Source organism: Drosophila ficusphila, unplaced genomic scaffold (assembly GCF_018152265.1).
Source record: "Drosophila ficusphila isolate 14025-0441.05 unplaced genomic scaffold, ASM1815226v1 contig_791, whole genome shotgun sequence".
Taxonomy (NCBI): Eukaryota; Metazoa; Arthropoda; class Insecta; order Diptera; family Drosophilidae; genus Drosophila; species Drosophila ficusphila.
The window spans coordinates 17127174-17242896 of NW_025064737.1; the positions used below are offsets into that span (position 1 = coordinate 17127174).

General features: G+C 42.0%; 2 protein-coding genes across 10 annotated transcripts; one reads left to right on the forward strand and one right to left on the reverse strand.

Annotated features, from left to right (window-relative positions):
• The first annotated feature begins 17181 nt into the window (after positions 1-17181).
• On the forward strand, positions 17182-112182 carry LOC108091947 (stAR-related lipid transfer protein 13). Of its 9 annotated transcripts, XM_017191341.2 has the most exons (17): positions 17182-17431; positions 17943-18210; positions 47939-47983; positions 60841-60915; positions 67542-68926; positions 72935-73686; positions 84888-85460; positions 91862-92547; positions 92972-93884; positions 94382-94424; positions 103122-103193; positions 107309-107460; positions 107903-109547; positions 109766-110252; positions 110556-110828; positions 110893-111072; positions 111140-112182. In XM_017191341.2, exons 5-17 carry the CDS (start codon positions 67567-67569, stop codon positions 111252-111254), a joined length of 7251 nt encoding a protein of 2416 aa, XP_017046830.1. In that variant the 5' UTR covers positions 17182-17431; positions 17943-18210; positions 47939-47983; positions 60841-60915; positions 67542-67566; the 3' UTR covers positions 111255-112182. The 9 variants fall into 9 exon arrangements, with proteins under 9 accessions (XP_017046830.1, XP_017046826.1, XP_017046825.1 ...); XM_017191337.2 differs by lacking the exon at positions 60841-60915 and having other exon boundaries at positions 17182-17791; XM_017191336.2 differs by lacking the exon at positions 60841-60915.
• Positions 73693-84561, reverse strand: LOC108091949. The gene is made up of 3 exons (XM_017191346.2): positions 82257-84561; positions 80421-80791; positions 73693-80270 (listed from the first exon to the last, which is right to left on the reverse strand). The coding sequence occupies exons 1-3, from the start codon at positions 82787-82789 to the stop codon at positions 79480-79482; spliced, it is 1695 nt and encodes a 564-aa protein (XP_017046835.1). The 5' UTR covers positions 82790-84561; the 3' UTR covers positions 73693-79479.
• Positions 112183-115723: the final 3541 nt, after the last annotated feature.

A 115723-nucleotide genomic window follows, 5' to 3' on the forward strand; every position in this document is an offset into this window, starting at 1 on the left:
ATGAAAATCGGACGACTGTATCATATAGCAGGAAACACCGGTGAAAATATGGAAAAATAATTTTATGCATTTTGCTCGACATTTGTGATGACTGCAAGGGTATATAAACTTCGGTTTGCCGAAGCTAGCTTCCTTTCTGGTTTCTTTTTCTTAGAGGGAGGTTTCGGGGAGGGGAATTCGACTGGTTAGCTTCAATGTAAACCGTAAGCCGCTTGTCCGCCGACCATGTAATCCCGCTGCATTATGTGACACTTGCATGTGTTTTTATGGCAAGGTCAGCCCATGGCCAGTGTCAATATAAAATTATTAATGGCCAAGAGCTGCTGTTTAATTAGCATTTCAATATTGGAAATCAAAATTTATTCACTCGGCTCATCGCTGCGCCGAAAATTGCTTTTAAATCCGAAACAAAATCAGAAAATTGTTTAATACGATTTGCGACATATCAGAAATGTATAATCTCAGCCTTGCAGCTTTAAGCTAAATTGCAGTTGCTGCTGCCCCAAAGCCAAGTCGTGAGTCAGGCGGCAATTTATTTTCGCCGAATTAAATGCAAATTGACAGTTCCAATTGCATTCTAAAGGTAAAAAAAATACACACAGCATACGGGCAAAATCGAAAATCCAAAATCGAAATCCAAATGCAAATCGTGTTTCTTTGTTGTTTTGCAATTAATCAATTAGGCGCAGCCCCGGCTTCAGATTCAGTCAGTCAGTCTCACTTCAAGCTGGGGGATAACACTGAAAAAAATGTATATATGTAAGTATATTTCTTATTTGTAAGTTTGTATTTAGTTGAAAACATATGTGAAAAGAAATATGATTTAAGGCAGGCTATAGTTTCATGTTTTTTGCTACTTTGGTGACTAGATTTTTTTTGAGTGCCTTTTCCCGCTTAAGACCAGTCAGTGTCAGTGTGTCAGGCATCAATGCCCGCGAATCCGGCGCTGACGATTCATTGGATTCGTTGTCACCTCGAGGGAGCTGCAAGAACAGAGCGGCACTCCCCGACTTTCGGTGGAGCCTTGTATGCAAATGCGGCTCTTGATTTTTGCCATTTTTTTTGTGGGCCTTTGGATCTTGTGTTTTTCTGCATTTTTTTGTTTATTTTTTGTTTCTTGAGCAATTGCCCGCTGTTCTGGCGATATGACGCCGCATGCATAATGAGGCAGGGTATTCAAATGAGAGTTTACGCTTTGTTTTATTGGCCTTAAATTGCATTTAGCGTCAAATGTCCCGCGCGGCGAACGTAAATAACGCCAAAGAAATACACTCGAACACTCGAGTATTTTATTCTTCGTATTTTGCATAGCGCGGCATGAATAAATCTTCAAACGGGCAATCACTCAACGGCGACGGGAACTCTGCCAAAGGTGTGTGACTCACCTCACGAGATCTCTGCTCGGCTCGCCGTCATCATCACCAGTTCATAATTGCGATCATCCGCCAGTCTAGAGATCACTAAAAATATCTGCGGGGGATAAATTTAAGCGCTCGCCAATTCAAATTGACAATTTGGGGCATGTCTATGTTGATAGTATAATTCGTTTTGATCGCCGTTGCGCATTTCTATATCCATCTATACGAAGCGGCGACCTTGGCGATGCAATTGCCAGGGATTGCACAATTTTGCATTTACTTGAGACTTCGCACTCGATTGCCAGAAGTAAAAGTTTGCACAGTTTGCCTTTCCCATCCGATAATTGTTGTTTATGCAAACAAACATTCGATGAAAATGGAGAATATCCGGGGGATCGATCGTAAAGGCGATGGATGAGCAGCGGGCGTGTTAATTGGATTACAAAAAGTAACGCCCCCCGTAAAGCAGAAGGCCAGAAGATATGGTACAAACGTGCACGAGATGCAGTATCTTCAGATACCGATACCGATACCGATATGCCTCAGATGCAGATAGGGGCTGTGTAAACAGATATAGAGTGGCACATTAGCCGCAGTTCGCTGCTGCCACTGACGATGCCGCTGCCACTGCCGAGTGTTGAATCATGCAATTCAAATAGACACGAACGAAAAACGAGAAATCATCATTAATATATCAACGGCGAGCGCCTGTTGTATCTTGCAGATACATTTGCCTGCACGCGCGTGCAGTTGAAAGGCGTATGGATGACTTTGATGATTGGGAAAGTGTTTGCCGAATGCGTTTTGCAGCCAAGAGTGCCACATGCTAATTGCAGCATTTTCGCACATTGGCAGGCTGGATGCGTCATGCGTGTTGTTGGTTATTCCCCCCAAATCATAATTTATTAAGCTAATGATTTAATTAATAACTACAGGCCCATCTGCGAGTACTGCGCTGACATTAACTGTTGTTAAGCGTGTCTCCGTTTTGTATCTTTCGATCTTTCAATCTCAACCGCCCCGCAAACCCTTTCGGTCACTTAACTTCATTAATTTGCGCTGCAGCGAGTTAATGGTTTTTTGAAGGGCTTTAAAGGGCATGTGGTGTTTATCGGGGGCCCGGTGAAATTCGATAGCCAAAAACTCCGTGCAGTTGTTGAAAAAATGCACAGCATGTATCGATCCCCAGTCCTCCTTCAATTGCATAAGCCGCAGAGGGGCGAAAATTCCCCAAAAATCCACAAAAATTGCCCAAGAATGTTGATTAAACGACGCCATATTGAGTTACACTGATAAGTCCGCGCTGGAAATATGTCAAAGGGAATGTCAGTTTTCGGCAAGAATCCATCGATAAGACGGATCAGCTTTCCTTCGTTTAGGCTACACGCTTTTTATTATTCGTTTTAAGCGCCTGCTCTTAGAACTCCCCTTGATTTATGGATGGAAACGGGCCACATGGTCGTTCGCTGCCGGGATTGGCAATCATCGGCGAGTAAAAACCAATTTATTTTATGCTGGCCCACAGTTCAAGACCCCGCCGGACTTTCAACTTAATATATTCGGGATTTTAATGCACTTTTCGACCGGCCCGGCCGCATGCAGCAACATAATTAAAAACGTTGCCCCAGCGACACCCGAAAAAAAAAAATTATCAGGCAACGCGGCGGTGCAAGCACCACATTGCACCCAAAAATGACGTGCGGCTGTTGCATTATTATTTGCCTTTCTTTTGGCCAACAGCAGCCGGGGCATGTCGTTAATATTATTCGTCTTGATAAACTTCTGCCACAAGACAATCGAAATTACTCAATCACGTCGAGGAGGCTGGGGCTTAAACACTTGAAGAAAAATAATAAGAGGATATTTTGCCAATAAATTGTAATTAAGTGGAATACTTTTTTTTTTTTTAATTTTAGTTGCAAATTCCAATTTATATACTTGTCAAGCTTTTATTATTGGAACTTTTATACTTCTGTTTTAATAATTGAACTGAAGATACAATTTTCTTTAAGTGTTCTTGCCGTTGGAATTGGGAGAGTTTGGCTTAGTTGTTGCAATTGTTAGTGTTGTTAGTACAACGTGCGTCAAATCGCGGCCCAAAAAGCTGTCAGTGCCGCGCCTTTTTTCAGGTGAGCTGCCAGTCTGAAGCCTGGGGGCTTTGGCTGTTTCTCCGGGCTGCTCCCGTCGAGTCCCGGGAACCAGGGAAATGGCTCCAGGAGTCGCCTGTCGTGTAATTGATGTCAATTGCCACAGTGGTGGTGGTGGTGGTGGTGGTGGTGGTGCACCCACCTCGCTTCGTTAAATGCCAAATATAATTTAATAGGAAGTGAAAACAAGCAAAGGGTACAAATTACATTGCCTGCAAGTATAATGATTGATTTGTATCGGCTATGAACGAGCTATGAAAAAGGCAAAAAATCAAAAAAAATATAAAAAAATCAAAAGTTGCCATTAAAAACATATGTCTGGCTGAACGAGCGAATGAGATGGCGCGATTGTCGGCTGCCAATTTTCTGCGCCCAATTTCGTAAGCGCTTGAAGTTTGATACTTTTTCCCCCACCTCAATTTGTTTGCTATCTCCGCGGCGGTTTTTTCGGCCATTTCCGCCATAATAACAATAATTTGGCGGACTGTTTGCCCAAATCGAGTTAGCAATAATAGAGGGGCCAGAAAGCGTCTTTATTGTGTGGCAGTGGCAGGACCGCACAATTGCAGTTATTTGGGCAACGGCAATTGCATCATAACAATCATCATCGTTTCTGGCCAAATTTGCATCATTACGCTCACTCTCTCTAGCAGCAAATAAAAAAAAAAAACAGAAACAGAAACATTAAAAAATCCACATAGGTGGCATTCGACGGGCTTATTAGCCGAGGATTGCATGGCAGTTTGTTTTTCCCTTGGCGACTTTGGAAAGTCGGCTGCCGGACTTGCAGTTTTTTTTTTTCTTTTTTTTTTTTTTGGTTGGCCGATATGGCTGACTAACCTGCAGCAATGTGGCCAAGAGCGAAAGGCGGGAAAGGTGTCGGCGAATTTTCGGACTCGGATCGCTGGGTTTTAGGAAAGTTGTTTGAAGGTTGTGGCCACTTCGGCTGTTGGGTCATAACTTCCCATGTGTCCAGGTTGAGTCATCGCGGGTCAGTGGCCTCCGCCGCCTGCATCCACCCCGCTGCAAGTCGCATTGATCGGCTAACTGCCGCTTAATGATGACTGCCAACTTCTGCACTCGGAATTGCACGCGCACAACTCATTTATTTTGAATTGAGCTCGGTTGCCCAACCCTCAGTGCACAGAGAAAAAAAGGGAAGAACGAGAAAATTTCTATAAATATAAAACAAACTAGAGAGGTTCTCTATCATTAGTTTGAATAGCTGGACTGCATTATAACAACATAAGTTTCCTATTAAAAATATAGTATTTTAGCACCTTCATTTGGTTGAGTTTTTATAACTTTTAACATAACACTTAAAACCTTGGGTTTCATTGATATAAATTAAAAATATTTTACTGTGGGAACCCATTAAATGTTAGTAAAAATATTATAAATTTAAATAAAGTTTCCATTTGCTTTCCTGTCCAAACCGTGTGATTTATTTCTCTGCGTGCAACTGATTGTGTGCACGCGCCCACAACAAAAAGATACAAAACTGTATCTAGCTGCCTGCGAGCTGCGAGCCCTCATGAGTTTCTAATTGAAATAAATTGCTCCAAACTCCGGCAGCAGTGCCAGCATGCCCTTGAATTAGCAGCCAACTAACTTGAATTCGATTCAATTGCCTCGTTTATGCTGGGGCTGGATGGCCCAGAGCCGAGCGTCATGACAGCTGTTCGAATTAATGAGCCAGCAGGCGGCACCTGATGACCTTGAGAGCCACCCACCTCTCCGCCCCCTTTGCCACCCAACCAGCCAGCCAACCATCCATCTGCATCTCGAATCTCGAATCTCCAATCTGCAGTCGCCATCCAGCAGCCAAGTCGATTCGAATGTGTGTCAAATGCAACATGCAGCAGGCAGTAGACGTGACTAACCGACTTTCATGTCATAACTTTTGTGAAGTTCAAGTTGCTGCACCACCCGCTAAAAAACCACCACCCCTTCCCCCCTTTTTGTCTTCGATCCGCTCAATTAAGGCGCATAAATTATGTGCCGCTCTTGCAACGGCCGCCAAATTGAAATCGTAAATTAACATTTGCCAGACGTTGCCCGTTGCGCTCCCCAAAAAAAAACTCTGGCCATAACTTTTACATTTTGACCAAATATTTTTGCCAATTTTCACTAAGCCCCAACCCACGCAGCCGACGCCCGATGGGTGAATGTTGAATGCTGAATGCTGAATGTTGAATGCTGAAAATGCCTGGAAATTGTATGGCGGCGGCGGCCAGGAGAGCAGGAAAAATTGTCAACGCGGCGAAAAACGAAATGAAAATGGTAGCAATTGCCGTCGACATGCAACTTGGCCAAAAGTGACAGTTGCCAGTCAGTCAGCTTGGCCGTGTGGCCGTTTGGCCGTGTGTTCGTTTGCGCATTCCGGCTCCCTCCGAAAGCTAGTTTGATAGTTTTATGTGTGACAGTTGCTTTATGTTACAATTTCCAGGCATTACTTTTTATTTCAAGTGCAAAATTTATTGCCATTTGCCAAGGTGCGAGCCGAGTTTTCCACGGGCAACAGGACAGGATTCCTGGCTACCAGTGGCTAATCAGTGGCAATGTTTGTCGTTGTTGCCGCTGCCGCTGATGTTGCTGCTACCTTGGCTGCTGTTGCAGCAGTTGTCACTGCCTTCTTGGCTTTCACTGGCAAAAATTAGAAACCCATTTTGTGTCTCTTCGCCCGGCATAACTCCGAATTAGTTCGCCTTAGTCTGGGTGGCATTGTGCCGCTCAACAAAAGAAGCTCGCCGGAGGAGCTGACTTTCAAAAGTTGCTAGCTGAATTTATCATAAATAAGTTTTTATAACTTTAGAAAATAAATGCAACTTGGTATCTATCTTGAGAAGGCAAAAAAATAAAGTTATTAAGATATAATCTTTTAAAAACATAACATAACATCATTGCTTAATTCAAATAATTTTGTGTTCTACTACCCCTTTAGATTAATTTATATTCTTAAAAGTAACTATTGTTCTTGCTTTAAATTTAATCTCTGAACTTAAGTTTCGATAAAAGGTTATCAAAAGAGTAATATTACATATTTGAAGATGACATGTAAAATATTTACTGTTGTAGCAATAAAAATGAATATCTGTTCACTAATTACCTCCCACTGATGTTCCCGTGTGACATTTCTCTCACCTCCCAATTAGCCAACTGGCGAAAAGGAGCTTCTCCAGGTCGGATTCCACAACTCCCTCATCTGTTAATTGCTCGATGGGGCTCTCGGATTTCGCTGGCCTCCCACAGCAAAAGGAGGAAAACAGAAATTAGCCTGAAAAAGCGACGACATTGCATAATGCATAAATTTCTTAGGCCAAATACTCCTGCGAACGGCCTGGCTTATATATTTGTGTTTCTCCCCGGAGCAGAGCGGCTTTTCCCGTAACGAGCCGCCAAACTGCAGTTGTGGTAATATGAGACCAAGTTGGCCCGCGTTGGTCGCATTGGTGTTTTGTCGTTTTGCTCTTTTGCTGCTTTGCCTCATTGCTGCTTTGCTGTTTTGCTGTTTTGTTGCCGTTGGCCGCTAGAGGTTGTTGCTTGGTAATAATGACAGTATGTGTCACATTGCAACCCACACGCATTCAATTTTACTGCCTCGCCAGCAACGACAAAGAGGAGCCTGCACCTTTATGAGCCTGCGATTTGGGCTTTTGGCTTCGACTTTGACTTCAACTTCAGCTTTGGCTTCAACTTCAGCTTTACCCTGGGTTTTCATTTCACGTTGGCCTTTTTCCTGCCGGAGCGCAACTGTGGCGCAAATTTGATCCAATTGTGCACTCATTTAATCGTGATCTTTATGCGACTGTACAGTTGGATGTGTTTAGCCTTTTATGTCCATCGCTCGCCCGATCTCCTTTTTGTATTTTGTATTTGGCCTGCGGTGGGTGACCCACATAATTTGCAGCTCCACTTCGCTGTCATTGTTTCGCTCAATCCAGAGTCGCCGTTGCCGTCTCAGTCGCGGCCGCGAAGGCAGTGCGCAATAATTATGTAAAAAACATGTTAAACATTTAAGGAAGTTAATTAAATGGAAAATATATGTTTATTAAACGAGCCGGGACAGCCTTAATTGCCGAGTGCTCGGGGTGCCATGAAAACAGGACTGCGACGGAGAGCCTTTGTCTGGCGGAGGCCTTGTATTTGCAATCAAGTGCTTTCCGGGTTCAAGATTTGATGGCTTGAGGAATGACTGGTCAGATTCAGATTCAGCCCTGACTGGCCAAGAAGATATGCAAATTGGTTGTCCTTGTGCGGCGGGTTTTTACCACGAAAAAATCGCACAATTTACAAAAAGAGCGTAAACGAATTGCATATGAAGGTTCGCAAGACAGTTTAACAAAAGTATGTGTCATTAAGTAAGTATATGTTACTTTTATGATAAATGGAAACTGATAAAACTAAACGAGCCAAACACATGAAGTTCAATATGTTAAGTGGTAAAATATTTATCACTCTTAAACAAAATATTTTCTTTAATAATCCATCAATATATTTTTATTTCTTTCTTTATTATTATTATTTACTTTAATAATCCAACAATATATTTTTATTTATTTCTTTTCTTATTTTGCAAATCTTTGCAATTTGACCTCCCTTGCCATAAATTTTCCCACAGCTTGTCCCAGTTTATTTGACCAAATTAGCATTGCCCAATCGCAAATCAGCTTAATGACGTACCTCGTCAGATTCGTTTTTATCTCCGCCAATTAAAGACATCTTTTTGTTCGGCTTCTTTCTATGTTTATTTTACGCGGACAAGCCCCTCGAAAATCGGTTTTGACATTAAGGCGTACTTCAAGTTAATTTCATGCCGCATCACGAGCCCGCAAACTGTGAGGAGACACTCGGGTTATATAATTAAGCCAGTTACTGTAATTACCATAAAGATAGACAATAATTTGGTCGCGCAGAAAGAGTATGCAATTAGGCAGCGGCCGGAAGTGGAAACGGTGGGGGACTTTCTGGCCAGGTGGGGCTCTTAACAATGTCAAGGACACGAGTTCAAATGTTGGCTCAAATTGGAATTTGATTTTCGTAAGTTTTTGGTAGTTTTTCCAACCAATCGCCGACTTTGTTAGCCGGGCGAAAGCTCTATGCACCCAGTCTGCAGCCAGTCCAATGGATATTCGTTACGGCTGGGGTTTCGCAATGAATAAAACATTACGAAGGCGTTGCTCTGAACCAGCAGAAACAATAACTAAAGGCGTTGCTGCTACCTCAGCCTGTCTCCCGGTTTTCTTCGCTGGATACTTGGATGTTGCTTGGATGTTGGATGCTTGGATGTTGGCCAAGCGGTAATACGTCAATAACCGTTTAGCGTACAAATTGAAATTTTTATTAGTTACGGACGCCGGCCAGCGAAACAAAAAAAGAGCAAACTAAGCCAAAGGCCCGCCGGCGATGCAACGGAAAAGCGAGGGAAAAATAATAATAAAACAAAAGCAAAAACAAACCAGCTACTTAGACAGTCAATGGGAGGGGTTGGTGGGGCGGTTGGGTGGTGCAGGTGGTGCGGAGGGGGGAGGGGAGAGGGGGAGGTGGTCTCCCTGCCAAGGAAGCCACACGAATGCCGCTGCTGAGATATCGCCAGAGATTATGTTTTGTGGCGGCGGTAGCAGCTGCCACCATTGTTTTTGTTTTTAGCTGCTGTTGCTGCTGCTGCTGATGTTGCTGTTGTGCTGCAGCAGATATTGCCGATGTTGCTGTTGTGCTGCTGCAGATATTGCTGCTGGCCTTTTGGCTTTGTATCGCGGCGCTGGCATCTGTGCGATGTGCAACACTTGCAGACAACTTGGCGCGCGCTTTTTTTATATATATACCTACTTTTATTATACCCTTGCAGAGCAAAGGGTATTATAATTTTGGCCAGAAGTTTGCAACGCAGTGAAGGAGACACCTCAGACCCCATAAAGTATATATATTCTTGATCAGCATCACGAGTAGAATCGGAATACGTCTGTACGTCTGTCCGTCTGTCCGTCTGTCCGTCTGTCCGTCTGTCCGTCTGTCCGTTTCTGCCTAAACTAGTCTCTCAGTTTTAAAGCTATCTCGCTGAAACTTTCCCAAAATGTGTGTAGTTATTGCACGCAGTATATAAGTCGGAACGGGCCGGATCGGCCGACTATATCGGATAGCTCCCATACGAGAGAATGAAATAAAAAATTCTTACTCCGTTGTTTTTGATCAGATCGACTTGAATTCTTCAAGATGGCGTTTTCTAACTGTTATTGAATTTCGGATTAAATTTGATCAAAATCGGATAACTCTATCATATAGCTGCCATAGGAGAGATCGAAAAATATATATATAATTAATGGAAATAAATTGATAACATCGTTGTTTTTTATCCCACGAGCATGATTTTTTGAATATAAAGTTTTTTAACAACGTTTATATTGAGAAAAAAGTTTCATAAAAATCGGTCGTCTATATCTTATAGCTGCCATAGGAAAGATCGAAAAATCTATATAGAAATAAGGGAAATAAAATTATAACATCGTTGTTTTTCATCAGACAAGTATGATTTTTGGAATATAGAGTTTTCTTACGACTCTTGAATTACGAATTAAATTTGATCAAAATCGGACAACTATATCGTATAGCTCCCATATGATCTATAGTCAAAAATATGGAAAATGAATAGAAAAATCGTCTTAGCTTCGATGTTGTCTAGCCTTTATGAGTTTTGTTCGACATATTTGATGACTGCAAGGGTATATAAGCTTCGGCTTGCCGAAGCTAGCTTCCTTTCTTGTTTTTTTCTCATTTTTTTTCTCTAACTGTACATCAGCGGGATGGGTAAATTTGTGTTTAGAAATTAGCCAGGCGGCACTCGGGACACGCCCCAAAGCGTCTGTCCCGCCCCCACTCCCCGCCAGACGAGCGGTCTGTCTGCCCGCAGGTGATGAAGCCGTTGTCGTTTCGCTTGTCCCCCCAAAACGGCAGTTGCATTTGCATTTCCATTTGCCCCTGTCTGTGTTTCTGTCTGTGTCTGTGTCTGTGTCCGTGCTTCCTGTGCGGCTACTGTGGCAAGCTCTCTGCATCCTGCTGTCACTCCAGCTACCGCACTTGGGCCACCCTCGCAGCATAGGGGCACTCGTCGATAAGGCGTTTGCTTCGAGGTGGGGCCGCCGTCTTATCTGCCACTCACTCGAAGAAAATATCTGAAAGCGTGTGAGGCCCTTTTAACAGGGAGCTTACTCAGAAGTAAGTAAAGTTAATGAAGCCCAAGCCATCAGAATAAAATTCAGATATTTAATTGTATAGTAACTATTATCCATATTAAAAATATGACAAAAACTTTTTACATAATCGTAACTTCTTGCTGCGCTTAATAGTATTCACCAAAGACTTACTAGCTTTAATATATATAATAAATACCTTAAATACCTTGTATATAATAAATACCTTAAATACCTTTTAAAAAGTATGTTATGATGGCATACTTTTTAAATAAAATACATTGTGCAATTTAGATTTGGATAATAATTTTTTATGACAATAATTCTCTAAGTAAAACTGACTTTAAAAACTGAATTTCTGTGCCAAACTGACATCATAACAAGCTTTAAACGGTTCCCCTCCGCACTTTTCCCACCAAGTCTTTGGTTTCCTGGTAAACACACTAAAACTAGAAACATTTCGAAACTTAAAGGCGATTTGGTGAGCGTGATCTTTTTGCGTGAGCGTGGCCATAACGCGCCCTGCACTTGTTGTCACCTCGTTTTTATTGGCGGGGACGCACCTGAGTCGAGCTTTGGGCTTTGAGTTTGGAGAACGGAGCGGCGGGCAGTGCCTTTGTTTGTCTAGTCAGCGGATCTGAAAAGTCGCAATCAATGGACCCGCGACATGCAACGCGGCAGTTGCTAAATGGTAAATAGTAAATGGTTAAATGGTAAATGGTAAATGGCAGCCCGGCCAGCGAACTGGGTTAAGTGCAGCCTCCGCTGGCTTTTTCGCTTCAGCCGATGCCTCTCGACTTGCAATTTATGCATTTCGTGTTTACAGTTTTATGATTATGTTTTGCCTAACACCAACAAATAAACAAAACAATCAGCAGAACAAACGTTGCAACATTTTCGCTTCGGCTTCGACTTTTTTGCCCAACAAACTCCAGTTGGTTTCGCTTCGCTGCTGGCGATCAAGGCCGCTCAGAGCAGCTCTCTTTCAAGTACTATAAATTACAAGTTTTTCTTATTTTTTGTGCCTCGTTTTGTTTTTTTTTTAGCAAACGGAAACGGTCATATGCAAAAAACCCCCGATACTCGAGCGTTGGCGTCTAATGAGCTGTGACTGCGCCCAAATCTCAGCTGGCTTAGAGTTTTTTTTAATTCACTTGGCTGCCTTTCACAATGTCCGTTGGGCAAAATCTAATTAAATGCTATCGTGCTAATAATCAGCGAGCTTACGAAAGAAGAAAAAATAAAAACAAAAACTTTCTAAAGCCCGTGAGAGCGACGCCTTTTCCAATGCTATAAAAAATCGCTCAGCCTGGCTAATTATGAACGCCTAATTACAAAGACGGATGCCACAAGACGCTGCCACTGCCACGGCCATTTGGCCATTCGTGGCGTGCGAAAAGTTCAACACAAAAGCCAAAAACTTGCTGCCGAGCAAGTCGGAGCGGTCTTGAGTTATGATTCCAGAAAGCCAAGTCGCGCGTGGCAAGTACACTCCGAAAATTCTATGTGATCATGTCCACAAAAATATGCTTAAAAACTGGCGACCTTACAAGTAAAAATCATTCTTATTTAAGGAGGGGTGAATTTGGTTCTAACTTTGTAGTTTGAAAAAGAACAAAAATATAAATAAATAACTAACCACTTAAAAAAATACAAAAATTTAATTTTTAATTTCCTTTTCTTCCTATTTTCCTATTCATTAAATTTAGGGTTTCTCGAAAATTTTCCCATGTGTATTGGCGACTGCAAAACAGCAGCAACGTTGGCCGGCTGACTGACTTTTCCGCCGGTGGCTTGATTTATGTGGCAACTGTGACACGGCGAGCGTTCTCTATAATTACAGAGCCAGTTGATCCGGCGTAGACACTCCGGCGGCTGCGCCACGAAAGTCCACGAAAATATAATCGAGTGTGGATGCATATGGTATACTATATATACACTCGCACACACATATTGAAAACATCTACTTCTCCCTTTTTCTCTCTCCGTTTTTCTTTGGGCTGAGTTTTCACCACATGCTGTCAGCGAGTTTTCCGGCCCCCTATTTCAGGGTCTAATGTTGTCAGCAAGGTCTTGGCCACAAATTCATGGCGGCTGTGAACTTAGCACCCGCCACGAAAAGATTCGCACATTGTAAAAATTCTGGAAATATGAGCTTCCTGGAATGTGGCTGCCCGCTTGTGGGATTGTTGTTGTTGTTGTGTTGCATGTTGTTGATAGCCATTTGTAGACATCTGGTTTTGCAGCTTAACAAGACACAAATAACGCGAATCGATGGGAAAACAATGGAGTGAACTGTGCTTCTGTCTTTGCTGTTTAAAAAGAAGATAAAAAATATTCTGGATATCCATGTGTATCGTATCCAATTTATTGCTGCAATGGAAGTGATTAAAAGAAAAAGCCTGCATTTATTTTCATTGAAATTTGAAGTTTAGTTACTTGGAAAAGAAATATGTGTACCAAGATTAACTTGCAGGAAATTCTTTCCTAAACAAAACCTTTATCTTTGAACAGCATTAAAATTCCAGTAGTGGTTTGTGGTTTCCTAAGTACATACACTTTCGAACACCTTATCCAAGGGCTTACTTGTTAAAAAACCAAAAGAAAGAAACACTCTGAATGGGATTCAATGAGTTTGCTCCGGAGGGCGTAACAAGTACACAAAGGCAAAGGTAAAATCACCGCCGACAGCGGATCGCTGACCCATTTATGCAGATTTTCGTTGGAGCAACAATGGCTTGTACCTCCGAAAACCAAAACAATTACAACAACAACAATGACAGCCACCGTGCAGTGCAACAAGTACAACGCAACACTCTTGTCGCCCTTGTTTTTGTTGCTCTTGTTGTTGTTATTGTTGTGGTGTTTCTTTTAAAGCTGCGATGTTGTCGCTGAGAATTTTTGGTCATTTGTCATGTTGATTTATATTTGCTCATTGGCATTAAATGCTTAACAAGATTTTCACGCGGCTCTTGGACCGCTTGACCCAAAGTTGGCGGTAACCTTGAGCGATTCGCTTCGGTTCGCTTCCTTTGTCTCCTTTGGCCAAAAGCAGCTGACAAGATCCCACTTCTGGACCTAAGTTGACACAGCCTTTGCTTTGTTTTGAAACGGAACACTGAAAGAAATATTGATAAAAATATTATTTAACTATTTGTTTGCTTATCCCGTATTCATGTAAAAAACAAAGACTGACTTCTCTGTTAATAAAGAAGCATTGTTCCTACCGTTCATCCTATTTTCCCTTAATTTATTTTGAATGTCACTCTACGATTTCTCTCTCAGTGCTCTGTAGCACAGTTTTCGGGGGAGATATGTTCCATATTTACTTAGCCCTGAGTCACTCGTTGAGCCACCGCGATGTGTCAGTTTTAGCTGGCCTGCCGTCTGGCATTTGTAATTGAAGGATCGGAGGGACTTATCTCCCGCAGTCAGTACGCTGCTCTCCGCTCCCCGGTCAAAACAAACAGCACTTAAAATGTGTTTTCTTGTTTGCCCGCCATGTAACAATTGGCTGGCAGGCGGAAGTGAACTAGCCAAGGATTCCGAAGGCGAAAGGCAAACACGCGCAGAAACGTGACTACCTGTGGATGGTGAATAGAGCCATAAATACGATCGTTTGTCATAGAACACGGGCCCTATTCTGCGACTCTGGACCCTGGACACTGTGCACACCCCGGGTATCCGCCCATTAATCATGCAATTGTGGCTGCAACCGAAACCGGCAGCAAATTTTCGCAGCCAGGCTCATCAATAAATAATTTGCGGCCAATAGAAATGCAGAAATGCAGTGCGTGGGGTGGCGCTTAGATTAATGAAGGCGTCGCGATTAGAATCAATTTGAATTAATGAACATTTAAGGCGTCTTTCGACTTTGTTTGCCCACAAACACGCGCAGCGGGGGTTTTGGGTTGGCTGGAAAAAAAGATCTAAAAAAGTCCAAAGCAAAACAAAAGACTTAGGCAACGAACTTGGCGGCGGCGTGCGGTGTGATTTTATTTTTTTTTTTTTTTTTGGCAAAATGTCGGCCCGCCCGGCTGGTCGGCTGGATGGCTAGATGGTTGCTTGGTTAGCTTATTAATTTCACATGCCTCGGCCATAATGAAAAGCGATTTTATATGGCCCGGCCGCCTGCCGTCGTTTATAATCAAGTTAAATGCGCGCGCGTCCATAAAAACTTGACTTATCAGCCAAACGGCAAGGCCAACAAATGGCGCAAATGCATTTAGGGGGGTGCGGCTAATCGGGGGGCAAACGAGGGGGTATTCCCCTCTCGACCACAAAATCTGCATATCGCAACGTTTGGAGACAGTGCGACCATTAACAGAATGATGTCGCTGAGTGAGTGCAAAAGCGAAGCGAGCATTGCCTTTTTATGGCACTTTTCACTCGCTTCGGTTTCGGTTTTGGTTTTGGTTCGGTTTTAACTCGGTTCACCGCATTATGGAAAATCCCATACAACTTTATTGACCAGCTTCCCGCTGTGTGCAAATATATAACTCTGTTTATCGCATTTCATTCGGCATTATTTATGCCAAAGTGAAAAGTACTCATACAGAGAGAAAATCTAAGAAAAAAAATATGTGTATAGTATTTAAATTTTACAAAATTCTTTAATTGGTATTAAATTTATTGGAATTATAAAACTACAAATGATAAAAACAGAAGACTTTCTGTAATTTTATAGATTGTAATTTAAAATTGAAATTAGTAATTTGGTTTTTTTTCGGTGCAATCTCTAGCCAAGTTTCTCCTGCTGCCATTGGCATTGAAAACTATTCAAAATATGCCCGAAAATATCTTTTTGTTTGTCGATGTTTTCGCTTTTGTTGCGCTTACCTTTTCGCTGGAAATCAAGGAGACCAGACGCTATCGATCAGCATGCAGCACATCACTTTGGATGGAGTTCGTATTGGGATTAGGAATGGGATTCGGGGTTCGGGGATTGGGGAGCTCCTCACACGCTTGCTTAGATTTCAACACAATGGGCAGTTTCGATTTCAAAGCCGGCGAGAGAATCCCGGGCACGTAGATCGGGTCGGGAATGGTTATGGTATATCTCTGTGACGTTGATGCGCACCTTCGATAAGGATGAGACCGGAGAACACACCTCAAAACGTTATGAAATGCGAAGGGAACGAGAAAGAAAACGCAAGAGGAAAGCTAATTGAGGGGAAAAGAGAGGGAAGAGAGGGAGATGGCTGGAAAACAGGAAAGAGTTGACACGGCTAATCCTGACGAATTGTTGTTAGCCGTTTTGGTTCATTCAGCAATTTGATTAGGCCAAGAGTTTATTGTCCTTTAGGAATATGATTAATGATGTTTAATAGTTAGTTCTTGATCTACAAAGATTTTTGGGTTCTAATAAGAGCGCACATTTCATTTTGTTTTTTATGTCTAAAGGCCGAAACTAATAAACTGGTAATTAAAAGCACAGCTGTCTATAATTTTCACTCTTGTGGCTTTTAATTTGTAGAATTAAGGAAAAGACCGGCTATAAATGGTATTTACAGTTCTGGTTATTATACTATAATAAATCTGTGTTGCTTCGGAAATTCATATGCATATTGAACTAAATTATAAGGCAAGGGAAAAAATCAAAGCTCTTAATTATCATTTGGTGTTCTGATCTCAAGGTAAATGGCTCTTAAAAAAAAGGTACTTCTAAAATTAAATGAATTGGGGCCTATAAATTTGTTTCTATTTATTTCATTGTTTTATGTGCTTTGGTTTACCACATGTTATATAAAAAATTGCTTCACTTTCGTTTTGGTCCACAAACTTTATGGTTGGAAAAGTGTTAGGTAAGTCAATGCAGGCGCTAATCAAATTGAGACAACGAAAGTGTTAAGTCGCCTTCCAGGAATCGGGGGAACTAGCGACTATTAAATGCGTGTTGGGCCATAAATCTGCAGATAAGACAATGGCCAACTGATAAGAACTGGGGGAGATGCAAGTCGATAACCGACGAAAGAGGCTGCACAAAGACGAAGCCCCGGGTCGTAAAATCCGAAACCCAAACACTAAATAAGCCATAGGAAAAACTAACACTGGATTTTATCACCGCTTGTTAGTGTAAATTTACAAACACACAAATAGAGTTTTTCCAACAGTTTTTACTTTCAATGAACCGTTCTAGGGGTTTCCTCTCGAACGCAAACATGTTTGACGCTGTTTGAGGTCGTTTGCGATCGGTGCAACTGGCTCGAAACGAGCTGTTAGCGCGGTTTGAGCGCTCTCTTCTCTCTCACTTTACCCGTTTGTTGTGGTTCTTGCATGTTAACCCGCACTGTTACCCGCTAATCGCAGTTCTCGCGCATGTTAGCTCCATACAAACGTCGCTGTTAACTGATATTTATTCTTCTCAAACATGTTAGCTCGCCATACAAAACTCACTGTTAACCGCTAGTTGTTGGGGTTGCCGCTGTTAACAACAGCCGTTGAGTTTTTGAAATCGAACAAAAGTGGTTTGCACGCTCGAAGGCAGTTTCAGTTTGAAAATTTTTTTCGACGAAAGCGGTTGCTGTGCGGTTTCGCTGCCGGATTGTTTTCGATTAGCGGCTCCGAATTGCCGTTCAAAATATTACAATATATTCGTGTGTACAAAATTCCCGAGAGATACGAATTTGGAAAATTTATTTACTTAGTTAATCGTCAGAAAAAGAGTGACGAAACTGTGAGTGCGTGACGAGTGATCTTACGATTTATGAATGAGCGCGGGTGCGAACGAATTTTATGAGTAAAGAAAATAACCAACGCGATAAACAGAGGCACACTCACACACAATCGCTTTAAAAAACCAACACTCACCATTTACCAATAAAGAAATCGTTTGTTTTTGGAAAACACATAAGAAAAAATAATAAATAACAGCTCAAAAATTGCACTTGCAAACAAAACAAACGCATCGTTTGTGTGGCTTAAATTTCGCACGGTTTCTACACTTTTTCCCCCAACTAAAAAAAAAAACACTCCCTTACCCCCTTTTTCGAAAGCCAAGAAAAATAAAAATATAAAAACTACATACAGGAAAAAATATAAAGCTAAATAGTGCATAAAAATCGGTTTTCTTTGCGGTTCGGTTCCGTTTTTGTATGGTGTGCGTGTGTTTCTGTTTCCCCTATCTCTCTGTCTCTCTCCCTCCCTCTTTGCCCCACCGCCCCGTCTCTTTCTCTTTTTAGAGAGAGAACTGCGGAACGCGTGTGCTTTGTTTTCGATTACGTTTACTAAATTTTTTGTACGCCCCATAGAAAAAACATGACGAAATGTTGTCGATGAAAACGAGAAATAAATACAAGTGATTACAAGGAAATAAAAAAAAAAAAAAAACGAAACAACGAAAATAAAAGAGAAATTATACATCAGATCTATACGAAAAGAAAAGTTATGTGAATAAATATACAAAGCGAAATTCTATTTGGTGTTTATGGAATCTTCGATGGTGTTGTGAAACCGAAAAAAGAATATAGTTACAGATACTCTCTTCTTCTTCGAGCAGCTGCAAACGCATCTACAAAGGTAAATACAGCGGAGCTTGGGACCCCACGTCGCTTATCTTCGGGGGAGGGTAAACAGAGCGGCTTATCTGCAAGTCCATAAAGATCTGCAGATCCCGGGGTTTATGGGTGGCTTCGGGGCTTCCTAGAACGCAACGTCAGAGTTTAGATACATCTTGTGATTGTGACTGTGATTGTGATTGTCGCCGGGTTCGCCACTTACTTTCACTCCCCAAAATTTACCTGAGTTTCTCGGTCTAGACTCTCCTTTTTTTTTTTGTGTGGCACAACTTTATCTTGTCAGCTGCGCGCTGAAAATGATAGTGATAACCTATATTATATATGTTTACAGTTAGTTAGTCGCTGGCATTATCTGTGCGACGCGTTCGAGTCACTTTCTTGAGTTATCTCGGATCGCTTTTTTGGTTCACCTCTGATCGGTTCTTAACCATTTCCGCTGCTGTTTGAATTGTCAGCGGTTTCTGTCGATTCATAAATCATAATCGCTGTGCAGTTTGTTTACTCTCTTGTTTGGTGGAGGTTCTCCCCTCTGTATTTGCTTTTAATTTCATGGGAATTATTACCCAAAAGTGCTCAGTTTGATTTGCATACTTATTGAGAACTCAGATATGGCTATATCAAAGAATTTCCGGTTCTACGGTGCGTCATCGGTGTCGATCGTGTTTAACCCCCGAGACATTGGCGACCCGTTTTGTCTGCCATTATAGCAACTCTTGATACGGTCCGCCCTTTATTATTTTACAGCATAGCCACCTTATGTGTATATATAAACTCGTTTTGAGTCCGTTGTGGCTGTCTGCCTTTGTTGTTTACACTCCACATATGTACCGATAAGTATGTAAATAAGTTCACAGCGAAACACTTGTGCTGGGTGGTTGATAAAATAGCAAATTTCAGGTAAATAAAACTGAAACAATATTTCGGTTGCCCTGCCGTCATTCTTTTGGCTGGGAAAGACCCACAAGAATTGTATACTAAAAGGGGCATGAATTACATCCCCTTGATTAGCTGGAATTCTATCTAGTAAGGGATCTCTTCTAAATTTATTACAAATTCACAAAGTTAATTAAACAGCAGTAACAGAATAAGTGGCTAAATTAGTCAAATGGTTTTTAATAAAATAAATATAAATAATTCTGCACCAAATTCTACTCTTGGGCTAGCCACTTATCTTTTTCCTGAAATCCACTTTTATTTTTAAATTAAACAAAACAATGTTATACCCCATCCAGCAGCTTAGAAGCTAATCTCCTCCCCAGATTTTCTCTGAGTTAATTCAATCGCTTTCCCTCTGTTTCGCTGCTCGCAAACATTTATCAGGCGGGGCAGGTTCATCAATTTCGTGTGTGATAAATGTCGTACAAGAATTTACACAAATATGCATGTCTGCTTCCCCAGCTGCCGGGTACAAGCAGAGTTGACAAAATGATTTGTTTGGGCGCCCCACGTTTTGTTTTTGTTGTCGCCAATCTCATCAGAGCATCTTCATGATCACCGAGCGCCACCCTGAACTTACGACCAGAATCTCGGAGAGATTCTACATCCACGGTCTGGAGCCCAAAAACAGCCACTAATTCCAAACAATGTAAGGCATTATTTATTTTTAACTGAGGTCATCAGCGTAGACTCGTCTATTACAGAATCGCCCGCCTCTCTCTCGCTCACCCTCAAGAATTCTTCGTCTCTGCTTCTCTGGGCTCCATTCTCTGTTCTCCATTTTCCGACCCCCTACACAGAAACCAAAATATGATCTTTGAGATCTGATTTAATGATAGAAGAATTGGGTATCAATTTGGTTGAATTACATGCATTTCAAAGATAATTTTCTTGGAGCTCATATTTCGTACTTTAATGTAATCAACAACTCCAGATTGTTTAAAGTCTTTAATTTTCCGACAGATTATATATTCCTTTCTATCAAGTCTGAGTACTCTTATCAAAATTTAAAATCTTTGCATAGCTATGCAAAAGTAACATATTTAAAATAATTAGAATTTCCATTATTTTTCTCTGTGCACCGTTTCGAGTTCTATGGTGTTGTTCTTGTTTCAAAGCTAATGTGCTTGGTGCTGTTTTTGTTCAGCTGTTGAACTCGAACTCTCACCAAATTATGCCACACACACACACACTTACACTTACACTGATAGTGGGAGAAAGAGAGGGGAGCAGTTTAGTTGGGTTTACAAAGATCCAAGATCCAAGACCCAAGACCCAATGCCAGCGGGGCCAGCAAACATTATTTGAAATATTTATGCTTGACTTTTGCGCCTCAATGACTTTTGAATTGCCTTGCCTTTGGCTGCCAGTTTTTACACACACGTGTTGGTATCTGCATCTGTGTATCTGTATCTGTATCTGTGTTTTATGTCGGTTCTTAAAGATACGCGTAGATCTTTGTGTATACTTTTTTACATGCCGGCGCGCACATATGTTGCATCAATGGATTTGGTTTTCGGCATCTACCATGGCAGACTAACCCCACGAGTGAAAACTACACAAACATTAAAGACACATTAACCTGCTTTTAATTTGTCAATATTAGCTGGTCTTTGGCCGTCCGAGAAGAAAGGCCTTTCCCGGGTTCTCAGGCCACACTTTTCATTTCTTTCGGCCAACGCGTTGGAAAGTGAGGCAACAAATGAGATGAGGAAAGGGCAAAACAACGAGGCAATAACTCCGCACGACAGACCCAGCGTGTCTGGATGTCTGAACGTCTGAATGTTGACCTTTTCACAGCTGGAACCATCTTTCACATCCAAATCCATTGGGAGTTCTTTTCGGCCTGGCAGCATTTTGGCCCATTGCTCGGCCGCTTGTCAATTTCTGTCAGTTGCTTGTCAAAAAATTTGTTTGGCTGTAAAAAATGCAGTGAAAACGTTTAACACAGACCACATAGAAATGAAAAACAAACCAAATGGAAAAACAAAAACAATCTGGAAAACCAAACACGATTTTCATGTAAGCCATCCAGAAAATGATTGACGAACCGCACTGACAAGCTGACTAACTGACTAACTTCTCCGTACTTCTCAGTACAATGTGCTCACTTGTAGTTTTGTAAATTCCCCGTTTCTGGCTGCATAATTAACCTTTTGCCCGGACTTTTGAGGTATGTGCTATGTCGCCGTACTGCACTCATGTCCGCTTCGTTTGCCCGGTCTGTTTGCTTTTGTTTACAGCGTAATTTGTTGATAAATAAATGTGAAAATGCAAACAAATCGGTGAACAACAACCACCGTGCTACGCAATCGACGTCCGCTGACTAATGGCCCCACCAATCTATAGCTCTCCCTTTTCCTCCAAAAGGTACATATAAAGTATAGTATAGTATGGTATAGTATAAGGGCCCCCTTCCGTTCGACACGTATAAAAATATTGGTCAAGTTTTTATGGGGCTCTTCCCTTTATGGCATACTTGAAATTTTGCCAATTTGTCTCAAACTGACACGTCTGCTGCGTAGGTTCCACGGCAATTTTTTTGTCACCTTAGATATTGAGGCGGAGACATGTGAAGGGCGTCGCATTATTTGGCGCCATTAAAAATGAGCTAAATTAGCATTTCTTAACGAACTCGGTTATTAATTGCCGTGTTTCTATTTGGCGAAAATCACCAATTCATTCACACTCGCTGCCACGACAGGTGATCTCTGCTCTGCGATGATCTAATCCGCCGATATCAATTGCCGTAATTAGGCTCAATTAATTTGGCATAAAAGCGGAAATGGAAAAGTGCTGGTTCGAACGGATGCAAAAAAAAAGAGAAAAAAATGGCCAAGAAAACCCAAAAAAAAAAGCGTCGGAAAAAATTGTCTTAATGATAGACATTCACTTTTTATGGTCGCGCGAGGTGTGCGTCTTAATGGAGTGAAATTTCTGGTAATTGAGCGCGACGAGCTTTAGACTCTTGGGTGCGCATTTGATGAATTTTGAACGAGTCTATATATTTTTGCAGCAATTTGGCTGGCTTTGTTTTTGGCACGGCTCAGTGCCCCGGCTTCTCGGCTTCCTCGGCCCCAGCCTTCTTCCTCGGTTTTTGCTTTTGCTATTGCCTTAGCTGCTGTTGCTGCTGCATTTGTTATGCAAATCAAGTGCCGCCATATGTATGAAGCCGATATACTATATATACGTGTATATATATGAACTAAGAAACCGAAACGCTGCTACAGCCATTCGGTAGTACACAGAGAAAAAATAACACTAGAAATTGAGGATCTGTTGAACTATTTTTGCGACAAGCATTAGGCTGAAGGATCTTTTACAATTGTGTACAAATTTGACAGGTTTATATACTTTACAAAGATTGTGTTCTTATAAATCTTGTTATAATATTTTTAACGTTCAATAAAAATGTCTTGCTTATTTTGATTTTACGACTGGGTACAAAACAACTTTGATTGATGTATGGCAATGTTTTTATTATTAGTTGACATTTGTGAGGAACAATATTATATCTGAAGAACCAAATCAGCTTTATTTATATTTTCGCTGTGCATGGGAGCTATAGTTGTTGGAGCCGGAGATGAAGTTGGCCGGACCGGGGCAAGTCGGTTTGGGCCAACTCAGACCGGCGCACCACACAAAATTGAAATAAACTGAATCCGCGAACTGGTTGTGTAGGCAGCCCACGTACAAGGTCTTCAAATATGGCTCTTTATTTAGCCGTTGTGGCTGGTCTTTTCTAAGCATTTTTCTTCTATTTCTTGTGTGTTGGATTTTAGACGCTATAATAGCATTAATTTACCATACAATTTCATATTTATGGCCATTGTACGCTGAAGTGCAATTCGCTTTTAAACTTTGTTTTCCATTTGTTTTTGTTTGGGTTTTGCTTTTTTTCGTTTTGTATTTTGTATTTTTTCAATTTGTGCAGTCTGCAGTTCCTGAGTGAGTGTCGTGCTTTCTGTGTGGGCGGTTTGTTTACTTTTGCGCCCCATTTTTGGTTTTTAATTGAGTTTGTTGTTTATTTGAGTTACATGCATGCCGCCCTCTCGATTGCTCGCCTCCCAATAATTGATTAATTCCCAGTTAATTTTTATTGCAAAACCTTTTCGATTAGAATTTGTGTGAATCATGACTACGTGATAAACTGGCGTAAATAAATTGTTTGTTTGTACATTGTTCGTCCTAGGCAAGCGACTAATGCATATAAACACATATTCTTGAGTGCATATAGCCTGATAGACTCACGTCCGTTGTTTGTTTTTTCGTTTTTTGCCTTTGAGATGATGAGATGGCGCCGTCATAAAAAATAATTTTGATGACCTTAGTGTGGCAGTGGGATGATCTCATTGCTGATAGCTAACATTCGGATTTAGTTGGTTGAACTTATAATGGGAACTTGCAGTTGGCATGTGCTGGGGTTATCAGTTCTTTCTTTTTTTGCCAGCTCATATTAGAAATAATTTGTATAGCTTTTAAAGGTGCTTCAAAAAATTATTCCAGATTTTTTAACTTTCATTTAACATTCCCCCACAAGATGATCTCATATTTTGAAAGTGAAACCGCATTCTTTAGACTTGCTAATTCTCATAATTTCTTTACTTTAAAATCCTTTCTTATTTAAATTACTTACTAATTTTGCATATTCTTTTCTTTGCAGGTTCGTTGATTTTACCTTTCAAAGTCGTAAGTTTAAGGCCAAGTTTCTCCCTATTTATGAAGCGCCAAAACTGAATTAAACATTTTCGTAGACGTGCATTTTCGCTGAGAGTGCTATCGAGTGGTGTAGCCAATAAATAGCGCCATATGCGATCGCCAGACTGACTCACAGACATATATACTACGTACGTACATCGGCCGTCTGCCGAGTGCAATAAGAAAGTCGGTCCAACTCAAAATTGTACATATTTTTGACAAGCTGACAGCGCTAAAGACGTTCGCTTCTCCGGTGACGTAATTGCCGGGTAAAAGTCGTAAAAAAAAAACGTATATAGTAAAAATGCGAGGTATCGAGAGCAGAGCAGTTTCGAGCTGAGCGTGTGCAAATTGACTTGGCGAACTTTATCACCGAACTGTGCGAATTAGTCATACGATCGAACCTGAACGTATGTACCTTTGGCTTTGCGTTGAGTTGCGAATTTCCTGCTGTTATTGGCGATGTTTTGCACGTTTCTTTTTATTGCGGCTGCAGCATTTCCTTCCACAGACGACAGCTGAGAAGTCCATTAGGTTGAGAACGTTTTAGCAGGCAGTCAATACAGCGACTTTTGTCTGTTCGTAATATCAATCATTAGCGGGTATTTACCAGTCTTAAATCATTCTCACTGCTAGTTCTGGCCGCATGAATGAATAAGTGAATGAGTTCATCGCTTTTGGCGTCAGCATTGGCCATTTCTCCGCCGTCTGTGCGGCGTTGTTGTTTACCCAAATAACAAAGCAAGACTTCCAGTGCGTGGGCTCTCGGAACTTAGTCACCAAACCGCCAAGACGGGGAAAATGCAGTCCGGAGAGTTGACTGCACTTTGTCAGCAAAGGCAAAAGCAACAGCAACAGCAACAGCAACAACAAAGGCAGCAAAAGCAAAAGCAACTACAGTGAACTCGACTGATAAGGCGCTGTGTTTAGTTTGCAACAGCAGCGGTAGTCTTCTCTCCTTCGAGACAGACAGACAGCCGTTGGAGATAAGGAAAAAGAGTTGCGATCATCGGGGAAAACACATTCTCGATTTGATTTATGGCATGTAAATTTATGGAAATTTACTGCGGACCGAGCATGATTCTCGGTAAGCCAAGCAAAGCCAAGCCTGATAATGTGTGGAAACCCAACAGATAGTTTTCCACCGTTGGTGTATTTAACTGTGTGTACTATATGTGTGTGTGTGTGTGTGTGCAGCGCATTCCAATTATATTATATCATGTGCTCGCAGCATTATCGCATATGGTAGTGTATATGGTGCTGACTCGCGATTCTAGTCGATATGTAAAGACCAAAACAAGTTGTCGAACAAGTTTTGAAACGCCTTTTGCCACCGCTCCACAGAGAAAAACACAATTTCAGCGGGATATCTTCCCATTAAATTGATTAAATAATTATAATCGCAGTTAATTTTCCTTTAAAATCAAACGAGAAGTACATAAAACAATAAATACAAGTTATAGCCAAAGCAATAAAAAGGTAATTGGTAACTATGAAAATTCTAAAAGTTTATTGTTCCGAAATATGAATTTTTAATTACCATTAATGGATTTTTTTTCGCTGTGGAGGCGTACATTACGTAGGGGAGATGTGGGGGTTGTGGGCATAGTTTTGTTTTTGGCTTATAATTACCGAACTAGTGCATATTATTTGGACATATGGGTATCTGTGTAAAGCTAGAGACCTAAACTAACTAATTATGAAGAAACATCCTTGATTTTGTCATGCGAAAAAATTTCATATGGACTTTTGTAAAATCGTAATTTTCAGCTAAAATTTTTTTTTGGGGGGTTGTGGGCACCCTGGGAAAAAATGCTGCAAATGGAATAATATGGAAAAAAAACCGCAACCAATATCAACAAAATGACAATTTATTTATTTCAAAGACTACATAGGCGTTATTCATCGTCGGAAACACAATTTTGACATGTATAATGACTGCCCCGCATGTCCACATATTTCGGATGAAAAGCTCGATTGCAGATGTCACAATTGAGTGATAATCCCTCTCAGCGGGAGACGTTCCTTTTCCAAGAGCCTAAGATTTCTACAAGAATGTTCTAGAGGGTTCCAAACAAATTTTGAAAACAATTTTACAAGAAATTGTAGGTAATAAAAAAATTTGTCAAAAAAAAAAACGGGTGCCCACAACCCACCCAATTTTGGTGCCCACAACCAACTTTCGCAGACATTTTAAGAAGTAATTAAAAAATGTGTTTGCATAAATTTTTTGGTTCAAATCGATATTGTTCCATTAAGTATAATGCTTTGACTAAATAAAAATGCATTACACTTACCTTTTTAATCGATTCACTTTAATTGATACACTATTGAAAATCTTTGAATAAAGTTTCACCACCTTTTCCAAGCACAAGAAAAACCAATTCGTTAATTTCAAAAAGCAAACGCGTTCGTTTACTTTGATATTTGGCATAAATCATACATAGGGTAATTGCTTGCGAATGACATTACCGAAAAAATTCAATCTTCATTTTGTGAAAATATACGTAGGGGTGCCCACAACCGACCCATGCCCACAACCCCCACTTCTCCCCTACATTTAGCAATTTTATTCCGAACACCCAGAACTGGCCACTACAATGTATGAAAGACAAGTCTTAATTACCCAACATTTATTTGTATTTTCATTAAAAACCGTGTATATATACACACAAATGTACCAGTTCGTTCGTTTGCCCGCGGCGCTAATGAACTCGGCGTCGTCTTGTTAATAATTATTGAAATTTTTGGTTGATTTTTTGTATTTTGTTTATTTGCTGCCTCTGTGTAGTTGCTTTTAACGCGTTCAACTGGCTTTTGAATTGATTTCGGCAATTAAAGGCCCCCAAATGAAATTGAAAACGTTGAAAGGCATTCGGTTGCGCGCAAAAAAAAATCGTTTTAAAGTTATTATAAATATTATTGCCGGACACTCGAGTTCGGTGATTGATGGTCGTTCGATGGCCGATCGAAAATATGGCTTTTAAATATTTTGTTTCACACGTGCGAAGCTATATTCTCTCTCTTTTCCTCTCTGTCTCGGTTTTTCCTTTCTTTATCACAGGCGTTCATTAGCCGCTGATAAAATGCGGTTGTTGTTGGGCCTTCTGCTCGATAATCTTTTTAAAAAGTCACTCAGATAGCGCCGGACTAGTTCCATTTGATTTTGTTTCTCATTTTCTCAGTTTTCCTTCGTATTTATTTATTTTTTTTGTAGTAACTTTTATCTCGTCCGATAAAAGCTGGCGTTATGTATTTGTGACTTAATTAGTTTACCGGCTATATACGAGTAGGTGGGCAGCCAAAGTCTCCGCGGACCGGATCTCCGTTGGCCATCGAAAAAGTATCGAAAACAACAACAACAAGAACGACCACCGATTTTCAGAGAAGAAAAAATTAATTAGAGACGCCGCCATGCCGCTGATAAGCAAATACAAATAAATAAACACAGCAACGCAAACAAATAGAGAAACATATGGCGGGGATCGAGGCCCAAACGCCGACTTGGCTGCATTAATTTAGTGAGCTCAACTATGTTGGCTAGAACTTTCCTCTTGATTAGTGGGTCAGCAGAAAGGAAAACGATCTAATTATACACAAATGTGACAAGGCATTGCATTAGTCATTATGCAGTCAAAAAAAAGAGGGAAAATAGTTAAGAGAAACTTTTCGATCTTAATGGAAAACTGTTTAAGAAATGCTTTTAAAAATAAGTAAAAACTCTTGTTCGGTACATTTGGTTTTAGTTGAATAAAAGGTTGTTAAAAAATTTAAAGCAAATTAAATTTTCTCTGTGTAGCATTTGCTTAAATTAGAGAATTTGTTCGAATTTCATCCCATAACCTGACCACCGGTTGACTTGTGCGTCAGCCTTGAACAATTGCCAAATTTTGCCAGCGAATTAGTCGATGTTTTTCTTTCGTTTTTTCGACGCCACAAGAGATTTATAATTCCGCCTATGGGACAGGAAAAACAACAATTAGTAGACAGATATAGATTGCTTAAGCACTGCTGATCTCTGGCAATAAAATAACAAATCCGCAGCAATCAGCATTTCTCCATCTGGTTGTCTGAATTGATTTAATTTTCACGTTTTTCATGCGTCCGTCCGCTGTTATTTTCATCGGATCGTAAAAAGTTTATATTGCGATTGGGTTGAAAAGGCAACAAATGTCGCCATTTATAAATACCCCAATAAATTGGTTAAGGTCGAAACGGGCATAAATCTGTGGGCCAACATAAGCGGGCAAATAAACATATCCAAGGAGACATGCTCTTGATTTTAACGACTTTCCAAAGTTTTCATGAATGAATTTCGGGCTTGTGGATTCAGTGGGTCCCCGAGCGGGATCGAAAGGTATGAAAGGAATGCTTTGTGCACTTGGGAATGATGTCACAGCCTGCGTTGTTTACATCGTACTCGCCGGGGCCATAAATTATCTAGTTATGATTTACAGCCCGGCCGAGTAAATGCAAATATGCAGGCATATTTGCATGCCGACAAGTCAATCACCAGTTGACGCTGATAAATTTAATCGCCAGTGGCCGAATGCGTTTAAAAAAAGTGCCCCGCCACTCATTATAGAATTTATAATTAAATGCAATTATTTACAACTATGTGGATGAAGGCGGAGGCACTGACCAACGACCAACGACCAGCGACCACCGACAACTGGAGGATGATGATGATAATGATGAGCGTCGTCCGGCGGAGCAGCAACCGCAATTCAGTAATTATTTTTATTTTTTACAAAATGCCCACGACACGCTCTGTTTGAAGTGAACAACGAAAACAAGTGATTAGATGCCCAGCCAATTTCAGTACGGTTTGTTTTCGTTCTGCGGCCTGCGCGACGGACTCATAGATACACTGTATCTGTATCCGCAAGTCCGCCGTGCGGACAGTCGAACAAACGCGTTTGCTGATAGACGAGCCACTGGCCGCCTGACTGACCATTACAAATGTTCACTTAGTCGGGCCACAGATATGGATATACTATATGTATATGGATGTGCCACTAAGCCCGCGGTGAAAGAGTTAGAAAGGGAGAGGAGACTGGAGGAGAGAAGAGGAGAGAGACTTTTGCAGCGTCTGCCGCTTGCAGTTTTTATTTTCACATTTATTTCGCGTCGGTTTTTTTTGTCGTTGTTGATTATTTCTACAAAAGCCACTAATGGATTTTGATATGCACAACACAGCAGCACCGGCACACACACTCGCACACACGCATATTTCTATTAAGATGATGCGACTGGCCACTCCAAGCCGTTCTCCAATCTTACACTTTACAAAATTGTAAATTTAATTGCAAGTGTTTATAATTCCCAAGTGTTTTTTTCTACAAAACTTTTTTCTTCGAATTTTCATAAAAGTTTTGATGACCTTCTCGTTCTTGAAAGTTTTCTAGTTGTCAATCCACTCTTTTTTTTTTTGCAACTTTCTCTATTTCATTGCAATTTCTCACAGTGATGGCACTCCACTCCTCCTTGAGTCGCTGCTACTTTATTTGCCTGACTGGCGGCAACGTCCAGCGGCATGCCAGATAAAGTTCTTGCGCTTTTCGGTAAAAGTGCAATCGTTAGAATGTGAGTGGTGCGGAGTGGTGTTTTTATGGAGGGGCTTTCAGGGGGGAAACGGGGATGGTCAGCGATCGGCGGCGGCGACGGCGACGACCCGCTTAATTATCAAAGACATTTTTCTCAATGGGCTTGGCCGGACCGCCGATAATGCCCACCATATCCATATAACCAGGAGTGGCCGCCGGCTCGATGTTTTCATTTTTAGAGGCGAGGTCAAGCGGCCATTTGGCCCGCCCGTCACTGGAGTGATCTAATGTGCTGGCCAGGAAGTGCGGACAGTCGCAGATGTTTGCCAAAATAACACGCGGCAGCCGCGTTTGCCAGCCTCCCGGCAAACAAACCACCAGGCAGCCAAACATCCAAGGGCTCAGCGGCACTAAACACTGAAATGCCGGGGCATAAACATACGAGTAAGGCAGCGAGGGCAGCCAGCACTAAACTAATGGCAATGGCGCGGCCACGCCGGCGTAGCACGGTTCAATGAATTACTTCATTAGTGCAGGCGTGTTCCGTGTGGCATGCGTTGTATCTCAAAGATACTTCGTACTCTCCGCAGTGGCAGACAGTCAGCTGGGTCCGCTGAGCGTTTGCCAACGTCCGACAGTCAGCAAAAGTGGCACTGAAAAAATATGTATTATAATTATATTAGTCAGGAGTTAGCAAATGCTGCAGATCAAAGTTCTATGATCGAATTGGTATATAAATATTTTAACAATTAACTGCACTATAAGATAAACAATATATTCAAGAACCTATAAGATTATAAAATTAGAATATAGTTTGTTGGTTGTGTATTTCAAATCTTTTGTTATAAGTTTACTTTCAATAGAAATAGAGATCCTAGTTTTGTACATCTAATTGTTCTCTATCATCACTATTTTCTCTCAGTGTCTTAGTTCTTGGCCCTGGCACTGTGAAGTGCAACTGGCAACTCAGATGTTGCCATGTTTCCATGTTGGCCTCGGATCGCGTCAACTGTGCGTGGAAATTAGCTGCTGATGCTGCTGATGTGGCTGATGTGGCTGCTCCTCGACTTCAGTGGGCTGTCCTGGGTTGTAGGACTCCTTGGTTGCTACTCCGAACCGCTGCCTTAATTGCGGAAGTTATGAGCATGGAATTTTAATTATTTCACCCGGGAAATGTTCTCCGCGTGCTGCTGCAGTTTTCAGTTAACAGTTTACAGTTAAAAGTGAAGAGTGAAGAGTTAGCCTTGCTTGCTTTTCGGGGTCTCGGCAAACATCCGGCAAACCTTTTCACCGTGTTTGCATTCTTCGACTGCCGGCGAGAAAGTGTCAAGACGAATGATTGCACTTTTCTACGCAATGGAGAATGTCTGCGCTCCGTGTTTGCTGTGTTCCCAATTTTCCCCATATTTAGTTCTAGACGTGACACTTTCGACTGCGCTTTCCACACACAGAGAGCTTTCCTCATCGCCGTCCAAGTTGTTTGGCCTGTTCTGGTTCCTTTGTGTGCGGCTGTGTGTGCGGCTGTGTGTTTGCTTATTTGTGGCACAGATGCGTTGGAGTCGCTGGCATCTGAGTTACTTAAGAGGGGCTCAGTTCAGTGCGGCTCAGTGCGCTCGTCAATTCGTCATTCGTTCAGTCAACTTCCTGGCTTGTTTTCAAACGGGCAAACAAAAAGCAAAAGGCAAAAGGCCCAAGACTTGGCCAAGAGCAGCTGATGTTGCCGCTTTTGCTGCTGCTGCTGTTGCTGCTGCTGTTGCTGTTGCTGTTGCTATTGCTGCCTTTTGGAGATGGATGGAGACGTCGTTTAAGATTAAGACGACTTCTTTTTACAGCCGTGTGTGAGTTGCAGTTGCTGCGGTGAGTGCGTGTTGCTGCTGCTTTTGCTTTTGCTGTTGCTGTTGTTGTTGCTGTTGTTGCTGGCGAGGTGAGTGATGATGATGAATGTGTTACAACGAAGGTTAACGACTTTCAGCTTTATAAACACAGACTCAGACTCAAACTCAGACTGCGACTGAGACCCACAGCCTCAGTCGCTCAGCTGATAAAGTTGGCTCTCTTCTATTGTGGCCAAGAACTCGTCGTCGTCTTCGCCGTCGTCGTCTTCATGGATCGTGTGTGTGCCAGCTAATTAAGCCGCCAACAAGCTAATTATAAGTCGCGTCTGGCACTCTAATTGCAATTTAAATAAATGTGGCAGGCGGTCGGGCCACTTTGGCCAGCCAACCAGTTTGGCATTTGGCCAAAAAGGAGCGTTTTAAATTTCAATTTGTACAAGTCAGCGCGTTGTCAATGCACACAGAACTCTCTCTCTCTCTCTCTCTTTTTCTCTTCTCTCTCCCTCTCTCTCTTAACAACTAAATTACACTTGTCCGCATGTTAACAATCCTACAGAGACTCACACACATTCCGGCCAAACCAGCAGCTAAGTTAGTCACTTGGCCCAGTCGGTTTGTCTGAGAGAACCGAGATTGCAATGGGGTTAGCAGCGCAATCTGCTCAAATATAGATAGCTAGTTAGATGCCTGGCAAACAAACAAACAAACTAGCAAACGGACAAACAACTATTCCGCCAGCAACAGAGCAACATGTGTAGCCATGTAGCAACATTGCAGCAGCAACAACAGCAACAGCAACAGTTACAACAGCAACTGCAGCAGCAACATCGACCACAACAACAACCGGCTTTTGGGTATTCTAATTGCGCACAAGCTTAGCAGCTTTTAGTTACTTTGTAGACTTTTAGTTGCCAGCGATCTCTACATAGATACATTCTCCTCCAAGCAGATACAGAGATACTGCCGGGCAGCTGGGCCACAGACTGTTAATTTATGCAACGGTCCATGGTCCGGATAGATACAATAAATTGCTTGCCAAGTGTGGCCGAATAAGTGTTCTATTGATTTCTGCAACACCTTGTCTTCAAAAGGCCGAACTGACTAACTGTTCTGTCAAAATGTTTCGGCCTGCCCACGTTGGTCGCTGGATCGTAGGATCGTTGGCTTGCTAAGAGTCAGCAATCTCTGCACAGAGAGAAATTTAATTCAATAAATTGAATAAAGAAGTGAGGCAGGTTAGCTGCATTTAGATTTTATTTAAGTAGAAACTTCAAATGTAACTTTTATGATTGGTAAATGTTTTTTATTTAAATTAAATCATCTCTTCACAACTAAATTTTCTTTCGGTATATGCATTGCATGTGGCATGAAATTCAGTTGAAATAATGACACACCCGTTCCGATTCGAAATCCCTGTGTATGTGTGTGTAATGCCGTATAGAAACAGATACAGTCGAAGCAGATACAGATACACATCTCTCCAGCCCATAGATTTTTTCACTTGAAAATGAAATGAAAATTACTGAACTGTAACCATATGTGGCTTCATGCTGCTTTATGTTTAGTACTCTATGTCAGAGTTGGGTTCGTTTGACTAACCCAAGAACGCTGTGGCCCCCATTAAAATTCATTTAATTATGCTCATAAAATAAACCACAGACGAGCAATTAATTTGGCAAATAAGTGAGGCCAATTGTTTGCACATTAAATTTATGAGCGGGCAATTTCGTTTGCTCTTAGGTTATCTTCGCGTTTTTTTAAAAAGGGATTTTGCCATTTTTATGGTTAATTGAATGCCAGTTTTGAGTAGCTTTTTTTTTGGACCGCCCACAATTTATTTGCCCATGTTCGAAAAAAAGGTTAATTACAATTTATTGCCAGCGCTTTTGTCGTTACGCTCACTTGATCTCTTTCAAAGTTGCTGTCCTACGATCGCACAATTTTGATTAGGAACAAACGGCGGGCACCGTCAACAATTTAATTGCACATTTGCATTAGAGTGGAAAGTCTGACTCGTGGCCTGTCATCAGGGATTGCTACTGTTGCAGTTGCAGTTGCAGTAGTTGCTGTTGCAGTAGTTGCTGTTGCAGCAGTTGCAGCTACATTTCGGTTACTCCTGGTGAGCGGTTTTCATTACAATTGCCTAGCACAGGCCACGTTTGATTTCTTAATTGTCGCTAAATGCGGGACTCGCCAAACATTGTCTTTTGGCCAAACAATGTTGTTGTTGCTGCTGCTGCTGTTGTTGCTGTTGTTGCTGCTGCTGCTGCAGCCATTGTTTTAGCATTATCGTCGATCATTTTGTTTGCAATGAGTTTTTGTGGTTGCTGAGCACACGAAATGAATGTTTGGCTGAACACACAGCACAGCTGTAGAGGAATTGTCGAACGAACGGCGATCATGGTGGTAATTTTCGAAACGGCAACCGTACGCTGTATGCTGGTTGCCTCTTGAAGTGGGGTCCACATTTTAATTGCTTCCATTTCAATTTATTTTTATTTTCCTCCAAGGGAGTGTACCATACTTAACCCGCCACTAAAGCGAAGTGCTGACAACTCACCCTCGAATTCGGATACCTGCATAAGTATTCACTTTAATAGATCTTTTGCACTGGGGTTGCGTTCTTTTGTTTGCGAGAAGATGCACAACATTGATAGGAAAAACAAAAACATTTTGTCAGTTTTTCTAAATTGCGCTTAAGTGATAAATGATTCGGTGACACGCCCACATCCGCCCCTTTTTCAATCCTAATTATGCGGTGGAGGAAGCTAACTTATGCAATCCGCTCGCATTTTAAGCTGCAGTTCGCACCCACTCCCTGGTTCACACTTTCACTACTTAAAACACTAAAATAACTTATATTTAGTAATTTCAGACACGCTTAATTTACATTTAAATATAATTTCGAGCTGCCCCTTTTAATATTTCCCAGCGACAATTTCTAATCTCTTTCGTTGACATCGAAAGGCAGTTTTCAATGGATTTTTCCCTCCGTTTTTTAATCGCTAAACTGTCTCATAAACCCCGAATTTTATTTGACAAGCGCGTTTGGCATACGAAAGCAGCTGAATAAAAACCAAAAAAAAAAAAAAAGAAACGAATTTCTATTTGATAGAAACTGTGAGTGAGAGAGGTCACTCGCGTGGCACATTAGTGGAAATTATGACGATTTTCCCAATACAATAACTCAAAGTTATGCTGACAGCGATGGACCCGCGTATTATTAATTCAATTTGCCTTCGATTATCACCGAAAATCCATTCGATCGCATAAAATCCGATCCCAGTCCAATTCGGTTAGCCGAATCGGGGTTTGTGATGTTAATAAGCCAGCGGTGAGCTAATCTCAGTGATTTACCTGCCACTGAGCAATAGACTTTTGTCTCTCATTATTTATGAGCGTAATTATAATAATTTCTATGCAAACTGCGGAATACGTTTTACGTAAGCCCCAGCCTTAATTAAAGTTGGAGCAGGAAGTTCGGTTACTCGAGTGCCGAAAACATGGCCAAATTATACACAAACTGGACTGGGATTAGAGCCCCTTTTTGGGGCAATTTGGCCGGCGGATGCAAAGCGCCATAACTCATGTGGCGGCGAAAATAATTTGATATCAAAGAGCGTCCGTCTGGAGATCGCATAAATTATGAATGCAGCGTGAGAGGTGTTAGAACCTTTCAGATGTTTTGCTTTTTTTATTTTTGGTTGTTTTTTTTTTTTTGTAGAATTTATGGCTGTTTAAACAGACAGATAAAGTTGGTGTCATTAGTGATTTATGGTGGGATAGCCTTTGATTGGGGTTCTCACTCGCCCCAGAGTTAACCTTTCGGTTTGACATTGAATGGAAAGAGCCAAGCGCCGCCGAAAGTGGGCTCCTCTTCCTCTTCTTCCTCCTCTTCTGCTTCCTCTTCTTCGGCCGCCGTGTGAATTCTGTTTTCGTTGCAACTTTCAAAGTAAAAAGAGACGCGGCAAATGAAGTCAAGGTGGCTGCATTGCATTACTCATGAACTCCATGCGGAGTATTGAATTACATTCGGCGAGTGCATAAAATATCATCCGCAAATGTGGGTGAATGGAATGCCGTGTTGGATTTCGGATGTCGGATTTCAAGGCAGCTGAGAGCGCAGCGATATCAGGAATACTATATATACCATATATTGCCCCCACTCTTCAGATAAGCAAACTTTCCATGGAAGCCATATGGAATTCTGCGTATGAATGAAAGTATTGGAAAACTTGCGGCCTTTATTTTGCGATAAGATAGGGTGCACGGAAAATAAATATTTTGATAAAAGTTAATGCAGATAATAGGCCAACTTTAAAGACGATTTAATTCTTTAAGGTCTCTACAATTGCACATAAATTGAGCAATAGAAAAATTTCTCATCCGCTTGGATTACTCAGTGTGTTTCTGATATTGAGTCTTAGTAATAGGAGTACCCTGAAATATTTTAAAACATAATGCTAAAGCTATTTATAAACAGCAACTTAAAAGATCAGTCATCTTTCTGGTGAACAAGTAAACCTTCTGAGAATTTGTATGCACTGGCTTCAACTAATGTGAAGAAACACTTACGCTCCTGATAAGCTGGACATAAAAAAAAACCTATCAGCTAAAGCTGACCTCATTGAACTGGCTTTCAGCCGCTGATTACAATACTCGAGGAGTCGGGCTTTTAATGTATTCTGTATTTTCTGAGTAACACTTATAGAAGCCTACAGTATTTAACATGTAAAAATAAATACGAAAACTAATAATAACACAGTAGTAACTCAAAATTAAATTTAGTTAGAGCCAAGGAGCCTCTAAGTTGGATAATATATTTTTACATAATTTACAGCCCAAATAAAATATGACATAAATTAAAAATTTAATAGGCCTCTTGTTTTACTTGGATTACTTAAAAATCTCCTTGCCGCCTTTAATGCCTTAAAAAAATATTACGGCGATGGAAGTTTTATTTTGTTGTGTTCCCTCGCTGGCAACTCGTTAATGTTAACAACTACGAAAACAACACCAGCAGCTGGGGCAAAAAAAAGCTTAAACAGGCGCTGGACTTGCCCAAAAAAAGCAGTCGAAAAAATGAAAATAATTTATTTTTGTTGCTGTAAGTTTTTGCCCATTTCAAGATGCCGCTGGTGTTGTGTAAACAAACTTAGAAGTTTCCAGCTGTGCGCGTTGATTGCCATACGACACGATGCGTTTTCAAATACAACAACAGCACTAACAACAGCAGTAACAAAAACAACAACAACAACAGAAACAACAAACACAGTGAGAGAAAAGCAGCTTGGATTGCGCATACGCCGTGTTGCACTATGCCGCTGTTGTTTTGAACAAAAATAGCAAGAGCTGTAAACATTTTCGAGGTGCGCAATCAAGGCATAGACTCGTACATAAAACACATTTATTTTGTTGTTGTTTTTTTTTCTGCTGTTTCATTACGAATTCCGTGCGTTTTTCCATGCTTTAAGGTGAATTTCATATTACGGCAAGTTGCTGTTATTGTGCCTAGTTTTTCATTAATTTCTCCTTGGTTGCGCACGTCAATCATACGCAGCGTTGTACGCACAATTCAAATGGTGAGTTGGCATTTATGGTTAGGTCACTGGGGATGAATGAAAAGTGAAACCGATTCCGTTTTCAATTCCGATTTGGATTCCTTTTCCTGGCATTCACTGGCGCTCTTTTATGGCTCTGAACCTTGAACCATCGAGTGGCAATCATTCACGCCAGGCGACAAATGAGCCGAGATTGATAAGCCGTCGATTGTTTGTTTAAATAAGTTTGTATGTATGTATTAAAACTCGAAGCCGACGTATCGCTTATCTCGCTTCCTCTCGCACTTTAATTAGCCACTTTTATCGGCCCGCTCGGTGGCTGTCAATTTGGCTAAAAATAAATGATTACTGCTTCTAGTATATAGAATATGATATCATGCCGCTTCGCCTTGCCAATTAAAACACAAAAAAGAGCGACAGCGCTTTTTTTCGTAAATTATGACCAGCGATAATCACACAGCGTGGCTGGCGTATTTTTACTACTTTTGTTTCACTCATTTCGAGAACTTGGCTTGGTCTAGTAATTAGCCGAGGAGTCTGGGCCTGGTTGTTGTGGTCGTCGCATGCGTAGCTCAAATTTCAAAACTACATGCACTTTGCGCAGATACAAAGCCGGTTGCCTGGCTAGCTGGCTAGTTGGATAGTTGGTTGGTTGTACGGTCGGATGGTCGTCTTTCTGGGTGTGAAAAGATTTATGTGCTAGGCGAGAGCACACATCTCCGGTGGTTATCAATGCAGCAGCTCCAGCTTCAGCTTCAGCAGATTCAGCAGCAGCAGCAGCAGTTCCAGCAAAACAGCAAAAGCCATTCACCCGGGCAATTCCAGTTTCCCGACTTCAGATTTCATTGTGAGCAGCGGTCGCTTATTTATGGTCTGCTCAGCTTTTTATAACTCTTCGATTTATATTGATTTGTAATGCACATAAAAACCCAAGCTGACTTTGCTGCTGCTGCTGCTGATTTTATATGTATGCAGTTGACCTTGTCTGTGGCCAGGATCGCATCGCCAGAGATCGCTTTTAAATTATCATAGTTACCAAATGGTCGCTGAAGGTCGATGGAAAGCCCAAAAAACAAGTGCTGCATGCCCGCGCTGCATGTGCAACATGTCAGCAGTCGGCGATTGGCGAGCTGGCGACCAGGTGACATAACCACCTACAAGCCCAGACTGCCTGCCACATCTGGGCTATCGCATATCTGTTTTTTCCTTGACTGCGCCGCCTGGCTGTCCGAAATTGAAACACTTGTGCTGGCAAATATTTCAGCAGCTCGCTGGCAGAATTTGTTAGAAAAGCGCAACGCCAACCGACACTTGGCCAGATAAAGGCGAAAACATGCTGAGAAAAAATAATATCCCACAAAAGACCTGAGCGCACATGACAATGTGTAAATTTATGGCTGTCGTTGTGCTATGCACTCGAATTGCATAAGTTCACCTGGGCTCTGGCTTTAATGCACAGCGGGCAAGTAGCAAAATATTTGTATTTGCTTTATTAATTAAGCTGCGGCCTGGCTGCAGTGATATTTGCGTATGCGATGAATATTTCCAATAATATTTGGCAACGCATTTGATGCCCGGCGCAAAATGTAAACAAAATGTTCACTGATAATTTTACCATTTCAAATGGAAATACATAATCAGTTATCTTTGGTTCAACATTTTCAAATAATCAGTAAATGTTATTTTTGCTTACCTATCAGCAAATAACAAATACCCCCGATTAAGTTATCTTCCGCTCACAATTTTATTGGCAGCTATTTAGCCACCAACATTCTGCAATCGGCCAACTGGAAGATAAAACACAGAAGTAACCAGATCATCGGATTGGGTTTCTCGACCAGCCATCAAATGAAATTCCAATTAAAATTCCCCGGCGGTTGTGGGGGCGTTTGTGTGTGCCTGTATATGTGTGTGTGTGTCGGTGGATCGGCTTGTTTGTCTTAGAAATGGGCCACAGTTAGTTAATAGTGTTCGGGGCCGGCCTTTTGGCCATGACTAGACGCTTTGCCGCGTTTTCCGTGGAAAATCAAGGCAAAATCCCCGCGTCGCTGATTAAAGAGGCTTTCACCGCATATGGGTCAGCATCGTCACCTTTCGCCAGTTGGAATCGGGAAATAGGGCATGTGGAAGACACATGTATGCCCCGAACTCCATATTCCAAATGCTGATCTGCTCCTAATGAACCTCTTGCTGGGGCAAAGTTAACTCTTTTCGTGGCGTAGGTGTTTGACCCCCAACTCCAGCGAACTCTTTGTTGTTTATTTATGTTAATTTCTGCCGCGGCTTTTCGAAAATATTCTTCTACAATTAGTCGGCTTTTGGTGGGCTTTTTTCTTCATCCGATTCGATTCTTCCTCCTCGGCTCGTTTCGCCTCGCTCAATCAATTTAAATACATTAATCAATTTCCATGGCTGGTTTTTATTTTTTTTTTTTCGAACATTTCTTTTTCGTGTTGGGTGCGCTGATCGCAGCGAAAAAAAAATGAAGAAAAAACAACAATTTAATTATAACAACAAACAGCAAGAGCGACAAACACATCGGGTATATCTGAAATTGATATCGTGACTTTGTGTAATTTGTAATTTACGATGAGATCACTTCCTCCAACAATGTATAAGTCAGTCAGGCCAATCCCGACCAGACTTCGTCGGTCGCATTGTGCTATTTTCCGTTTGTCCCCTGAGCTTCAAGCCCCAGCATAATTACACTGGTAACAAATTAGTACTTGAATTATTCAGCAGCAGGCCAATTGAAAACATATGCTTATATTAAAACACAAAGAGAAATAAAAGGATGGAAATCATTTTTCAAGTGAAAGAAACTGCTTTTACTTTCTTGTTCAATGGTTAGGCCCCCTATTTTCCCAGTGTATACATACATCAATTCGTCGCTAGCTCAGCTATTTTCTGCGAGGAGCAAAGACAAAAACAGGAGAGCAAATCCGAGTTTCTGTGACAAGATAAGCGTCAGCAGCCCCCCTTTTCCCCCTTTTTTTCCCCTTTTTCCCCCTTTTTGGCTTGTGCCCCACACTTTTGAGCAGAGCAACCGAAAACACAAAGGGAAAATTTGCATTCGCAGGCGATTCAAGGAGGAAGTATTGTTTTTGTTTTTGCGCATATATTATATTAGAATTGGCATTCGAAGGAGGAAGAAATCTCAATGCGCAATGGAAAATTAAAGGGGAAAAGGCATATTAAATTCGGCATTTGTGAATGGTTGAATGGAAACATATTATGTCAGCTTGAACAGCTTTTAATAGGGCTTTTTATCCCCGGTCTAATCTCATTATCCGCTTCCACTTCTTGTTTTTTGGTTTTTTATATAATCGTTACCTTGATCTAATGACCGACCCATTTCCGTTTCTCGAACCACAATTCTTTGGCCGCAAGTCTATTTCCCAAGTCCTTGACCTTAGAGCCGCTTATTATTATTATTATTATGGCTGGCTGGGCTTTTTGTAACCGCCGGTTGTAAAATGTATATTTTCTTATGATTTCCAGTGAGCGGTGCTTGAGGTCTTTGTATTTTTACGGTCGGTCTTTGAACTCATCAAACTTGGTACATTACAAAACGCTTGTCGTTGTCTCATATTTTTCTGGTTTTCAGTTGAGTTTTTTTCCGTAGTTTTTCTATGTATTTTTTTTTTTTTTTTGTACATCTTTTTGTGGAGCCGTGACAGCAAAGCCGTTTAATTAGCTGCAAAGCTGCAAAGCCCACGCCCCAGTGGAGATTCTCGATCATGTCGCAATATCAACTGGCAGCCAAGTTGGGCAGTCAGCGAGATATGGCTTATAGCTGATTACCGGGGGACAGATTTCCAAGTGTCAGCAGCATATTTAATGCCTACACTCGACGGAGTCTCTGGTCTCTGGATGGAGTCGAGTCGGCTCCCGATCCTCGGATCTCGGATCTTGGATCCTTGGGCTCTCTGCCTACGTTCTGGCTATTGATTTGTCACCCGACAAAGCCGTTCGTCTGGCAGTTGACCAGTTGACCAGTTGGGCTGTTGGGAAGTTGGGCGGCTGGCGGCTCCTTAAACCGTTCTGACAGCTCCGCCAGCGGAGCGTGTGGGCAACGCCCGACTGGTCAGCTCAACGGACTGACAGCCCAGAAAATGCCGCACAATTCTGCAAATGTCGCGCGTAGGTTGCTAATCAGATTTCGCCGGCGATTCTGCATCGGCAGCAGATGCACTGCGATTGTGCGAGGCTATGGCCGCAATCCACATTTTAATTACCCATCGCGATCGGCAATAAAAGTCTGGGTGGCCCAGTCAATATACAGACGAAAAAAATGATTATGGCCTCTCAAAAAATGTAATCTAAAAAGACAGATTTAATTAACTGCTGTAATCAATTTAAAAGATTTAATTACTCTGACTTAAATGTTTGTAGACTACCCATTAAAGCTTTTTTGCGATAAACTCAAATGAATGACATAAATCATATAAAAACCACTGTTCAAATTAATTATTAAATATATACATAGGTCGCGAGTTGCAACATTTGGTGCACGACATCTTTCTAATTGATGACCTATTTTCGGTGATATGTTTTTCTCTCTGCAGGGAGAGTTGCACTGTCCGTTTTTGGGGGCACTAAAATTCGTCATAAAAATTCAATTGAACGAGAACGGAGTGAGTGTGGCTCAGACTCGCTTTTCATATGTGCCGCAACGACTGTGCAGCGGTTGCATAATGCCCCACAGACGGAAAGACACACGCACGCACACACGAGAGGGTTAATTTCAGCAAAAGGCAAAAGCAAAACCAAAAACCAAACAAACCCAAAGCGGCGATCCCACAGAATTGGTTGTGTGGTCCCAAAGCCAGACCAAAAAAATACAACAAATACAACAAAAAACCCAAGCCCATGGCGTTCATTTGGCCAGACTAAAAGTGCGGGGAAAACAACAACTTCAAATTACCGCCGCCAATTTAATAGTCACACTTGTGGCACCCAGGCAGATTCAAAGTTGGAATTACGTGGCGGCTTCCCAGCAGCACATCGGCATCTGAATCGGCATCTGTATCTGTATCTGCAACCCAACAAACTGCAGCACGCAATGCCGGCTTGGGCATTAAATGCTTCTTAGAAATGTAAAGATACAAAGCGTTGTTTCTCTATTCGATTTGAGGATCTGAGGGAGCGGAGATTTGGCCGCTGTGGGGGTGGAGGATCACTACATTCACATCCACAGATGCTAAAACCAAACATACAGCTATGAACAAGCGCTTAGAAAACTATTACGATTTAAAATATTCGAAGAGAGTCAAAATAGTCCTTCTCTAAAATGAAAAATTTAAACACATTTTTTTAGAAATTTCTCTACAAATATTTTGAGGTATGCCACTTTGAAATCGGGCTAAAAGTTGTGGGCTGTAGAAGTGCTGAAACTTCTGATGAGTACATTCTTTAAATTTACATAACTATTATTCCAACTTCGACTGTACAAATGTAGCTGTGTGTAGATTGTTTAATTTTGCTTAGTGGCTGTAATAGTTCTTGAGAAAATGTGCAGCCTCATCGTAATGATGTTGGTAAATACTCGTAAAACAACATCGAGCCGGCAAGGTCCCTCTAAAAGGTTTGGAGCAGGCGTTAATGGGTTTTTGATTGTTTATAGCATGGGTTTCAAGGTTGTTGTGCCGCACAGAGGGGCTGCTGGCGAAAGGTTAAGGGTTACGAATGGGAGGTTGTCATGAGGCCGGGGATGAAGGCTATTAGCTGGGCGATTATGCATAGTGCATTTATGTATGGGTAGAGGGGCCCCGTTTTCCTTTCCACACCGCCTATGTAATTGAGACTTTTCGTTTTTGGGCACTGCATTTCCTTAAAAGACCAGCCGCCGACCAAATTATGTTTTCAGCAGCGATCGATCAAACGGAATCGAATGGCTGGCAAACACAAACGCAGATGCAGGCCGCCGTTATTAAAGCAGAGTATCGTGTGTCAACTGAGGCATTCGCACAACCAACCAACCAGTCAGACATTCAGACAGACAGACAGACAAATCGAATGTATATACATAAAAGGGGAATAAGGGGAAAAAAGGGGCGGGTCCGTCAGACAGATATAGACAGATAGACAGACAGACGGTTAGACAAACAAACCAGCGCCATATGTGCGCCCATAATGCTGATACAAACATAACTCATGCGGGGGAAAGAGTCGAAACTCCAACTCAATCTCCAGCTGAAACGCAAACGCAAAGGCAAACTCAAACTCAAACTCAAACACAAAACTACCGTTTGATCGATCGTTTTGATTAGAAATGCAACACATTTCTATATGATCTGTCACACAGGCCGCAAAAGTCTGCTTTGGCATTTGCGGTCTCCGCGGCAGACAAGCGAAATGTTTGTTAAAGTGAAATTAACGTCGCCAGCCAACTGCAGCCAGCAATCAACAATGTCGGCTCAGCTGCACCACCGCCACACAAGCCACGCACCACGCACCGCGCACCACCAAGGCACTCAGGAAAAAAAAATGGGATAATTAAATAAAATAATTTAATTAAAATTTCTAGTAACAATATTTCCTGATTAAGGGGAACCACTTGTTTTTTTCTTTTACAGAGTGTGAAATTCTTTCTCAAGAATTAAAATTCCTTTGCGACAATAATATTTGCTAAATCTGGTGAGAATTTGGTAGCTAGTTATAAATTGGAAAAGCAAATATTTATGTGTTTATAAGTTGCTCACCAAACTTTGTAAATATTTTTGTGACGTGTAAAACCCCTGCCACAGTGATCATCATTCCCAACCCAAGTCTGTTTCTTTTTCTGTTTCTGTATCGGTGGCAGCAGCAGCTTTTCCTTGGCATGCAGTTGTCGCCATCGCAGTCGTCGTCGCCTTGTCGCACATTTTCCGCGTGGTTGTCGTGGCTCGTCCCCAGAAGAAACACCAAACCGAGTTAAAGCCAGGGAAAAACAGCTTGAACCCATTCCAAAAACCAAACCCCCTCATTTCCCCTCTCTCTCTTTCTATATCGCTCTCACCCACTCTTAGCCGATATTGCTGTCTCTTTCTCATGTGCGTTTTTGGTTACGGGCTTAATTTACAATTAATGAAATTCGATCGTTTTATTAACTGTACATTTTGCATGATTTATGCCCCCACACACACTCTGCAGTAATGAAACATTATTTTTTTTGACTATTTTCCACTGCTTTCGGTTGATTTCACGTTTTTGTGCCGTTGTCTGTCCATTAACCTTCATTAGGCTTAGGGGGCTATTAACACCCCCCAACCCAAGCTCCCATTCGAACTGTCATTGCTTTTGTCCATTTATGGCGGGATTGCATTGCCCGCGTTGACAATTTCTATCAACGATTGCACAAATAAACTCTATTTATTTATTTGTTTCGCTTAATGAACTGTGTGAAACATTTTCGATGTCTCAAATATTATGCCCGGGCCAAAACAATTGCACAGCACCACACCCCCAACCACACACATAACCACCCAGACATTGCAACTACACTGGTAAAAAGGGGTTACTGAAATTTTATAAAATATATATTTATTTAAGTTGGAAATTTAATGATAAAATAAGCTCATTTTGTGCTTTATTAAGAATTTTTAAGATATATGTATCACTTATTATTGATAACCAGATTTTATAATGAAAGTATAGGCTGCTTTTACTATCAGTGTATCGAAACAAAAGCTACCACGCAACTTGTCTCACTTTTCTGCATTTTTTTTTTAGTTTTCTTGCTGGCCAAGCTGCTCGCGCATTTTTGTGCAGCGCAAATTGTTATTGCACAATTTTCGGTTTTGGGGGAATTCAATGCAATAGCCACAAACTGGCAGACAGACAGCGCACAAAAATACGAAAAAAAAGGCATACGAAACACACACAAAATGCGCCTAATTGTCGCTCTTTCAGCTGTCGCACATAACACTTTGTTTTTGCTAATTTTCTGTCACCTGTGTCGTTTTTTAAATGCATTTTTTCCGCGGCCCCCAATTCAGACAATAGAGCTGCCATGCAAAATAAAAGAAGATGTTAAGAGGCACGTAACTGGTGATTTTTTTTATGGGAGAAAAGAATAAGAATCGGGATCATCTTTGTCGTTCGGTCGTGTGACTCATTTGACACACTTGCAGTGGCTCAGTTTGTTGCCCTTTGTTTTCGGCTACCGGGAATTATCATCTCCGAAGGCCCGAACATCTCTGCTGGCTTTCTGACACCGCAACCGTTAAAATTGCATGCCTCGACATTGGCCATTATCAAACTAAGGCATCAATCTGCCAGAACCAGAGCTGCACAATTGCAAATTGCCGTGGCAATTACGAGTCGGATGGATCGAAATGGATGGAGAGGGGCTGGAAATGGAGCAGCCGGCTGGGAACACGTTTTATTCCCGGCTAGTAGATGATACCACCATTCTAACTTGGCCAGCTGGGCCATTATGCAATTTACAAGATCTGGCTGCAGCGGTTGCATCTCCGGAACTCAGCGGAGCGCACCAATTGTTAATGCGGCTAAATCATTTTTAATACCCAAATTTAAAACGAAATGATCACAAATAACTGGGTTAATTTGTAACGCTTGCCTGCTTGTTTAATGAACCATTCAATCTGAATGGAAACTATTCGGCTCGCCCAAAAGCTTCATGGAAATGTGAATGAAAATGAAATTCAATTAACGCTGTCATATCAAAGAAAGTCAGATAGAACCAGAGAGATTTGTGGGTACAGTGAAACTTAAGTTGCAGTAAGATAAAATAAACTTATTTCCTCTTTGATCAATAAAAATCCTCTTTCTCTCTGATTAGCTGAATATGGATGGAATACAAACCATTAAACCTTTGGAATATCAAAGTTTCCACTACCATGGAGGTCTGACTGTATTTGCCTTTGGATATTTTAGTGGCATCTAGTCAGCGGCTGTCAAGTTCAAAGTTATAAATGTGCCATGGATCGTGCGGAGTTTATTTAATTTCCATGATTTCGTTGTGTTTGCTGGCCGCATACGAAATCAGTTCACAAATCTTTTGTGGGTCTCTCTTTTATTTTTCGGGTCGACATGGGGTTTTCTGTTTCACAGATTTCGTATTTCCTGCGCTGCATTTGAAAGTCGCAATCGCAGAATAATTCTGTCATTGACTCGCCGAGTGGCCCGGGGATCAATTACCTTTCAAAACCAATTTGCATTTGAAATGCATAACGAAATCGTGTGTACACAATGCAATATTTTGGCAGTCACACGCTGGGAGCGCGGAGTTTGGCAGTTGTTCATTGTGTTTGCCAGCTGATTGGCAGGCTTTCAAATTGCGAATCAGGCGGCATCAAATGGAAAATGAAAATGGAAAATGCAGGTGGTTCGTTCGGTGGCACCCACACAACCTTATCTCCCTTTTGGCAGTTGCTCATTATTGCAACAGTCGCAAGTCGTTTTCGGATTTTATATATGTATATTCGAACCTTTTTTTTTTACGGCCAAAGGTGTGTCAGTAGTTGCAACTGCCATTTGCTGTGCGATCACAACGATCAATAAGCTCTAGGCACGCAATCCAGCCACTTCAGTTGGCTAAGCTCGCGTTCATCTCTTGGCGAAATATGGGTTAATTCGGCCCCCAGAGAGTCGTGGTCTTGTCTTATTTTCATTATTTTCATTGCTGATGAACAGTTTCGGTAACTCTTACTTTTGATTAGGCCATGAGTCGGCAGATTTGCGGGATTAATTCTTGAAAAGTAAATCTGGCGATGATTTGTCAACTATTCGAGTGTGTATTGCTTTCTTTCTCGTCTCCGCTTTTATTTTTCTGGGTTAGAAAAACACAAAACTTTGGTGGGGCGGCTTTCGGCTTTCGTTTTCAGATGCGCAGATGATATTGTGTAACATTTCCCCCAATGCTGCACGCTTTTTTTATTGCATTCTGTCAGGCAAGTTGCCACAAAGTCAGCAGTCGTAAATTATGACAGGCCGTCTATAATTAATCAAAGCACTAGGGCCGCCGTCTACTGGGGCAGTTAGTCTCAATTAACACACGCAAATTGGCCGGAGCTGACAGGGTTTGCTTCCCTCAGCCGTGTGCTGTAAATATGCCAGGCATTTGAAAGTAAAAACAGCTCCGCACCTACCGGAATTTGTTATACATTTAGTATACAATGCGAGATGCATTGTTTCTGCTGCTGCTGCTGCTGCTGGCCAGCAACTCGGCCTTTTGTGTTTTTGAGACTCGCAACTTAGCTTAGCTCAGCTCAGCTCAACCAGTTTAGAAATTCTACTGGTTTGAGTGACGGCCATGGCGAAACCTGATGTGCCACATCGGGCGATTTGTATTCCAAATGACGTCTGGTTCCGTTCCGTTGGCCAGGAGGCTACGTATGTCAGCTGATTGAATTGCAAAAGGAGAGATGGCAAACTGCGAGAAATGGCAAACAGGGGGGAAAATGGAAAACCGAAAACGAAGAAGACTCGGGTGCGGTTCGGAAAATTGTGCAAGCTGTTCTGCAAGTTATATGAGACATTTTGCAATCAACGTCACTCGGGTTGGCCTTGTACTTCCTGAACTTATTGGGCATCTCTTCAGGGTTATAGTTAGAAAGAGGCAGAATTCTATTCAAATGAAAGTCAATATATACAGAATACAGAAAATATATACAATATAGAATGAAGAATAAAAGAGGGTATTGCATAAATGGAATTGAATTTTGTTATGGTGGAGATTATAAATTATGTGAAATAGCTATTTGTTTTATCACACAAATCATACTGATAAGATATTTGCTAATCCTGCTTATAACATAGTATCACATTAGGTTTTTTTTGTGCATTTGCATCCCATCACCCGCTAATTTATACCGCATTGCATTATCGATTTGCGTTTGGTTTATGGCCCAGACTCGAGTCAAGTTTTTTTTTAAACTTTTTTTCGTGTCCAGCTGGGCAAACGAAACTGGCCTAGCAACCTTAAAACAACTACCTGCTTTCGGCTGCTCAGCTGTTTGCTTAACCTGGCTTAAATTTATGCATTTAGTCAAGGCATTTATCATGCGAAAGATACAACACGAAATTAGCATACGAAGCGGTGCGTGCCAATATTTTTCGAACAAAAGCCCAAATATTGAAATGATTGCCTTGATTAGTTGACAAATAAACTAACCTCCTTTCCTTTTTTTTTGGCTTTCTCTTTGCAGTTTGGATAGCCTGGGACATTTCGCATGAAAATTGCAGCGAAAAAGGTATGTAACAAATTTCTTAATTAACTCACAGAGCAAACTTTCGCAGCGGAGAGCAAATATGCCAATTAAGTCAATAAATATTTGCCAGCTGCTATTTAAGTTTTGACACCGACCAGCAATAAAGATTTCCAAAAATGCTTTTACATTTTACAAATGGCAGACGAACAGGCTTTTGAGCCGCACAGAAATCATTTATGTTAATCAACACATGTTTTTTCGAAGTCATTGGCTCTGGGGGAATTCTTTTTTTCGCCTTTTTGTTGTTGTCTCGCAGACTTGGCTTTTTTCTATATATTATAAAAGGCCCAAAAAACCAAAACAAAAAACACGAGGAAAAAAATAAAAAATAAATATATACAGAAAACGTGTTTGTGAGTGTCGCACAAAAACAAAATTCAAATTCAAATTGTGCCCCGTTGAAATTTGCGCTAATGTTGCCATTTGTGTTGCTGTTGCTGCTGGGCCAGTTTGAGGTTGCTCGTGTGCTGTTGCTGTTGCCGCTGATGTTGCTGAACGCGGAGAGTTATTTTTGGTATTCCCCACCGACTCTATATGGCCGCCCCATGCCGAACAAGATTTCTGCGCCAGCGCAAACTCCAGAGTCAGATTTTCAGCGTTTCTTGTTTCTAATTCTCATGCAAATATGTACTGCCATGTCATGTCGCTTCTGTTGCTCCCCAACTGTTCAGCTGTTTGCATTTCAATAAGCGCACACACGATTTCTGCATACTTCTCGTTGGGGCAATAAAAGATTCTCGTGAAGTGGCTGTGACTCAAATCAAAGTCAAACATTTCCAAATCGAATTCGCATTAAAATCTAAACGAGTCGCGCCAAAAAAAAAGGGTGGAAAAAAAGTGAACAACTCGAACAGCTACGAAATTTCTGATAACTAATACTCCAGAAAAAGCCATAAAATAAACAAAGAAAGATAAAGAGTTCGCTTTTGCCCAGGTAGAAGGGAAATCAGTCAGTTTGGCCAGAGAATCGAACGAGAGTAACTGCAGAAAAAGGCGGCAGTTGGCGAATATTACGCATACGCAGAGTTAGTGAGTCATAAAAACCAGTCATTGTGCGATCCCCCATCGAAAACCGCACTCGAAACCAAGCTGATTCAAATTATTTGTTTGTCATGAGTATTCACAGAAATCCGTTAGTGAAAACCACACGTTAAAATCGAATTACCACAGGCAATTATTCTTGGTAAATAATCTTTAGAATACATATGTGCATATTTGTTTGCGAACTTTAAGGGGTAATAATCAATCATACTTTATACATACAATGGTAAATTGCAGATAAAATTAACAATACTATAGTAAATCATATTCTTTATAATGAACGAATAACTATGGCTTATGGGTTATAAATTTTGACACCGTTTAATATTGTTACTTTATTATTGTAAATGCCATAGAAAGGTTTAAAAAAAAAATCAGAAAAACCAATTGAAGTTTAAAATAAATCATTTATTCTTTAGAGTTTTTTCAAGTGCACTTTGACGAACGATCAAGCTGGTTTTAACAGCCTGATTATCCTCAAATTGCAACTCAGAGGGTTCTAAAGTGCCTGTTGTGCTGTTGTTCTGTTGTTCGACTCCTCGCCAGTTGACCATAAAGCCAATCCAAACAAGTGCCCTGATGGCCAAGATCTGCTTTAATCTTGTGATTTGTTTGGGTTATGCTGCCTTTCAGAAGGCAGAGCCCCCCGACTCATTACCAATCTCGGCGGGGATTCCATCGCCTAGCGTTAATTCGTGTGCGCTGCTTATGAAGTTGACATGCCGAGCGAATCCAAAGGGCCAAGGCATTATTTTATGGCCTCCCTTTTATCCGGGAAGCGCATAAACTCACACTTAAAATCAATAAACGTAAACTGGGCCCGCCCAACGGCAAATTGCATTCGACATGTGTAAGCGATAAAACTATAAAATAGCACAAACTTATGCCTACAATAAACATAAACAATTCCGGGCGAGAGATGAGCCCTAAAAGCGATCTGCCAAAATCGCAAGAACACAAAAAACCGCAGAGACCGCAGGCGAATTACCAAGTCGGGATTCGGTTGCCTTAGCCATAGAGTATAGAGTTGTTGCTACATGCGTAAACAAGTATTTTTATGGCCATCCCAGGCCACGGGGCATAAAAGGATGCCCCACGGCTGTGGACCAACGAAGGATAGTAATGGAATGGGCCAGGATGATGGGACACGGCCATAAAGGCACTTAATTGCCATTTTATTTCTGCAGCTATTAGGCCATCCAGTCAGTCCATCTGTCTGTCTGTGCGACTTTCATTAGATGTTGCAAGGAACTCCTGCCAGCGAATTGAGCTTCACTTTCGCGTCAGAAATTCGCCATCTGCAGTGGGGCATATTGCACTACATTTGCATCAACAAAAACATCCGCTGCGATTCACTGTTTGTGGTTGATTTCGTGCACTGAGGAAAACATAAGTACTTCACAATTTAGAAAATATTGGAAGATTTGGAAGACTTTTTGTGAGTTAAATAAGTGCTACTAAACCCTGTCCTTATTGGTTCTTAATTTATTGTTTAAATGGTACACAAAGTTGAAGATGAAGATAAAGACTTCTTAATTATTATTTTGTGGTAATATTATTTTTTTTTTTTTTTGTTCTGTGTACCTCAGCTTTTGCTCTTTGGCTGCCACATGCAAAGTGGCTCCCTTCAGCGAGTGCAGTGCCATCCGGCGATATCTTTAATGAAATCTGCATGTTGTGCGCTTTAACAAGCATTCTGCTTGTCTACTCATGTCGCCCTCCCCCGATATCTATGTGTCTCCATCTGCGGAGCCGTGTGCCATTGCGATCCTTTTGTGCGGGGGAATAAGAGATCCCAGATCCCGGATACCGAATACCCAATACCGAATACCCAATGCGGAATAAAAGAACGAAGAGACGAGAACAGAACACAAGACGAGCCTGTGGCTAGATCAGCAACTTAGTTGTGGGGCCGGGCAAATCTTGTTAGCGTAAATATTAACTTGTAAATATGATGATGCCCTCATGGAAATTGTACGAATTGCTGATAAATATCATTAGGTCGCCACTCTCCACCCTTCGCATTCGTATTCTGTGCTCTGTGTTTGGATTGCATTTCGCCTGGCAATTCTATTAAGATCCTTATCTAAAGTGCTTGTACAACCTATTTGTTGTATACGGCCAGTGAGTCTAGTAAGTGTACTCGTAATTGTTTAGCAAATCAGTGGAGAGTCGAAAGCTTAAAGCTGAAAGCATTGCCTCGCCATGATTGTTGCTTTTGTTCGCCTGATTACACAGTAGTAACTGACAATTTGCCATCGATTTTTGTTAGTTTTCTGAGCGGCTAAGCTGCCGGCTACGCCCTCATGCTTATTAAATGATGATCGAATGGCTTAGCCACTCGAAATTGCTGTTCAGAAAAGAGTATTACACAGGGAGAAGAGTGTTCTAACAAATTCTTCAAGCATATGTGTAAATGGTTTTGTATTTAAGGTTGAACTAACTTTTAAGCCCTAAATAAAGGCTATTAGTCAGTTTCAGTTTCAGTTTTCTACCTTTGATCCATCAGAATTCCAAGCAGACACCACACGCTTTGTACTCATAAATAAACTTTCAAGGGAAAAGAACAGAATAGGGCTGAATTAAACCAACTTTTCTTTAGGAAAGCGACCATTCAAGCCGCAACAAAGACGTGACAAATACCCCAAACGAGCTACTTTAAAGCGTGGGAGTTGCATTCACTCCAAGTTCATGGGAATGAATGCACTGGGAATCGATGGCGCCACTCGCCAGCTACACTTCCATTCTACTTGGCTAAGTTGGTTTTGGTTCGGTTTGGTTTACTTTGGTTCGGGGCCACCGTGATAAAGTCACTTAGCTACTCATATTTCAACGAAACGTGCACATCAACTTCCTACTCCCCCAGCATAATCCATATGCATATAATGCTTACACTACAAAAAAAGGGTTGCGACTTAAAAATCATATTAGTATAATTTTCTTATGATTTAGAATCAAATTAAACTCATTTCCTAAAAAACTGATCGTTTATCTTTCGTGTTTTCTTAAATTTTATATTTAAATTGTATTTTTTTTGTTCTTTGTTTCTTTGCTTATAATATTCTATTCAAATAAGAATTTCTTAAGACCACGTTTAATCACGATTTTCCCACACTGTAGCCGATAGCCGCCTAATCGAAATCTGGAGCCCTGCGGGGGGTGGCGGATAGAAGAGGGGGCCGGAGGTCGTAATTTCCAGCTCTCAACAACGCCAGCGGGCCAGCAGAGCGACACAGTTGGACACTGTCTGCTCCAGTTTGCCGACCAAATCGTAGACTTCAATCGCTTTCATGCAGCGGCGCACGCTGCGTATGCGTATTATGTTCGATTTCGAGTTTGACTCTGGGGTTCAATAAACGATTAGATTCTAAGTTGTCGACGTCGTCGTCGTTATGGGTTCTTTTTTTCTGTTTTTTTTTTTTTTGTATAGATGTTTTTGGCTGTTGCTTTTTCCTGGAGGCATATTGCGTGTGCGTTTGAGTTTGGGTTTGCGTTCGCGTTCGCGTTTGAGTTAGCGTCTGCCAAAGTTATCGCGGCTTTTTACACTAAGACGAAGGCTAATATGTCATTTGGTCATTGATACGCGGCAACGGCGTTCGATCGGGAAAGAGTGAGATAGAGCTGGCTGAGTGGGAAAGAGAGGGAGAGAGTGGGACGGTGCCACCAAAGCAAAACGCTTACTGTCAGTGTGAGGCGCGTATAATTAATTGCGCCTATCAATATCGCCGCTTGTGCCTCCCTGCCATTTGCTCTGTTGTTTTGGCTCTGTCTCTCTCTTTTTTTCGGTTTTTTTTTTTTTTTTTTTTTTTTACTTCTGCGTGGCTGCACGCATATGGCCAAAAGTCCGGCACTCCGGCGGTGGCTCCTCAGTTGGCCCCCATGGCCATTGGCAGCCGCTCATTGAGATAAGCCTGTCCGTTTATGCGATTTTCTGCTCGGATTTAGCATAAATCATTCGCCTGCGAAATGTTATGTCAGCGTCTTTTATGCAGCAAGCACGAACAGGCAAGAAAGGATTTTCTAGGGTTCACAGATTATTATAATAGAATTACAATTTATATACTGGTAAAATAAGTGTAAAGTAAGAATAAGTAAAAAGTGAATATATAGTTTTTATAAAGTGTAAAGTTTATCAAGTGGTTCTTAAAAAATTCTTATAAATTATTGAATAGCATACTATTTTTAAGATTCCACTGTTTTTCTGAAGTGTTGCAATAAAAATCCCCCGTAATCCTTTACACTTCTTGGTAGGAACTTCTTAGTCACGGAGCAGACTGCATGGAAAAGCCCAGATAATAGAATGTTGATGTTTTTACTGCCGATTCTGGAACTGAGTCAGAACGGATGTGGACAGCATAGTTGAGTCTGTAGAACTGCCTTAAATAGTCCTCAGCTCAGTTTTTGTGTGGGTGAGCGAGAAACACAATTAGGGCAAAAATCATAAAAGCAAAAAACGAAGAAAACGAATAACAAATAGCAATTATGACGAGACGAGACGAGATGACAACGCATCGTGGATTGGTTTTCTCAGTCGTGAGTCATGAGTCATGCTGTGTTGGTAATAAAATCCGGCAAACGGATTGCAACTTTGCAGCAGCGAAAGTACAAAGAGTATACGAGTATCTCTAGAATAAAGTCAGCTCACAAAGGAGTTCGGGGAAACACTTTTACGCTTTTACACTTTTACTCCCATGAAGCTAAGCAGACCACGCGATGCAGATAAAAACGGGGAACTGGGGAGGCAAGGGCAATATTTAAACTTAACACAAAGCCTCCAGCTAATTTATGCCTCACTTTTCCCGTTCCCACTGCTGTTTTTCTTTGGTTTTGTTGGGCTACTGTCTGTTGCATGCAAATGCAAAATGATTGATGTTGCCACATTGAACCATTGTTGTTGTTGCCACTGCTCAGGGAAAACAACAGCGAAAAATTCTCTTTGTGCAAAATGTTGGCATTTTGAAGTGCGAGTAATTGCAGCTGCAATAGTTTTTCATGTTTCTGCTGCTGCTGCTGCCTGTTGTTTCTGGCGATGTTGCTGCTTTTGCTTCAGCCTTTGCTGGTCAAGTTGCTCGGCATTTTGGCAATGTAATGTAGCAATGGCTAAGCAGCCGCCAAACTTCCTTTCACAAGACACAGCCTCCAAGAAAAATGGGTCTGCCAGTCTGGTGATGGGCACTTGAATGTTTGAAAATTATAGACTGCTTTGCACTGTCTACATTTCACAGATGTCCAAAATACAGAAAAAAAACACCGAAAAATACACCAACAACTGCCTAAATGCCAAGCCAAGAGAATTACTGATGCTTAAAAGCAGTCGGAGATAAAATAAATTGAAATTGCTTGTAACTTTGTTTCTGGGAACATGCTCTCAAAATGTCAAACAAACGGAGTATATTATGCGATTCAATAAAATATGGTTACATTGTTAGTTTATGTTTTTGGCAAATATATTTGCTCAGTAAACTGACAATATATTTCGACTTAATGAAAGCGTTTCAAAACTATAATAGCTACAAAAAAATTAAGATTAGGATAGACCCAACCTTGATATTCAAGAAATCTCGTTTCATAGCCATAAATCTCTCGGTTTATGCAAAACAAAAAATGCCTTGGCCCAAGGGCCTTCATTGCGAGCAGGGAAAAAACAAAATAAAAATCCGGCTAATTACGAGAGCCAGTTTCGAGACACACCAACACAATCCGGCTGTGGCTGTGGCACTCGGAGAGGCAAGGTAATTACAGGCCGAGCACATGCCACATTATTCTTTTGTGCAATGAGCACGACGTTGTTCCTGACCCCTGACCCCCCGCCGCCTGTCGCTCGGGCCAACGCAACGGACTTGGCCAAAACCCAGAGACGCCAACGCCGACGACACTTGTGCGCTCCAAACTGCGCATGTGCAGCGCACACACTGCGCGAAAATACTTGGTGTCTTGCTGAAGCGTATGTGATGGAAAAATGCCGCTGGCGCAGAACGAGCAAAACATAAACGACAGTACGGGCTCGTCGTCGCAAACCGGTTGAGTTATGAAAAATTATGATTGTCACCGGTTCAGTTTGGATACCAAGCTCGGGGCCAACAACAACAGCCAGCAATAACAAAATGTGTAACAATTTTCAGTTAACCCTTGCGTGCTTATAAGACTGGTTACTTTGTTTCTAAAAATCTTCTTTTTTTTATATTAAAAAAATTCAATTGATTATGGATATATTTGGGAAATACACAACAACATTGCTCGGTTGCAAACTATTAAAAATTAAAATAAAATTGTTGTTCAATTATTTTTTCCACTAACTTTAAACGCCAAGTTTTACGTGAGGAATTTAAGCTCTTGAAAATATTTAAAATACCCAAACGTGCGGGCACTTAGAAATTTCCCCTTTTCCAATAAAATTCAAAATTCCTGCAAACATTTCTGTCATTGGCGCAGTTTTATCAATGGGTTAAGCATGATCGGCTGCTGTTATTGTTGCCGTGGCTTTGCATTTACGCTAAAAGCCAACACCAAATAGACAACAATTACAATGGCAGCCAGATCGCAGTACGGAAAATAAGAAAAAAAAGACAGCAACCACATCTAGTTGGTCGGGTATCCATGTATAATTATTTGCCCACGTTTCGCATGTCTTGCCAGACTGACTGTCGTCGTTGTCAGCAGCCCCACAGCACCACCGCACCACAGCTGAAATAAAAAACAGTACCCAGCACCACCGCCGCACCGCCATCATCATTTTAGCATCTAGGTGTGTGTGCACAGAAATTGTTGGCATTTTTGCAGTTGCCATGTTAGAGTCATAACTTGGCTGCTGCTGGTTTTCCTTCGTCTTATTTTGGTTTTTTCTTCTCCGCTTCTTTTTTTTTGTGTTTTTTTGGTTGGAAAATGTGGCCAACATGTGTTGCCAGCCACAGCTGTTGGCAACATGTTGCCGATGCCTCATTTGCCAATTTGTTGCCGCTAATTTAAATAATAATTGCCTGAATTGCATTTCCATTTCAGTTTCTGCTTGCGCTTTCATTCCAACTCGCATTTGAATGTCGCATCTTTGAAGTGCAGCAAATGGAGTCTGGGCAATTGTGCGTGCAACATTTCAATTGAGCGAGTTGCAACAAAAAGGGAGAAAAGCCAGCTTAGCACTCCTTTTTTTCTTTCCCCACAGACAGCTGCGTAAATTGTCATCCGCCGTCAGTGTCAGTTTTAATTAGTTTGTTTACAAGACAAAGGCAGAAATGGAGTCTGTCTCCCCATCCCCATTCCCATTCCCGTTCCCCAATCATATCAATTTGGTTTGTCAGTCCTTTTAAATTGTTCTGTGAGCCATAAAAATAAAAAATTTGTGTGCAATGCAGTGGCGGTCTGCGGTCAAAAATGCACTGGGTTAATTACCAGTCGCCAGTCTTCATTTTGCTGATTAGAGCGGACCAAATCGCTCCACTTATCAGCTGAAAGAAACCGAGTTCCTCGCATTCCAGCAATTAGAGCTCCTTTGTCTGCACTTTGTGTTTTATAAAACATATACTATTTAGTGGCTAGCATTGCTCTTAGCAAATCGCTCACGACTAACTCGCCCGAGTTCCAATTTCAATAGCAAACAATGCGAAAAAAAATATACAAACCTTCATAAAATTTTATGGCCAGCAAATTGAATGCCATTTTATGGCCAGAAAGACCCCTTTTGTTGTTTCCTTAGCTATTTTTTCCCTGTTGTGTAGTATCAGCAAACAATAAATGTTAATTAACAGCATTTATGTGCTACGGCCTATTGACACTCTTGTCATAAATTTCCGTACAATTTTCGCTTTTAAAAGTAAAAGAATTCGGCGTGTGTTTGTATTACAATTTGCAATCAAGTGGTTTTTAGCTGAGCCTACCGAAAGAAGTCAAATAAAACCTGAACGGAGGGGGGATTCAAAATTAATGCTACGCAATTTATGAACCTGTTTTTTGGCGTGATGTCAACGCCAGGGAATCGCAATGAATTTGCATATCTGCTGGGTATTTTTCAGCAAGAACAAAGAACTCTCCTTTTTTGGGTGCAAAGAAACGTTAAATTATGTAATTTATTTAAATTTAAGTGGAACCGAGTGGTCTTCCGCTGAATGGTCCTTTGATTAAAGCCAACACAGCAGCATGATGCCTTCAATTTAAGCAGAATTAATGCAAAAGTCTGCAAGTGGAGCTTACGAGTGCAATCTTCGGTCGATCTGAGCAAACAAACAGCCCACATTTCTCATTACAAATTGAGTCATTAAATTTATTTATACCCGCTGAAAGGGAGCATCATTCCAGCATCAGAAGCCGCAGCATGCGGCAGTAAAAAGTTGTAAAAAACCAACAAAAAAAAAAGAACACTTCCGCGTTACTGCAACTGCAACTTCCATTTCTGGGTCAAATTCTTGGACTCCATATGCATATGGCAAATATGCAATAGGGAGAGGACCGCCGAGCTCCTCTTATAAGTATCATTTTTTATGGCTTTTCATTATGGTTGCATATATAATTCTTAATAAGAAAGTTCGGCGGAGCCTTCGCTGCATCCCGAGAACATGGAGCGCCAAAAGTGGAACAAGTTATAAAGTTGTGTATTTTAATAGGCCATCGCAAAAATAAATATGAATTTCGGAGATATCGTTAACAGCATTTTGTGGGTCAACTCCGCTGAACTCTTGATTTCACTTCTTTGAGGAGTAAGCGAAAGAGAGCCATAACCATTTGATTGGCGAGAAAAGGAACTGCAGTATCGGGCATCAGGAGCCTGGCATCTCTATGATTTAGTGTGCCGGGGCCACTTGACAATAATTTACGCAAATGGCATAATTCGCTTTATGGGCGCAACATCATAATGACGATAATGATGATCGTGCGGATCCTGCAATGACTGTAACTATGTAGTTAAAGAGGAGTGCTCGACGCGCTTTCAACGCCAACGCTGAAACTGAAATTGAAACGATCGCAGACCGCGACTTGCAGTTCCTCAGTTCCTCAGTTCCAAGTTGCAAGTCCCAAGTCCCTGCTCTCTTCCAGACCCCCCAGACTTCCCCTTTTCCGACAATCCTCGATGTGGACCCCGCCTAATGAGCCTTTTGTCTGTGGGCCGTTCTCGTTCGCCGTCTTCGTCTGCGTCTATATCGCCATGACTCACTCCGATTTTCACTTGCTGGGCCTGGGCGTATGTTGGTTTTTATTCTTAACCTAGCAGAGGGTATCTGTACTTTGATCAAGAGCTTGCAAACAAAAATATTAAGGAGTTAGTATACACATAAAAGCATAATGGGAAAATATTTTTATAAAACAGAAATATTACTAAACGGATCTATAAAAGTTTTATTGTAATTCCTCTTAAGCAAACTTTCCTATTAAGTAGAGTACTCTAACCTTCGGTCATCAAATCACTACTTCTTTTTTTTTATATTTCTTTCTTTTTGCGTGCTGGCTCTTTTCCAATCGACTGTTGCATCTGCAATGACAACAGCAACAACCGCCGCAGTTACAACAGCAACTACAAGGCGTTGCAGCTTGATAAGCGATGCTTATAAAGAGTGCCGCTTACATGCACAAAAGCCATGCTCGCAGATTGCATTTGCAGCTGTCCTTTGGGGAGGGGAATCCCCCCTTACCCCCCTTCACTCCCCCTTGCGATCCACCCAACGCCTGCTTTCTTTTAATTGCAATTGCAATCGCAGATATTTACAATTCCACGCACATTCACAATCAGCCAGAGAAGATTGCCAATATAGCCTCACGCCATATCAAACGTCGAAATCTGAGCGGTGGTGCAACGGTGGTGCAACGGTGGTGCAGTGGTGGTGCAGTTGCAGAGTGGATGCAACCAATGCCGCCAACCAACCACTTGGAATATCATCGGAGCGCACGCCTTAGAATTATTGGCGCTAGACATGCAAATAATCCACGGTCCTCCAACTTCGATCCACGATCCATTGGCCCGTGGCTGTGGCGTTCTAACGAGTTTCGTAATCGTCTGGTCGGCATAAATCATAATGGCTTTATTTATGCCGCGACAGTTGTTACAATTCTATCAGCAGACTGCGCTTTTGCCCAAAAAAAAAAACAACAACAGCAAATTTCGATCAGAAAAAGATCAAATGAAATAAACAAATTGGGTATTGGGAACGATGAGGCGTCCCCAATTTTTCAGTCATGCCAAATGTTCTTCCCATCCCATATTTATTGTAAATTGTTTCAGTTTCGTTTTTCCTATTCTTTTTTTCGATTCTTTTGGGGGCAACTATGTATAAACAATTGTAAGCTTCAATGGGCCCCAGCAGCTGTGTTTGTTTTCTTTTTTTCCGCTCGCAAAGAATGAGTTATGGTCTCAGAGGGTTAACCACATTGCAGTACCTAGGTTGCTCATTAGAGGCACACAAGGGTTTACATGGCAACGAATTACCTATAAAAATAGACACTTGCCACACCCGAAGAAAAGTTTTCTGTAGTAATTATATTTTCATTTTTATTTGAATATTCTGAGCTACATTCTTTTGTTTCTTAATTGATGTTCTTGGTAACCAACATTTGAATAGGGATTTTGTAACATATGAATATGTATTGATAAGTAATTTTAATAAATAACTCCTCTTCGAATCTGCTTACAAAATATAAGTTAAACTGCATTCTGTTTTCTTAAAGTGTAGACGTACCTTGGGAGATTGAGATTTCCAAAATCTCATTAAAGAACCCAGCATTTGTCGCTGTCAAAAGGGGGAGCACGAAAATGTGTCGGGCATGTGGAAAAATCTCTTGTTCATATTTACGTTTGGCACCTCATTATGACGACCCCAAAGCCGCAGACAGACACAAAAAGCCGCAAACAGACAGACAGACCAACAGATAGACAGACACATCAGTGGCGACAAGCCCTCGGAGCAGTCGCCCAATAATTTAGAGAACAATTACGGCTCTTCAAACAGATCTTGCCACTTGGTGGTAAGTGCAGCTAGCGGTACTGCATTGTGGCAATCATTAGTAAACAAAATACGGCGGGTGCATTCACCTGCACTCACCCAAGTGCTCCACAAGATGCCCTCGATGTGGGTCAACTGGCAGATTAGCGGCTCATCGGGTTCAATCGATCGGATCACCACCAGATCCACCTATCCACCGACTGATTGATTGCAACCAATTATGGCCGTGCCTGCCAGGGATTATATAATAAATCCCATGGCGACTTTGATCAGTGTTCAAAGCCAGAGAAAAAATGCAGCCAGAGTAAACAAAACCTGAACAAGTTATGCACAAGTCAAATGCGAATTCACATTCAAATTCGAATCTGATTTTGATATTGATGTGAATTGAATGCACGCGCGATATGTTGTTTACTTTGTTGTAAACATCCGGACGTGCAACAAATTGTTGCATATTGTGCAGGAAGCATCGTGCAACAAGCTGCCCCGCCATAGGGCGTACATATTTTTCAGATTTTTTTTTTTTTCGGGTGGGTTTTCGGATTTTTACATATTTTTTCTTGTTTTCTTTTTCGATTTTAATTCGGGGGAAAAGCATTTTTCCCGTTTATTTATCAATGAAGTTGCCGGCAGTTCAGACGTCTCTCGATTTCGATTTCGTTTTCGATTCCGCATCTCGTGCCAGTTCATCGCCGCGCATTTAATTCATTTTTTAGTGCATTTAATTATTATGTGTGCGACGGCAAAATGTATACAATTTATTGCAAAAGGTGTGGCCTGAACTTTAAATATTATTACCGTACGATTTGTTTTAAAAAGCGCTTACTTTTTCGCCAGCAAAAAAAAATAATTTATGTGTCTGTTGTTTCTTTGCAGGTAAATTATGCAAATATGCTGAACCGTTTTGCCTTTTGCGGTGCAGATCGCGTGCTTAGATACGTGCCCGTTGGTGTGAGTACGAATATATATAGTAAACAAATAGGAATCCAGCTGAACGTGCCAAAATGTTGACATTTATTGTGAGTGAGCCACTCAAACGGGGCTGGGCTTCGTTTGGTTCATTACTGTTATACTAACAAGATCATTTCGGCGACAAGGCTTGAAAAATAATTGCCAGTTGGGTAATTGCGGGTTAGCAAAAATTACCCAAAGTTTTAATGAGAGAACAAGATTAATTCAAGGCTATTCGCAATGTCAGCTTGTGAGCTTATGTGTTTTTACATTAACCTACATTTATAGTTCTCATGAAAAAAAAGGAAAGAAAGACAGCTTCGGCGATCCGAAGTTTATATACCTTTGCATCATAATTCATTCATGCTACACAACATCAAAATAATGATCGACAAAAAAATAAAAAAAACCTATTAATGCTGTTTGTTAGAGAGTACAAACTTCACTCACTTTAAATCTACGTCACTTTAAAATCTGATTATAATTAGAAAAGTTATGGACTTAGGAATAATGAATTTTGGGAAATTTATTTGCAAGTTTCGGAAAACGGAAAGTGCAAATAGAAAGATCCTACGTATGATCCTCATAATGGTCATCAGCTATAATCTATTTACCATTTGATGGTTTTTGGCATACTTTTTCGAACTGCTAAAAAAGTATTTTTATCTCTACTCGCGATCTTACTGAAGCACTTAAATCAGCTCTTTCGCCGAAAACATTGCGCATACGCACCGTGGCAGCCCGCATAGTTGACTTGAACGTGCCACCACCTGCTGTTCGGAGTTGCTAGAGGCCCACTCTTTAAAATTCACTTGGCGTCGAGAGTCCTTGACACCTTTCTGTGCATTATTTTAATTACCAAATGCAAACGCGATAAGCAAATTCCAACGTCACAACAACCGGGCAATTTGTCATCCTGCTGACGGCAGAGAGGAGTGCATTTGGGTGAATTCGCTTTGTTTTTAACCAATATTTATGCTATTTATACATGTGCGCGCATGCTTAATTACGGGTTCGCTAAAACTGTCACAATCGCTGAGGCCGGGGCATTTGTCAAATTGACAGCAGTTTGCCGCTCAGAGCTGTGTGCAAAGATTGCGCACTTTTGCGCTTAATCTTGGCTAAGAGTCTGGGAGCCGCGGAGAGAAGGCAACTTGGACATTTTTGACGCGCACGCGCAAAGCTTTCTGACTCGCTGAGCGCTGCTTGAATAATGTCCGCTTGGCACGCACCTCGACAAAAAAATATTAAAAAGCAACAAAAAACACAAAAAAAAAAAGCAGAAAAAAAAGGAATACAAAATCCCACGGCGCACACACACTCCCTATAACAAGAAGCGATCATATTTCATGTGTCAATAAACCAGCCAAGCCCCGGTTTTTACTCGCTGCTTTTTGTTACGCTTCGGGGCGAAACTGTAATGATATTTTCATTAACTTGGCCTTTGCCAAAGAGCCCCGACCACGCACGGCCAACAATTGAAATTTTCGATTTGAAGTTCAGTCGGAACAGCTGCAGGTGAGGCAAACACACACACACACACAAACGTACTTATTCGATCGTAAACTAATCGCATTGAGTGGCTATCGGAAAGCGTCAATAATGCCGCCAATTATTGCCGTAGCAAACATTTTGCCGAGTCGAGTATTTGCACAAGGCGTCCTTGTCCTTGTCCCTGAAAATGGAGCTCGAATCGAGCGAATCAAACTGCTGCCGGGCGCAATTTGGGGTTTGAAAATTAAGGTGAATTATATATAGACACTCGCCAGTAGGTAACAGTAAGGAAAATATTAATTTAAAAAATCAGATCAAATAGATTTGAAAATAAGAAATAATCCTCTCTACAGAAAAGCAGGAATATATTTTCAAACGTATTATTTTAGTTTTAATTCCATTAGCTTTTTTTGGGAACCTTGTTCGTCCGCTTTTCTCCATCTTATTTGCTTAATTTTTGACAAACTTATTATGCACTCAGCGGGATATACAAATAGGCAACCAAGTTAATTTCAATAAAAAGCCTTCACTTCACTCCAGTCTGCGTTCGTGGCCTTTGGCATCGCCTGTCAGCGAAGTCTGTCAGTCAGCCAAGTTAGTGGGGTGATAGGAACCCGAAAGGGGAGGGGGAGTTGAGGAAGGAGCGGGGGGAAGCCGCCCAAAAAGAGGCAAGATGCAAACGCATCGACCACGTTACCGTTGCCCATCGGCTGACTCATGACGCGACCACGGCCCGCTGTCATTTTAGCCATTTGCGATGTCAGTCGTTAGCCATATACGAGCGAATGCGAATGCGACTGCGACTGCGACTGCGACTGCATACAAAAGGATTTGTCCGTCGTGGCCAAAGGCGCTTTGATTAATTGCCGACTTAGAGCGAACCAAAAATATACAACAAACAAAAAAAAGGATGCCAGGCCATTCTCGTTAGGCCAAGACCGAAAACCAAAACTGAAACCGATGCCAAAACCAAAACCAAAGCTAAAGCCAAAAGCTGACGTGTGGCGTTGGCGTGAATCAGTTGAGCCAAAAGGTCAGGCCAACAAGGTTGAAGAAATGCAAACTGCAGAAATTAATTGCCAAGTTAGTCTGGGAAATGCGGAAATTAATTGGACGAAGCGCGCAAACGACAAACTTCGTGGCGCAACAAATTGGCAACAAATTTCGGCTGGAAGCAGTGCGCACTAACCAATAATAAATTGGCCAAGTGGCGAGCTACCAGAAAATAAAAAAACAAGCACCGAAAAAGCGTTTAGCTTCTGCGCATTTTTGCGTGAAGAGAGCGAATCGTTTGGGAGACAAAGCGGAGAAAGAGAGTCATTACCACGCAGGCTGGCAATCAGGGGTCAAAAGGTTAATGGGCAACATTAATAGACATCGTACGAGGCAATCGGGCTGACCGGTTGGCACTAGCCTCAGCTATAGCTTCCGATGCACAAGGGAAAATATCTAAATAGATTGGATACAACTTCATGAATAGTAGAATAATAATAATATTTCTGATGAAAACTCTAAATTAAGAGAGTATACTTTATAACTATATTAAAAAAAAAATACATTTAAATTCCTAATAATAATATTCCTATTCAATTCCCCAAATAAGTTATTTGGACACAGTATTTATATAAATTGTTATATTGAAGTACAGGAAGTGACTGAAATATTATGATAAAGAGTTTTCCCCAGTGCATCTCTATCTTCGGTTGGAAAAGCCATCGGCAGAGCGCTAATGTCGCCTTGATTGCCTGGCCCAGGGCTTTGAAAACTTTCCTCCCATCTGGGCATCAAAACGAATGCGTATTTAAATCCATCGAATACGTTATTCCCCAGCGATCGGCGATCGGCGACGAAAAGCGAAACTTTCCCACTCCACGGGTAATGCACTTATGAGGAGCCATGCGATAGACAATTGCGGCAATTTGTATGCGCTCAGCGCGATTGGCCGTGCATATGATTGACTTATTGATTGGCTGATTGATCGATTGCTCGCCGGACCACTGGCCCCTGCTAAAGTGACGGACTGGCTGACACTAAGCCTCGGCCAGGCCTCAATTAGCTAAGCTGACAGTCGCCAGCGGGCCGGCCAGTTCAGTACTATATATATAGTATACTATATCCCCGGCCAGTTCATAGAACCCGCGCTACCGTTATGCGGCACTATATACATATATAGAGCTCGATTTGGCCGAATGCTAATTATAAGTACGCCAAATCAGGAGTCTAGACTTCATAAATAAAACCCAATCGAACCAACTACGTGCCACGCATGCGCATATGGATTTATTTGTATTTTTATATATATCGTTGTGGCGAGTTAATGCATTGGCAAATATTTACGATGTCAAATGTGCATTGAAATGCAATGCAAATGTGCAAAAATGTTGTGTTTATTCACTGGCTGTTGATGCCCATAAATCACGGGGTAAACATGCAAGTAAATCGCCCCAGAAGCCGAGAAATGTTGCCTGTTTTGTTTTGGTTTTTGTGAGCTTGTTTTGCTCTTTCTTTGTTGTGGATTACAAAAATAGTCTGGCGGGCGGGGAACAGCCTACCTACTTAACTTTTAATTTATGCGTAAGTCTGGATTTAGTAGCTTTTCAATATTAATTTCATACTCCAAAAGAGCAAGGCATGAGAGCAAGCCCATAAATCACAATAACACAAATAAAGCATGGTTTATATCCATACCGCATTCGGATTCCGATTTGGATTCGGATTTATTACGCAGATGGGAAAGAAACAAGGGGCAGCAGCCAGAGTCATCGCTGTGGCATATTTTAATTTATGTCTTCCGATGTCGTTCGTCGTTTTACGATCGTTTTTTCGTTTTTTATTTGCCCCGGATTACTGCCAAAGGGGTATATTAGCTGGCAGATAAGGGAGCACCCGAAAATTGGGATCATGGGGCTATCTGTCTAATCCAAATGTCCCAACAAGACAACCCAGTTTGGGTATCTTTCCCGCAAGATAGAGAGTATTTCCCAGCCAAGCTGCACCTGATCTGCAGGCCTCTTGATTTACCACAAATAAAGCACATCCCACTGATTTTATGGCCCAAAAATATTTGACAAATCGTTGGTAGTCCAGCTGCTGGCAGCTTCTCTTGTCGTTTTTCAACGATGTAAATTGATTCCCAAGATGCAGGAATCATTAAATATTTTTCAAATTTAAGATTTATACACTATATATCAAATATTTATCTAATACAAGTACGGAACGATCTCCACTGATATTTGAGCAACAAATAATAGGGCAGCGAGGGAAATTTAACTGGGGGCCCGACCTGCTTTGGGGGCTTAATTGTATGACGTTGGCCGTCAGCAAAGCGGACAGCTCCTACGATTTGGCAACAAATCCTATTAGAGCTGCCCGAAAAGTGCCCGCGGCTTGGGGCTTTGGCAAACACACAAATTTAATAAATAAAATAAAATGGAAAATAATCATAAATACAAAGAGCGCGCAGCTGTGCCACAAGCCTGTGCCACAAAAGCCGTTCGTAAGTGGCAAAGATCAAGCCAGAGTCGCGGTCCCAGCCTAAAAATAAAAAATATATACAACAAATAACCAGTGGAGAGCCTGGCTTTTTGGCGAGGGCGTGTGTAATTTGACATCTTCATGAAATAATTAAAATTATTTATTGTTAATTTATTTTCACTCTGGCGCAACAATAGATAAAGTGAAAGATAAGCGGCGTGTGTGTGCATTAAACAATTGAAATTAATTTGTCAAACGTTTGACAGGCATAGCCACGCCCCCTTTTCAAAGGCGCAACGCTTTTGCGGCTATGTGGTGAAAGGAAAGGAATTTCCGAGGCAAACTTTCACGGCGAAAAGCTTTTAGCCGGGGCCAGCGCAAAAGGTCAAGCCCGCTGGCCAATAAGGTAGCAGTTAGTCGAGTTCGCAACCAGCCCATATGCAAATGCCTTTTTCCGCAGGCTCACGGGAAGAAAATATTACAAAGAATACTACACAAAAAATAGACTAGATTCTAGAAACCCAAAAATAAACTAACAATCTAAAAAAAAATTATTGTTAAAGTAAGATTTGAAACGAAAAATATTACATTTAAATAGAAGGTTAATTTTGGATTCTTGTTGCACTTGAAAGCGTTTTAAGTTTTTAGTTTGTTTTAGGAAAATTTATCTAATACCATACCTCTCTATTTTTCCTTGTGCACGTTGCAACAAATTAATCAGAGAGTGCCCAACTGCACTTCGGTGGGCGGCAAACGGCACTTGGCAACCCTGGAATCAGTAAGATCTGCAAGATCTGTAAGATTTCGGCTACCTGCTGTCGAGCTGCCCTGCGGCCAAAAATCCGAATGCAATTAAATGCAGTTTCGCGGCTTACAGGTTGCAGGTTGCACTTTTCAGTTTTCAGTTTGCTGTTTTCAGTTTGCAGGTTGCAAGTTGCAAGTTGCACGGGCACGGGCACGGGCAGTTAATCATGCATCGACAGCCGGCTTTCTGCCGGCAAAACAGCAGCTCAACATTTTGGCGGTCACTTAGAAGTGGTGCCCGTGGAAAGTGTTGCGCAAAAGGCGGCTGGCAATTAAAACACGTTGTGGCTCTGGCTTTGGCTTTGGCTTTTGGCTGGGGATGTGGATATGGATGGGGATGTGGATGTGGCTGCCATGACGCACAGATGGCGTCGCTGGCCAAGAGTTGGCGATGTGATGTGCGCAGCGAATTGGCTTTCAACGGAGCTCCAATCCACTCCATTCCGCGGCTGGAATGAGGAAACGTTTTGGTGAAAAGCTGAGACGCGTTGAGAAATGTGGTTAATTGATTTTCGCTTTTGTGTGTAATTAATTTATGGTTTCCTTTCCGATTCACTTGCAGAATCGATGCGTTTATTGTTTGTATTTAAGGCAGGTGTGTCACTAAGTTGCAGAAATTTCCCGGAAGAATATATTTACTGACCGACTACAAAAGGGAATTGTTTATTTATTCGAGGCTTTCAAAAGATATTATCTGTCTTCATTTGTTTACAAGAACATATTACTGCATTTCTGATTATTCTAAAAATATAAACAGTAAAAGTCGATTATTGGACAGTCTTTGTATAATACTCATTATTATTAATACTTTTCTGTATTTGTCAGTTAAATTAATCGATTGATTTCCCTTTCAGAATCACCCTGCATGGCTATACGACAATGTCCAATGCTCGCGAGCTGGCATTGATCGAGAAATGGGCTGACATTGCAACGCCGGCGACGCCGAATCGGCCGACATTATCGCCAACATCGCCGCCAGCACTCCATCGATCCATCGTGAAGTTCTGCTGCTGCCCCCAGCGGAGGCGCTACAATCTCAAGCACAAGAAAAGCAACAACAACAACAACAAGTCATCGGTGAACACGCTGCATGCCAGAAATATATTCGTCGATAGCGATTTCAGCTATATTGATGATGTGCCGCGGCGACGTCGAGATTGCCACAGCGATTACGACGATTGCAACTACGACTCCGAATGTGGCGGCGATAAAGCTGATGATGAGGCCAATGATATCGCCGCTGCTCCAAGAGACGACGGAAATGTGGCGCTGATATTAATGAATCAACGAAATCTGGCCGAACAATGGCGGCAGGACAACAAAGGCAACAGCAGCAGCAACAGCAACAACAGCAACAGCAACAAACTAGCAGTTGCAGCAGCAACTAAAACTTGCGCTGTCACAAAGAGCCCGCAAAGTGGCAATGAGCAACAGCAACACCAGCAGCAGCAACAGCAACAACAGCAACTGCAACAGCAACGACAACCAACCCAAAGACTAAGCAATAGCTTGCAACAGCAACAGCAACACCAACAATTGCAACTACAGCAACAGCAACAACATAGCAATAAGGAAAATACACTAAGCTACGACAACAACAACAAGCCGCACTGTAATTATTGTAAATTACCCGACACCGCCGAGCCCCAAACGAATAGCAATACCAATACCAATACCAATACAAATATAAATAGCAATAGCAATAGCGACTCGAAAATTGATTCACCGAAGTCGTCGCAGAATAAAATGACAATTACGACAGCAACAGCAACAGAAACGGCAACGGCGGCAACAGCAACTAGTGAGTGTGGGTTGCCAGCAGCAGCAACAACAACAATAGCAGCAACAACAAAAGCAGCGGGAGCAGCAACATCAGAAGAGTTTGTGGGTGCTGCCACAGAAGTGCTGTGCAGCGATAAAGCAACATTGACAGCGGCAACACCAGCCACAGCAACAGCAACAGCAATTGCAACAGCAACACAAGAAACACCTAAGCCCCGCATTGCAGCTCGTCCGGCCACGCCCACCCGCCTTAAGACTGTGATCAAAACAACAATGGTGAAGCGAAGTCCTAGCCATGACTCAACGGCAACAACAGCAACACATGTGCCGAACAGCTGCAACGGCAGCAGCAACAACAACAGCTACAACAGCAACTGCAACAACAGCAACATTGCAGCTCATGACGAACCCAGACGTTCGGTTAGGGAGCGCATCGCCGCCTTTGCGGCAGGAAGTGGTAAGTTTCCCCAACTCTTTAGCTTAATCAGCTTTGCCAACTAAGTCGCATTGTCGCCGGGGCGGAAATGTTGCATCTACACACATTGTGGGAAATATCGCAACGGGCTAGGCTCACACTCATTAGTCTAGTTAATAGCCGCAGTTATTGTTATTAATTGATGCGAGAAAGGGTTCTCCATGGCAGCATATTTCTACAGCAGACATTAAGAATTTATTTAAGTATATTTATTGCTCCATTGATTCCTTCTGGAATCGTCAACGGGAATCGAGAACCAAGTCAGATCTCCCCATCATTTCCTGTTTTTTAAATACCTTCAACACATACGTGTTATTCGATATGCCGGCGATAAGACATAATTACCAGAAAATTGAATTACACTTCAGAGAATAAATCCCAAGCATCTGATTCATTTTTGCCCGCCAATTACTTATAAATTCAGTGAAACCAATTAAATGCAATTAAAGGCATTGTTAAAATATCCGATAAATAAACAACGAAATATATAAGTATTGACATGTAGGGAAAAATTATAGAAACCACAGTCGGCTGATTAGGGCGTGTGCATAACTTTTTTTTGTTACTTTTTCTTTATATTGTTCCGACTGAAAAGTTACATGAATTATGCATGACGCAGAGTCTTGGATTTCCGTTAACATGGCACACTCACATCGGCACACACCTTTGGCATTTAATACAAAGACTCGAATCTATTACAAATCAATTAAATGCCGCAATGTTTAATAAAAAGGCACTTAAGGCTTCATTTAAAAAACCTCCCCAGAAACTGTCTACCGCCATTATGGGTAATAATAAAGTAAAAAATTTTATTATAAATGCGTCTGCATAGGACCGGCAATTGGGAAAGTCATAAAACTCGGACGATCGCGGAGTTGGGTGCAGCTGAAAAAACGCACTTGCAGGCGGCCCAAAAAAAACGCCGAAAGAAAAACACTCCCCGGTCAGCTTTGTCACCAGCCGTAAAGTGAACTCCATTTGATTCCGAGCCACGCCCCATCAACTGCAGTTTTGCACACAAACTCCAAAAAAAAAAAAGTATAAATAAAAAATATATAAAAAAGAAACTGCAACGACAGCGACAAAGGCGCAACAGGAAACACGTACATACGGCAATCGACGTCATGAGTGCGTATTATATCATTTTGATAGGCAAATGAGGCTTGAAAGCCGCCCGAACCAGTCGTTCCCAGAGACCCAGGCCCCAGGCTCCCAACTCCAAGCCCTGCCCTTAGATTAGTTGAGAGAAAATAACCGACAAGGATATACGCTTTACATTATATTCCAAAGACAGAACTCTATTAAATGGTAAAACAAAAGGTTGAGGAGTTAGAAGATGAGATGATAAGATAATAAAATCTGAATAAATATAAATCAGAAAAATACTTTTATAAACATTTCATAAATATATAAAAATCAAGAAAAATTAATGAGAATTTAGATATACAATCATATGAATCTATATGTTTTATTCCCCGCTTTTCTAATGATGCCAAGACTCTCCTTTTGGAAAGGGTATCAATATGGAAGCAGAGAATAATCCCCAGACCGGCGGCGTCTTAGGGCGCCTCTGATCTGTGCTGATCGGCATGACGAAGACGTTGTCCCAACCCGACACACGTCAGCTGGAGATGGAGTCGGAGTTGGAAATGCAGTTGGAGTCGGAGTTGGAGTCGGAGTCAGATACAAAGTCTTTCGCATCTGAGACCGCTTCTTGCTCATCGCCCGCTAATCGCGTGTCCAAGTGTCCGAGTGCTCGCTGGTGCATTTTTGCCGGGCTGACAGCTTCTGCTGAGCTCATTCCATTTTATTTACTTACTCGTTTCTTGCGCCACTCGGCCAGTCCATATGAAATGCATTGAGGTAGGTCCCTTCCTTTAGCAAAGAGCGGAGAAAAACAACTGCATCCACTGCAGGCAAATATTTGCCAGTGCAGCGTTTCCACAAGTGTGTTTTGCAAGCGTTTTGCTTGTACTTTTGCATTGTTTTCAATTCGGCACAGAGTGACACCTCCGCCAGCGTTTCGCCCCTCCTCGTTTGGCAATCGGCAATTAATCACGTCGAAGTGACCTCAGCCAGCGAATCAATCAGCAGCCGCAAAATGGAAAAAAAATATATAAAAACCGAACACACACGCCCATCAATGAATGGACGGTGGCCATTTAGCGGACACACCCAGCAAACAATTTTATTTCAAGTAAATAAGCAAATAAGCTAAATGCGTACAAATGTTTTGTTTTCGCGCACTTTGTTCGTGTTTGCAGAGCCACAAAAAGCGAACGAGTACGAGTTCCCAAAAAAGAATTTATGGCCAATCATCAAATAGAACAATGGATGCGAATTTCATTTCTGACCGGTATCCGCTTTTTAACCTGCTAATTAGAAGCTCAAACGAAAGCTATAAAAGAATTTCAAAGAAAACATGACACATGTTTAAATATTTATATACCTCAAATAAATGTATGTACCTTATAAATATATTTTTGGGCTACATGTCTGGCAAAAAAGCGATATCTTTGGGTAAATCGCAATTGAAATTGGGGGAAGACCTCCCATGAACTCGCAACGCGTCACCCACACGGCGGTAAAGTCCCGTCCTTATGGGCCAGGAATACCGTTAGCATTGCACAATTTAAATGCAGAAATACAAAAAATACTGTATATATACGAGTGTATATATATTTAAGGAGAAGAAAAGTGCAGCCGAGTGTGGGCCTGGTTTTCAGTTGACTCCGGCCTGAACTGGCGGCCTGCCAATCGGCCCAAAACGATCAATTGGCAGAGAGACCCCCATAAAATGTGGCCAACTGTCCAACTGTCCCCGCTGTCTGACTGACTCTCGTTTGCAGCCGCTGATTTACGAGCTCGCCACGGGCCGTTGTGTAACGCATGCGATTCAGAATTTTTAAATGCCAAGCTCTCTGACCAGCAGAAGTCCATGGACTCCGCGATCGAAAGACCCCTCACTGCTGGCCTTTTCGTATTGCTGGATTGCTGTAAGGCTGTCGCCAAGTCGCAAGTCGCGACGGTGGCGGCGACATTTTAATCAAAAAACTCAATCGAACGCACGCATGCGCAATAAAAACAAAAATCAAATCAAAGCCATAAAATCAACACAGCAACAACCACGAGCGCTCTTTAACCGTTTCACTTACCCACCAGCAAACCAAAAAAAAATAATAAAGGAATAACGTTTATATACACAAATAGATATAGACAAAAATGCCGGCCGGTTGGCGGGGTTCTTCCGTTTTGACAAAAGTTCACATAACCTTAGCCCCTATGCGAATTTCAATTCGATTTACTGGGAATTTATTAGTGTTTATGTGGGTTAGGGAGCTTAGAAAACTGAGAACTGATTTTGGGTAGATGATTATCCCACTCGAAGTTTATAGGATACTTTCATATAATGTTCGTTAATCAACTACACTAACATAAAATAAATAAACCCAAGATTAGTCATGGTTACGCACATAAAATGCTGATTGCGATGACCCATTTTTAACTTCAGCAGCGACATAAATTTAAAGGCGTGACTCTCCCAGCTCCATAATAGAACCCCACCGAAGATAAATAATGCCAAGCACTCGGGAAATGGTTAAGTGTGGTGTGAGCAATAAATTCGTGTATGTAAATAATTGCCGGCAATTTTTTGCGCCCGTACGAAATTAATTAAAACATTCGCGCTGGCACACACATGCCAAATAAAAAGGAGTTAAGTCCACACATGTGCGAGGCATATTGCAAAATTTATGACAATTTAAATGGCACACATTTGGTGGACAATTCGAGGCGATTAGCGCAGAAATTTTCGCGCACTCCGCTCGAAAAGCCACATGTGTCTGGAGGTTTTTCCATTTTCCATTTTCGTTTTCATTGGGAAATTGTTCGGGGTGCGGCGGCCGCACAAATGACAGCTTTATGTGCAGAAATATTGCCGGGATTAGCCAAGCTTATAATTTTTAATTCTCTTTTTTTATTAACTTACAGATCAACAGCAGCAGCAGGCGACGCGGCATCATGACAAAGTCAAGAAGTTAAGTAAAGTGCAGTGCAATAGCAATAGCAATACAAATCAAAACAACATGACAGGCGATGTGAAAAGTGCAATTAGCAACAAACAGCAGCAGCAGCAACATCAGCAGCAGCAACAACATCAAACGCTTATCAACGGGCAGGCGAGTGTGCCGGCAGCAACAGGCGGTGTTGCAGGGGCAACATCCACAGCGGCAACATCGCGAACAGCGGCAACATCGGGCTGCACGTCAGCAATCGCCGCTGACACGACGCGCTACAAATCGGGATTAAGTGATGTGCCGGCCAGCGGAGACGTTGATGGTCGGCCAACTTCATCTGCCACCACATCTCCTGTTCCTGTTGCCGTTGCTGCCGCTCCGAGCGTTTTCAGCACCGGTTGTGCAACCATGCCGCGGACTCGCCAATACGGAAGCATTGTTGCCGGCGCAACAGCAGCGGCAACATCTGCAACATCGGCAACATCGGGAGCAACATCGGGAGCAACTGCAACGCCAGGCGGCAACACCATGACAGCTGATAAGAACTTCTTAAACCAGACGGCGCCCGTTCAGGGGCATCATCATCATAAGCTGCAATTTGTCGATAAGGCCGAGTCCGAATTGGCCGCTCTGGACAATCTGGACTTGGCCCACAGCCTCGATCTGTTGGACGTCGACGGCGAGGATCCGTACGGAGCGCTGCAGGAATATTTGGAGCGTGTCAAGGTGAGTGTTTGCCAGCTGGTTGGGAAATACAGAGCTTTTCCGTTTGCAAGTTGCGCATTAAATGGGGAATATACTTTGAGTCTAGCACTCAAAGGAAGGTTGGTGGGACGGGGAACCTCTTGGATCCACTTGTCCTCGTCTGGTGAATGACATTATTCAATTTCAGGCTTTTTCACATGATAATAACCGACAACTTCTGTCCTCGTCAAGTAAAACGCACACAAAAATGCACAGAAAAATAAGTTTAAAACTAAAGAAAATTATAGAAAAATTCATGAATGATATTTGATATATTTTGGCTTGAAAAAGTGTAGCTATATTTTTAACCTTATAAGAATTTTGTTTTTAGGAAAATACTATTCCTTGGGGTTTTTGTTTAGTCTAATCTCCATCTGTAGTTGTTTTCTTATAATTTTTCTCTGTGTAATCACACAATTGCCTGGGACCCGGCCTAGTGGGCCAGTCTTTCATTCAGCACCGCTTCCCCTCACCCTGCTCCACCCAACCCCTCTTCTGCTGTCAACGCGGCGTGATTTTGCAAATGATTATTTTGCGTGACAGAAAAATGTGTTAAGGCAAACTCACACAGAGCCGTAATATGTAACGCATACGCCGCGTTGCACGCCCGACTTTCTGCTGCCGCTTTGGCTGTCGTTTGGCCTGTCGTCAGCGGTCGTGTACATAAAATTTTATGTTTCTGTACCGGAAAGCGCAATATTACACATACACATCAACGATGACGGCAACGTCAACGGCCGAGGCTTTAGTTTTCCTTCTTGTTTTTTTCTTATTTCTGATTTCCTCGCCTTTTTCTCTACGGTTTTGTCTTTTTTATAACTGTTTCGCATGAATTTTCCTCATAGCTGCCAGATTTTGTTGTTATTGTAATGTTTATTTGCCGCTCATGGCGGAAGCATAAACGCACGCACGCGCTTTTTGTGAGCGTTGCGTTTATGGCGTTCTTGTGGTCAGTGGTCTGAAAAAAGTGCGCGTGGCGCATACAAAACTGGATTATTTTTATTGGATTCCCTATATTGCAAACTAAAAGCTAAAGGAAATTACCCAGGAGAAATGGAGTGCGTTAAACAATTCAGACTTCTTATAACCTATTATATTTATTGGTTTGATAGTTATGATTAGACATTACTGGACATTACAAGATACACGTTTCAAATCTGGGTTAATTCTACTTTGTTAGCTCTTAATCATCTCCCATAGCTTAGCTTTTTTATATCTTTATCAAGAGATGCTCTTACAAATCGCTTCAAATGGCATTTTCAAAAGCGCAAAATTTAGAGCAAGGCGTTCCCAGTTTTTTATTAGACATTTACTTTCGCCATTAAGGTTCTCAAGATAACCACACTATAAATGCAAGGCAAATAAAATTTCTCCAGAGCCAGAGTCCGAGCTCAAGATAAAATAAACTGCATGACTAAAGTGCTTTTACGCCATTTCTGCCAAAATGAAGCACCCACAAATCGCGCACAAAACGCCGGCGATTTAACTGCGTTTTTTACCGCGCGAAATCAGAGCAAGTCGGCTTTTATCGCAGCTGATCAACTGGGATGGCTTTATGACAGCAAATGCTGCACGCCATGCACCAAATGCACCATATGCTGCATTTTATAATCAGTGTCATCACCTCAACACCCATCGAGTGCCCGGCCACGCCCCCATCGCCCCTTTTTGGGGCAGTCATTCGGACTAAAGTAAAACCTAGTTTGGCTTAGTTTTTCTCGGCCTGGCGTGGGCTGTCAGCTTATGGCCTTACATCGCGGTTATTAACGCCTTTTTACACATTTTCCCCCCTTTCGCCACCACCAAATGCAACTAATTTTTTGGCTAAATTGAAATTATTAGCCGGCAACTGTGCCTAATGATGACAAAATGTGTCACAGCGCTACCCACGCAAACCGAAAAGCTTTCTTTTGCGGCTACGTCTCCTTTGTGCGCATTTATTATGACAAATAGTGCAGCGTTTTGGCTGGAAATTGCCGTTACACGCTAAGACTGCTAAGACGCTTGTTGTTGGCGTGGCCTTAGGCTTAATTTGAATGCACTGAGCCAAAAAGATAGAAGTCATAAAATGGAAGTGAGACCTAAAAGTGGTTAAACAATATAAACAATAAAATGATTAGAACGATGGAAGAATTTAAATAATTGTAGTAATACCTATTGATACGTCTTTTTTAAATTATATATGAAAAGTTAGTAGAAGAACTATTTTAGTTTCCAAATATTTATATTAATTTAATAATTTCCAATTAATTATAAACCTTCCCCTTTTGTTCAACTGAATAACAATTGTTTTTCAAGTTGTTTCTTTAGACAAAATAAACTTCGTTCAAAGTTCCACAATCTTTATTATATCAAGGCAGCTTACTGTTGCTTTTATTTCTCTATTAATGAAGCTTCTATTTTCTTAGTGTAGTTATGAAATGCGTTAGTGGAGGCGGTAATCACCGCCTGACCCATTTAAGACGCACCGAAACGAAACGAAGCGAATCCATGACAGGCGATGGCAACTCGTTTTTCCGTCGCGCTTCCTGCATCAATTAGCGCTGGATTTTGCACAGATTTTCCATAATTTTACATGGACAAGCTGGCTGGCTGAATGGTTGGCTGAATGGCTGGCTGACTGACTGGCTCGCAGCGGCAGAGTTTTCCCGTTTAAGCAGCCATTAATTGGCGCTCGTCAACATCGACTATGGCTAAGTAAGCTTAATGCATCAATCAAGCTTTCAGCATGACAACGTGTATAAATATTGCCTTTCTGCCATTCGAAAATCTGATAAATCGGGCATACCGCTTGCGTGTGTTCTCAAACGATTTTAATTATAGATATTGACAAAGTGGCGATGGGAAATTGAGACGTAAGGCTGCTGCGCCCAGGGATTGTTTTTTGGCTTAAGTTTTTTAGTTTTTTTTTTTTTTCTAGCCTGGATGGCTGGCTGATTCGTTGGTGGTTCGTTCGATGAACCCAGAAAGAAAAAAAATCGAGAAAAAAACGTATCTGCTTCAGCCAATTATGCGAATGCTGTTAATGAATGTGGGCGACGACTTGCCTTTTGCTTTATCTATATGGCTTTATGCAATGGCTCTGTCACTTGGCGAATGCGAATGCGAATGCGACTGCAAATGCGACGGCGCAAATGCAGCTGCCTAGAGAAAGTTGTCTTTGCCCAATTTGCAAATGACGTTTTTTTGTCAACGTCAAACGGCGAACGGGCCAAAAACAAATGGCAATAAAAGGCAGCGCCTGCCTGCCAGCCAGCCTGCACGTTACTATTTTTGTCAACCGGGAGTTGATCTCGCAAAAACAATGAAAATCCCACAGGCCGCCGATGATGCCAAATGGAGTCAGAAATCGGAGGGGCTACAACAAAAAAAAAACACTAAAAACCAGTGGGAGAAGCTGAGAAGTTGGAGCTGCGAAAGGAAAGTGAGGCGGGGACTTCTACAATTTCTCTACACCGGCAGCAATCATAATTGCAGACAGCAATTAAGCCGCTGTCACAGGCTGCCAGCTACTCATGCTGATCGCGTTACAATTGCAGTGGCAGAGTCACAATGTTGCACCGTTGCAATGTTGCAGAGTTGCATTATGGCAGTGTTGCAGCGTTGCAGCGTTGCATGTTGCCAGTTGTCAAGTTCGACTCGCTGACAATGCGTTGATATTTTCCGACAAGCAAATCAGCAACAGCCTGCAAATGCAAAAGCAAAAGGCCTTGGCCAAAAGAAATTGAGCCAATTTGCTGCCGATGCCGAATCGAAGCTCACAACTGGGAATCGCATTTTGTGTGAGTGCTCTTCTGAGCCCGGACTTTCTTTTCCTCTAGCCGCTTGCCAAAAGTGACGCAAAGTAGCCTGCTGACCGGGCTTTTCAGTTTTCAACAGCCATTGGAATTTAATTTGTTCAATCCCGACTGCTTACACATCTAGATGATTGGATTTGCGAGGTTCAACGACCAGTTTTTTCTGGGTTTTAAACAATTCGAATCCGAATTAGTATTCTTAAAAATATAAAGCACCTTATTACGTTCAAAAACAAATTGAATTAAAGATTACAAATGACATAATATTACAACTTCAAATTTTTTTTTTTTTAATTTACCTTGATATGTTAAATTTACAAAACAACTAAGCTTCTTTTGACGTTTTAACTACCTACACATTATTGTTTACCTATAAGACTTCGTTACAAATGTAGTTTTAAACACTTTTGTTTTGAGTTATGTAAGAACGGTATGGGAGTGCTTCTGTGGGATTTCTTCTGAAGCTGTCACAGCTGTTTAGCACTAAGCTTACCTAACTCAAAGGCTGCCCTCCGATGGACGTGTTGTGGCCCAAACAAAACCTCTGCCTCAAAAAGCTGCACGTGAGCCGACCGGCGATTGACCACTTCAAGTGTCATTGCCCAGCAAACCGAGTTGAACGGAAAGAAAATGGTTAGTACTTATGGGCTCTGCTGCCTGCATTCTTCTAGCCAAACATAGGTACATATATATGCATATACACACTCCATATGAAGTGCCATTGAAATTGTAATGATCTTCAGGGGATTTTGGACCGATCGCTCGGACGTCAGGCTACCAGAAAACCAAAACCAAAACCAAAAACGAGTAAAAAACAGGCCAAAACCAGATGGAGATGGTGGAGCATATGGGTATTATTTAACCAATTTGTTGTTGGCCGCTTTTGGATCTGGCTATGACCTTCAATGGTCATTTGTTCAAAAACAAAGCGAGCTGCTCCGCTGGCTTACCAAATATTTTGACGTTGATGTCGATGTGGTCAATGTCAATGTCAGAAATCGGTTGAAGTGGAAAATTTCAGTTCCCAGTGGCTTAAAAAATCGCTGTTTCTCCCAGCTTTTTTCTTCTCAAAGGGTTCAGTGTGCTTGGCTAATAAGCTAAACTCGCGTGATTGATGTGAGTTTCGGGGATTACATGGCCCTTCAGTCTTCAGAGAAGTCTGACCTTTGCATTCGAACAGCGAACAGCAGCTGTTTTCTGAGGGTTTTCGAGTTGCTAAGCTTGAATTGCTGCTTTGCCGTTGTTCTGAAAATATCTGCCTGCATATCGCCGCTGTGGCATCAACTCCATGCCACGCCCTCCTGTCTGCAGCTGGGTTGCTGCGGCTCCATCGGAGTCTAGACTCGCTGCCCGGCACAATGCTGATTGCATTTAGCGATAAATTAACCAATGAATACAATTAAAATAGGCAATACTCCTCGCACTGCAACAACAGCGCCAAGGGCAACGAGGCGAGACCTTCGCAGAGCACACGGGGAAAAATCTATATCTCAATACTATATCTCAAAGATGTCAATTATTAGGGCCTAAAGATTTGTAACTAAACAGCAAGCCTGTCATTAAATTCAGCATACAATGTTGCAATCTTTTTATTACAACAAAGAATAATGCTTCTAAATATTCCGATGATTGCAAACCAATTGGTTCTAAATCATAAATTAATGGATATTCTCTTATCTCTGTGTTCTTTAGATCTGCTTAATTTTTATATACATTTTCTCCCAGTGGAGTTCTTAAAAGGCGTCGCCAAGGGCAACGTAACAGAGCAGAGTAACCTTCAATTCTCCACGTTTCGTTTCGTTTCGATTCGATTCGATTTCTCTCAAAATCAATTGCATGCTGTACTTTATTGTGTGCCATATAGTTCTGTCTACATGAGTCGAGGAAAACGGTGCCCCAAGCCGAAAACTGAAAACCTTTAACTGAAAATCGGAAAAGACCGAAACCAAGACCGAAAACCGAAAATCGCTCGCCGCATTTAAATGTTCAAGTTGTCGGAATCAGTGTCCAAATGGGGATTAGCCGGGTGCGATTGCGATTGCAATTGCGATTGCGTTAATTGTGTCTCGTGGGCATCGTTGGGTATTTTCTTCTCCTGCGGCAGGATGGATCTCCGCAGGCGTTCCTCCCCCAGCCAGGATAATGGTTTCACCTGCTGCTGCTGGCGCATGTTCGGACTGCCAATGAAGCGGATGCCAGGCAATTGCTGTTGTTGCTGCTGCTTTTGCTGATCGGCTGACATTGATCTTGTCGAGTGCAATCTATTAGCGGGCAGTCGCCACGAAGAAGATGCTGCTGCCAACCCAGCAGCCTCCTCCAGTGACAGTGATGGCCTGACTGATTGATCGTAACCATTAATTTTATGCGTTGACATTCTTTGCGGCCAGTTGTTGTCGCTGTCATCTGGCATCCATTTTCCCGATCCCCCTCCCACCTCGCGCCTTTCCTCCCGCTCTCCGACTTTCCCAGCTGACAAGTGCCGCTTGCCGCGATTCGGAACGAATGGATCGTCGGCTTTGTAGAGATCCCGGAGCTGCAGCTTCTTGCCTCGTGTGGCAAAGAAGGGATCGTCCACCTGGAAGAGGTTGCGGTGCTTCTTGCCGCGGTGCGGATAGAACAGGTCGTCATACTTGAACAGATCCTTGACCTTGTCGCGTTTGCCTCGATTCGGTACAAAAGGTTCGTACCGGTTCATCAGAGCGTCTAAATCCGGGGAGTTGTGCTTGCGACCTCGAGGCGGTATAAAAGGGTCGTTCTCCTTGCTCTCTTCTGGAAAAGAGAAGAGTATTATAAAACATGGTAACAATATTAGGAATAAATATATAAACTGATTTGTATTTTTATTTCGAGAAATGCAGCTCAAAGGTATAACAAGTTTTTAAGATAAATGTTCTCTCATTGAACTCTTAACCAACTCACCGCCCAACTTATATCCATCGAAGAGCTTCTCCCTCCTCACGAGAACATACTGGGGTTCATCCACAATTAGCGGGGGTTCCAGGTGACCGGACAGGTTGAGCTTCTTCCAGAGAAACATTCCCGGGTAGTAATTCTCGGCGGCTCCCTCACTCAAGTTGGCAAAAGGACGCTGAATGGGATACAGGAGCTGCATGGCCCAGTGAAGGAACTTGATGAGATCCTGTTCGCCGGTGAGCAGCATGAAGACCTCGTTGTTGTTCTGCTCGTCGTTGTCGTCGACCTCCTCCTCGGAATCGGAGGAGCTGACCTCGGAGTCGGAGTCCTGCATCGAACTGAGCTGCAAGTGGAGGCGGGACAGGGCGTCTTTGTTCCTGATGAGGGGAATAAAGGGTCACGGCTTCGTTTCTATAGTCTGATTAATGCCCCATCATTTGTTCACTTTAAGGAGCAGCACATTTTCACATTTTTCTTAATTTTTTCTGTTTCTTTGGTTTTGGGAAGCGTGGGTTGTGGCCATGAGTTTCAATTACACTTCTTGGCCGAAGTTTCTCTTTTTGTTTTTTGTTTTTTTTTGAAAAATAACAGACGACACCAAATTGATGAACTTCTTTTTCCCACTCAAAACACATGTGACCCAGAAAAGCCCAAACTCTTCGCTTATCCGAGGCTGCCACAGCTGATCCAATTCAATCAAAAGTCAATTTGTGGCAATTCCACAGAAATTACTGTGTAAAATTACAAATTAGGCGAACAGCAGAATAATCGAAAGTTATGCGGGCCCGTGGCCAATTAATCAAACATTTAACAAATCAACAAAGGCAAACATAACCGAACAGAAAACCATAATGATAAAGTTCCACTCCGCGATGATTAATTCGATTTTAATAGCAGCGCCCAATAATTTTTCAACACAAGATAATATTCCGCGCAAATTACAGGCCGCTGCGCAAAAAAAAAAAAAAAAAATTGAAAAGGGAAAGAAATAAATTGTTTTAAATAAAACAAAAGCTGAGCGAGAAAAATATTTCTCACTCGCCGAAATGAAAAGTGAAACTCGTAATGCAGTTTTCGTTTCGATTTCGTTTCGGGGCAATGAATTTGCTGACAGTTGTTATTTTATAAAATAAATCAACATACGGTGCTGTGCGGCGGTCTCCTGGCTTCGACTTGAAACAAAACTGCAATCGCTGGTACTGATTTTTTCACGCCCATTAATTGGTTTTGCGTGTTCCCAGTCGACAGCCAAATTGTCGACGATTTGTTGCCCGTCTTGTGGGTTAACCATATATACATACATTCCTTTTTGTTTTTTTGGCAGAGCCTGGCGCCCTGAAAAGGGTTAGCATTAACCCCTTGAAAACCAAAGGTTTGGTTCATTCAAAATATTTGAATGGAAACTAAACTTTAGTATTGAAGAGGTAGCAAATATTCAAATCAGTTTGAAAAGGTTTTTCATCGAAGCTTGATAATTCAATATTTTTAAAGTATTGATGCCTTTTAAAGATATTCTACAGAAAGGAATTTAAACTCTTTGAGCCATACAATAATATTATAATAAAAAATGCTTATTTCCCTCTGATAAAAATCTATATTAAATATTTACCTATTGAACCCCTTTTAAGCTCCTACTTTTCTTGAATATTGATTTCCCTCAACTGAAATTTAGGGTGTTAATCCCCGAGCTTAAACTGCCAAATTGCTTTACATGTGAGCCGGAAACGAGGAGCGCAACTTTCTCGACTTTCCTTCTGTGCAGCCTTGAACCTGCTCCCCAGATCCCCGCTTTTCCCTTTGGCACTTTGCCACCCACATCCTGGGGAGCTGCTTACTCCTTACCTGGCCGCCAACATGGTGCGGTAGTACTCCTGCGGACACTTGGCCGATCCACCAGCTTGTCCCTGGCATCGATTGCCCCAATAGCGGTGAGGGGGCGTGGCCTGGTGGTAGTTGGGTCCCAATCCAGGGCCCCCCATTCCCACTCCCATTCCGAGTCCCATTGCCATGGCAATTTCCTGCGGCGCTGATTGCCGGGCCCCTAAATCATCTGCGTTTCGATTAAAATCCTCAGACATCGTCGGCGGTGCAACTTGCTCCACATCCACATCGGGCATACTGCTGAATTTTCCTGAATTCACTTGGCCGCCGTGCAGCATATCGCGCAGTGCATCTGTGGGGCTGTCAAACAGGACGCGTGCATCCTTTTTCTGTTGCTGTTGTTGTTGCTTTTGGTGGTGGTGGTGGCTCAAGGCCGCCTTCGTGGCCGTGGCGATAAGCGATGGTGGCAAAGATAGTACCACATTGCCATGGCCATGGCCACCGCCGCAATAAATCGCCAGGCAGACACAGAGCCAAGCCAACGTGAGTCTCATGCTGTCTGCGGCTCCTTCGGATCCCCAAGCCCCAACTTGGATTCAAACGCAGACTGCGACTCCGTCTGAGAAACTGCAGTCGGTTGCGCGGTTGTTCCAATTTTTATTTCGCTCCTGCCTCGTCGGCCACTTTGAAGAGTCGCAGAGTCTCCGACCAGTTAGCCGGCCAGCCAGCGGCATCCGTTGCGTTTTGGCTCTTGGAAAAGCGGAGGAACTGAAACTGAAAGTTGCCGGCCAGCGGTCCTGCTTTTTATAGTTCGAGATGTGGCCAAGATGCGGTCAAGATGCGGTCGAGATGCGGCCAAGATGGAGCGGCCCGCGGAGTTTTGGGAATACGCCTGCTGGTCGCGGTCGACAGACCCTTGGTCACATATGAAGGCACTTGGAGAAATTTTAATAAGTTCTAAAAGGTTACCTTTTGTAAAATAACCTGCTTAGAAAATGGTAAATTACTCTTAAAGCCTTGATTGTAAAATTCTAATTATTTTGTTTAATATACAAATACAGCTTGTCAGCTCTTGAAGAAAAACAGATCTATAGATCTACACATATATAGCATTTAATATAGTTAAAATATATACATTTTTCCCTTAGTGTTTCTTTGATTCCAAAACCAAACCCAGTTGTTTGTCCAGCGCGTCGTAGCATGAAATTAATAAAAAGCAATTGCATTGCCTGGCGACGAACTGGGAAATGTGCGGCCCACTTGAGATGTCCCGAAAGCAAACTCTCATACGTCATAAGTTGGTGTTGTGTTCGGAAATCAGCAAATCAGTGGGCTTTTGTTTGCCAAAACCGCCCTCGCAAATTAGCCGGCCAACTGCTCACACTACCTGAGAAGCTCTGAGAAGCCCGGCGATAAAATCGTAGGGTTCGCGGCTTTCTTTCAAGCCCCGCCAGCAATAGACTACCTCTGAGAATTTATTGCCTGCTAATGTTCGATCGCATTTGTCTGAGGGCAGCCCTTCTGGCCAAAGTAGCAGCCACAAAAAAACAAAAAAAAGAGGAGAAAATAAAGTGGGGGAAACGAAAAAAAGGGCCGGCAAACAAACACAATTGCTGAGTAATGAGCACTGCACGTTATTAATGTCACTGGGGAATCGGGAAGGGGTTCTTCGAGAAGGAAGGAATGGAAGGAAGGGTTTCCTCGGAAAGGAGGAGGAGGACCAGTTCTGGGGTCTTGGGCCACGATTTTTAATTAAGTAATTCGCTGACTTTGTTAGCCCTGTGGGCTCCATCTGTCTCCGATCTTCTCTGGGTTCTCTTCCCGTGTTTAAGGTCTTTTTCCCCCCTTTTTTTGTTTTTGTTTTTGTTGTTGTGTTTAATCTGGCTAACAAATTGCTTCATTTCAATTTATTTGCATTCGCCGGTTGTTGGATGCGAGTCGTGTTTCGCTGCAAGTTCGTGGCTGCAGTTTTCTGCTGCGATCCCCGAGTGTGGAAAAGCAAAAACCTTTCTGTCTCCGCTGCGGTCGTGTTCTAATTTATTTGTCTTTGATTGTGCCCATGTCTCTCCGGGTCTCCATGTCTTGCTCTTGGTCGTGTCCTGGGCTTTCTTTTCCCAGTTTGTCCCTGTTTGCGGGCCAAATTAAGCAGGCATACATCATAGTCGGGGGCCATTAGAAGCGGCTCTCGGCGGCTGAGGATGAGGATGAGGTTGTGGCGCTCTGGGCGCGATTAATAGACCACTGCCTTGATATATGTGCGCAATTAGAGCGCTAATCAAAACCTAATCTCCACCGCCGGACGGAATTTATGGGTCCTCTATACTGAGGAAAAAAACAAAGAACTAATAGGATTAAATATTTTAATAGAAAGGGTAAACTCTTCGTTGATTAATTATAAATCTATTTCTTAATAAAAAAAAATCTGCTATCAGAAATAGTAAAAATAATTTATATAGTTGAAAATATAAATGACGTTTTAATTTAACTTATAAATTAGAGTTGTATTTATATTTTTTTAAGCATGAATAACTTGGAGTGACTTTATTTTAACTCCTCTCATAGAGATATATTTTTATAAAACGTAGGATTTTATCAAGAGATCCCTTTGCTTTTCCATGTGCACCCAACTAACAACTGGCATTCTAATTGCAGCGGGAAATCAACGAGGTCTTCGAGCTGCGAAAGGCGCAACGTTTGCAACAGCAACTGGAGGAGCAGCTATCGCAGTCGGGAGTCCAGCAGCTTGATGAATTGTCTCGTTCCACGGAATCAGATAGCGGCTTTGACAGCAGCAGCACCACTGCAACATCGGGCATGGCTTCAACATCGGCAACATTGGCAACATTGGCAACATCGGCAACACTGGGGCAACCAGTGACAACTAAACTTAGGCCACTTCCCCCACCGCCCCTTAGTCCCACGAAAGCAGGCCCCAAATCCTTGCCTTGCACTCCACTTGGCCAGAACCAGGAGGACGTAAACATTTGGGCCTGCAAGTTTCTACGTGATCTGGACACTCTGATGGCCGGCGATAAGCTGCCGCCGCACTTGGCAGCCCTGGCAGCCGAAGGATCCGCTTCCGGATCCGCCGACAGTTCGCCCACTTCCCTCCTCTCCGCCGCCGCCTCCGCCGCCATCCAGAGTCGCTACGGCAAGGGATCCGCCTCCGTCATGGAGCATCAACTGCAGCAGCAGAACGGACTGGTCCTCAAACCGGAGAAGCACGTGAGTACAGAGGATGAAATTATATACATAGGAAATAAAGCAGTATAGGTTAAAGTATTCAAAAATTATACATTAATGTTACCAATGAAACTATATTAGAATCCTGTTAACATTATTTAAAGTTTTTAAAATGCATACGAAATCTAATTGGTTCATTAAAATTTCTTAAAATTATTTCAACGTCTTAAGTGCTTAAAACTCAAAAGTTGTCAGCCCAAATGTTCTTTAATGGTTCAAACAAGGTTAATCAAATCTGATTTGCATACCTTCGCTCAGGCTGAGATTTCCTAATCTCAAATCTTAAATTACTTAAATTCCGTATGTAATCTCTGGCTGGCTCAATTTCGACATGCGAGCGAACAAACAGCGAAGCATATTTATGAATGTGGGCTAGATAAAATGCGCTCAAGACAAAGGCATTTAATCTGAATCACAACAATGTTGTCAACACACACAGAGGCACCAGCACCAACCGAATTTTTGGGGGCCCACACACACGGTTCTGCCACCGAAAAAAGGGCCCCACCTCCTCCCTGGAAAATATTTGGGTGGCAAGGGAATGTTCTTTCAAGAAGTGCCATATGTTCCATCCATCCATCTACCCATCCATCCAATCCATCCCATCCATTCGCCGGATGCGCAACTGAAGCGCGTTAAATTTATGGGCAACCGAGTGGCGGGGATGGGGATGATGAAGGCGAAGATGATATTGGGGGGCAGGGCAATGGGTCCGTTGATAGACAGTCGTCACTCGGTGGCTGGCACTTGAACGAGTTAAACTTTGAACTGTTTGAAATGAGATAGACGGACGCGCGAGTTTAATGGGAGTTGCATTTTTCGGGGCTTCGCTGCGCTATAAAAAGTGTAATAAAATGGACTAATTAGTGCAGTTCTGCAGCTCCAGATTGGTAGACAATTGGGGATTGATTGCCGACCAGTGGGTCGTAAAAGATTCTCTAATTGCAATCAGTGGGTTGTGGAGGAAAAAGAGCAAAGTTCACTGAGATGCCGGACATTTAAGCTCTTTGATAACCCAAAAGGAACTCCTGCCTTTTCAATTCCACTGAGCATAAAATAACTTAAATATTTTTGTTTATTTATTTATGAAAAGTATTGCGTTAACTCCTATTTTTCCGAGTGCCTTTTGTCTCGAGAAAAGTGGCTGCAATTTTTGGCCAACTCGCTGACCCACTTTGTGCAGTCGAGGCCCATAAAGCATAAGGCCCAAAACAGACTAACCAACTTGTTAGCTGTCTCCGGCTTATCAAACCGAATATATCTAATTAAAACATTTATAAGCCAAAACGGCTCATAAACGGCACCGGGTTTGCGGTCTCCCCAGTTGCATATATACAAACATTTATGTATATATACATATGCTTAGCATACATTGCGCTCACCTCTCGGTTAACTCGACGATCATCACGGGGGGAAAAACCTCAGAAAGGCAGCAACAACGGACTTGCTGCAACAAGACAAATATTAATTTTCAAAACGCGTGCCATGCTAGTGGAAAAACACGACATCCACACCGAAAACAAAAACCCCAAAAAACCCACAAAAAGCTTGGGTGGAGATTTCGTTTGGGGTTTGGGTTTTGGTGCTCCATTGTTGTTTGCCGTTGACAAGTCGAAATATATGCTACCAATCGATACGAAATTCAACTCTAGCATTTAGCAAAAAGTAGAGACTGCTGGCACATTTCCTTTTTTTCTCCCGTTCTAGTTGGCCAAATGGAAGGCAACAGGAAATAAGTTAGCCTCGAACAGTTTCCTGCCACACTAAAGTTCATAGAAATGGTGATAGAAATGGAAAAGGTATACAAAAAATGCAAGTACTTAAAGCTGCTGATTTAATAAAATAGAACAACCGGTTTTATAAGGTTTCTTAAAGCTTTTTAACTTTATAAATGCAAAGGAAAGGCAGTAATTTCTTAAATTTCTTTCACATTTTTGCGACCGGAACTGTTTACTTTGGCATCTGCATGAAAAATAGTTTTCGAATTTTCGACTGCTGTCAGGGCAGAAAAACTCCAGTCACTGTAGCTGTCATATTTTGCCTTAATCGCTCGGGTAAAAGTGCCAATTAAAAGCGCTTAAGCCCCAATGCACTAATTAAGGCAAAAGAATGTGGTCGACTGGCCAGCCCAGCGATACACTCATTCGGTCAATCAGTCAGTGAGACAGTGGGCAATGACTGAGGGCCATGATTTATGAGCTACCGACGGCAGCATAAATCAAAGGCATCCATCGGCCTTTTGTATCGAGGGCACAAGTGCGTGCTCGGTTTGCCAAAAGTCTGCTAAAACTTCGCTTTTTCGGCTGGACAAAATAAACTGTCAATGAAAGTAAAGCACGGGACAGTTTTTCAGCTTTTCGTTTCGTTTGCTTCGGTTTGGTTCGGTTTTGGTTTCGCTTGAAAGGCGCAGGAGCTAAGTGAACTGGGTCAACATGCCGCCCTGCAGCAAGATCAGAAAAGCCAGAAGAACACTTCACTTCACCTTTTTTTTTTTTGTATTTTGTATTTTGGTTTTTTTTTTTGCTGGTGCCTGTCAACACGGCAGCAGACCGAGCGGAACCCAAAACGCCCCAATTTAGTTGCAATGTTTATGGGGATCGGGCCCTGTTTCTCGCTGCGAAAGTGAATCTTGTGCAGCATGTTGCATGCGTGTGGCAGGGGGGCATCATCGGCCAACGCAATGCGCTTAATGATGATGAACCATGCAGATGCGGCAGATGTTCAAGATGCAGAAGATGCTGGCCAGCACTGAGAGAAAACAATCAACGAAATACAACATTTTATTGAATTGTATCCAAGATCAAAAACATACTAATTGCACTAATATTACATGAGAATTTTCTGGTAATATAATTAATATAATATATAATAATATAAATAAATAAATAATAATATAAATAATATAATATATAAAATTTAGTAATATAAATTCTGATTCTGATTGGTCAGTAAATGATAATCTAACTTTATCATTTAAAACAGATTTTTGTTATGCAAAATATGTATGAGTTATGTAGGTAGCAACACCTTATAAAATATATATTTTCCATAATATTTTCCCTCAGTGAAACCCTTGCAAGGCTGTCCAGACAAAAGGCCGCGACACACAAAAAGCTTTTCACGCAGCTCAACGAGCAGCAGACACTTTGACTTAAGTAGAACTTGCAAATCACTGCAAGGCAAACAAACACGACGTACAACAGAAATCTGGCGAGGAACAGGGGGTTATATCAGGGAACTGGGAACTGGGCACTGGGAACAATGTTCAGAGGAGGACGATGGGCTGGGCAGGCGTTTAAGTGTTTTGATTTGATAATTATTATCAGTGCGCATGCGTGACCGCGGGCAGCTCGCTCGCTCCTCCATTTACTTGTGCCACTCGGAGGGGGCATGTCCAATCGATTTGCGATAGTCTGCCCGGTCTTGATCAGGGGTACTTTATGTACTTATGTACAGCCGGAGACCCCATGAAATCGACTTTCTGGGTCACATATCAATAAAAGTGGAGCAGCGAGGCGTTGTCCAGTGCATTTGTCATTCAGCATTTTCAGTGCCCGATATCGAAGCCAGTAAACAAACGCTATATGTATATTTATTTTTTTGGATTTCTTGCGCCCCGTTTTTATGATCAATTAGGAGCATTTATAGTTTCCCCCTGCGGGAAATTCTTGATAACCTCCGGGGCAACTCGGGGAAAAAGGCAATTTTTATGTGTCATTTTGTGTTCATTTTATTGCATTTTTCATTAACTAACCGAAGAAAACATTTCATTTATTTTCCATTCCATTTCCAAATCGTTCTTCGGCAGTGTTGTGAGAAATGTTCACATTTTTATGACATTTAAATAAGTCTTTGTCAGCGTTTCGGATATCGGATTCTACTGCCGGTCATAAAACTGATTTGAATTTTCCCCCCAAACATAAAATGCTTCAATTTCAATCACAACAAAGCCAGCGAACGAAAGAGAGGGAAAATCATAGGAAATTGCTTACATATGTAAAACAGATTGGGTATTAAGAATTTGAGTTTTAATTTTTCTTCTTTTTTTTTTTGGGTGCCCTGATAAAATCGCTAAATTAATCGAGTGTGCGCGGCAAGATAGATGATCTTCGGAACGTTGATAACTAGCCGTAAAATGGTAAAAGTTTTTATTCTCCCGGCCGTCGAAATTGATCGGAGTTGGCGCCCGGCTGCCTGCCTGTAAATAGCCATATGTTCGATTCCGGCCATGCCCATAAACGCCGATGATCTGGACGCCCAATTAATGCGTCGCCGGCGAGAGTTGGCGGCTCATTAACACGCAGTTCGCTCAGATGGCATCGCCATCAACTCGTCTTTATTAATAATTCATAGACGCCGCCGTAGCAGGCGCTCGTTGCTGCTCCATAATGCATTACAAATTTCATTTCGAAACAGCAAACAGCAAACAGCAGCAGCAGATGTGTGCCGATGCTCCCAAAGGACTCCGCCCCGACTGGCGGACCTCTCATCCGCATCCTGTGACCATTTTTAGACGGGCGTCGTCTGGTCCGAAGTATTCACTATATATGCTCGATTAGGGGATATACGCAGCTGGGTTGCTAAAACCATTTGGGGTTCTGAATTTACCCATTAATTATATATTTAGTTTGCTAAAATTTTGTTGGCCTGAAAAGCGTGCGATTATAATTGTCCAATTGAAGTGGCATTCATTACTTGAATTAATTTGAATGGAATGAAATTGTGTGTTTTTACATAAACAAACTACAAAATTGCTCTAAAATATTTGCAGGTTTTTATATATCAAATCAACAATTCTTATATCTAAATAATAATCACCCATTTATTTCCTTCATTTAACACATGACTTATTTCCGCTGACTCTCTAAGTAGTTCACATTAAATTTAATCTCTCAACTGGAAATGCCTAAATACTGGGTATTATATTCATGTGTTTATAATTTGGTACAAAGCCAAGCCATTTCGCAGTGATTGCTTTCGGTAACTCGACTGGCAACTCCAATCAGTCGCTGATACACTTTTTTCTGCCAGCAATTTCGCTGGCCATTCGCTGGCTGGCGATTCGCCCAAGGCCCCCAAGGAATTACGCTAACAGAATCAGCGACGTCAGCAGCAACAGCAATATCGCTGCTGCAACAGCAATATCGCCGCAGCACAACAGCAACCTGCTGCTGCAGCAGCAACAGCAAATCGGTTCCCGGTTGCAGGCCGTTGCTTCGGGCATAAATACACATTTTTTGCTACGCCGATAAATCATTTAAATCAATTTCCGCCTGTTGCCCGGCTCAGCCCGGATTTTTTGCGCCAAATGAGAAAAGCAAATTGTCAAACGCTCGCCAAAGGCTTGTAAATCGAATTGACATAACGCACTTATCCCCTGATGGAACATGACCATGAATATATACATATACTCGTATATTTACCTCATGCAGCTGGCCATGAGTTCTTAGAATGCAGCGGCTGTTATCACACGCGGCTTATAAATCATAAGGCCAGAAACAATAGGGGAAATGTCTGTGCTAAGTCGGCTCCATTGAGATGCCTTTCCTCGGAAGAAAAAAAAAACAAACCGAGAGAAAAAACTAACCACAGATTTGCATAAAAAACGAAAATTCCTGCGCTGCTTGCGCGTTCCACTTGACAATGTCTTAAAATTACACTGATGTTTCCTTTTTGCGCATTGTCTTTGCCTGGGCTCCCCAACAAGGTAGCCTCCGGATTGGTTTTTATTGGAGGCTGGGGGCAGCCTCAACAGCCGCCACAGTTGGGTCCACCACGCTCATTATGCATTCAAGGTCCTTGCCCGCGGAGGTTGAGGTTGCGGCCCTCGAAACTGTCAGCGGCACTCAGTGTCGACTCTACTTTATTAAACCTGACTGACTATATTTTAATAAGTTAACTTGTTCTTCTTCCTGCTGCACTTGCAGAAAGTCATAAGTAGTTTACTTTCAATTGGGGAATTTAACGTTGGTTATTTACCCATACTTCTGAAGTTATTTACAGAGAAAGGGATTAACTACTTGATTAAATTTGATTCTATAGTTTCAGACTATTTTAATTGGATAGTTTATAATTTTTTTATTAGTTAAAAATTATATAAATTTATTTATTTTTATTTACAATCTAAATAAAATAAATATCTATCTAAAGATAATAAGTAAATTCTATGAGCATTTTTTATATGCTTTGAAAAATATTTATTTATATTGACTAAAGATTATTATTACTTCAGTTTCCATTTATTTAATTGTAGGTTAACTCATGTTCTGTACAAGTATATACATATATTTTGTATAATTAAAACCTTTTTCAAATTGCTAGTTTTAAGACTTAAAAATCCTTTTTAAATTCAATTTTCTAAGTGTGTTCCTTGCCCCTTCCAGGCCACCATTCCATTGCAATCGTTTTGCCTTGATTGCGGACGCAACGAGGCATCGCCGGCAACCAAATCGAATGTTGCCTACATGCGCACCCTGTCGGCGCCGAACGGAGGATTCAGCGGGGGATTGGGGGCATCGGGGGGATCTGGAGGAGCAGCCCCCTCATCTTTGGGCCAACGCAAGAGCCTGGCCTGTTCGCCGCTTAATGGCCAAGCGGACACAATAACGCCGACACCGGCAACTCATAAGCTGACAAATTTCCAAAGCGCATTGAAAATCGAGGAGATGGCAGCCGCGAATGGAGCGGCAACAGGTGAATCTCCAGCGACCACCGTCGAGGATTTGAAATCTAGGCGACAGCGACAATTGAGCATCGGCGACGTGGAGACAATGCTGGCCTCCTCCCAAACCTCGCAGCCAATGTCGATGCCAAAACGGGTGGGCATAATTCATGCGGCGCTGACGAGCAGAAACGCGATTACGCCGCCGCCAGCATCCGCCTCCCAGTCGAGTGGCTCCTCCTCTGCCAAAGGCTCCGCCAACTCCTCAAACTCCTCCTCTGCTGCTGCAGCAGCCACCGCCACACCCGGCTACCTGGTGGATGTGACCAAAAAAGGATCCACGTCGACCATTTGGACCTCCGAGGAGTCCATTCTGCGCAGCGTTGGCGCCGTCGATGAAGACAATAAGTGAGTGGCCAACATTGAGACATTACACTGGGAGAATAAAAGGGCTTAGCTTGACAAATTTCAAAAATAAAAGTTGTAAGAACCTTAATTATATTGGTACAATTTGAACAGATAAGACTTTACTATTCAAATTTTCTTAGTTTTAAACAAATTTCAATTAAATTAAAATTAAAATTAAAATCGTTAAAATAAATATCCCTAAAAAATTAAATTTCTGCAAATTAATAAAACCCTTATTGCTTTTATTATTTTTTTTTATTTGTGATTTAATTTATATTAACATCTATTTTAAATCAAATTTCAATCAACAACTATATTTTTCCAAGTTGTTAAATTTTATTTAATCCCCTAAATGTTCTCCAAGTGTAATGGCCTCCCCTTTGAATTGATTTGTCAATGTCCTAATGCTATCGACACTTTGCAGCTCCACTTCGTCTTCCTCGGCTTGCGAGGAGGCAACGGGTGTCCTGAGTTCCGGAAAGTCGGGCATTTCACTTGACTCCTCTGGATTGGACAACGATAACAACGAGAGCGGCATTGGCACGGCCACGCCGCCGAAGGACATGTCGCACTACTGGAAGAGCCACCACATGCAGCACCATCACCACCACCATCATCACCACCACAGGACTGGTGGAAGTGCCCAGGATAACGAGTCCGTGAGCAGTTTGGAGGTTTTGCGCAAGATGAAGTTCCAGAAAAGTGGATCGGTGGCTTCCTCCGATGATCCCGATCTCCTCGAGGTCCTCAGTCAGTGTGGAAGTGGTGGCGAGGCGGCCAATGAATCACATGATGACATGTTGGACGAGGAGAAGGACAAATCAGGAAAGGCGCAGGACTACGATGAATGCCAGGATGAGTTTTTGATGTGCGAATGCGATTGCACCGATGGCGATGCAAGTAGTGCCAGTGGTGGTGGTGGTGTCACCGCCACTCCGGTGGTTCTGCGACGCAAGTACACGGCACCACCACCGATTCTGGTGCCCAGAACTCAGAGGAGTCACTCCCTGGACCATTACCACTCGCCACAACCTCTGCTGCATCCGCGGAAAGTCCTGCCCATCCATCATCATGCCATCAAGCACAAAGAGCGTGGGCAACTGTCGTTGATTTTGAGGCAGGAACCTTTCCAGTCGCTTTTGAGTCCTTCCGCCAACGTTGCCAATCAACTGCATCACTTCGTGGAACTTCCATCGCCCAGCAGTGCCTCGTTGCACAGCGGATTGGGTGATTCCGGTGGCATTCAGGAGCTCTCCACCAAGTCCAACTCGGCACCAATGCTGCTGAAGGAGCGCGAGATGAGCAGGAGATTCGATGACTTTGCCGCCCAGAATTTGGTGAGTGTTTCGAATTGAAAAAGAAACCATGCGGGAGTAGATCAAAAGCAGCAGAAAAAATCTAATCACTTACTTTCAAATGCCATAAAATTTATTACAATTTTCAACTACTACTTGTAATGTTCTACAAATTGATTACATTTATTTAAATTAAATTATTAAATTGTACACAATAATTTGTATAATTTTTTAATGCTTTATCTACAGAAATTAAGTTGTTCAAGCACCTAGTATTTTTATAAAAATTTGTTTTCATTCTGATAATTCTCAAGCCTTTAAGTTGCTCTTAACGTTTTATTCCCTTCAAGGCTGCTTACGCACTTTATCATGCTTTATTTTTTGCCTTGAAAAGCGCCGAGAATCATTACAATACCAGTGGGTATCCGAATCCGCTTAAGGATCCCCTGCAGCTATTATCGACCCGCCCCCGCATCAACTTGATTACCAGACATTAATGGACATTCTCTATCACCCCGTTCCCTCTTTTTTTCCCACAGACACTGCGCTATTCTCGTTCGCAGAGTGATCGCTATTTAGCAGGTGAGTGAGTAGTGAGTAGAGTTCCGAACGGGTTCTTTTTAGCCAGAAAGCCAGCCAGTAGAGCCCGGCTAAATGAGTTATTTAAATGGCCTGGACCTAGTCGGGACATCAAGGCTGAGAGTCTGAGAAGCTGAGAGTCTGAGAGGCTAAAAGGCTGAAAGGCTGCAAGGCTGAATGGCTGAATGTCCGATTTGATGCGCCGGTGGTCCTGCCAGCCAATTAGCGGTCTGTTATTAAGCCTGAGTGGTTTATAATAACAGTCTGTCGGAGGGCATGATTCATAATTTCTATAATTATTCGCGGTCCTGATCTATATATGTGATGTCCAAGAACCACCGACTGACAGGAGGAGCCACTCCACACATCACAGGCCGATTGTTGTTTGGTCAGCAAATCAATTTCGAACTCTTGCTTTCATTTCGGTTAAACAATCGCCGGTCGGCCGTCATTTAAATTACTTTCGTGTTCTTCCCTTGGCAACGTGGAATACTGAGAGTACTATAGTACCAAGCCAACAGCTCTTTTTGCGAATTTCCAACACTTCCGTCAACACTTCAATACAAATGGCACAATACCAAACCCAAACCCCAGCCGAAAATGGCTGTCAATCTGTCAATTCCGTGCACCACACAGTCCAAACAACCAGTGGCATACAGGCACTGAAAATAAATCATCCAGCAGTCGTTAATATTACAATGTATGGGAAATGTAAACAAAAAGTTAATAACTTGATAAAATTATGGGTGGAAATTCATATTCATTTTCAGTTCTCTAGTAGAATCTTTAATCTGTAAACTAATTTCTATTATATTATAACTTTTCTTTGATATGATAGAGTTCTTTAAAATTATTAACCAAATTTATGAGTGATTTTGATGTATTAAAGATATATTATTTTGTATTATGCTTGGCATTTTGTTGTGGCATTTTCCCTTCGTGCATCTATCCACATATTGCCTCTTGACCAGAACTCAACGGGCGATGATGATGATGGTGGTGTGATGGCACTCATTGTGCTAAAAATGGCGTATAAATGAACGGGGGGAGGCAAGGAAAAAAATTGAATCACAAACTCGACGCCAAGTGTCCTCCAGTGGCTGTTGGGGCTCATTCAATTTCGTTTTTGCAGCCTGACTGCCCCCAACGAATTATGCACATACAAAGCAGTCGGAAAAGTCGGAAAAGTCGTAGCAATCTCCACCGATGATGACGTCAGTGGGGGCGGGAAAATGACAGGGAACGAGAGGTGGTCATTTTATGACCATTATCCGACTGTTTGCCTGCCATTTCCTCGCCGACTGACGTCATTACAATGACGTTTTCTCTGCGACCAGAACATGCCCTCTGGAAAGGTCGTGGCCTTCAGTTGATTATCTCGTGTACTTACGCGTATTTATATTGCCAATTTTATGTGTGCCATATTGCATCGCTGATACGCCCTGTTGCCAATAACGACCAGCTTTAAGGCGGCTTACCTACCATCTCATTGTTCACCATTCCCATGTTTTGTGTTCCTCAACGGAAGCGAGCCTCCCAAAAGTTGTTTACTTTATTGAAAAGATCAACACGCTCGCATATATATCAAGATTAATATGTGATATGCCACCAGTACAAATTACCCGCATTTATATATTGTTCCTCATATATATATCTGCTGATATACTGCATATATCATATGCTGTTCCGTCTTCCGCACCAAGTCACGCCCCAAAGCAGAAAGACAAAAGTGGGAGTAGATTAATGGGAAATAACGTGGACGAGTGACTTGCAATGATTTCGCTCATAATTTTCCTGTTTATCCAATTAATCGCTTGCGATGAAACAGAAAATACGACTATTTGTTGTTGGAAAAGTAAAGAGAAGTAAACGTGATCCTTGAGCAAAGCAATTGCAGCTGTTTGAAAACAACGGACTTGCACTTTAACAATCATAACTAAAGACTCAATGGTGATATCAAACAAATGTGCGGCTGTATCATCAAAGCTTTCGCAGACACAATACTGTCGTTTATTTAACTCGCCATAAATCATAAAACCAGGCAAAAGCTTAACCTTGAGCGCACTCCTCCGTACAGAAACTGTGCCAAACCAACTGTGCACAAAACACACGGCCACGCCTCCCCCACACCCACCCACAAACACACACACACACCACCGCCCACTGCTGCTTTTCAGTTGAACGCAACAGGTGCGGTTGTCAGTGTCTTGAAACTTTCACATGCCAACGTACATATAAACGTATAAATTTTAATGAATGCCGGCTCGTAAAACAAAGTAAAGCGGGCAGAACATAAGCCGACGTGAGTCCTTTTGGCGAACATGGAAATGAAATAAGCATCATCAACATGACAGTTATTCATTTATTTATTTATTTGTTCGCCCGTGGCCCTGGCCAACAAAACCAGGGAAAATAATAATAAGCGATTGTGGCGCCGATAACTCTATGTTACACGGGCCAGGAAGTTCCCTTCCCTTCCTTCCCACCCAACCCAACCGACCATTTCAGGCGAACAATACCTTTTGGCCCTTGAAGAAGCACGAGAAGAAATGGCAGCAGCAGCAGCAGCAGCGGCGGCTAGTAGAACATCCATGTTGCTCATACGCCCCGTTGTTCATACGCCCCGTTGTTCATACGCCTCGTGTGCTTCTGTAAGAGTATTGCTCATGCTCGTGCTTTGAACGCTTCGGGCGGGCAAACGATTCGTGCGGTCGGCTCGCCATTTGCTGAAAGGAAAACCGAGTCGGTTGCAAATTCATTAGTGCTCTTACAGGCGCCGTGCACGGTTGTCGATATTCTCGTGGCCGCAGCGAGTGGAAAACTCGGGTGGAGCGCGTCGACGCCGCCGACTTAAAGCCCAAACCAAATAAATATCAAAACAAATAGCTTCTAAAAAAAAAGGGGGAAAATAAATAAATTAAGAGGAGAGAAGTGCATTGTGTTCTCAAAATGAAGTGTTTTGTAGTGTAATTCTTTGTAGAAAACGATTCAAGAAATCCGTTCTGAAGCGGATAATTAAAAAATTCTTTTTCGTCCGGTGAAATCACACTTGTGAGTGCTTTTTCAAGACGGCGCTGCCCAAACTGGCCAATATGCAACGCCGCATGTCCGTTACCATACGGGAGTACAAGTTCTTCAGGAGCTTCTCGCAGAAGTTCGAGAACTGGCCAAAACGCAAGGCCGAGGCATTATGGCGGAAAATGCGCGAACGCAAGATTGCAGGTGAGCATTAAGTGGCATTTACCGAGCGGAAAAGATGTTGAACTAAAGAAGAGGAAGAATATTTAAAGGGGGAAAAAGTACTTAAAAAAGACTTTCCCTTTCGTCAGATTTATTAGCAGAAGATATATTGGTACATGACAGCCAAAGGCATAAAATACTTTGATTGTTTAAATTCAATTCAACACAAAAGCTTTCTAGTTTCTTGAAATAGATTTTCATTTTGAAGTAGGTACTTAAAAGATACACTAATCTTCCTGAATTTATGAATTTATTTATCTAAAAAATCTTAATTCTTTATTAGTGGTTCGCTCTGCTTCAAGGGCAAATTTGTTTTGCTTGCTGGCAAATTATTAAATACTTTGTTTACAATTATGGAAATATGCGTGTCTGGATCATTGTGTTTTCGGTGGCTTGGAATGCGCGCGCGCCACTCAATTGGCTGTTTATGGTTTTTCGGCACCCCACAAGGGGATCCCCCTGATTCCTCCCCGCCTGCAAATCAGAACCCCCTCCTGCTTTTGACCGTTTATTTTTGGTAACGGGAATGCGGGGCACGGCTATTTCCAGAGCACACAGCTTGTACTTATCAGTCGACGCCTCGCATTTAAATCGAATTATTCGCCCGCTAGTTTGGGATTACGTATATCAATATGGCGAGAGGAATTGCAACAAGTGCTCAGCCTCTCTGTCACTGGCATTCTGTCAGCCAGTCAATCATCCAGTCAGTCAGTTAGCCATTCAGTTAGCCAGTTATAAACACCTCACTGATGATAATAACAATCATTATTATGATCATCATCTACAAATTTCGCCGTTTTCTTTACACTCTAGTGAAATTGCGCGTCAGTCAAGCAAAGCCATTCATTTAAATAAAAAAAAACTGTTTGCGTGTAGTAATAAATGAAAAGAAATTATTATACAATTAATATGGATATTCATGAACGGGTAAAAAATGCGGGAAATTGTTTTACTTATAAGTCGTACCTGCCTCCACGATTCGTGCCTCCAAAAAATATAAATATACCATATAGATGACGCTAAAGATGAATATACAAAACTGAATGGCCAATTCGATAAGAATGTTTATGACAGGGAATTTCAGGCTTCCTTGTTCTTTATTTGGTCATTCCCTTAGGGAAAATTCATAACGAACCACCTGAAAGCCACTGCTCTTTGCTGCTGTTTAATTTCATTTAATTTTCCTTTGCCATTTTTTTTGGGTTATAGCAATATATATAGTAAACTTTCCATTCTCGGCGGCTGCTTTGTTTTGTTTTGTTTTATGCTGTTATTGTTTGATTATTTTTTCTTTGCGAATGCGAAATTCGGTTATTTTTATTGTGTGCGAAACGCGATGGTGGCTGCCGCTCAGCAGGAAACCTGCCGCAAATAATACGCTGACATTAAAGGCGCATTAAAAGCTCAATGATCTGTTATATTTGGCCGAAGAATTCCCGAGGGGAATTCAGGTACTTGGCCCCTAATTACATTCGAGGCCTCCAAACGGTTGCCCCTGGCGATGTGAGCAGCTCCACCCATCGTTGAATTCACAGCAAATTAAACTGACGAGCTCCGCCACTTGTTGCACCCGTTCGAAAGGCAGGCGGAAAAAAAAGTAAAGGGAGTTGGTTAGAAGGGAGACACACTTACGGCCCAGAAATGTTATAAATAGCCGTATCCTTTCGCCAGGCAGCTGGCAACAGGCAAACTGGCAAACAGGCAACAGTTTGCTGGCAGGAGGCTTTTGTGTGCCCAGCGAAGAGGAAAGGAGTGTGCACATGTCTATTTATGTTCGCCTCGTTTGGCCCAACAACTCTATTTCGAAAACAAAACTGAAAATCACAAGTTCAACTGTGCTCGCTTCCAAGGATTCCAAGCTATTTCTGGGATGCAGTTTATAATTAATAATCCACTTTTGCCGGCGTTCTCTTTTTTTTGTTGGTGGACAAGGTGACTGAATTTATGTTCCGCCTGACATTTGAATGCGGTGGCATTCAATAAAACATCCGCGCGCAGCTTGCCAATGGCGAGCCATTAATTAAAGCCACGACACCTACGACAATTATTTATCTAATGGGAAGTACGAGCATAGCCGGTTCATTTGCATTGTGCATTTACCACAATTATTGGCTACCAAATTGCATTGTTTTGCAGCTCCTGGGGCGATGCAATTTGCTGTTTATATGGCAGCATAATTGGCATATGAAATCGTTTAGCGGGAAAAATAATGAAATTGCTGAATAATGTTTCGGCAGGCCGGTGGCAATTGAATTAGCCATCAATTAGTGTCAACCCAAATCGATTTACAATGTAGAATGTTTGTTCGAACTGAGGTCGAGGCTTTTACAGAGGAGGCTTTTGCGAGGCTTTTGCGAGCCTTTTTAATTATATTAAGCCAGCTTAAAGTTTTAGCCGTGCGTAACAAAGGCCTGGCAGTTATGGAAACACATGGCCAAATCCTTTTGCATAACCAAGTCGGTTGTTCGCTGTTGTCTGTCATCCGCACACAATGTCATCCCTCTCTCTGCTTGGCTGCATTTTTCTGGAGCACATTCACATTCACACACACATACTAACCAATACACTCGAAAGCAATGCGTGTCAGTGACACGCACGCACACAATGAGGGGAATTTTCCAAGCGAAGGATAAAATCTTCGGCAATTGTGTTAGGAACTTTGCTTTCATCGACACTTTCCTTGCCTTTCGTTTCGTTTCGCTCCCCGCAAAACAGAGAAGCGAGAAAGAGAAAGCCGCTTTGACTTTTACTCATTGCGGTCCTTGTGGGCGCCTCTGGAAATCAATGCAAATTTTAATTGAAAATTTAAACAAATTTAGTGAACAGCAAGCTGAAACTATGGCAACAAAGGTGGCTTCAAACAATCTCGAGATCGGGCTAAGAAAATATTATCTATGCAAAATTTTGGGGGAAAGGAAAACCAGTTGACAGACAAGCTTGGTGTAACGCATTTATAAATGGAGACGAAAATTCAATAGAATTTTAAAGCAATTAAGCTGAACACAATTTGATATTGGGCATCAGAAATATTTATCCTAAAAATTTTACCAAGCGCTTTAATCTTTTCTTAATTGAAAAATATATAGATGATTGTAACAACGTTAAGCCATTAAAAATAGAATTTTGGTAATCAAAACTATAAGCTTAAATACTGCCAAGCTTTTGCCGGAAGAACTTGATGTATATTTTCCTGGAATTTTTGTTATTCACCCAAATCAAGACTGAAATTGGATAACACTTAGATAATCACCGACAAATTTAAAGACCAGAGTTCACAGAATGCACAAGTAGGAAAAAGAAAAGAATGTGTTTTTCGTCGTAAGCACCCCCCGTAGAAAAAGGCGGACTGCCTGGCATTTTATATATTTTTTAATTAGCCTTAAGGTCAGTCGGGCTCATCGTAAAAGCCCCGATCATCAGCATCGTCTCATGTTGCAAACGCCCCCCAAACTCCCCGCTTTCCCCCCAAAACACACACATTGTTTGGGTCCATCAGAATAATTATTATCCTGGGCGCAGGTGAAGTTCATGAATTTACGCGTCGCTTGTTGGGAAATGTTTTTAACAACCTCGTTGTTGTGCGGGGGGAAAAGGGGGAAGGTTACCAAATGGGAAAGCAAAGGACAATAAGGACAACAACTGGGCGGTACTGTGTGTGTGTGGGTGTGCGTGTATGTGTGTGTGGGTGAACAGGAACAAATATTGAACCTGACGCAATAAGCTGTGAGTGAACCCCTCACACACACACACACACACACCTCCGCATTGTTTTACTCGCTTTAAATGGCTTTTAGATGAGTTTGCGCCTGGCACGTCAACGTGGCGTATGCGCAATTTCAACCACGCTCAAGTGGCATTTACGGGCAAATATTACGGCCAACGCAAAAGTTGCCAATTGTGGGATAATTAATGCAGGATAGTAATTGCAACCACTTGAACTTTAATCGCTGGCATGTGTATAAAAATAAGTTGTTTATATAAAGATTAATTGATGACTGAAAAAATTGTTTATAAAATGGATAAGCTTTATCAGGATTATAATTAAATGGTTTAATTGTGATTAATCTACTATATTTTTATATTTAAATACATATTTTTAAATTAAAAATTGTACATTTTTTAAGCTTCTTTTGCATAGCACATTTCCCTTAACAATTTTGTGGTTTCTGATATTGGATTACCAATGGAATAATTACAGTTCAGCAAAACAAACGAAATCAAATAACAAAACAGTTGATTCAACGCAATAATCAACCCATAATCACATATGCTGCTCTATTTTCGCCCACAATTTGCATGCATAATGCTTCGACCAGTTGTCAGTGGTTCCTTGGGTCAGGTCGAACTGCCTGACTGTCGCTTGAACTGGAACATCCTGGCTGCCAGGATGCGGAACGGAAGAGGGATATTGGGGGTCGTGCGTCCGGCGAGCAGCTGTCAGAATGCCAGCAGCATAAATCGATGGCCAGGGGGTTGCTCTCGTTTATAAATAACCGCCAGAGACTGCTCAACCCGTTCGAAGTGGAGGAGGTGGAGTCCAGGAAAAGAGGGCCTCCTGGACACCTGGACAGGTGCCCCCACATTCGCTCCAGTGGCCCGTTCTGCGGGCGGTATCCTCGTGCAAGTTAATCGCCTGCAAAACTCAATAATAATTCACTCAACGATACAAGCCGCCCTTCTTCCTCCTGCTTTCCTCAATTCGACATAGGTTGGTTCATATTTTCCTGACGGCAGTAAGCAGCCGGAAACTGTTTCATGTTGTCGCTGGGGCTGATTAAAAATCAATAGCTCTGTCGCCAGATCCTGTTACTCGAATTGAGGAAAGCGAAGAAAAAAGCAGATTAGCATTTAAAATAGCTAAGGCCAAGTGCCTTTGGCTTTGGCCTTTGTCTCCAAACAAGCTGGATGAGAATTCGATTTGAATTCATTGTGGCTCCTAGACTCATAAAAAAGTATGACTTACATACATCTGTTATTTGCGGTTCAGTGGCTTCTTTTGTCTTCTCGTCTCAAATTAGCCCGGCATAAATAAGCAGCTTTATCCCTCTGACTTTGCCAAATCCGTCTTCAACTCGCTTTAAGAACCATTTCACTTTCAAGTGCCGTAAAAAAAAGATTTTACTTTCATGCCACTTTAACTGAAGGTAAGGAAGTCGAGGAACGATTTAAGACCATGTCCGCTGACCGCAGCCACATAATTTTAAAACGTCAACTCCATTTCGACGGTTTACAACGTAATCCATCAAGTGACCCCGACAGAGTCCAGACTTTGGTGACGGCTTCTTGACCAGGACGCTTAATTGGTTTTCCAGTCCACCCGGATTGAATTTGGTGGGGCAAAAAGGATTCGCATGGGCAACTTAATTACAAATAATTTCATTCGCTGCCTCCGCTGCGTATACGCAATATGGAAACGCATACTCACCTGTCTGACTGTCTCCTTCTCTCTTCCTCTTGCAGAAATCGAAGCGGTGGAGGCTTGCAAATGGCTGCGCGCTGCAGGTTTTCCGCAGTATGCACAGATGTACGAAGGTAAGTGCGAACCACAACCCCCCATTTTACCCCCACTACTATGTACTTCCATTTCGCGAGGCACTGGGAAAAAGTCTTTTGAAATCGAAGAAGAATTTTGAGGAGAAAGGTCATATACTTCAAGGCCTCAAGTAGCGTTCTCGAAAACAGAAATGAGTAAAAATTATTAGAGAATTATAGGGATCAGTTTATAAGAATAACTTATCAAAGATTTTTTTTTAGTTTGCGATATTTCTTTTTGATTCTTTACTATCAGTTTTTACTCCCTTATATGTATTTTGGAATTTTAAAAGCATTTTATAAAACGGAAATCAGTAAAGATTAGTGATTAAGAAGGATCATAGTTTTTAGGTGTTATTTATAGAAAACTTAATCAGTACAGGATAATTCTATTATCTATTAGTTTTTTCCAAATTAACATATATTTTAAGAATTATAAGATAGACACTTATTATAGCAATGGATGTAAGTAACAAGTGGCCTCAAAAAATTTAAATTCAAATATTTTCTTTTGAACATACATTTCAAAGAGCTGTTATGCAATCTTGACTCGACTTTCGTAGTCTTCTTTTCTCCAAGTGCATGTCGTGTCAGCATGCTGTTGCCCTGGGGGCGTGGCAGGCTGGCTGGCTGGCTGGCTAGCGGTTAGTAATTGATGGTCTCGTCATCGTCATCGCCAGTGACGCAGCAGCGGCGAGCAAGCCACTTGACCAACATGCCCGCCATTTAGTCTTGTGTGCTTAACGCTCTCCAAGTGGCAGTTTATTAATTGTATTACACGAACTTTCACTTTCGCCGCTCCGACCAAGTAGGAGAAACAAATAAAAAAAAAAACTCCCCTAAGCCAAGCCAAGGCAAAAACAAAACATTTATGACGTGGCAACAATCGAGAACAATTTAAGTGCCGGCTCACGACGACGACGTCTAAAGATTTCAACACCCGTCGAGACAAAGAGCTGCCCCAAACATGATAGCGAACTTGATATCCCAAACACGCGGCACAAACCGCGACAACAATTAGGCTGAATGGATCCCCGAATCCCCGGAACCCCAGATCCCCGTATTCGATCCCATTCTATCCAAGTGCTTTCGAGCGAAAACGAAAGCCCAGCAACGCCTTCCTTCCAGATCAGGGCAATCTTAAGAATTTACCCAAAAGCAACGCACAAACCACAAATAAAAGCAAAACAAAAAACTCAAGAGGTTGGCAAAAACCAAAAAAAAAAAACAACCAAACCTGGATAAAATATAATAAAAGGCTAAAGGACACGCAGGCCAAAAGAATTTATGAGGACCACCTTCGTATAAAAAACTCCGCACAGAACCGAAAATTAAAATGCTTTGCGGTTGTATTTTGTACCCCTTCCCTTATTTTTTATTAAGAAAGGGCTTTGGCCTTTGAAGAGCGGCTAACCGAGTACAACCTACAGCCAAAATGTTAGTATCAGTTCATTGAACCCGGGCCAAGCTGCATATTTATTTGATTTCCTTAATCTCGAGCGAAGGCGACCCTTCTTCTCCTGAGCATTTGTCGCAACGCATTTAACGCCTGGAGGCCTCGCAGATTGATGATCTCCGCCGCATTCAAACAAACAAACCCGAAAAGTACGTTCTTTAACTCGGCAGAAGGCCAAAACAAAAAAAAGTTCACCGACTTCATTTGAATTATGAGCAAGAGGCCGGCAGAAGAACAAGCGCGAAGACCAAAAAGTGAATCTGAAATGGAGAGCCTGCAATTTTGGGTATGTCCGCAGGCGCCCTGTCGCCGACCTTGAAATATGCGAATTGTATTGCATAAATTCAAGACCAGAACCGATTTCAAGAAACTTAAGCACTGAGAAAAAAGAGTTATTTATTTTAATGTATGTTTCAAAATAAAAAAAAAGGTATTTGCTGGGCTAAAGAACTGAAGTTCCATTATGTAAAAGGATTGCTTACTGACAAACTTATTCCTCTTCCGTTTTATATATTTCTTTGAGTGCTTAAAGCCAAACCATAAATTCGTAACATATGGAATAATTTGTGCGCACATTTAAACTGGAGCCCAACCCAAGAAGAGGCTTCAATTCCAGGCCCAATCCCAATCCCAATCCGAATCCCAAGCCCATCTGCATGACCATCTCTCCTGACCGGGGACAACATGATAAATGCGTATTTTAATGAGTTTCGTGTAAGAAATTAAAAAAAAGGGCAGCGGCGCATGCGCAGATTGCTGCTCAAATTTCCTGAGCATTTGGCGGATTCTTTTCGGAGTTTGGATCTGCAAATTAAAATGCCGTAGGTGTGTAAGCCACTCGCTGCTCTGTCATTTTGGCCTGGCCCGTAGCACTCGGCCGCTGAAAGGAGGTGTTCCGGCTGTAAGCGACTGTTAATTTGCCCATGGGCCCAGGACAAAAAAAAAAAAAAACCAAAAAAAAAGGAGGATGGGAATGAGGAGGATGCAGCTGAGCTGATTTTCCCCCAGCCTTTGTTTGTCTTTTTGCTCATTTCTTGCGCACATTACTCACCGAAAGTGGCAGACTTAATTCGAGGGTGTGACCTGCACCGGGCCAGGATCACATGGGAGTGCTTAAGAGGGCAATAAGAGCTCATGAGGCTTGTTTAATGCAGCCAAGGCAATCGATTTTTGGTCCAAAACAACCGGTTTTCCTGGGAGCCAAACAGCCAAGACACGGAACTCGAGGAGTTGCGTAAATAACTCACTGGTGATCCAATAAAGTATCACATATTTCGAAGAAAATTTAATACTTTAAATTAATTTTCAAAACAATTACCATCTCCTTATTAAATCCTTTCATTTGTGGTTCGTAAAACATAGAATCATAACCCATTTTAATTTTTCTGCGGAACCAATTAACTTTATTAATTGCTTCCTTTGCCAGAGACATTATTAAAACATCAGGCAAAGTCTAAACAATAATTGTTTCATGGAGACCCCATTGCTCTATATTCGAGTGAAATCCGCATCCTAATTTAGATTCCAGGCTAATTGCTTCTATATTTTCCCCAAAACAGCCATAAATTGTGCCTAATTACATTCGAATTTCACTGCAATCTGCGTCATTGGCTGAGAAAAAAGATTAATCATATAATTGGCCCAATAAATGAATGCCCCCGGTTTTCAATCTCGTGTAAACTGTGAAAAGTCTCGAGGAAATAGGCCCCAGAAAAACTTACATCGTCTGCCCAAATAATTTCCTTCTGACGTCAGATAAGTTTTCCAACTCCAAATGGGAAACACTTGGTGGCAGTGGCACACTTCCCCAATTTGTTTATGCCTTCAATTGGAAACTAAACACACAACACTCGACTGTTTAAATGGGGAGCATCCTAAATGGGCTTTTAAATACGCAGCAGGGCCAAGAGCGTCGAAGAAAGGCGCTCGAGGAGCGTAAACAAAACTATAAAAAGCTCTGAAAGGAGCCACAGAACGAAAGAAAGAAAGAACGAAGCGAGTTGGGCGTTACTTTTGAGCCGAAAGTTCAACAAACCATGAATGGCTCTTCGAGAAAAGAAGAACAAAATATTGTTGTAATGCTAACAATATTTGTGCGAACAATGCAGCTTTTCCAGGCAGCGTGCATCCTACGGATGTCGAGCAGTGCTATCTGCAGCTGCAGATGCAAATGTATCTGGGTATCCGTGTATCTGCGCTATCGCAGTTTCATTTGTATCTGTGTGACGCGTCGCGACATGTGTAAACGTCTGCGTATAATCTTTTCATTTTCCTTCTTTTTTTTTGTTTTTTGTTGCTTCAGTTTTTTGTTTGTTTGTTTGTTTTGTTGCTGCTTTATTTTTTTGTGGCCGAGGCGGCGGTCGCCTTGGAACTTGATTTCCTACGTGCGAATTGGCCACGCAAATATGTGGAAAAACGCTGTGAAAATTCAGCTGCCCGATGGCAGACTACTATAGTATATCGCATATATACGAGGCAACCCGACTCGTACCCGTTTAATGATCGCTGCCTGCTGCTGGCGCCATGGGCGTTCGACTTTTCAGGTTTCTCAATTAGAATTTCACGCGTCGTCGAGACGAGCGGTCACAAAACCTCACTCGCCATCCATCCAGTTATAATAGTTGTCCTTTGGCATCCTGCCTCTGTGTCCTTCTTGCAGATCACCAGTTCCCGATCGATCTGACCAATGTAGCCAAAGACCACACCAATCTCGAGAACGATCAGCTGCAGTCCCTGTACCGCCGGCTCTGCGTCCTCAACCGTTGTGCCACCATGCGGCTCGACCAGTCCCACAAGCCGCAGACACCACAGGTAAGATATACAAATCCACTTTAAACTCTATATAAAACTTGAAAGGATATTTAAAGAGAATCAAGTTATAGAAGTATTTGCAGTTACGCCATTAAAAACCACTCAATAAAGAAATTACTCATCCCAAAATCATTCCTCTTTTTACAAAAGGATATATGTGAACTTCATAAAAAGATTACTTTGTGTACAAAAAAAAATCAAGTTCTATAAATGGTGATACAAAGCTATACTCTCAATCAAAAATTTCTACATTAAATTCTTGTTATTATCAAACCAGTCTTTTAAACGAATTAAATGTGATTGCTCAGTAGTTATATATTTTCAAAGTAAATTTATTAATTAAATTTGAATCCCTTAAGTAAAATGTATTCAAAATTTAAACATAATTTGTATGCATTTATTAAACTCTGCATTGTTCTTATTAATTTCTTATTTTGTTTAGCAAAAGGAGGAATCGGATGACGAGAACTTCGCTTTGAGCGAGAACTGGACATTCCAACCGCACATTCGCCGCTGGTCGCGGATCGGGGAGATGGGCCTCGAACTGCCTCCTCCCGGAGTCTTAAGCCTCAACGTGGAGAAGACGGAGAGCTCCTCCAAGGAGTCCAGCCCTGATCGCTTCGAGGAGGATGGAGCAGGCATCACTCTGGTGATTCCCGGATGCAGCAAGACGAGCACTGGTGCCACCGATGGTTCCTCCCTAGGAGAGGGTTCGGATAGCGGTCGCCTGCGGAGGAGTGGCAGCGAGAGGATCAAGGATCAGGCCAAGGCTCTCCTGCGAAGAGTGGAGTCCATCAAATCGCGACGTCGCAAGCGACAGAATCGCGAGAATGTGGTGATCAGTGGACCGCAGACCCTGGATCTCTCGCAATTCGGCCAGAGGAGCAGTCTGCGCAAACCGGATGCCGTGTACTCCACCCCGCCCTCCCCCTCGGCCCTCAGTCCCATGCACACATTCCCCAAGGCGCCGTTCTTCGGCAACGACCTCAAAGTGCCCAGCCACAGCGACAACTTCCTCAGTCCCAATCGCTCCAGTCCGAAAAGGACACCCACCACTCCGCGATCGATGAGAACCAGTCCGCTGCACTTCTTCTCGAGTCCAATGTCCCAATTGAAGGAGGGGAAATCGGATGACTCCTCTTCCTACTACAGCGACAGTCAGGAGTCGTCCACTGGTGGCAAGTTATCCTTGAGGAAACCCTCCAAGGCTCGCAGATTCCTGCAGCGAACGGGAAAAGTCGATGACATTGGAGCCCATTCCGATTCCGAATGTCATCAGGGACGCAAACTCCTCATCAAGGACGCCAATTCCAATACCACCGAGGTCAAGGTGAAGAAGTTAACGAGGGGAGGCTCACTGAACTTGGGCAAGGATCCCAAGAAACGAGAGGGATTCCGTTCATCATCCTTCCGCTCGAGGAGCACCTCGCGAAAGGAACCCAAAAACGATGAGGAGCAAGCGGGTGGAGCCACGAATGGTGGCTCAAAACGTCAGCCGGTGGTTCGCTGGCACAGTTTCCAAATGGAGCAGCGTCCGAACATGATCTTCCGCAAGTGTTTCTCCAAGAAAATCGAACCACTGCAAGAGGACGATGGTGGAGTTCCATTTGCCTCCATGTCAGCGGGTCAGCTGCAAATCATCCGGAAGTTGGCACTCGTCACCTTAACTGGTCACATGGAGCGTTACTGCCCTTCGCATCGATCGGGTTGGAACTGGGAACTGCCCAAGTTCATCAAGAAGATCAAGATGCCGGACTACAAGGACAAGAAGGTGTTCGGAGTGCCTCTATTAATGATCCTCCAGCGAAGCGGACAAACCCTTCCGATGGCTGTGAGGGCAGCTTTCCGCTGGCTGCAGTTGAATGCTTTGGATCAGGTGGGAATTTTCCGGAAAAGCGGTGGAAAGTCTCGGATTATCAAGCTGCGGGAGCAAATTGAAGTCACGGATTCCACCGCCGAGTGCATGGATGTTTTCGATTTGCAACAGGCCTACGATGTGGCCGACATGCTGAAACAGTATTTCCGCGAGCTGCCCGAATCTCTGCTGACCACCAAGATGTCCGAGACCTTTGTGGCCATCTTTCAACGTAAGTAGATAAAAGCTAAGTTTATAAATAAATAAAAATAGAAAGAGGAACTTTAAAATCATTAAAAATATGAAAGAGTAACCAACAGAAACCTCTAAGAATCCTTTAAAAAAAATGTACCAATTAAATACTTTAAAATCATCTTTTCTGACCTTATCCCAATCACTTTTAATACATACACCTTTTCTATATTAAAATCCTATATTTTTAAACCTCAGATCTCCCTGCTGAAGTCCGTTTGGATGCCGTTCAATGTGCCGTGCTCCTGCTGCCCGATGAAAACCGGGAAATCCTGTACGTGCTGCTCGAATTCCTCACCATTGTGGCCGCCAATTCGCAACAGAACCAGATGACCAGCAACAATCTGGGCGTGTGCCTGGCCCAATCGATATTCCACTCCTCGATTTCCACGGGTTCCGCCTCCGTTTCCGCATCGCCGCGTCGCAAGGGCAAGGGATCCGGAATGCCGGACATGAAGGAGCTGGCCGAGGCGAAGGCCTCCCACGAGTGCCTCTCCTTCATGATCGAGCACTACAAGCAGATCTACACGGCCTCGAAGGAGAAGCTGGGCAAGTGCAATTTCAGCTACATGGAGGAGTCCAAGCCACTTCCTCTGGAGGCTCTCGGCGAGGGAATGCAGTTCCACAACTGGAGGGGATACCTCTACGAGTGCACCAGTGCCACCATCAAGGAGGGCAGAGAAAAGTGAGTATGATTTAAAAAAAAATCCAAACTTTACTGATTTTTAAATAACTAAAAAAAATTCTGTAAAAATATTTACACTACAAATTAAAGATTCGCCAGAAACTTTATTTTAAAAGCAATTCATTGAAAATTAAACGCTTTACTTGTTCAAATTCATGAGAAAAGATTTTGAATCAATGTTTTCAATGAGAAAGAAATTCTTAACACAATAGAAACATGTTGACTATATCTTAATGATTTTTATATTTTAATGATTATAGTTATTTATATATTTTTATTTACGTATTTTTTATATATTTACAGAACCCGCGGTTGGTTTAGCATAAACTCGCTGAACGACAACAATGTGGACATTGCCTACAAGAAGGTGGGTGATGGCCATCCCCTCAGACTTTGGCGATGCGCAACAGAAGTTGAAGGACCCCCAAGAGAGGTCCTTGAATACGTGATCAAGCAGCGGGCTTCCTGGGATGCAAATTTACTGGAGTTCCAGACGGTCAAGAAACTAGACGAACGCACGGAGATTTATCAGTATGCGGTGGATGGACAACTGATTACGGACTTTTGTGTATTGCGGTAAAAATAACTAATTTAACTAATTAATTCATTTATCAAATTTTATTATAATCTTATGTTTCAGTTCCTGGCAAACGGACTTGCCGCGCGGTGCCTGCGTTATAGTGGAAACCTCCATAGATCATGCCAAGGCCAAGCCTCTTTTCGGGGCGGTAAGGGGCGTGGTTTTAGCCTCGAGGTATCTCATTGAACCCTGTGGCAGCGGTAAATCGAGGGTAATGCATCTGGCCAGAGTGGATGTGAAGTGAGTTCTATATTTGAATTTAATATAATATAACATATCCAATAACCAAATAATTGCCTATTTTTAGGGGCAAAACACCCGAGTGGTACAACAAGAACTACGGACACATTTGCTCTCACTACTTGTCCCGCATTCGATTGGCCTTCAAACACGTGGCCGATGGACCCGAAAGCAAGGTCTAAATGATCAATATATATAGAAGATAACGACCCAATTTGATGGATGTTCGCTGTATTCGTTGTCTGTCGCAAAACTGACGCATTTATACGTAAATATTTGATAGCTGAGGAGGAAGATAATGGCTCCCCAACTTCGAAAAAACCCAACGATTACGCAGAAAATCCAACAGAACCCAAGGACCACAATTATGAGCTTGACCAGAGAGAGAATATATTCTTGTACATACACTTAGTAGGTTTCTTAATTTAGTTCTCGACTTAGTCTTAACGATTTAGTTTACTGTATTATATTTATACGTGGTCCTAATTTATACGCATACTTCTACTACAATTGAAATCTAACATCCAAAATACTCAACACACGTAAATATCACAAAGTATATCTTAAACGTTTTCACTTGCTAAAGTTTAGATCTACGTTTACGGCACTCCAAATGTCTTTAATGTTAATTAGTTTGTAGTCTGGGCAATATGTTAAAAGGAATACTATATATATTTGGGAAAAACAGAAAACAGCAAAAAGCAAACCTTAAAATGTGTAAAGCAAATTCAACTAGTCAAATTCTTTAAACTTAAGTTAAAGTACTAACCCCAAATACACTCAACCATCAAGGCCACTTTGCCACTCAATAGTTTTGTCGGAAGTTAACGATTCATTTGGCTTCAGATATTGATCGATCGACACAAAATTACCTGAAAATGTGTCTTTTGATCCCTTAAAAATGTATGATTGTAAACCTTGTGCGGTGTAAAATCGGAGTTATTATCACTATCATTAGTTTATGGATGTGCCCTAAGATCACCGATCAATATACATAACTATATACACGATACTATGTACTATAGTTTTATATGTGTCTATAAATACAATATCCCGTTATAAAGGAAAACGCAATAAAAGTACATATTATGGAAATGCGAAAAACATAAACCAAATATTTTGTATTATTTTCGGGTTTTTAAATAGGCGGATTTTGTAGCGGAATATTTGAAAAATATCAACTGTTTTTTTAAGTTTTGGTTTATTTAATCTGGTAGCGCCCCTACCGAAATCTTTTCGAAACTAATTCTTTAACCGATTCAGTTATTAAATATAGATGGCGCTTGAGGGAATGCGCTGTCATGTAGGTGGCGCTTTAAATCGTTGACCGTGTAGGTGGCGCTAGTAGACTTTTGGATTTTCAAAATTGTGTAAGTTTTTTAAGTTATTTTTTGAGTTCAGAAATAAATTATAAAGTAGATGAGTATTAAACACCACTTTTTCAGTTTCTGCGAAGTTGAATTTAATTTATAAAACGACCAGCTATGCAAAATCTCACTTGATTTAAGCATTGATCTACAGAAACCCGTTTTTGGTTGAACCCATTAGCCGTGGCTATGATAATACCAACTACTGGCCGTTTAATAACATCGAAGCCTTGTTTCTCTCTAATTGACTGGCGCACAAGCGAGGCGTTGACTAATAAACTGACAGCACACTAAAATAGCCGGGAAAGCCCACCTCTCGCGCCGGTTTACACATGTCGGGCACAAAATGTCGCTAATTGTGCCCAGGCAGCCCCAAAAGCTGACCCCGAAAAAACATTACGAAAGGAAGGCGCTCACATACACAAACTCTCCTCCAGTGAAAATCCCCCCGCACAAGCGACAGACATTAAAAGTCCATTAAAAAATTATGTTCGCCATGGCGTGCTGGACTCCTGTTGGGGCGTTCGATTGTGTGAGAGAGGCTCCAGACTTGGGCGAAGGCAATTTGTGCACTTGCAAATATGATAGTTACGGCAATTATGGATAATACTTTGAATAACCTTTCAATTCAACTCAAAAACAATCAAGAAATTCTTGAAAAGAACGATTTTTTAGGTTAATAACATGACAAGGTTAAAGGTTATCCAGCATAAAATATTTAATAGCTTCTTATTGCATTTAGAATATTTATTTATATTATGAGGTGCATACCCCTTTAAGTATTCTTTTCTTGTTACTCAAAATATTTTCCAGTGTAATACTTGCGACCTTAATGGCCCAGTTGAGACTATATTTAGAGTGCAAGAAACTACTGCTGGTAGCAGTTGCACTCGCAGCGGCATTTGCAGTCAGGCAAGGCATAATTGTAATTGCAAATTGCATATTACAATGTTGCCCACATGCAGTGACATCGATTGCAGCCCCAGCAGCGAATCACCAGCAACCAAGGAGGCAATGCAAATGTCCAACGTATTGATTGCATTAATTAATTAATTTGTGACTTAATTTCATGGGCTTGCCAATCAGCGCGCCGTGCACGCACCGCTGCCAAAATGTATTAATATTGCAGCCCGAAAGAGTCGCTGTCAACTGATGCGCCGCACGTGTGTGTGTTTGCCTTGTTATTAATTGAAATTTAATGGCACAAAATATTTTTATTTATTTATTCGACTGCAATTGCATTTATGCGCACTTCCGTCGCCCCCACACACACGCACGCACACTCGCACATACACACACGCAATGCAGAAACAACATCGATGGCACCGTCGGCGGCGGCTGGCATTTAACATCAAAAGCCCTGCCCAGACCAGACACCCCGCCCCCTCAGCCGACCCGCCACGCCCCCTTCGCCCCACAGGCTACATAGCCAACGAGCTTGTAATTGATTTCACTTAAAAATTAAATAATGCATGCGGTTTTTACTGTAAAATGGATTTTCCAAATGCTGCTGCTGCTGCCGCTGCTGCCGTTTCTTTCCGCACTTTCCACTCCTTCTCTCTAGCGCTCCTTCTACCGCCGCCCGTGTTAAATTAAATATGAAAATAAATATCAACATAATTGAAATGGCAACCAAGGCAGGAGCAGCTGAAAAAAAAGGAGAAAATAACAGAGCAGAAAAAAAAACAAACAGCAAAGGCAGCCAAAGCAACCGACACTGTGCAGCTGGGCGACGTAATTGATGAAATTATTTAAGAATTATTTCACAAATGCGGCGTGACAATTATGCGGGACTGTAGCCCAGATCATGAACTGGGTGCACAGAGAAAAAATAAATAAAATCTCTGAAATTGTAGCAGATAGACTTTATTTAACAATTAAATTTATTAGTTACTTCATTTGCTTACTTACTTAGAAAGCCATTCCAAACATTAATCATCCAAATGAAATGTTAAATCTTAAGATTTAAATATTAAAAATGATAATTTACCTTAAATGTTAAAATGTAAGGTTTTTTTTATTTCTGTTTTCTTCCATATCAAGCGTTTTTAAACACAAACCCAATAACCAAAACCATCCATTTTTCTCCTTGTGCACGCGGCACATTAAAATGTGCAAATAATAAAGCAGAAATTGTATTTAAACGCAGCCTGTAATTAATTATCTGCATTGGCTGCCGGATTCCCCTCCGCGGAGGAGTTCTCTGTTGATCGCATGCCAAACAGTGCCCACAATAAATTAATGAACCGAAAAACAATTATCATAAATAGCAGCGGCAGGCTGCGTATTCGCGACACTTTTGCCATGAACTGATTTCCAATTCCATGTTGCCTCGAATTCTTTGTGAAATATTTAACATATTGCAATTACAATTTGCGATAAATAAACACAAAATGACATCCCCTCAATTGATTTTTGCCATAAAACCGAGTAGCTATATAATTGTTTGCAATTTCCCTTTAATTTTGCATTTTGTAAATAATTCGCTGACAGTTCAAAGTGAACGCTTAATTCCCAAGAACTCCAACCAAATGTGAGCGATATCTTTTTGCTTTAATTAATTAAAAATTATATTTGCATTCATTTTCGCCTTTATTCTTGACATGCAATCAGCAGGGTGAAAAAAAATACAAATTCTTTTTATTTCCACGAACATTGCTTGCGACAGAGGCAAAAAAAAAAAAAAAAAAAACTGGAGAAAAGGCAACAGAGGCAGCGGCAATTAAAACGCGAAATCGCAAGGCACTTTGCTACACTTTGCCCATCGTATTCCCAGACTGGGCCAGCTAATGTTTGTTTGGCTCGCTAATTTCGCCCTAAAAGTGTTTGGAGCCCGGGTCTCGAGTGTCCGCATGTGGCAGCGAATTTCCCGCCCCAAAACGCCGAATGCTGAGAACTGCGAGAACTGCCGGCTAATCAGCGGCACGTCAAACGCCTACGCAAGAATGCGCCCGCGGAAAAGGCGAGATGCGAATTGCAAATGCGAAACTGGATCCGCCAGACTGGAGGATTGGCAATGAGGACGGAGGACACAGAACGGAGAACGAAGAACTGAGTCCGGAGGACCAGAGATGCGGCAAAAGACGATGACAGGGCAGGCAATCCAGGCCACCAGTGGAGGCAATCGACAATTGTCTTAGGCGGCGGCGAGGGTCCAAGGGGCAAAAAGTTGGCGGTGCGACAAATTTCCATACCCATTGCTCCTTGAATTCGAGGGAATATCAGTTTTCCTAAAACTAAATTTTTACAACCAATCACTCCAACAGTTTTATCCCGATCTACAT

What these genes read in the sequence shown, in the direction of transcription:
- LOC108091947 (XM_017191337.2), top strand. Translation starts at nt 67,567, where the DNA reads ATGTCCAATGCTCGCGAGCTGGCATTGATCGAGAAATGGGCTGACATT. An exon ending in GTATGCACAGATGTACGAAG is followed by an intron (nt 103,194 to 107,308) that starts GTAAGTGCGAAC and finishes TCCTTCTTGCAG; the next exon opens with ATCACCAGTTCCCGATCGAT. An exon ending in CTTTGTGGCCATCTTTCAAC is followed by an intron (nt 109,548 to 109,765) that starts GTAAGTAGATAA and finishes TTTAAACCTCAG; the next exon opens with ATCTCCCTGCTGAAGTCCGT.
- LOC108091949 (XM_017191346.2), bottom strand. Translation starts at nt 82,789, where the DNA reads ATGAGACTCACGTTGGCTTGGCTCTGTGTCTGCCTGGCGATTTATTGC. An exon ending in CGCACCATGTTGGCGGCCAG is followed by an intron (nt 80,792 to 82,256) that starts GTAAGGAGTAAG and finishes TCCCCTCATCAG; the next exon opens with GAACAAAGACGCCCTGTCCC. An exon ending in CGATGGATATAAGTTGGGCG is followed by an intron (nt 80,271 to 80,420) that starts GTGAGTTGGTTA and finishes TCTCTTTTCCAG; the next exon opens with AAGAGAGCAAGGAGAACGAC.